This window comes from Neolamprologus brichardi, chromosome 13 (assembly GCF_056152115.1).
Source record: "Neolamprologus brichardi isolate AB-2024 chromosome 13, ASM5615211v1, whole genome shotgun sequence".
NCBI lineage: Eukaryota > Metazoa > Chordata > Actinopteri > Cichliformes > Cichlidae > Neolamprologus > Neolamprologus brichardi.
The window spans coordinates 11,702,757-11,845,146 of NC_142116.1; the positions used below are offsets into that span (position 1 = coordinate 11,702,757).

The 142,390-nt window shown below is 40.0% G+C and overlaps 10 protein-coding genes across 12 annotated transcripts in view; 4 read left to right on the plus strand and 6 right to left on the minus strand.

The window, feature by feature from the left end:
* ubac2 (UBA domain containing 2) overlaps positions 1 to 2,400 on the minus strand; it is an 8,242-nt gene extending 5,842 nt beyond the window's left edge. The window contains exons 1-3 of one of the 2 annotated variants that reach the window (XM_006783694.2): positions 2,223 to 2,400; positions 1,716 to 1,840; positions 587 to 706 (exon numbers count right to left, since the gene is read on the minus strand). In XM_006783694.2, coding sequence (XP_006783757.1) covers positions 587 to 706; positions 1,716 to 1,840; positions 2,223 to 2,253 — 276 coding nt within the window. In that variant the 5' untranslated portion in view covers positions 2,254 to 2,400. Of the gene's footprint in view, positions 1 to 586; positions 707 to 1,715; positions 1,841 to 2,119; positions 2,194 to 2,222 lie in introns of those variants that run through there. The other variant, XM_087850171.1, reaches the window with a different exon arrangement.
* Positions 2,401 to 5,585: 3,185 nt separating this feature from the next.
* Positions 5,586 to 27,669, minus strand: dachc (dachshund c). Of its 2 annotated transcripts, none has more exons than XM_006783695.3 (11): positions 26,910 to 27,669; positions 19,818 to 19,927; positions 16,708 to 16,818; positions 13,432 to 13,610; positions 12,628 to 12,748; positions 12,366 to 12,500; positions 9,056 to 9,252; positions 8,408 to 8,555; positions 7,521 to 7,649; positions 7,257 to 7,367; positions 5,586 to 6,140 (listed from the first exon to the last, which is right to left on the minus strand). In XM_006783695.3, exons 1-11 carry the CDS (start codon positions 27,491 to 27,493, stop codon positions 6,103 to 6,105), a joined length of 1,863 nt encoding a protein of 620 aa, XP_006783758.2. In that variant the 5' UTR covers positions 27,494 to 27,669; the 3' UTR covers positions 5,586 to 6,102. The 2 variants fall into 2 exon arrangements, with proteins under 2 accessions (XP_006783758.2, XP_035760712.2); XM_035904819.2 differs by having other exon boundaries at positions 8,408 to 8,558.
* Positions 27,670 to 34,859: 7,190 nt separating this feature from the next.
* On the minus strand, positions 34,860 to 39,322 carry mzt1 (mitotic spindle organizing protein 1). Its single transcript, XM_006783696.3, has 3 exons — positions 39,036 to 39,322; positions 38,759 to 38,904; positions 34,860 to 35,317 (listed from the first exon to the last, which is right to left on the minus strand). Exons 1-3 carry the CDS (start codon positions 39,085 to 39,087, stop codon positions 35,294 to 35,296), a joined length of 222 nt encoding a protein of 73 aa, XP_006783759.1. The 5' UTR covers positions 39,088 to 39,322; the 3' UTR covers positions 34,860 to 35,293.
* A 22-nt stretch (positions 39,323 to 39,344) lies between these two features.
* On the plus strand, positions 39,345 to 43,436 carry bora (bora aurora kinase A activator). Its single transcript, XM_006783697.3, has 12 exons — positions 39,345 to 39,477; positions 39,757 to 39,911; positions 40,008 to 40,114; positions 40,268 to 40,313; positions 40,412 to 40,490; positions 40,619 to 40,663; positions 40,759 to 40,815; positions 40,923 to 41,191; positions 41,505 to 41,667; positions 42,137 to 42,693; positions 42,790 to 42,924; positions 43,236 to 43,436. Exons 2-12 carry the CDS (start codon positions 39,762 to 39,764, stop codon positions 43,254 to 43,256), a joined length of 1,629 nt encoding a protein of 542 aa, XP_006783760.2. The 5' UTR covers positions 39,345 to 39,477; positions 39,757 to 39,761; the 3' UTR covers positions 43,257 to 43,436.
* Positions 43,437 to 44,051: 615 nt separating this feature from the next.
* Positions 44,052 to 51,919, minus strand: dis3 (DIS3 exosome endoribonuclease and 3'-5' exoribonuclease). The gene is made up of 21 exons (XM_006783698.3): positions 51,578 to 51,919; positions 50,559 to 50,716; positions 50,156 to 50,352; positions 49,962 to 50,035; positions 49,662 to 49,829; positions 49,338 to 49,499; positions 49,041 to 49,154; positions 48,751 to 48,888; positions 48,426 to 48,572; positions 48,173 to 48,289; positions 47,982 to 48,083; positions 46,697 to 46,761; positions 46,506 to 46,590; positions 46,245 to 46,372; positions 46,060 to 46,146; positions 45,768 to 45,924; positions 45,281 to 45,495; positions 44,970 to 45,138; positions 44,736 to 44,894; positions 44,515 to 44,637; positions 44,052 to 44,373 (listed from the first exon to the last, which is right to left on the minus strand). The coding sequence occupies exons 1-21, from the start codon at positions 51,794 to 51,796 to the stop codon at positions 44,305 to 44,307; spliced, it is 2,853 nt and encodes a 950-aa protein (XP_006783761.2). The 5' UTR covers positions 51,797 to 51,919; the 3' UTR covers positions 44,052 to 44,304.
* Positions 51,920 to 52,215: 296 nt separating this feature from the next.
* Positions 52,216 to 72,514, plus strand: pibf1 (progesterone immunomodulatory binding factor 1). The gene is made up of 18 exons (XM_087850172.1): positions 52,216 to 52,751; positions 52,913 to 53,013; positions 53,623 to 53,821; positions 53,917 to 54,036; positions 55,351 to 55,484; positions 56,415 to 56,523; positions 56,626 to 56,745; positions 56,837 to 56,898; positions 57,144 to 57,269; positions 57,924 to 58,022; positions 61,477 to 61,642; positions 65,201 to 65,351; positions 65,677 to 65,767; positions 66,288 to 66,390; positions 68,715 to 68,845; positions 70,103 to 70,187; positions 71,891 to 72,073; positions 72,341 to 72,514. Exons 1-18 carry the CDS (start codon positions 52,485 to 52,487, stop codon positions 72,392 to 72,394), a joined length of 2,301 nt encoding a protein of 766 aa, XP_087706298.1. The 5' UTR covers positions 52,216 to 52,484; the 3' UTR covers positions 72,395 to 72,514.
* Positions 72,515 to 74,358: 1,844 nt separating this feature from the next.
* klf5a (Kruppel like factor 5a) lies at positions 74,359 to 83,139 on the plus strand. The gene is made up of 4 exons (XM_006783699.3): positions 74,359 to 74,753; positions 75,831 to 76,959; positions 78,130 to 78,189; positions 80,874 to 83,139. Exons 1-4 carry the CDS (start codon positions 74,589 to 74,591, stop codon positions 81,050 to 81,052), a joined length of 1,533 nt encoding a protein of 510 aa, XP_006783762.2. The 5' UTR covers positions 74,359 to 74,588; the 3' UTR covers positions 81,053 to 83,139.
* A 20,144-nt stretch (positions 83,140 to 103,283) lies between these two features.
* On the minus strand, positions 103,284 to 130,523 carry pgbd5 (piggyBac transposable element derived 5). Its single transcript, XM_006783700.3, has 7 exons — positions 129,713 to 130,523; positions 123,692 to 124,122; positions 119,274 to 119,408; positions 113,878 to 114,058; positions 110,445 to 110,642; positions 109,708 to 109,813; positions 103,284 to 108,363 (listed from the first exon to the last, which is right to left on the minus strand). The coding sequence occupies exons 1-7, from the start codon at positions 130,104 to 130,106 to the stop codon at positions 108,168 to 108,170; spliced, it is 1,641 nt and encodes a 546-aa protein (XP_006783763.1). The 5' UTR covers positions 130,107 to 130,523; the 3' UTR covers positions 103,284 to 108,167.
* Positions 130,524 to 131,189: 666 nt separating this feature from the next.
* On the plus strand, positions 131,190 to 140,834 carry cog2 (component of oligomeric golgi complex 2). The gene is made up of 18 exons (XM_006783701.3): positions 131,190 to 131,358; positions 132,182 to 132,343; positions 133,972 to 134,037; positions 134,123 to 134,203; positions 134,321 to 134,424; positions 134,628 to 134,736; positions 135,340 to 135,519; positions 135,715 to 135,839; positions 136,256 to 136,382; positions 136,496 to 136,635; positions 137,362 to 137,423; positions 137,515 to 137,666; positions 137,817 to 138,002; positions 138,156 to 138,228; positions 138,359 to 138,501; positions 139,537 to 139,676; positions 139,891 to 140,074; positions 140,224 to 140,834. The coding sequence occupies exons 1-18, from the start codon at positions 131,302 to 131,304 to the stop codon at positions 140,320 to 140,322; spliced, it is 2,190 nt and encodes a 729-aa protein (XP_006783764.1). The 5' UTR covers positions 131,190 to 131,301; the 3' UTR covers positions 140,323 to 140,834.
* A 1,392-nt stretch (positions 140,835 to 142,226) lies between these two features.
* Positions 142,227 to 142,390, minus strand: part of agt (angiotensinogen) — a 4,132-nt gene continuing 3,968 nt past the window's right edge. The window contains exon 7 of the mRNA XM_006783702.3: positions 142,227 to 142,390. This exon is cut by the window's right edge and continues 539 nt beyond it. The gene's annotated coding sequence lies outside the window, so the exon portion shown is untranslated.

The window sequence follows — 142,390 nt, forward strand, 5'->3', positions numbered from 1 at the left end:
CACAGACTTCTACAATCAGGCTTCTTTTTATTGGTGGCCATTACAAAGACTAGAGGTTTAAGGCACTTCTAATTTATCTTTACTGTTCACACAGAGATGTTAAATCACTCTTTTATATGCAGCCCATGAGTCTTCAAACATTTGCACAAACACAAAGCCACCTAAATGAGGAAGTTATGCATTTTCTTCCCTAAAAGGTGAATTCAAAACTGAGATGAAACTCATACTGATTCTGACTGATGATCACACCTATGAAATAATTCTAATTTGGAGAGTCAAAGGAGCTTGCAAAGAAAAGCGTCTGGACTTCTTTAAGTTGCTTGAAGACGTTTCACCTCTCATCCAAGAAGCTTCAATCAGTTCTAAAGTCAAATGGTGGGGAGTCCCAGATTTAAACCTAGTGGGAGTATCCCCCCACAGAGGGACAAAAGGACCCCCTGATGATCCTCTAATCGCCTGAGCCAATTTGGAGAATAATTTTTAATCGCTTTATAGAGTACCATCCACTCTTCACTCTGGTTCAGCTAAATCTCTGGTTACACTCCTTCCTTAAATGTTTTCATCTATCAATAGTTTTTATACTTACAGCAAACTTCCTGGTGCCAAACCTCCTTTCAAAGATTCGAAAGTTGTAAATGAGCAAACTGCTGCAGAATGAGTCCTTGATATCGAGACACACCAGCCTGCCACACAATAATCTCCACACCTAAAACAGAAGGGACAGAAGAGTCATACACAGACACTTGCATCCAAAACATATGAAGAACAAATAAACCCCTGTATAATAATGCCTTTTATGTATATATATTATATACATATGTGTCCCAAATTTGGCATACTATCTCACATTTCTGAACCAAATACTAGTACATTTTACCATAAATTCCAACAAAGGTTTTATTAAAAACAAAAAACAAACTCAAAATCAATTTAGCAACTTCTCTTAGCACAAATAACATCTCCCCAAGCTCAGACTCAGATCTAATCATGTGACCTAAACGGGGAATTTTAGTTTCATGATAACAGGTCATTGCATATGACGATAAGATAATTCCTGTCACACCACACACTTCTTCATGGTTGATGGTGTACTACTGAGCAACATAACCAGGTTTTGTGTGAGCAGGCTTGACAACAGTGTATATCACCTTTCTTTGTTAACCCATGCTTTCTACTTCGGGATCTTACATGCTACTCGGTATATTCAGGTCTAACACTGTCCCACCCCCTGAAGCAGGAAGCATGGACATCACTTTGTTAACTTTCAGTTAAGAAAGTAAACGTAAGAAAGTAACTTTGTTGACTGATTATTCTTTGTGATAAATAACCTACAAACTAAATCTGTTTTAACCTGTGTTCTATTAGCTGTGTAAAACAAATATGGTGACAAATTAGGACAAGCATAAAAAACATTTATGTATTTTCTGCATCGCCAGGATGCATGCAAATTCTTGGAACAGGAAATTTACTCCACAGCTTTATTCTGCAGTTCAACAGGTAAAATGGATTTCTTCAGCAGACAGTCTATAAGCAAAACTTCAGAAAGACCAACAAAGCTGGTGTCTGTCCTCCGAGACAAGGTGTGTTTGTTCAGGGTCTTTAGTCCTGGATCCTTATTGTTTCACTGGTGTAAACTATCAGATGGCACTAGGTGCTAGTTTTAGCGTCCCCTCTATGTTTCACCCCCAAACACACTTGTAGATGCCGGGCCGTACCTGATGCTCCTGTGTGATAGCCTGCAGGTGGTAAACAAACAGGTCTTGGTACTGTGGCAGCAGGGTGAGCATCACAGTTAGCCCATTTAGAACCAGAAGAAGGCTTTTCGACAGAGGAGCCTTGTCTGTCAAAGACACACACACAGTATAATTAACAGCAATATAGTAACACCGTCGCTTTGTTCATCGATTTATCTAAAATTCTTTAAATATTGCCCAAGAGTTGTGAAGATGGAAGGGCTTGTTTGTATACAGAGGCGGGACACACAGCCACCTCAGTACTACGAAGTTAGCATAATATTCACTTTATTTTAACTTTGAGGCCTTAGCTGAACAAACTGGATACTTGGAAACGTGTAACATAAGGTTCTAATTAACAAACCGAAGCCTTAACTGATAGATACCGTTCGGAGTAAATGAATGACAGCGCAATGCTAACATCAGGTAGCTAAGCTAGGAGTCCGTTGAGACTCGCTGTGGTTTTAACGGCAAATTCAGGATACTTACAAAGGCCACGAGAACCGGTGGTTGTGAACATGACGTCCAGGTACGTTACGGTGTCCAGGCGACGGCTGTCAATCCAAATATAGCGCCAAAGTGACACTAAAACACCGAAATAAAGTTGGAGACAGGATCCATGCTGTAACCGTGGAAGGAAAGGCAGGGCAAAGGACTCCGCTACGGAAGCCCGACAACAGCTAAAAGGTTTCTCTCGCAGAAGCCCCAAATGTTAAAAGAAATTCGTCCTGTGGGGGTCGCTGTTGTTCTGTGTTGAGCCCGGGAGAAGTCTCGCTGCTCAGACATTTTTATGGATGAGCTTCAGATTCAGGTTCAGCTTCAGGTTACTTTATTTGTACCCACAGGCAGGTTTGGTCTGCTGTAGTGAGTCATTCATCCTTACGTGTGCATTTTCGATATATACACACATCACAGATAAACACATGCATAGAGAATCCGCATAGCATCGTGTAGGAAAGCTACAATATGTCTATCTGACTGATAGCTGATGGAAGAAAGCTGTTTTTAAAATTTGATGTTGTGCACTTTGAGACCAAAAGCCTTTCAACCAGTAGGAAGAAATTGAAACCTACTATGCAAACGGTGCAAATCATCAAGTAAAATCAAAACCAACTGCTGTAACCATCTGGTGTATGCTGGGTTCAGCCTGTCAAACCATTTAACAATTTCATTAAGTGAGACCAAGGAAAGGGATAAAACAGATTCAGTAAAAGCACAGTAAAATAATACCATCGTGGTTTTATCAATCTGGAAACAAGAAAACCTTCTCATGCACGACAGTCGCTGATGCCCTTTTTATAAGTGCACGTTTTCTGTGAACGTTTTCTGATTCGTTTTGCCATCAGTTCCTGAAGACATGCCACAGCTCACTGTTTTCTGTTGCTTCACGTGCTTCGTAGATTAAAAAGTTTTAAATTAAATTTTATCTGCATCTACTATGATAAGAAAATGCTGCATGTTGCTCAAAAGAGCAATTTTATTTTAAGGCACTCATATACTATGTTGATACTCATATACCCATATCACACCATCTCTGAGAGCCGGGTCACCTCCATCAGCCAGCGACAACCATTAGGTCTGTATCCTCAGGTTAAAAGCTACTCCAATAACAACTGGATTTTTGTATCCATGATGAAATATCAGGCATTTCAACAGTACAGATGCTGCAGCTGGATGACCCTCAGAAAGGCAGTATTTTTTACACACGGTGCCCCCTTGCTGACTTGCTTGTTTATCTTATAAACTAATCCAAGGGGATTATCAAGGCCTGAAGTCTGATCTTTAACCTTGTCACCTATGACTATTGTTAGGTATGTAATAAGCATTTATGCAGCACAGCAGATGTTTATAACTTTAGCTTTCTCAAAGAGTGCTACCCATGTAAATTATTCTGTGGCCTTTGAGCAGGATGTAACTACACAAGTCTAGCTTAATGACTTTTTCTTATGGTCATCTGGCGTCATGCACACAGTGTCATATCTTGTCAAGGTCCAGACTTCCTTTGCAGAGGCCCTGCTTTGTCTTATTGTCCAATTGCTGCCAGTTTTAGTCACATCAAAATGTGTATATAGCTTCTTGCCTGGGTGTGATAGCTCCAGAACCAGTCGATCCAAAGCCTAGTGCATTTGAAAAGATATGGCGAACAGCTGTCTAATAGTGTTGCACTTTCCCCATCATCAACAGATGCAGTTGTGTTAGTTCCCATTGGTTAGTTCCCACCCATTAGGTCTATTTGGCTGCCTGTGGTCAGATGTGACTGCAAAGCAGAGCTCAGTAACAGCTTGCTAATTGTGTTTCAGACCTTCTCTGTCACTGATGTAGGAGTGAGGTCTAAAAAGGTTGCTTTGCCCCTGTTCTCAATCAAAGATAATCAGATTAAACAGCACAGAGATGTGTGTATGTATGTGTTTGTGTGTGCTTACCAATAAAGAGACTCCAGATTTGGAGACAGCCTTGACTCCTGCTGTTTGCTTTGTTCATTAAGAGGAGATGAGCAGATGGTTTGCTGGTCTGTTGTGCAGTGCACACATGCAGGCACACATACACACACACGCGCACGCACATGCAAATACACGTATACACATGCATGCTCGGTCCTGTCACCTTAGCTTTATCCTCCATTTATCTTTTCCATTACACATCTCTCGGCAGGACAATGCCACTCGGTGAATTGTGAGGGATGTGTGTGTGTGTGGGTGTATGTGTGTGTGAGAGAGACAGAGAGAGATACAAGGGAGTGTGAAAGAGTAGTGCGCTGCTGAATGAAGTCACAAACCTTTTTAGTCAAGACAGCCTCTGAGGTGGTCATCTGAAAAGCTGATGACTCATTCATACATTCATTTATGTGAATCATTGCTATTCACTTGTCAGCCATTCTGTATTCAGGAAGAATTGCTTATAACAGAGGTATTGTTTTCGTCCTGCATCATAGCTTATCTGCCTGTGTCCAGGAAATGGCACACTGCACATTTAGACAAGGTTACACGAGCAAAGCCTGGCTGAGTGCAAAGATTCCTTTTCTTTTTGGCACAACAAATGGTTTCAGAGCAATGAGAAATGTATTGTTTGGGATTTTAGAAAACTTAATATTCCTCCAGAGCCGAGTTCCTGAGTATGTCTTCAAGGCAACTGCTTCTAAAGTCCCTAAACTGCCGGCACTTTTGATCTGTAATGCCTCTTAATATATTATATATCCATGCTTTTAACATCTGCATCAGTAAAACAACACTTCTTAAACCACACACACATACTTTGGTTTCACTGCTCTGACCTCATTTTCTGAGCCAAATATATCTTATACCTGTAAGTAGGCACACACGTTTTTTTGAAATTCTAAATTGCAAATTAAGCTACACTGGATTTATATTATAAGACATTTACAGGAGTTCAATTTAAAAAAAATCCTATTGATTAGTTTGATTATGCAGGGTTCTGTCTCCTGCATAAATACTAAGGCCATAAATAGCCACAAGTGTACTTTTTTCTCCAACAAGTTGTTGTCAAGTTCTTAACAAAAAAAAGGTGCCAACTACTAATTGTTGACTCAAAATGATCCATTCTTAATGATAACTATTGTGTCTTTTCAACATGTTTCATTAATCAGCAGCTCACTTATGACCCTGCTCTTTGCCATCAATACTTGCGTGGAAGGTTTTAAGAATGGAGCAAGAATCAATGCCACGTCCCTCTCCATACCCTCACAATGCATAACATGGACCATCTCTTCCTCCACTCAGACAACTTTTTACAAAAAGTTTAATATAAATCCATAAATTTGAAATGAAGACAAACAAAATGAAAAATGTCATCAGAGACTACACTAGTAAAATAAAGAAAGAAACAGTGACACAATTTAATAAAAAGGATTTGTATTGTTTGTATTGTCAAACTGCACTACTGCATAACATACACAATACAAGTCATTTCCTGACTGTACAACATGCCATTATGAGGTTTTTTTTTCTTCCTGATAGCGATAACAAAAATGATGACTATATATATGTACACAACTCTGTTACAAGTTATATCGATCACTTGTGTCGAGAAAAACAGCACTGACAAAAAAACAACTATGGTCATTTTCGTCTAGGATCTAAAAACCTTGATTGAAAGAAACACAGTCAAACACAACATCAGTACTTTTCCCACTAGAATTTGGTGATAAATGCAATAAATTAAACAAGAGAACAATGGGAAAGTTCAAATGTCACTCTTGAAAATGTAGGAAGGGGCCCTCTTGGGGATGTGGAGATGCCACTGCGCGACTGAGCATGCCTGTCGATTGTATTTCCCATGAATGAAGAAATTTCATTACTCTGTCCATCCATCCATCCATCCATCCATCCATCCATCCATCCATCCATCCTCTTCAGTACATCCCAGTGGTTTGCAGAAACACTCTCCCCTCTGAAACAATAAAAACGATAATGAATAAAAATTTCAGCACAATAACATTCGTCAATTTCAGGGGAGACAAGCATTATTCTAACAGTAAAAGGCACGGTGCTGGATCCAATTCATTCACTAATTTCAATATCGAGAAGGTCCTATAGAGCCACAAGCAAAGATCATTAACAAAAGAACATTATTAAGGCTCAGTTGAAAGTGTTTTTCTGCCGCTGATCTCCATTTTTGGCGATAAAACTTCCTGGCACAAAGGAAGCACATCCTGCCCTGCTGTCTGACAGACAATTCCCCTTTAAATGATTTATTACTGGGTGTTAATTATGCAAATGATGTCCAAACAAACTCGTCATGAGGACAATTAAGACAGCCATTAATTAGTGGCCAGTTCTCTTCTTGCTTCACTGACATTCAATTAAAAATTGCTTTTGAACAAGCACGCTGTTTGGTATGGCGGTCTTGGCACAGCACGGAGCAGAGGTGGGCTGAAACCATGCACTCTTTTGATGAGGCCGAGCTAGAGATCATGGCCATTTCTTTTTCTGTCTGTTTAAGATGTTACATGTGGGATTTTCTCATTAATCTATCCCTATGAAGACAATAAAGGTGGCAAAATAAATATATTAAATGCCTGTCTCCATTAAACCGGCAACCTCAGAAAACTGTCTCATGCTTCATTTCATTTTGTTCAATTTCTCAGGAGTGGTCTCCCTGTGAAATCTTCGAAAACTCTTCCAGTAGACCGGTCAGTTAAGCATCAAAAGCAGTGAGTAGGTGAAATAAAGAAATCTCCTTCCCCAGCTTGGTCGATAGCTGCTAAATAAATTCCTGCCACTACGTATATGTATTTTTTGGGAGCATTACGTCAGTTTTTAGCCATTAATATTAAATCAATTAGTCCCCGCTTGTTTAAAGTTTTAAGTTTAGTGCATTTCTACCTAAAGAGACAGTTTGCATTTCCTGTATTAATCACATTTAAGTTGTCTTTTGGTGGCAGAACATTAAAGCAGTGACAGCTTTTGTGCAGCATTTTTACCACAATTTTTTAAATCACAATGTGATGCCTGTTTTCACCTCTACATACTGAGAAAGCTGCCTTCGTTATCTGGTCACTTGTACCTTGTACTGTTGCCTTAGTGTCCACCCTGCTGTCATCGTGGTTGTTCCCATCCGAGTCCTGGGTCACAGGCTCTGTGTGGGGAGGGGCTGCTGATGATTGATGGCCTGTAGCTTGGCCATTAATTAATAAAGACACTTAATTAGAGGCTAATGAACAGTCAAGGCTACACTGTAGTGAAGGCTTGGGCAATATTAGATATGAAAAGAAGAATTACGAAGGATTTGGTCACTTAAATAAATTCTGAGTCAAAACCGTTTCTGTACCTGTGTGTGTGTTGGCAGTGTGCAGGAGACTGTGCTCTGCCTGATCACGGAGTTTCACCTCCTCCTCCAGGGCCTCCTGTAGTCTCCTTTTACTCCTCTTTTCCTTCTTCAGGCGCTTCTGGATAAGAACTTAAAAAAGAAGAGGAAGAAAGGAACAAGCAGACGGCCAAGAGTGTGAAAGGATGTCAGAAAAGTTCAAACTTTGCAATCAAAATATTTAGGTGCTTTTTTTAATGCTTGACTTGCATGCAGTGTTGGATGCTTTCTGACCTTGGTGGATATTTGCAACAAAAGCTCTGATGGCACTTTGACCTTAGTAAGTGAGGTCAACATGCTATTAAAGTATAGCAACCTCTGCATTTGCTCAAAAACCCCTGCAACAGGTAAGCAACATCACGCGGCTGTTTTCGTTTTTGTGTTTTGTGGTCATTTTCCACCACAAGTTGCACGCTTCCCCACCTGGTGTGTCCTCATCAACCAAACTGTCCTTGATTGGAATTTTCTCTGACCGTGCCGTAAACGACAGCTTTTGTAAACTTGCCAAACTTGATTTAGTTTGTAGCAGACTGCCAACTTTAGTCTAATTCACCTCTGCAGATGCCTTGAGGGGTAATATACAGTAGGTGTCCTCACTTCCTTATCTGATTTTCCCGATAATGGACGTCCTGTCAGCTTTACAAGTGGATTAGACCACTCTTGTTTAGCTGCACGGCCGATTTTGTCAGTGTTTCGACAGTAAAATCCACACCGTGCCAGAGTTAATAAATTCACGAGGGCGAAATGTAACACTCCAATCAACACTTGCCAACTAGAATAATTTCCAGAGACAAAATCTCAAGTTAGCACTGACATTTGTTTCTAACTCATCTGTATTACGAGCAGCCTACCTCTGTTTTTCTGTTCCATGCTAAGCTGTCTCTCCAAGGTCTCTCTGAGCTCCCGCTCTCGGACCAGCTCCATCTTCAACTCTGTCCTCTCCAGCTGGTCCTGCTTCTCCTGCGCCCTGGCATTCTCTATGGCAACCCTCAGTAGACCCTGCTTGGAGACACACAGACACACAGCAACAGGTTACACCAACATTAAAAAAGTAAACTCTTTACCAGCTGAACCTTTCTAATACAAATTGAAAAAGACAGTGTTTCTGAACATTTAATGTTAACATAAAAAGTCTCCTAATTATACAAGTATAACAATCACAATTAATCTTTTTTAGGGGCAAATTCTTGTCTGTCATCACATTCGGTTAGGATTACCGAGTGGGAAAAAATGCTGGTCTTTTAACTGCCATCACTTCAGGGTAAGATGGGTTATTTATTTTCTCCCTGTGAAAACCCAACCAGAGAGGGCTTTCATTGTGACTATACTATAACAAAGATGTAAAATCTGAGAAGCAGGTCAGCACACGCCCATCTGAATTACTGCATATCCTAAATGTCTACTATTTACCATTTCAGGAAATCCCAAAGAGTGGCTCATCTCTCTTCCTATTCATCTTGGGGTGTAATAATAACAATAAAGCCCCGGCAGAGCCTCACCTGGATGTTCGTGAGCAGGGTCTCTATGGAGGACAAGCCTTCCGGGAAGATGAAGGGAGTGTGGTGAAGACCTGCTGGGAGCTTCTGTCCTGCCGGGTAAGAAACCCTCTCACAGCCCTCCCTGCTTGATGGGGGTTTCTGGTAGACTTGTCTATCACAGTTCTCCCTGGTTGTCTGAGCGGCCAAGGAGGTGTTATCTGGAGGCAAGAGAGACAGTTTGATGTCTAGTCTGTAAGGCTGATGCACATCTGACTGAATCAGTTTACTACAGTGAGCTTTCACCTTCACACAGACTCTTAAGAAATCACACACAGGGGTGCCATCACTTCATTATGTGAAGTAAGGATCAATAACAAAATTATTAGAGCAAGAAAAGTAAATTACTGACTGTGGTAAATACCACTTTGAGAAAACAAAGATAAGGCAATAAGTGTATGAGACTTTCAATTTACACATTTATATTTATCATGATAACTGGTACGTCATTTACTCTAATATATTCTTCATCCACTAAGAGACAATAGAGAGCTCTGGAAAAAGCTAGAAAGTGGATCTTGATAGTTGATAATTTTAAATACAAGTTGACAAAGCGTATTTCATATAGATTATAAAAGCAAGACACTTCAGCTGAAAGCCTCCTGCAAAGAAGGAGTGATTTAAATAATGTACACGTATAAAAATCGATTCGTTTTTCTTGAGCTTCCAAATGTATTTTGTGGTCTAGGCACTGTTTTGTTTTTTTTGTTTTTTAACATCTATTCTCCTTCCAAAAGAGCAAACCTTTGAAAAGTGGTATGCATATTTGACAATACTTACTGTGTTAGTAATTTGTCTGACAACTGTCTCTTTTATCAAGTGTATGCTTCAATCCTATTAGTATAGTATATATTGGTTAATGTTTGTTTAAAATCAGCAAAAAAGATCTTCATTCTTGCGACAATATGTAATCAAAGCACAGAAATTTCTAGCTTACTAATATGATTTACTTAATTTCTTGTAAACACATCAAGCCCAACAGCAAATAGGTGTTTACACTAATTACTGCGTGCAAGTTCGTGCGCACATGCACAAACGTCCTGTTTTGGGGTTTTAAAAATGTGGTTACCCTTTATTAGATGGCAGTCTGCCTATTGATAATGCACCACAGCTTGACATCTCCCATAAAACCAGCTAAGAACCTGCATTATGGATGACCATCTGTTTGTAAACCTGAGAACTGCGTGTACCCTATTCGTGACAGAGAGGGAGATGAAGATTAGCCATTTCCTGCATGTTTTTTTTTCCCCTTGCATCAGGCAGTTGCTCGGTTTATGCGTCTACTGTCTTCAGAGCCGCCGAGGACGAAGACGTCCCGGGAGTTCGGCAGTTATTGGAGCAGAGACGAGTGTGAACGTGCGATGTGATATCTGGCAGTTTTCTCTGTCTGTGACAAATGACAGTGTTTTCTCCACTTAGCTGACCACAGCATCTTCTGCTCCAAATCCACCCACCTTCCCCACACTGCCTCGGCCTCACGTCTTGGCAACTGTCACATTCAAGGTGTTTCACAGATGAGAAGCAATACCCCCCCCCCCCTCCCCTTTCTCCCTCTTTCTTGCTAAAAGCATTGCTCTGTAGAGAAAGGTAATTAGCAGGTGCTGGCGAGCTCAGCGGAGGGCATCCAACTACACTCCTGTGGCTCTCATACAGACACACACACACGCATATTCGAAGCTGCTGAAGTGCGCAGTCAGCAGCGTGGGCTCCCCAGGCTCCTTGGATGTGACTGATCCTTTATTGAGTTACAGTTTTACGCCTACTTTACCTCACACTCGCACACAGGTCTGGCATACACATACACACACAGACACAGCTGCCAGCTTGTTTGATCATTTACCCATCTCTCTAACCAAGGTCACTGTCTGTTTTTCTCTTTTCTCCCAACTTCTTCCCCCCCCCCCACCCGTCTCTCTTACTCTTCTCCCACCCGTCCCCAGGGCTAATGAACTTCACCACGTGAAGACTGCCAGTCAGCGGAAGAGGGAAAAAAGGGGGAGTGGGGGGAGCGAAAGAGAGAGACAGTGAGAGAATAAAATTTTGCTGATGTTTGGTTAATGGGAGTGAGGTGTCAGGGATGGCCTCTGATCTTTGCTGCATGGATACGTTGTTCAAAGACCAGTAAAACAGCGCACACAGCCAAAAACGGACTCGCATACACACACTCGCAGATTATCATACAATGGATTGACAGAATGACAGCGCTGAAGTGCTCTTTGAAACTCTGCTCAATCCACGATAAAGCCTATCCTGTGATGTTCTAGGTCAAGCACAAAAGTTTGCAATCCAGTAAATGCACATGCGTTTCATTTGCATGCAGGAAAATCAATTGAAAATCAATCACATAAATGCAACGTGTGATGCATGGCGTTCACGTTGTTGGTGCCCTCGCTGCTTTGTCAATACTGTCAGACACCTGACAGCATCAGAAACCGTACCTGGGAGGCCTTTGTGATTTTTAGATTCAATTACTGAATAATGCGATTCCGTATTAGAATACATTTACATGCACGCACACACGTACAAACTCGCATACAAACAGTCTCTCTCTCTTTTTCTCTCGCAGTAGATTTCTGCTGACTGTTTGTCCTTGAGCAGTCCTCATTAAGCTAATGCAAACCTCCCTGACAGAGAGAACCAAACAACTGACGTTGCAGCGCCGTGGCAACGCAGGCCCTAACGACAGGGAGGCAGTCGTTATGCAGATGAGGTCCAGCTGAGAGCGCGGGAGGCCGCCTGGCTCGTTAGACCGCGGCCCAGCAAATGGCTCGCTAATGTAACACCGCTTCCTGGTCTAATGGAGTCCTGTTTTGCAGAATTATTTGTCTTTGCTCCCCGCAGGGAGCCTGGGGGCCACTGACAGCAAGAAGGAGAGAAAGTGGAGAGAAAGGGTAAGACGGTGAATGCTCATTGACCTGTTACTGATATACTGATTTCTTTCTTGTTGAACCCTCTTTCTTTAAAAATAAATAATTAATGAGAAACTCTCAGATAGGTGACGGAGGTGTTTAAATCGCCTTTAAATAACAATGAATTGAACAGTGGATGAAGGTGAACTGCAAGGAAACTGAATGCTTGCTGTTCTGCATTGACAGACCTGTTTCAAAGGCAATTCATCTGTCTGAGAAATAATCAGTAAGCATTATTAAATGACTAATGACTAACTATACAATATATTCTCAGAAAGCAGTTATAAATTGACCTTTGCAGTGAGGTCAACAAACACACACAAACCTCTTTAAGATTTTGGAACTTCAAGCGCTGACTGTCTTACCTCTGTCAGAGTGGCTCCTCTTGTTCTCCTTGTTGTATTCCACTGAAGTCCCATCTGTATCTCTGCCCCCCTGCACCAAACCAGGAGAATGACCCAACACACTGTGACTTGACGACAGGCCGTCATGGAGCGGATCTGGAGAGAAAACATACAACGCAAAAAGGTTATTAACGGACTTACAGCTCAAATAATATATATATGTATGTATTTTTGAACAGATTGAACCTGCTGCAATACTGTGCGTACATAAGTGAGTACATACGTGTAGTTTCTGCAGTGCGTTCTGTGTGAGATGGTGAACTTGACACACTGCTGCTGTGATTGGACGACAGCTGAGCTTCCTCCAGTGAGGGAGACGGGGAAGGGCTGTCACGCATTCGCTCCTAAGAAGCACCAAAGTGGCACACGGTCACAACTCAACTGAATTCAACTGATATTATGGCTAATAAAAAGACACACAAAGCTCATAAAAATCAAACTTTACAAAAACGAGAGTCCAGAATCCAGAAATCTACTTTCAGGTCTTTTAAGCCATCCTAACCAATCATCAAAACCATACTTAATAACATTATGAGATGAGACACTGGGAAAACTGTGTTGAGTGATTTCTTAATTTTTTTCATGTGTCTCTTCAAACTCTAATTTATTTTAACAGGTTCAATTTCTTTAATTATACATAGCGGTTTATTTTTAAGCAAAGTCATCAACTTGGCGAAGAGGGTTGCATTTTCTGTTGGTATGCAGCACATCTGAAAAATGCATAAATAGATATTGGATTGACCTGAAGCCAAGAAACGACTAATTATATTCTGGTAGCGATCCATAACTTGATTCCTAATTTTGCACGTAAAGGATAGAGAGATTGAATCATATAGAAGATGTAGAGATAAGAACTATTTCTTTGGATGTTAAACGTTGGGAGAAATTTGTTTTAGCAAATGTTTTGTTTTGAAACAAGATTTCGATGTAAATCTTAAACTCTGGTTTCTTCCCTGAGCATCACGCGAACTCAGGCGATTACTGGCTCATGGTCAGATCCACCGGGCTGATGGGCCTCTGAGTTCACCTTAATGACGGAGGTGGGAGCCCTGGCAGGGGGGTTGGCGTGGAGATGCGCCACGTTGGCCATGCTGGCCAGCATGCTCTGTCGGTTCATCTGGCCCATCGCCATGGAAACGGAGGCTGGCGCCAGGCTGGCAGGGATCAGAGGATGTGACATCATCATGAAGGGCAACTGCTCAAGAACTGGAGTAGAAAAGAATAAAAAAAGAAGGGGAACAAGATGGAGTAAGACAGTCAGTTGGTTTTCATAAGTCGGACCAGGCTGGCTCGTCATAAATGTGGGGCTTCTTTCGTTTCACCTTCAGCTGTGTTCGTTTTATTTTTTTTTACCCATCACATCTTAATAGGCTTTCCTCTGTTCGGCCCAATGTCGTTTACTGAACACAGCATCTCTCATGACAAGAAATAAATCTGAAAACCAGTGTCATTCCTCTTTGTTGTATTACCTGGATGACTGCTCTGCTTCTAAATCACAACTTGAAAATGTGCGTGAAAAAAATGTCGAAAGGAAGAAAAGGCAACAGAGTAGAGGAAGACACGGCTGTTTCTCAAAGGCTTTGATGGCCTCAAGATTTTTTCTGAGCGCTAAGAAACCTACAAATTCAGCCCTGCTGGAGTCAAGGGAAAAACACATAACTTTTCTGTTAGCACCCCAGTGTTCTTTACCATAAATTAACACGTTTTCAGCAGTTGAAACTAAACTCCTATTATCTCGGCCAATCTGTCGTTCGCGCTCTTCTCTTTAAGACAAGCATCCACTATCTTTAAAGAAAATCCTTCCTCTCCACAGCACCCTAGTGGGTTGTTGCAGTCCTTCTATTCATGAAGCAAACAATCCTGTTGGGGGGGAGGGGTAGAAAATGACATAAATATTTATCATTTAATAAAAGGAAAAACAAAAACAAAAGAAACACAGGGAGGAAGTGGAACAAAAGAAGCTGATGGCAGTCCTGGTGCTGGGCCAGCAATGCACGCTGGGTAATTATAAACACAAAGGAAAAAATCTTGGACTCTATTCCGCACAATTGTCACAAATAATAGAACGAGTGCATGGAAACAAAAAAAGGCTATCCAAAGAAGAGAGATGAAATAGAACAAATAAAGAGAGAAAAGGGAAGAAAGAAAAAGGGGAGAGAATGAAAGAAGGGGAAAAGGGAAACTAAGAAATAAAGGGCGAGGCGTTGACTTTATGAGTTGAGCTCGCTGGACATATGTGCAGTGCTTTGTGCATTTGGCAGATTAGTCTCTCACTTGCCCAAAGCAGAAACCAATCCAAACAAAAGATCTGTCTGAATGGAGCTGAATAACCAGATGCTCCAACAATCAACTATGAGCCAACTCTAAATATTAAGCCTTGGTTTGAAACCAGCGCTCCACTTTTGTCACCCCCCTCAACCCCAACTCCAATCCCACCTGCCTCCATAAATTTCATTTTTCTATCCCTCATCCTAACTCTGTTTTATCCCCCCCCCCTCCACTCTCTCTGCCCTCCCATCACTTTCTCTTATGTTTCATTAAAAAACATCAAAAGTCAAAGTGCCTCTCTTATGTTTATCCAAACAAACCATTACTGTAAACACACAGTTACTGTAAATTTCCCAGAAGATCTTGTTAAATGCAGAAATGGCTGCTCCCTGCTCTTCCCCAGCCCATAAGGTGTCACACTCAGCATTTGTGAGTGTGTGCGTGTGTGTAATCTGAGATTGCCTTTGTAGTGGTTAAAGCTCTGGTAGGGGCCTATCCTTCCCATAAGGCAGTGGGTGGCGGTATGGAAAAAACACATTGTGCTTATGTGTGTATGTATGCCTGTGCTGTTTGTGTGTGTGTATGCGAGAGAGAGAGAGAGAGAGAGAGAGAGAGAGTGTGTTTCCACTTGACTCTATCATTAACAGTGATTAAGCTTTACAGGTTTATAATGGGTGGTGGTAACCATGCCATCTAACTGTGCACAGATGCTGGCAGTTGTAAGTGAGTGTATACAATGGTAAACAATGCTTAATGTTGGGATTGTTTACAGACATAAGCACTGTACACACAAAGCAAAAAAAAAAAAAAAAAGGTAATAATGGGTTTAAACATACAGTGATTTAACTGTAAGGACATTTTTTAGGACATTTCTGTCCTAAAGCCTTGTGCTGTGCTCCACATGTTAAGTGTGTGTGTGTTTGTGTGCCTGGCTGATAGCATATTCCACACAGACCTCCATAAGCCCAGTCATCTGTCTAAACACACTGATGTCGCTTTAACCTGTCGATAACAGTGTGTGAGTGTGTGTGTGTGTGTGTGGTGGTGGTGGTGGGGGGTTTGTGTGTGTGCGCACACGCGCGTGCTCGTGCCCGTCCCGCCATCGATTGTCCAGCGTTTGTCGTTTGCATTCAGGATAGTGAATTAGAGAGAAGACTATTGATTTGGCTTCAGCCTCTCATCTTATTCATCTCTCTATCATCCCCGTGTGCTTACTACCGTGCACCGATGCTCCAGATCTGCTGGCTGCTCTCCCTCGCTGCAAAGCCAGGGATGGGCACTGTGAAGGGAACGGGTTTTTCTAACATATGACTAAAATAGGAGAATATCTGAACATGTAATGAGCAGCCAACAGGGATTTGATCAAAAAAAAAATGAGAAGGTGATTCTTTGCTTTCCAGGGGCAAACTGTAAATGAGAGCACACTCCTTTGTCAACTCTGAAAGGCAAGACTTTTTCCAGAAAAATCCTGATTTAATTTCTCTCCTTATGGCAAACAAGTGTGACTAACAAAGATGGTCTGAGTCGACACTCTCTCGTTGGGATGACTAATAAGTACTAATGACTTGCCGGCAATGTTTTGAGGCCACTGTGCAGATGACCAACTGCGTTTTTCAGGAAATGATTCCTGAATCTTATTGAGTACCACAAATATGCAAACTAATCCAAGCTGGAGAAAATATTCAGCCTTATAGTCAATTATTACAAACTGGGGGAAAAAACACCACAGAAGCAGTGATTTATATAGATGTGTATGTGTGTGTTTGGATTACCTCACCCAGATATCCTTTTTTGAATTTCATCTCAAGATCTTGCTGCTGTTGTTTGTTTTTCTACTAACTGTCTCTCAAAGGAAACATACAGGCTGCAGAGGTGATGTCACATCCTGGTTTTAATCAGCCTGGTTCATAAACACAGCTGCTGTATTGACTTGGCATCACAGATGTGTTCAACAGTGTTATGCGGGTCGTAATTAACATAACACTCACACACTCACATATGCACGTACCAAAAAAAAAAAAAGGATGAGACTCACCCAGTCCGGGGTTGTGGTCGCCGTTTTCTCCGTTTCGCCCGCCATGTTGTTGGTTGCTGTGGTAACCGGCCATCGCCTCCAGTTTGATCTTTTTGGCCAGGGCAGAGAGATCTAAGAGAGAGAGACAGAGACAGATACAGAGATGAAGAAAAAGAGGGAAAGAAAGAAAGAAAAAGAATCAATAAGAGCCAGATCAATGGCCCCCGGTGGAGGATTAGAGCAGTAGGTAGGCAGGAGGTTGTCATAGGAGGACAGGGGCCAGCCATTCATTCTGACTGCACCGCTGCACTGGCCATTTAGTCTGCCAGGGAATCAGCAGTGATAGGAACAAGCCAAGACATTCATCTCTCCCACACAGGGATATCACATCCCACAGCACAGAGCACAGGATAACACTCAGCAGCGGCAGCAGCAGCTCCACCTTTCATCCAGAAAGAACTTCGTTATCGGTACGAATTAGACGCACAAGGCAAAAAGTGAAGATACTTCCTAATGGGGGTTGTGCACTTTTGGATAATGTGTAATAGAGAGTGAGAAAATGCGAGCCGCGTTTTAATTTGTGTGTTGAACCCCAGAAGGTAGTTTGACCCTCAGATCACCCTGTAAAATAGAAAATTAAATATGTCTTGTACTAACACAGTCAAACACGTTGAATTATTAAAGTTCAGACAAACCACACAACTGTGCAAACACGGCAGAGGAAACACAAACAGACCGTAAGTCTTAATTTCCTGGCCTTCAATACGTCTAAACATCTGCAACAAACTGAACTGCTGAGTGGTTTTCTACGCTTCCATCAGACGGCGGGTGTCTGAGGTGAACAGCTGAAGACGTCGACAGCCACAACAAAATTGTTCCTTTTTCTTCTCGTCTCCTCTTCTCCTCTCTCCTGCCCTCTCCCCTTCTCTCCTCCCATCCCCTCTCCTTACGTTACCTTTTCAAATGTCAGCATCACAGCGGGACATAAGCCACTGTGCTGCATGTGTGTGCGCGCGAGTACACGAGGGCGAGAAAAAGAGACTAAGGAGGATCACATCAAAGATTTTCCCCTGCCTTTTACGCTCAAATGTCCTCCCTCTCTCTGTCTCCTTCTCCCCTCTCATGTGGCCAGTTCTAATCAGTAGCACTGACATTGCCGCCGTGCCCTCTCCTTTGGTGGAAAAAGACTCTTTTTTCCCACTGAGAAAGATGCTCTTGAACGCTCGCGCAGACACAACGCACACACACACACACACACGCGCAAATACACATACACACTCAAGCACCTTTGAACAGTGAGAGGAAGCGGAGGCTAATAGAAAATGGCTTCTTTTGAGGCGGGGAATGAAAAGATCAGGTTGCAGTGAAGAGCACAAAGCCAAGGGCAACTTTGAGAGCGGTGAGGTGCCAACAATTACTTTTCTCCCTTTCTCTTTGCAACACACACACACACAAACACACACAGACTACAAAAGGGACTCAAACACAAAACTGTGACTAAAACAAGCAGCGCCATGGCCTTTAGCAGACTGTTTGTAGAAAGTCAGAATATAAATGTAACATGCAGCTTCAGATTGTAAAATTTTAAGTGCCAGATGTGAAAACACTTCAAAATGATCATAAAATCTAATTCTGAAAAGCACAAATAACGATTTAAAGTCTCCTTTACACAATAAGAACTTAAAGGTTTACAGTACCAAGCTAAACACATCCTCACTTCAATTATAAAATGAATTTCAAAGAGGTTTCAGAGCTTTTAGAGATTATGATTCTAACCCAGTTCAACAGAGGGCTTAACAGGGAACGCTGTACTTATAATTCAAGAAAAAAAGACCAAGCTTGCAAGTTATGAGTTGTTCCTCATGTGTCAGCAGTGCGTATGCTAATTTTATTAATCAACACAGCGGTCACCTCCCCGAACCCCACCTCCTCATACTATTGATGAGGGGTAAAATGTGCCATCACGGGGGTCTGCTTGGAAAAGCGGTGAAACACGCCCCATTCTGCATAAGCAACCTGTTCTCTTTTTTTTTTGAAACTGATGGGGTAACTCAGCTGGCTGCCAGATCACTGCTTTCACTCTCTGAAAGCTGAAGCAAGAACAGTTTTTGAACTTTGCTGACCGCTACTCTTGTCTGAAGCAACAACGTGTCACTAGGAGGGATTTGTCTGGTGAACCCTGACATCAGAAAAAATTGTGTAAAGGGGTGATTACACAGGCTTTCTCCTTTATTTCTTGAATACGGAATACAATCACAGATGTTTCCATTATTAAACTTTAATATTAGTTTTGTTTACTTAAATATTAATGTCTTTATAAGTAACAGCTATACTAAAGTAATTTTCTCACCATATTAAATAGTTAATCTTGAACTACATGAAACTATGTGAACAAACCTTAAAAAAGCTGATTATAGATATTATTTGCATTAAAATCAAATTAATATATATACATTAAAGCAATAAAATATTATTTTGATTAGTGCATTTTCATTTATTCCAATTTTCCCCACATTTAAACATTGCACTGCAACTTCATACGTGTCAGTAATTACATTTTTTTCCACTTTTTTTAATTAATAAATGTGCATTCCTTTCTATTTCCGTTCTATTTCTGTTCCTGAAAGACCAGGTGGTTGGACCAACTGTTCATTCGTCTTTATTGACGATTATTTGACTGCACTACATATGTACTCCTCCTCTGATTGTCCTGCTTAAACAAATCATCTTTTTTCTACGTGCAGCAGCTTTTTTTATATCAATATGCCGACTAAGGGCACACATCAGGATCGTTTGTGAGTCGCTTACTGTAGACAAAAAATTATTGAAAAAAAAACACAAAATACCAGAATCTGGAAATATTGATTATTAAACTATCACAGCCAGTTAAACAAGGTGAAAGTCAAAATTTAATAAAACATTTATTGTGATATGTGTAAAACAAAACTTGCTTCTTTCCTATACTCTTTTAAGAACATGCCCTGCACTGCACATGATGCCATACTGGTAATTTAAGACACACACTGTCATAATAGTTTACTGTGCTCATGCACTTTTGTGATATTGTTTCTTCAGAAAATATGCTCGATTTATGTGTTTGTGTGTGTGTGTGTGTAGGTCTGGGTGGTCACCTGCAGGAGGTATAATCCCAGCATGCATCAGACCACTGTGAGACAGCATGTGGTGAGTCCCGCCCTCTGTCGCACTCTGCAGCCTCTTGGGCGGTCGTCCAGGCCTTGAACTGCAGGCGGAAAACACAAGCATGCATTAATAATTAGGCAGTTTAATACTTTACCCACTTAGTCACTTTTTCATGCCGAGACTGAGATGGGTGGCCCGGTTAAAGAAAGTGTCCTTCAGCCTGTAAACCTCTGATCCTGCTGAAGTGTCAACAAGCAAAACACTGAAACCCGACCGGTTCCAGGAAGGCTGCTGTACAGCAAATCTGACCTCCCTGTGGATACGAGCAAGCAAAAAACGAGTTTCCCTATGGCATCAATAAAGCACCTCATTACTGTTCAGCTTACTCATTCATTTGTTTGCTTATTAAATGTGTTTGCTCGCCTCCTCTTTCCTTCAATCCTTCCTTCATTCAGTCCTCTTTCCCCGCCGTGCCACAATTTTTCCTCAATAAACACTGACTACAAGCAGATTCACATGGATTCTTGTCTTGTGTGCGCGGGTGTGCGGTTTGATTGAGCCGGGCATGCTCAATCAATCTTAGAGGAAGTATGTGAAAAGCTGTCAGGCATCACTTTGGCTCTGACTAAACGGTGTGAATGTCCTGACAGGGGAAATGACACGGGCCACATCAGGCTTAATGACAACCAGCGTACCTCATCGCCTTTCATAGCAACCTGACATAACATGAGTCTGTGGGCAAGTGCGAGACAGAGCGAGGGAAACAAGAGGAGATGAAGACGGAGTGACCGAGAGCTGAAGCAACAGAGAACAGTTGAAAAGTTGATGCAAGACAAGGAGTGTAAAGCGAGAGGAAAAGGTGAATAAAAGGGAGAGTTTGAAATTGTAAGAAAAGGTGGGAAAGAGTAAAAAAATAAATAAAAGGGGGGGGGAAGAGATAGACTAGCAGCAGCAGCTTCCTAGCGTGGGGTGTCTTTGAGCAGATTTTAATTAGAATCTAATCCAGCCGTCATTAAGGCCCCATAAACGAAGCTGTCAGTCAGGAGATTAATGGCGCCTCATTTGCATATTGCATATAATTCATCAATTACACAGCAGAAAGGACCAATCCCCTGTTGACACACCCACTGGCTGAGAAGGGGGGAGACGGAGAGAGACAAAAAGACAGAGAGGAAGATTGTGTAGTCACTAACTGTGGGAGAAAAACAGGTAGATTGTGAGTGTGTGTGTGGGCGTGCGTGCGTGCGTGTGCGTGCACATCGGAATGTGAGTGTGTGCATGTGCGGGGTCGTGTACGGGTTTGTGTGAGTGCGCGCGCGTGTGTATGAAGTGTTCAAAGGTTAATTTGATGAGCCGATGAGCTCCACAGTTCCTGCCCTCGGTTTTAATGAGTTGTTATTATTGTCTCTTATTATGGGCCCAGACCGACTGGGATGTGACAGCTGACATCAGATATCTCACACTATCACACACACACACACACGGGGGACGCAGACGGTGAGAGACGCACACAAGCATGCAGACACACTCAGGTAGATTCGCATACCCACGCACACGACATGAAAGACATACAGCAGGGATGTGTGAGTGGGATAAAGTTGTAAGTATGTGTTTTGTGTCGAGTGTGCGTGTGCGCATGCACGTGTATTTGTGTGGGAGTATGTGCAGTTTTTGTGAAGGTGGGGGGCGCATTCAAATTACAAACAATATTCTTTTGCAGTCCTTATAGAGCAGCATACTGGGCTTAACAAAAGCAGGAAATGTATTTTTAGGTCTCAGGTTTGAAGGTAAAGTAACAGTTCCACCGCAACTGATGTTGAAACACCTTAAATGAATACACACACACAGACACGCACACACACATACACACAAACAGATGCGCGCACACACACACAAACGCAGTAGTGAACATCAGTGGGGGGAAATAAAATACACAGAGACCAAAAGACCGTGGTTGGTTTTTACTGCAGCCGCTTCCCTTTCCCTTACTACTGTTTATTTGCACACACTAATTAATGGCCTCTGCGTGTCTGCGTTGATGGGTGGGTGTGTTTTGTATGTGTGGACGTCTGTGTGTGTGTGTGTGTGCCTTTGTATATGTTGCATTTTAGGGGGCATAAAGAACTCAAACCTAATTTTGTGTTTAGTCTGCAAGTGCGTTGATACATCAAAGTGACCCATGGAGGGAGGTCTATGTGTGTGTTGTGCATGCAAGTGTGTTTGTGTGTGTGTACATGGTGTGTGTGTGTGTGTGTGTGGTTGGAGAGCACCGGTTCCCTGAGGTAGGATTAATGAAAAAGCCTTTCATGGAAAAGTCATCAAGCTGAGGGGATGGAATGAGAGAGAGGAGGGGGGAGAGAGAAAACAGTTCATTGTGTGTGTGTGTGTGTGTGTAAGGTGAGTGTGAGTGTGTGTGTGTGTGCAGAGGAGGGGGTGTATGGCTTATGACCTCTTTGTCTCAAACTTTAATTAAAATCTCACCCAGACGTCCTCCCTCATGCCAACGCTCTGGCCACACATGCACACACACATACATACACACACACACACTCACACACAGTTTTTTTAAATAAAGGTACTCTGTACATTGAGTTCTGCCCTCCAAGCTTAGTGTGTGTGTGTTACCTGAAACATGAAACGCCAAACATGGCAGCTGGAGCTTAGTGCAGGTGGAACAGAAACAAAACACAACAAAGATGACAGATCTCTATCCTTGCTAACACACACACACACACACACACACACACACACACACACACACACACACAGGGGAAAGAGAAAAGTAATGAAAGAAGAGGAAGTGTTACAGTCAAAACAGTGGAACAGTGGAACAGCTACTAGCTTGGAGGGACTGAGGTGGTGATAGGTAGCAGCTGTGTGTGTGTGTGTGTGTGTGTGTGTGTGTGTGTGTGTGTGTGTGTGTGTGTGTTTATATGAATGTGTGGGGAGAGAGAGCGAGGGAAAAAAAAAAAGAGAACTTGCTCAAACAAGATTTTGTTTTGAATATATTAGAGGCGCTTTACAGCTCCCATGCTCCCATCCTTTCAATCTGTGTTTATCACATGGGTTTGTATTCGCCGTCACGGTCCGGTTTGATAAATCATAATGTCGCTGCTGTACGCAGGAAGACTTATGTTGGTGGTTACAGAAGGCAGGGAAAGATTGATGTTGTGATCTTCCTCTCAAATCGAGGGCTGAAAAAGCTTTCTGCGCCATTGTTATTAGGAAAGCCTGCGTGATGATGTCATGAAAGAAGCAGGCAGGACAACACACACACAGACAGACGCGCGCACGCACGCACACACACACAGTGGGGCTCGACTTTGAGGACGTTTGATCATGGCAAAAAATCTGATCTCCTAAACTGATACCGCTTCACATTCCTGTCCCGCATTCCAGGGTCAAAGCTGTGTCAAGACTGAGTGTGTCTGTGCGTTTGAAAAGTATGTGTACTCCATTAAAACCTGTCACAGTGGAAGACATGGAGGCCCTCTCTATCTCATCGTGCTCGTCTCTATAAAACATCAAAAGAGCGATGAGGTTAAAGTTGAGCTAACCGCCCCAGCCTAACACAGACACTCGAACACACATGAGCATACACACAGCCCTCCTCCCCTTCATCCTAACACTGCTGACTTTGACAGTGAGTTATGGCATGGCAGTGGGGCTCAGCTCTGAGAAGTCCACCTTCCCATGCACACACACACACACACAAAAACACTGGCTCGACACTGCCAAGTCGAGAAACACAAAGAGGGTGCTTTTGTTGTACTCTACATACCACTGTGTCTCATTCATCATTCGTCGTTTGATTTAAGTTCGAGTAACATTAACACCTGCTTCATATATTTGACTCTGCTTTTGTTGACGGCCCCTGCTGCATGAGCTGCAAAGAAAAGCGCGTGAATGCGAGCTGAAAATTACCCAAAAAAAGGATTTCTGCTATTAGAAAAAAAAGGGGCCTCTTTCAGCAGTATCTCCCAAGAAAATGTGACCTTGGTACTGTGGTTCATCAAAAATAACACACTATCAGCAATATTAATAGGGACCATTTCTTTGGAAGAAATTAGGTCCTCTGAAAACTGCTATCTGTCCAGTTGTTATCTTTAACATGGACTTTTTTCTGGAAAAATTGCCATTAAGTTTTTTTTTTTTAAATGTCATTTTCCAATGCTTTGCACAATTACTTTTACCTCATTTTACTGGGTTGGAGGCAAGAATCTTAATGCAAATATGAGGGCAAACAAACCTGTCTGCATGGTCCAAATCAGGTGCCAAGTTAAAAAAAAATGCATATATAGAAATAATATAAAAATGCACTGTAAGTTGCAAACCTTAAATACCATTACCTATAAATATATATCCTGTGTTACTATTCAAGTGTGTTGTTATTAACATAATCAGTTTGGCATGTTACACTACTTTTATGTAACATTCAGGAGGGTAGGCATTTATGGACGCTGCATAATGAATACTTATAGGGCATCTGTAAACTATATGCACACACACACTTTGACCCGAGCGAGCTATTTTATGTGTGTTACTAACAGAGAATGAAACTGTTCCTTTGTCAGGGAGAAAGAAAAGGATGGAGGATCAGGTTGCCTCCTACACGCCATGTTCTCACTGTGGAACTAATGTCATTTAGCAGCAAAGCCAGCAAACACACAGGCGTGACCATGTGAGTTTCTGTGTGTGCGTGTTAACAGAGAGTGTGTTTGTGTGTCACCTATGCATGAATTATAACTAGGCTTTGAGTGAGGGTGAAGTCGGCCCTTCTTCATGGTTTGATGAGTCAGTGGTCAGTGTGTGTGTGTGTGTGTGTGCACAGCAGGAGTTAACAGTGAGACAAAGAGGAGAAGGAAAGACAACGGTAAACAGAGGACACTGCTTCAAAAAACCACTTCATTTTAATCTTAAAAAAAAGAACCAATGAATAAATAAACAGCCCAAAGAATAACTAGCAGGGTGAAAGCCATGTAAAGCATTCTGTTTGTCATGTTAAACTATCAGACAAGGCTGCTATTTTTTTTTTTCAAGCCTGTCTCACTGTAGTGAACTGGAAAATAATAAGTGATGGCTGTCTTAATCAGTAACAGGAACCTCAGTCAGCCTTGACGTGGTCGGAAAGCTGTATCATCAAAATCTCTGAGACGTTCTTGAAACTTTTCGCTTTGGTCAGAAATCTTTAAACTAAAGCCATCTTGAGTTTCACTTTTTACCTGCTATTGTATGTCGATCCGTCCACGCCGGGGATTACTTAGAAACTTCTAATGCAGGTGGAGCTGATACTAATGGCTACCGCAGCACACTTGAAGCCTTCAGACAAAGAATCACAGAAGTCGTTTGAAGATTTCAGACGAGTGATGTTTTAAGATCTCATTAAGTAAAGGCTGTTTGAGTGTTGTGTGGATAATTAGAGACGGCAGAGGATGTGTATTTTTCGGGGGTTGTATAACATCGTTCCCATTAACACCAGACATAGAAGAAATCCCCAAGCAGCCAGAAGATGCATCTGGATTTTGTCTTGGTTGGAGGGCCGCAAATGCTTAAGCGCAGGTGTTAATCCACGCATGTAAAGCTGGAAGCTGATTCTCACAATAGTATGTTTCTTTTTGGAGTTTTTTTTTCTGGGCTTGCTCAACAAGTCAAAGCTTGTCTTAAATCCCACACTTTGACTTAAAAACCAAAAACGGCTTAAAGATTAAATAAAATGAGGGCATATCAAAACACTGGAATGATCTTACCTACAAACAGTAAATATAAAGAACTGGGGTGGGGGGGGAAGCAATTTAAACATTGCAGAATCTGTATTTTGGCATTTATCAGCGCACATCTAGATGCATTCTCCATCTCCATTTAATGGCAGGTGTAAATTGGATCATTCATGCTCCAAGGAGCTGGGATTAACCATCAAACAATATAAATTCCCCAAACTAAGACTAATCCACACTGCTCTGGATTCAAACTCATGCTGTTATGAGCATGTGGTCTGCACAACAGCAGACTGAGGCACCAGGAAACCACAAATCCCAGCCAATTTAGCCCCTTTATCCAAACATATCTGCTGCACACTGGATTGATGACCCATGTAGCTGGTCACCATCAGAGTTCTGCAAAACAGGCTAATTTACATAATCGCATCATAAATACCGAGAATTCATTTAATCATCTCCTCTGTTCTGATGCTCAGGGCTAAAGAGTGTTGATATGATAAGACAGCAAGTTATTAAGAAGGGAGAGAGAGAGAGAGGGATGGAGCGAGGGAGGCAAAGAGAAGGAGGGAGAGAGTAAAGGGATCAGTGAGTGAGTGAGTGAGCTTGTTCTGATTTAAGCTGCCGCTTGGGGCCAAATGAAAATTAATTAATTTCTGTGAAGAATCAATTTCTCAGAATGACAGTGTCACATTCAATGTGTGCAAGTGTGAGTGTGTCAGAGAGAAAGGGAAGTAGTGCGTGCGTGCATGTCAGCGAGAGAGATCAGACTCCCAGATAACATGAGAAACTTTTAAGAGTGTTTTTCTCATAAGGATTACTAAAATTCATTATCGCCAACACCATAATCACCATCACAGTGTTTATCATCCATAAAAATGGTAATTAGTAACAGCCCCAGCAGCAGCAGTGCTGTGGCAAATGAGAAGGGGTTAACTGGACCCAAGTCAGTTGTTATCAAATCAAACACGAACTCCAATAAAAGCTAAAATAAATAAATAAACATATGGAAAATGTATTTTCCCTCATGCAGCAGCTTTAAGGAAACTGAGTTTGCTTTTAAATTAGTGGAATCATTTGTAGGCAAGTTCTGAAACATAACAGACACACTCTGTACAGATACCCTATTAGATATAAAATAACACAAGGTCATTAGTAATAATGGAGTTTATATTATTATGTAGATTTTTGTGACACTTTTCATGACCTGCTGACTGTTTGATCCCCCAAATTTGATATATTTGTAGCTATCTGCTAACCCCACCTGCTGCACTCCCCCTCCCTCAATAATGAGCTGGGTAACCCTCCATCACACTGCCACCCTCCCCACCTTCCCTTCGCTCTCCTCTCCCCGGACCCCTGACTCACCTTGCATTGGTACAGTCGTTGTAGAGCGTCTCAAAGTCCTGCCTGGAGATAAGTTTGCACCGGTTCACCCCGGGCTGGATGGCCCCGAGTCCCCGAAGAACCCGGACCTGCTCCACGTTGCACACCACCGGGGTAATGTCCAGCCGTTTCAGCTTGGTGTAAACGGTGTGTAGCCCGCCGACCAGGTGTTTGAGAAACACGTCGAAAGCCTGAGGCAAACAGATGAGCTCCTTGTCTTTCACCGTGAACGACGCCAGTTTGGCACCTTTCACCTCCACCAGTTTGCACTCGTTGTTCTGCGGCGTGCTCTCTACGGGCGACGCAGTGGCGTACACGGGCTTAGCGCTGCTGGACACCGGAGCTCCTCCGCTCTTTAACGGGGTCCCGTTCGGCAGTAAGAGGTCCGCCCTGAACTGGTGAAGCAGCGCCGGGTGCGCCACCGGAGGAGCCGGGGAGGAAGCGGCGGAGGTGGCCGCAGGTGGCGGAGAGTTTGTGGCCGGAGACACGGAACTTGGCGCCGGGTGGTGCCCGAGTGGAGCTGCGGGCAGCAGAGCCGGAGGCGCAGGAGTTGCCATAGTGGTCATGACCAAGAACTGGAGAATAAGTAAACTTCAAAGTCAACTATTTAAGAAAGTAACTTGGCCGAACACACGCGTACACTTTGGAGAGTGTGAACTGCGCATGGAGCGTGCCGAGGAGGAGAGAGGGGGATGAAAGAAGAGTAGACGGGGTCCGTGTGTGGAATAACAGATCACATACTTGAATCAGAATGAGCGGAGGCTTGTCTCAGAGCTGGAGATGCTACTGTCACATTAACATAAAGAGGAGGAGCCTGGGCTTATTCTTAGAGAGTGAGAGACGCGATCAGAGAGAGGAGAGGGAGAGAGAGCAAAGATTAGCCTACATAAACTTTGGATAAGCCTATTTATGAACGCCTAACGAAACGACACCTAAATATTAACGCCTCTGATGTCTGTAGCAATGCAATCTCCAGCTTTATAACATTTAAATCTCCATATTAGGGTAATCTTCCTATAACATATTTGGGTATAATTATTTTATCCTCGGGGGGGAAAGAAGTAAATGACTTTTTCTGAGAGAAAATGTTTGTATTATGCCCAAATACTAGTCTTTATGGATATCAGAGGGACTTTTAAAAATCTGATTATGACAAGCAGAGTGCTTTAAATAAAGTATTGAACGCCTCACTCTAATATATCAAATATTAGATATGTAGAAGTGGTAGTATTTGACTTTTATGTGCAGTCTATTTTTTTTTAATTGCGCTGATGAAAAAAGACATATTTTAGATTTATGCAGATCTGTCAATGAAATTAAATATTTGGAAAAATACCACCCGGCCAGTGTCGAATCTGATAGTGTTATCACAGGTGGATTAAAAAAAATCATAAAATATTTTAAAAATCAATTAAAAAAAGGCAGAACTTTTTTTTAAAGGTAATTTATGTTGCACCTCCTCTCTCTTATAAATGCAAAGCGGCTGTACAAGAGCTCGTACAGGGGCCAGTAACCTTGGCTTGACAAATTGACCCCTTTACCCCAAACTGATTCCTTATCCACACACACACACACACACACACACACACACACACACACACACACACACACACACACACACACACACACACACACACATACACACACACACACACACACACACACACACTCACTCTTCCATCATTTACATATGGAGCTTGCAGTCCTTTCAAAGTGGCTTTCACGGAACATTGTGTTGATAATGATCTCGGTCGAGAGGGAGAGAGAGACACAGATCTCCAGAGACCATCTCACCATAAGACAAGGGGGAAGAGGATAAAACTCTGACTGTACTCCAACTCAAAGGACTTTAACACTTCTTTCCCTCCCAACCCCCCCACCTCTCTCGAATAAGCCCTCTTGTGTTTTTTAATTGGCAGAAATTAATCTTTAGGATGTAGATGGTAGATTTACATTCATTAAAAGTCAAGAGAGGAAGCCAGGCTTGATGCTAATCAAATCTGCTTAATTATGCTTAACATGAGTATCTCCAGGGGGAGAGAGAGAGAGAGAGAAAGAGAGAGAGAGATAGCTAACTCGAACTTTTTACTTTTTGCCTTTGATAACTCCTGCTGAGTATGGCCTTTTCCTTGGCAAAAAGAAATGTCACGACTCTCTTTCTCCATCTGTGGAAAATACACCGATAAAGCCATTAGTGTTGAGAAGAGCTGATTCATGTTGTAAATTCCCACCTTTAAGTGTTTAATAGGTAGTAAAATGTTCGGTTCTAACCTCCCAGGGCAGGGCTTTGCACGTTTTTAGCCATCATCTGATAGGCTTATAGATTCGCTGATCTATGATGAACTCAGTCAACTTTGCACAACGGTATAAACAAGGACCTGATGAGTAATATGCCAGCCTAGAGGAAAGCTTCGCACCTATAAACTGCACCGCTAGGTTACAGTTTAATTACATTTTTCATTTTACCAGAGAATACCACTGCAGGATGAACTGGTGGGAAGTGACTTTGTCTCACAACAGGAAGGTCATGAGTTTAATTCATACAGCAGCCATTGTGCTTAAACTCCCCTGAAAAGAAAACAATGAAGTAGCCCAATACTCAAGTCACTCAAGTATAAAAACACAGTGTGGCACACACAGGAAAACTAATTCATACTTCACTCTAATGTTAATCAAAGCTTGCTCGCAGATCTTGGGAAGTACAGCGTGGTCCTCATTTATTTTGAAGTCTAAATTATCCATTATGAGCACAACACACCTGATTCTCCAACGTAATTATCTTTTTGGGTTATGCGAGCAGCATAGTTTTTAAACTCACTAGAATAAAATGCATGGAATAAACTACTTACCCACATTTTTTAATTGTAAATCTGACAATATCATAGCAGTGAAATGCCAAATCAGTGGTATCCTTAGTCTTTGAAGTGCTTTAAGTTCCTCTTCCTCAGCCTATCTGTCTTGACCGCCTGGGAAGATTCTCCCTTCACTGAATATTAGCCTACTGAGTTAATTAATGTTTAATATCTTCTTCAGGACCTCTAATTGCACCAGTAGTATTATAATTTAAGTTTTAACCTCCAACATTTCCCTCACTTTATTTTTATTGCATTATATAATCCTTATTAGTTTGTTTAAATGTTTGTTATGTTCGGCGGACTTATTGATTATATTAAAGATTTCCTAGGAAATAACAGTCATATCCCAAGTGAGTTGCCCTTTGCCAGAACAACGAGCTTGCCAGAGATTAAAATCTGGTTTAAGATGCTTTTTCCTTGCCGTTTTATTGCCTGAATCAAATACACGCAGCTTCCTTTAAGATCCCAATTCTGGCTGCAGTTTTCTTCTTTTAACAGTTCATATTTATCTTGCCACGCTGCCACCATGAGCCAAAGAGACAAAGATAATGTTCATGTTGTGTCGCTGTTTGAAAGCCAAGCTCTGGTCCTTTCCACATGTCTGTTTTGGCCAGTGAGCAGCAGAAGCATGAGGGAAATGTGTAGGTGGTTAGATCAGCCGATGAAGTGTAAATACCACTCAATCTGTTCTCATTAGAGGAGTAAAAACATACGAATCACTTCGCCTCTATTAAAAATGCCCCAGGGTCCTAGTTAAGTGTGCGTGTGTGTGTGGTCATATATGTGCTTGTGTGAAAGAGAAGGAGGGGGGTAATGACAGAATGATGTTTTGGCATTTGTGTCTGCAGTGGGGATCTGAAATGCCACCACCATCAATGCTGCTTAATTCTCAGAAACATACACTTAATCTGAACAGACAATCCGTTCCGACAGCCACTGTCATGATTCAAATCAACTTGGAGTGAAGAGTGTGCGTGTGCTCTTGTGAGTGAGAGAGTATGTTATTGTGTTTTGGTATGTCATTAGGTGCCTGTGAGCGTGTGCGTGTGCATGACCAAGATATCACACATCCATTCCACATTCCCCTATGATAATGTGGATTGATTATGGATATGATAATGAGAGGCCGGCGCGGCGTCGCGACCTTCACAAGGTCTAATTGAAACAAGCGTTGGTCCTCCGAAGCACTTATCAAGTCACACAGCACATCATTAATCACGCAGAATACAAGCTGTCACTGTAACACACATGCAAACACACACACACACGCGCGTGCACACATTCTCTAAATTTTTCTGTTTTTCTAATATACACACACACACACGCATACTCTCCATCTCGCTTCTCCTTTCTCTCCCTCTCTCTTACACACACACAAGCGCACACACAATGCAAGCTGTCACTACAATATGCCTGCCATTGTCTTCTTTTAAGGAGAGTGGACAGCTCGTCCACCCTCCATCTCTATTTTCTACAAGAAAAGTTGAAGAACAAACAAGCTGTTGGAGTTAAACCTTACAAATAAGAAAGAGGAGAGGGAGATTGTTAAAGCAATCCAGCAAACAGAAACAGCTGTTCACTCCAGAAAAACTCTCATGAAATTGAATTAGCACAAGTTGTTTTACTACCTGCTTTTATTAGAAGACAATTTAACAACCAAATGTGATTCCAACGTCTGATTAAGGCAGCATATGGTGCCTACCTGTTAAACACAAAGTGTTCAGTACCAGCTTAACGCCTCAGTGAGTCACTCGAATAAACTAATAAGCTCAATATCATATTAGTCATTACATAGTCCAACACACAAAATTTCAATCTGATAAAAAGGTGGTTTCATTATCATCACAGGGAAAACACAAGGGAGTTTGCATGCGCTGCCGATACCATCATCAACTTTGTTAATTGTTATTCAATTAACTGCTTTTGTTAATGAAACCAATTAATACTTTAAAACAAGCAGGGAGATATACGATTATTATGCATCTATGCAGAGCACAGCTAATTACAACTGTAAATCAATCATTTCCAAATTAATCATCTTGGAAAATGTCCAAAAACAACAAAGTCACTAAAAGACTTTGGAAGTTTTTTGCTTTTTTTTTTTAAACATATTTTGATTGCCATGCTATTATCTTGTCTAATGATTGTTAACGATCCTTTAAAGAGTTTATGATCCAATTTCCTTGCTATGTAATTGAATTGGAACCTAAATAGTATAATCTTAAGGTTTAAAAATGTGCCCAGTATTTAATCAGCGGTGGAGTATTGGCGAAATCACTAACAAGGTCACAGAACTCCTCTTGGGGCAAATACAGTCAGTGGAGCTTCACCTTGCAGAAGGATGAGGGCCAAACAGGCTCAGACCGTTACAGAAATATTAATCAATCAATCATTTCAATACAGAATACAGACCTCCAGGATATGCTCCACTGCTTAGTAATGACATTTTTTTAATCAGTGTTAGAAGAACCGTTTTAATTTCCTGCTTAAGTTATCCTTACTTAAGTAGGTACACCAATTACCAGTAAAGGATCTGCTCTACAAATATTACTTCAAACAATACTGGAGTGCTGTTATTGAGGCTAATGTACTACTGCACAATCTGTACTGTTATGATCAATAGTTTGTGATAGCTGTGAGATGGAATGGATAAACATTTTTTAAAACAATAACCAAACCCACCACCGTGTTAAAAAAAAAAAAAGTACTGTTGCTTTCTGCTTATGGTCCCATGCCACTTGCTCTAAAACAAGTTGATGCCATTAAAGCAATAGTCTCGAGAGAATCTTTAAAAAATTAAAGTGCCATTATCCTGTACTAGAGACCATAGTGGCCACTGCACAGCAAAAGATAATACTTACTAGCAAAATTAACTTGAAACCTAAAAATATTTACATACAGAAAAAAGGGGCCAAAATTACTGTGCGTTAAGTGGATTCCAGTTGCTTATGCGTTCATGTAACACACATTTTAATGCAAGCTATGTGGATATTATGGGTTTTAAACCTAATCCTTGAAATATTGTAGCAGGAGTATAAAGTCGCATATTAAATTACTGAAAAAAAGGACTTTGAATACTTCTCTATTACTTCCCATCACTGTGTGGATTGTGCAAATGCAAGTATCTAAGTGGTGGTAAAACATTTTAGATATAGAATATTTCAAATAGTGAACTTTGTCTCTTCTTTTATAACTCAATTAAAAAAAATTCAATTATTACCACAACCGCACAATTTTAATAACTTGTCAAAAATGACATTTTCTTTTAAACCCAAAATTCTAGCCTTCATGGACAAACAAAGCCACGTCTCTGTAGGGAACGCCTCACCCCAGCCTATTTATTGCTGAAGGTAATTAGTGACCCGAACACACAGAGATTTTTGACTTTTGTTTAAACTCTGCTTTAAATTAGTCTCTCCACTGTAGTTGTTTTCATACGCCAATATTGCTGTAATTTAGCTTTGGAAAAACATCAACAGACCATCTCTCCCTTTACTTAGGGACCTTCTAATCAGTCCAGTCTAATTATTTTCCTAATATCCACTGCACACACCTGAACTGTAATTGCTGCACATACATCTTTCACTTTTAAATGAGACTGGCCTCATTTATCAGAAAGAAAATAATCCTCGCCCTGGATAATTATCAGACATACAAATATAAACACCTTTAGAAGTTTTTACGTGAGGACCCGCTCGCCTCTTAAGTTGATACAGTCATGTGACCTGACCAGTGCCCTAGTTGAACACCTCTTAGATGTTCATGCATATATGGACGCTAATCTCTGTTAGGACTGTGGGATTTGGGAATATTTTGTTTAACAGAGATCAAAGTAGCTGCTAGGATGAGGAGAAACCTTCAAACACATCAAACAGAGGGCAATACATCCCGAATCCCATGCCCATAGTAGCCAATCAAGCCGTGCATAACAATTTTCCTTTTGTAAAAGAAAAAGATTCCAGGTTTTGGTCTTCCTTCATCAGCATCTCCTGTGGCTCACCCCCCACCGAGACCTGGGGTTGTTTTGGCTTACGGACTATCAAGCAGAGCCACCGTATCGAGTCTGTATGTCTCTCATTCTTGGTTAAACACGGTGTTGGTAAAGAAGAACAGAGAGATACTGTGTTAGGAGATCAAAGCAGCAGTACAGAGATTTAGACTCGGAGCCTGTCAGTCAAGATGGCGAGACAAAGCAGAAGAAGACAGAAATGCTTACACACACACATGCTCTCCTGCTCAATCGCTGGCTTTCTCTGTGGCGTGCCTGTGAGCGGTGAGGTGTTACTGTCAGATGGCTTAGGGGCTACTCATTTGTAGACATCTACAGCACTGCATGAACACCTAAACTCTCACACATAAGGGGACACAGACAAGCTACTGATAAAAGCCTGTGTGAATAAGAGGTCTCCTCTAGCCTATAGATGGCCTGTGGAGGAATGTTCTGTGCTCTCAGCATTTTCTCTCGTCTCGAAGATGAAAAGATCTATTTTAAAGACAGGACAAAAACAAAACAATGCTGTGTGCTTGTACGTGATTTAGGAGTTTTATTCCTTGTTGATCAAAGATGTGTTTTCTTTTTTTGGGAGGGGAGGGGCAAGTTTGCAGTATTCTCCAATGATTTTTGAGAATAGAGCACAGACGTAAAGGAGGAAAGATTTCAGAGCAACAGTGCATCCTGCTGTAAAGAATGACCCTTGTTCAAGTCTTCGTTTTTGAAGTGCGTCCTGCACGGTCTGTTTTTGTATTACACTGTGCAATGTTCCGCCAGTATCTTTTCCTTTTCACCCAGTCCGACAGGAAAAATAATTTCCTTTGTAAAATCCTGCACAAAGATAACCTCCCAATAAAAGGTGAAGGGGTGTAACTATGAATTCATCAGGATGGATTTGGAAAACTGGCTCAACATAAAACAAAAATAAAGAAATAAAATGAAAAATTTGATTTTAAAAAGTACCTGATTAAAATCACAGAAATGGTGAGTCAGTAGGAAAAACTTGGTGGAATAAATTACAACTGTGCAAGCTTCCCAACAGCGATAAAGACCTCTGACTGTAATAAGAAAGACAACACCACCTGGTGGCCGCTCACTGTAACACTTTAATTTACACTTCATCTGCTACATGTAAAACAAAAATGGCAAAAGTTGAGAAAAAACAGAAAAGCAAAACTAAAACAATTCACAATATATTATAGATCTTAAAAAAGAAAAACAAATTAATGATCATAAATCGAGTCTGCACTCAAATTAAGGCAGGAAGTCAATTATAGCCTGAAGTAACAGGAAACACATGGAGTATGTCTATATTTGAGACAGAATGGTTGAGTATGAGCTCATTTCAGGAGAAGACTACATTAAAAACACAAAAGAGAAGCACATTAGTCACCAATTAGACACACGGTGCCAAAACGGAGACAAATCTGATTGGCTGGCGATCCCATGTATGTACACTTGCAGGTAGGAGGCACGATCCCATTAAAAGGTCCAAAAACTTAAGTGATCTGTTTTTATCTTCAGTTTGTACAGTTCTCGGAAGCCTAAAAGAGAAAATAAATAAAAAGCTAGTTAGTCATCATCATGACTCATATTTTTACCAGTAAAAAGCATATGACATCTTTGCCGAACAAAAAATGAATGGGTGGGAAAAGTTGAGGAAAACACAAAGGCTACCTCAAAATTAATATCACACATTACCTTTGATGTGGTTTTTCAGTCTCTGCGATGAGAACCAAAGAGTTTTTTCCCTTTTTTTTTTTTTTTTTTAAATTTAGCACAGACAGAAAACTGTAAGCAAAATCAACAAAATTAACAGACCAACCAGAACTAAACCTCTCAGTCTGTACTGTCTGTCATTCTGACATACACTCACACCTTGCTAGAACCGGGATGGACCACCTTTTGCCTTCAGCACAGCAATAACTCTTCAAGGCACAGATAGAGATTTCAGTCCATACTAACATCATAGCATCACACAGTTGCTGTGGATTTGTCAGCTGCACATCTATGATGCACTACTGGGATCTGGTAAATCTGGGTGCCATCTGAATACAGTGAAATAACCAGTTTTGGATTATTTGAGCTCTGTTAAATGAAGATAACACACTTTGGTCATTAAAGGGATGGATAAGCTCATTAACAATACTGTCCGGTTTCCACTAAGGGGCCCAAAGAGTGCCAAGAAAACATCCAACCCGATTACATCACCACCAGCATCCTGAATTCTTGATAAAAGGCAGGGCCTTTGCAAACCGTAGCCTCAGTTTCCTGTTCTTAGCTGACAATAATGCCACCCAGTGTGGTATTCTGCTGCTGTGGGGAATCTGCTTCAATGTTCAGCACATTGTATGTTCAAAGATGCTCTTCTACATACATTTGTTGCAACAAGTGGTTATTTTTAGTTGCTGTTGCCTTCCTATCAGCTCAAAGCAGTCTGGGGATTCATAGCAGAAAAATCCCAGTAGATCAGCAGTTTCTAAAATACTCAGACCAGCCTGTCTGGAAACAACAACTATCCTGTGCTCAAAGTCAACCAAATCACCTTTCTGATAATTGGTTTCAGGTTCAGCAGGTTGTTTTGACCATCTCTACATGTCTGCCTAAATACATCAAGACGCTCACATGTGATGGGTTAAGATGCTTGCTGTATTGAGGACTTGAGCAGTTGTACCTAATAAAGTGGCCAGTAAGTGTACAGTAGGTCGCTTTTAGATCAATGTTCCTCCCAGCTTCATAGTCACAGTAGCCTCATGACACTGAAGGACACGTGTAGAATATTTATCATCAATACCAAAGATTTGTTTGCTTGTGGGCTTGAGCACTGACCACATTTGCGCTTCATGCTTTTTATTTTTGTTCTCCAAGCAAGATGTGTGTGTGTGTGTGTATGATGTTGAGTACTGGATGGTAATTCTAAGAAAGCTGTATGTATCCTTTCATACACAGCTTGAGAGAAAAAGAGATCTCTCTTTGGAATTGGGGAATAGAGAAAATGCAACATACACAAGAAACGCCGAAAATTAGAAATGAGTGAATGGGACAAAATGCTTTTTGCATGTGCTTTGACTGTTTATGGCATTTTCTATTTGTTAAGGCAACTGCATGCAGTAAGACTTCTGTTGAACGATATGAATAAAAAAAATGTTACAAAGGCTCACTTATAGTAATTACTTTTTTTGCAAGTTGACTGTGGTGGTCTTTTAGACAGGAAGCCAACAGATTATAGATGCAGCAGAGCATATCTGAAAGGGGCCAATAGCAGCAGGTTAGGAGAGAACTTTATATAAAAACCCCCTCTGTGAATCTGGTACTTCATATCCTGATATGCATTAAATGGCCACAGTTTATTTTCTGGACGACATGTTAAGCCTCTTTCAATGAATAATCTTCGTTGGAAATCTGTGTTTAAGATTTAGTTATATTGATTCTTATATCTGTGCAAATCTAATAATATGCCCATAATGCTTTAAAATCAGGTGTTTTGCTTACTTTGTGTCAGCATATCTCAGTAAAACTGGTATGCAAAAAGAGGTTCTGTCACCCTACACCAGGCCGCATCTTTATAAACATTCTTAAATTTCAGATGTTATCTTCACACACACAGCTGCTGCAGGCAGTTCACCTTTCAGCTTGTCACACTGCCATTGCTGGTGTTCGCTTTAGTACTGACATCAATTAAACATCTGAATAAGTCCGGAAAGACTCGCATTGCACTGGCTTTTAAAACTAAAGTATTGTTTATATCCATGCTGCAGACTGTGTCACTATTTTCCTCCTCCAGCGCCATGAGAACTGATAAGCAAATCTGATAGGCAGGCTAACAATTCCAAAGAAATTAACTACTTGGACCGATTCCACAGACAAGTGACTGCCACTGTGAGACATACCACTGGTTTATTCACTGAAGTGGGGTTAGATGTGCTTTTAACAGTTTCATGCATATCCAATATTTAAGATATTATAAAAAAATGTGAAAATTGTTCAAGTTGCACAAAAAAACCCTGTTAAATGTAAAGTATTTTCCTAAACACAGTTTCAAACATATTTAACATATTTCAAACAAATGGTCTCGCAGAAATCACCTCTTCCTCAATGTCAAAAAGAGATGATGTTTGACTTTTAGAGGAAATTTAAAAAAATTAAAATGCACCGAAGCCCATTAACGTTATAGGTAAGGATGGTAAAACGGTGGACAGGTACTTGAGTGTTCACTTGAATGAAGGACTGGTCTGGAGGATAAATAGTGATGCTATGTACAAGAAGGGTAAGAGCAGGCCGGACTTTCTAAGCTCAGATTCACTTAGCAGTGGGAGGCAGCATCAGTGCCAGAGATGCCAGCAGGATCAACAAACTAATCCACAAGTTTGGAACCATCATTGGCTGGAATCTGGAGTCATTTAAATCAGTGAGGGACAGGAGGTCACTGAACAAACTGCTTACCATTATGGACAACCCATCTAACTCACTCCATTCCAAACTACAGAGGGCTGCCTCTGCGTCCATAAAAGAAAGCATTCCTACTGTTCTCTATAAAACTCTACAAGTGAAAAAAGGTGAAACAAGATGGCAGAGATATTTCTGTATCAAACCTTCTTTCTGTGATTTCTCAGATTTATAGTGTACATGTTTTTTAATGCCACTTGCATTCATAAAGAATGCAAAATTAATGCAGACAGACCTGTGTTCAAATTTGAATCAAAATTAACCTAACCCCATGCATGTCTTTGGACTGTGGGGGGACCGTGAGTACCTGGAGACAATATGCAAAACGTCATACAGAAAGGACCCAGACTGGATTTATGTTGCACTACCTTTCCTAACAAGGAATCAAGTATAAGCCTGTGGTACCTTTAATAATGCTATAGATTATACCATTTTTATCCTTCTGCCGCTTTAACAATAATTTCCTTGTTGGCTCAGTAAATTATCTACATGTATATACAATGTGAGCAGATTAGCTTTTAGGGAGGCTGTGACTGTACCTTGAGGGACTCGGAAGCTTTCCGCAGTTCTTTGATGACTGCAGAAAGGGCTTCTGGGTTGATTCCCTGCTCACACAGTCTCACGCATATGGATAGAGACTCCATATCCAAGCCAGTGTTGAGCAACCTGGAGATCTCCAGCAACACTGTTGGGGGAGGAGGTAAAAACAGACACAGCTATGACACACATGCTAAAACGTACTATATATATTTTAAGATGAATTTACAACTACTACACAAATACACAAAACACTACACGCAGAAATTACATATTTACCGTCCATCGTCTCCCGTACTGCGTTTAGGTTTGCGTTTGCTGCACTGGCCATAGTGATGGATGATTATAGCTAGCCAACGCTTGTTAGCAAGTGGCTGACAAATTAAGATTTAGAGACACAACGCAAAAAAATCAGCCAGATTTCAGGCGTTTCTTATACATTTAGATTGAATCAGCAAAAACCAGGCTAGCACAATCAGGTAAAGGTCAATATAAGATCCTAGCTAGCTGACAGCGCTCATTGCCGCTACTCGCGAAAGTGTGCTGAAGGAAGTGACGACACGAAATTCTTCATTGGTTACGCGAACTTCCTGCGATGATTCTATTGGCTAGCCTGCCTTGTGGGCGAAATTAAAAAACGTTTGAACTGGTCTCTCTGCTGATTGTTTGCTGCTGGCTTTTCAATGTATATTGCTGTTAGAGTTCCGACTCATTCACAATTGTAAGTACCAACAGTTGTAAGGCAAACGTTATCTAGTTCTTGCGTAAATGTATAAATAACTTAGGGGTGAAGTGAAATGTGTGAAGCTAAATCCTCTTTTTAAAAGCTGCTTCCTTCGAAGGTTTGTTAACACTATAGAAACAGAGGAAGTAATGTAGCCAACGTACCAGAGGTAGAACAAAACAAAACAAAAAATCTCCTTACAACGAAATAATTTTAGTGTCTTTTTGTGTTTGGATTGTCATTTATCGTCATCCCGACTTGGATATTTCTTGTCAGCTAAAATGGGGGACCATGCTGAGATCCAGATCACTCCAGAGACTCCAGGCAGGCCCTCCATTAGAAACCCCTTTGAAAGTCCAAACGACTATCACCATCTTCGCGAACCGCTGGTGCCAAGTCCATCTGTATTTAAGTCCCTACCTTGTAAAGCTGTAAGTTTTAAATTTACTTCATATCATCTACTCAACTCATTTACTCATGAGTGAATGTAGTCTCTTAATAATTTTAGACTTGTTTAATTTACCCAGACTCCACCTAAGTTTAACTGGTCTATTGATGAAATGGCCAGTCTCCTACCAGTGCACATAGACCCAGAGGAAATTCAGCGGCAATCTTTTTACCTCAGTCAGACAAGGTAAGTGATGTAATAAGGCTGACACTGTGACAAATGTGAAATTCTTTGAGGAAGATCTGTATTGTTTTATTTTGTGATTTTAATACCTCCTCTATGTATTAAACCTGGGGAGCTTATTAAAGACTCTATCAAAGTGAGTGGTCTTTCTTTTAGGACGGATTCGGACATTGAGGAAAAACGTCAGAATGCTATTGAGCAGGTAACCAAATCTCATCTTTGCTAATGATACAGAATTTAGTTTACCCAAAATTTATAGATTCCCTTTGTACTGATGTCATTATCCTGTCTCCAATAAAGTTTTTCACCAAAGGAATAATTGTCCCTTCCCCCTGGGCGGCACCAGAGACCCGTAAAGTCCCTCAGATTTCTAAGAATAGTAAGTTATCTTATCGTTTATGTTACTTCTTAATTCTTGTAGGTTTTGTATTTGTATTTATTTTGTTTTTATCCATAGATTTCTGTTAAACTCTGGTTTTGTAAAAGCTTTTATTTTTAATGTTGAAGGTTCAATGTCTGCAATGATTGCAGTGGAGCCAGAAAAAAATTCAGGTCGGTTACTTTTTTTTTTTTAAAACCTGTTTTGACTTTTTTTTCTTTTACCTACTTTTTTATATATATATAACTTTGTGTGTTTTGATCTACAGTTGGATGTCAGACAACCCTTACATTGCCTTTGGCTTTTGATTTGGAGAAAGTTCTAGGTAAACCTTGACTAAACACCAACAGGATCATAGTGAGAAAAAGAAAATCAAACAATCTGCTGTCAAGTCACTGTTTCTGTTTTTTGGGGGGGGTTTTTTCCTCACAGGGGAATATTACCGTTATGAAGAGGTGTGTGATCCAGTGCAGGAGAGTCTGAGCAGCTCCTCCTTGCGACGAAAACTATTCCTTGATGGCCAGAATAGTTATATTGGCTCAGACAGCTCGAGCCCTCCAAGTCCAGAGAGAGGCAATGCCGGTCAGGAAAAGCCATCTCCCAAGAGAGGAGACTGCATTGAAGGTTCTGAGGGAGAAGCTGTATCGGCTATCTTTTCCTCCCCTTCGGCCTGTGGTGTGTCAGCTCCGACGCCTTCTACAGTGAGTAGAGGAGTGTAGAGATTTCATATACACAACCGTTACCCAAACTATTTAATTTTAAGCATAAAATTCAAGAGAAAAAATGCATCCAGAGATCATATTTTGCTCAACGAATAATTTTAATAACAGGAAAATGAACATTTACGCTGTTAGCCTTCACCCAGGCTTACACTAAATAGTTGCTGTTGATTTGTTTTTTGTGTTTTTGCTGCCTTAAAGGATTGTGAGCCTACACAGGTTTTTATCTTCTTTGTTAAGCAGTTTACACGTAATGAAATGTGCTATATAAATAAAATTTCTATTGTAATTTTAGGGTCAGTTCTCTTCGAGTCCCATCCAGCACGGACGCTTCCGGGATTGTAGCCTTGGCAGCATTGACAGTCCTCTCTTCCGTGATAGGTCCTCTCCTGCTGGCCTCATCTCCCCCACAATTTCTCCTATTGTTGCACATGCAGAACGCACACCTGTTGGCTCAGGTACACAGTTGTAACTAAAACACTAGTTACACTTTGTAACTGAAACTTTAAAATCCAAACAAATCAAAATTGGAGAAATATTGGCTAAGGCTACATCCACACTGACACGGTTTTGTATTTAAAATATATAAATATACATATATTTTTTTATTATGACAACAGTTTTCATCCAGCTAGTAGTTTTAAATCTTCCTCTATAATACATAATCCTTTGAGTATGGTGGTGGTGCCTCCATGTGTTTAGTTGGTGATATTATAACATGCAGAATAAGTTGCATTGCAGCAAGAAGAACACCTGTAATTTGGTCTTTACATTGAATTAACAACTGGTAATCGAGGCAGATGTGTCTTCGTTATCTTCTGAATGGGGTTGTGCTTCAGGAATGTTATGATCCAATAAAGAATATGTGACTGAGAAGACAAAATGTTGGTAAAAAGACGAGTAATTGTTACTGTGTTCTTTCTTTAGCTGAGAGGAACCAGCCGAGCTGTTTGACCCCACGTGGTGCCCCCCTGGACATAGTCGCTTCCTGCAGTGAGAGTCCATTTGTTGAGGGTTGCTCTCCCATTCGTAGCTGCTCCCCACACCAGCTCCATTGCCACAATGAACCCCAGCGCATTTCTCGACCCAGGCCCAGACCTAGAGGCCGCTGCTGGGCTTCCCCTCCCCTCATCTCACCGATCCTCAACCCTAAGCTCCCAGACAATGAGGTGGCTGAAGAACACCTCCCCTCTGCCACTCGCTCTTCTTTCCCCTCTATGGAATTAGATTCATCATCACCCCTGACACAAGACCCTCACCCCACCAACACTGAGAGGGTGGACCCAATGGAACCTGTGAAAATGGAGGAAGGCAAAGAGACAGAAATTGAACCGAGGCTCGAGTATGAGGAGGACGAAGGTGTGGGGCCTTCCGAGCAGCTGACCAGCTCTCGCATGGTTAATGCATCAGCAACAGAAAACTCTCACATGTTTGTGTCTCTCCTGGCAGAGGGAAGCAGCATACGCTACGATTCTAGCATGCAGGTTTGTAAAAAGAGCTTAACCCCAGCAAGGATAATTTCATATTGATGTTTTGGGTAACAGAATATTTCTGATTGACTGCTTTTTGCACGTGTTCAGGTGGACAGCGGTTATAACACTACCTCAGCAGTCAGTCTTATTGATGGCACCAACAAAGACTGTGACGGCAAAGAGTTCTTCTGCTCAAACATGGCAGAAGACGCCTTCCAAGTCACTCGACACACTAAAGTAAAGGTACTGATTTTACACACAATCACAAGAATGTGGATATGAGTTTGTGCCTTTTAGATCTAATTGTTCCTAAAACCATTAGTTATTATCAGCATTAAGTTTTATAATGCTTTTTAAAAAAGAAAATATTGCTTCTTTCATCAATTGTTTAGTAAAATTTAAGCAACTCTTCACTAAGAAAAACTTAAGATTAGACACTTGAAACAATGACCACATGTTAGTGTAACAGAAAACCCTGAAGTGTGCTCTAGTGTGTACATTGTATATCCTTACTTTCTTTTTCTTTCATTAAAGCTAAGTTTCTTCTCTTTCAGGTGTTTTTTCCTCACCACTGAGCCAACTGATAGATGGATTGACAGGGATTCTTCTTCTAGTGAAAGCATGTGCTTAATATGTTGCAATCAAATACAACAAGGTTTACACTATGTCTAAAGCATTTATGGTAAATATGTTTGGTTAGACTGAATTGTGTTAACTGTTAAATGAGGTATGAATACAACCATGGGGTTTCACAAGTTGCCTGACTGGAAGCAGTTTCTTTAATCACAGGTTATCAAAGGTCTAATCCACAGATAGGTGTACTTTTGAAACCCGCATAAAACTATCAAGTCTGCATTCAACTTGCACAACGATAACCTTCCTGAAAGCTGTATTGATCCTAGCACCATTTTTGTTGTTGTTTGGGGAGGTTTGTTTTCTTTTAATTTGGTGTTGGATATATGTTGACTTTCTGGCGACATCAGATCTGAGCTGTATTTATGATTTTTATAAAACTTTTTTTATCATGTTGTTTTGATACTGAGTTGTTTTATATCACAGTCTGATGCACTGAATAATGTCACTAATGAATTAAAAGCTGACTGAGCCATTTCTTCGCTCTGTTTCTAATAGTTAAATTCAGTTTCTGGATTATTATCACATTAAGTTGCGTTCGAGTTTGGTATTTTTGACTGGCTTCAGGACACGTTGTGTGCACAGGGTGTTTATTTGCTAATAATTTAAATCAACCCAAGGAATAAAAGTGAAACAAAACTGTAAACTTCTAATATTTAAATAAATAAATGGTGAAATCTTCCAATATTTTGGCTTATGACTCCATTCAAATCATGTTTGAAAATAATTCTGAGAAGTTTTGTACATCAGAAACAATTAAAAAATAATAATTTTAATGACTGTCATTAAAATGCCTTTAATATGTAAGACAGCTTACTCTTCCAACAAATGTTTTAAATCATATAAAAGAGCAAAATTTTACTCATTAGAAAAGAGATTTTTTTTTTTTTTTTTAAAGCAAAATATAACAACTGAACTTTATCATTACATCAAATAGTCCAAGCTCGAACATCATGTGGTTTAGGTGAAAACGGAGAGCTCCTTCCTGTGTCAGCGGTCCAATTTTTGTTTCTTGGCTGGTCTTTCGGTATCCGGGGCTGGGACACTCACACCAGGGATCTAAAATAAAACAAACTTTTATTTCTAGGGAAAAAATGAGCACATTTTCTTATCATGGTTGAGTGAAATCTGTATCTTAATAGTATTCAATTTTTTCTGAATACTTTTAACTGTTAAAAGTTCAGTTTTGGTCTTCCTTACCACTGGTTCAATCAAAGCCATGCGGATCTTCTGATGCTGAATATTGGAGTCATCTAGGCTGATGGTGACCTTCACCTTGTCGAATATGTGGAACTTGTGCTGTTCTACAGACAGAGTGGGACCCTACACACGTGCAAAAAAACAAAAACCATGTTAAACCTTACTGACTTTCTATGCATAGCTGACTGCTTTTAAATTTAAAAAGAGAAAGGTCTTTATACCTCTTCCTCAAACACAATGTTTGGGGAAACCTTGTCTTTTGAGTCAAAGAACACCGTTCCCTCCAAGCCAAACTTTGGGATGAGTACGATGATTGCGTTCTTCCTCACAAACAGAACGAACCCTTCTTCATTAAGTATTCCTCGGCTCTTGAAGAACAACTGCAGGAAAAAAGGGATTTTAATATGAAGCAAAGACAGCCAGTTCACACAGTTCAGATGCTGATATGCGTTTACCTGTGTGTGGAAGGCCACAGAAGCCCGCTGTGCATACTGAGACATTTTGTGTCTGTAGTTGAGGTTATTGCAGAGAGCTGACTGTTTATGCTTGTCCATTAAATCTGGGTAGGTGGTGTCTGCACCTATAGCCACTGCCAGCAGTCGGTGCACAATGATATCAGCGTACCTGAGCACAAGATAAAAACCATAAAACCAGATGACAAAAGAGTATATTAACAACTGATCCACAATCAATTGTGAACATCTCTTTGTTAGAAAAGCCTGATGTACACATTTTGCCAAGATGTGTAGAACATCTGTTTTCATACCTCCTGATAGGGGACGTGAAGTGTGTATAAATGGGTGAGGCGAGACCATAATGATGGAAATCGCTGTCCATGCCAGAACTAAAATAGACGGCTTGCATCATGCAGCGAGTGGCCAGGATGCGCAGCAGCGTGTTAAAGTATGGGAATCCATCCACTTTGGCTGCATCAAGCGAGTCAGCCAGTGCCTTTGCTGAATCTGTGTGGACCTCGACCTCCTGATGGGAGTTGGAAACAAAAATGTTGACACCTTAAAATATTTTTCCTATTAAAAACGTGACCATATTTACTAGTTTTTCTACTTAATGTACTGCTGTGATTCCCAACTAGAAGCAGAGACTTATGCAGTTGCTTTCCAATGTGAGAGAAACCCACAAAACTATTTAAAATTAAAAATGCTCTTAGTCAGGATCTTGAATTAAAGCTGCTTTACTGACACAATGTTCTTCTTTCATAGCAAGAACTCACACGACTGTTTTCCTTTGCTCACCTTAGACTTTGCAGCTTTGATTAGGATGTCATAGTTAGACGGAGGTGGTGCTGGGTGTTTCCTCAGCAGAGCGCACTCTGGGAATTCATCGTAAATCTTCTGAGCAACTGAAATATTGGCCAGCAACATGAACTCTTCAACCATTGAGTTTGTCTCCCTAATGAACAGGAGATGATTTTATTTACACTCATTAAAAACACAGCATGACTCATACGCTGAAAAATATGAAGACAAAAAGAGGCTCCTGCAGAGAAATGGATTCTGCAGAGTGCTCCTTTTCAAAGTTACCTACATGAGTTCTTTGGTCTGAAGATCAATGGGGTCGTGGGTTTCACTGTCCATGTGAAAACGGACCTCTAAAGAGGACAGTGTCAGTGCCCTAAATGATATCAAAATGAGATCCATGTGAATTACAACAAGTCTAAATATCCAGCTTTTTGCCTTTGTTTTTTACTATTCTTTCACTTTGGTCTTTACCCTTTCTCTATCCTCTGCCTCTTGAGGATTTTAGCTAGTTTGTTCAGACCCCGTAGGCTTTTTGTTATATCGTCATTCTTGTTGGTGTCATCAATCCTCATCTGGGCCTCAGCATAGGTCAAAGATGCCTGGACCAAAACAAAGAAAATCATCAATAATAGTAATAATAAACCTTATACAGAAAAAAATTCTTGCATAAAATCTAACACAAAATGGTAACATTAAAAAAAAGGTGCAAATTTGTGTGTGTTGGCACGATACCTTGGAGTTAATAACACTTTTTGTGAATCGAGTCTTTAGAATTTCAGCCTTGTGGTTTATTTCCCAGATACACGAAAAGGCGAGTCTGGTGAAAGCAAATAAAAGAACCTGAATTAGAGACTAACAGTCTAAGTACATTCATTTTATTCATTTAATGGGAAAAGGCTGTGTGTGTGTGTTTGTGTCACTACCTGTCCACATTGGACCGCAGAGAACAAAGATTGGAGCTGAGCAGTTCAGGAACCATGTCTATCCTCTGCGAGATATAAAATTAAACACACTGTTAAAAATCAAACATAATCAGATGATTTCAATAAAATACAAATAAGAAGAAATTTGCTCATTTGCTTCTACTATTAGAGCCATTTCTAAGTGAAAGGGCCCTAATAAGCTTGTTTTTACAGTTTCCTGCAGTGTTGAGGAAAACGCAGCACAGTGCAATGCAAGCATGAAGACTGGAGAGCAATCGCGCAATCAAACTTTGAAATCAGCACGGTATTACGTACATTCGGTGTGACACATATTTATGTGACCAATAAAAATAGACCAAAAATGCAGAGTGACAGGGAGCAGGAGCTACATTCGACTTGGTTAAAACAAAATCTGTGCACATGGAATGGATGAATGGAGGTCTGCAGGGATTTGGGCTGGATTTTATGGATGAAAAAGGTGATGTATTATGGCATGTTCTGTGAGAAGTTCCAATTGCGCTACTAAATGTTATAAAATACTGACAAAACCAGCCCAGTCCCTTTGAGATCAATGCACTCTTAAGATTTCTCCTGGACTGATAAAACTCTGCATCGCATTAGCTGACTTTTGTGACAAAACATTGAGATCGAAGAGGTTAAGGTGATACAGAGAAAGTATATTTCACTTCTACTTCCTCCCAAAGTAAAAGAGTTTAACTTCAGTCCTAAATTGTTTCACCTGACTAATTAATTCATAAGGCAGAAATTTAATTTGGACAAGAACACCTGTGTATTATGTGAAAATATCATTAATATCAGCCTGGCTCACCTGCTTTTCTATTGTGTATCAGCAGAAGCTGATATCAATTTAAATTCTTAAGCCATTCACGAAAACCTCTAAATGTCAACAAAGCCATTGGCTGTGTCATTTGATGATTTTAAACTACTTTGAGTTGAGCCCACTTTTTTTTCTAAGATAAAATTCAAGACTTTGTTTTAAGTTTACAGCACTATGTGAGTGTTCTCTTTTTCTGTAAACACTTAACCTTTCGCACATAGGATAGTACATGTGAAGACGCCCCTGCAAAAAATGATGTAGTATAGACAGAGCTGTCATGCTGGCCAGTTCAACACAAATTTTGAGCCGTTTGCTTAAAATAATTGTCAGCAGAGTGCTTCCTTTTTCTCTTATGTGAAAAGGCCCTTACACTGTGGTACTGCTGTTGATATCGTGGTTTAAAACGCATCAATGAAGGATGCGAACATGCGAGGTGGATTTTCTTACTTTGCCACACAGGTACACTGTGGTGCCACGGTTGGCTGCCTCTTTGTCTAGAGCGTTGCCAGGTCTGATGAAGTGGCTGACATCAGCAATGTGGACGCCCACCTGTTGCAAACGAACATGGATAGTACATCAAAAGACTCCCATGTACAGTTTTACAGACACAAGTACTTTTACTAATAGTGTATTTGTACCTCGAGGTTTCCATTTTCCAGCTCTCTACAGTGCAGAGCATCGTCTATATCTGTGCATCCTGGAGGGTCCACGCTGCAAACTGTCAGAGGCCTCAGGTCCTCCCTTTTCATCATGTCCTGCACCACATACATTTACATTCATTTATACACAATTGTATATGTGCATGCTGTCAAATTATAGGTTGATGGACCAACTGATGACTTAAACAATAATATACCTGTGCTCCATTTATCTTAAGGAAAAAAATGTTACCTCTGGTGTGATGGCCCACGGCATCTTAGGGAGGAAACTGAGTACTGCCTGGGAGAAAGCCTGATGAGGGACATCATGCTCCAGTAGCAGCACCTCCTCTTCTGTGTCCTTCTCCCCCGCACCTCCCAAACTGCGTACAAAATGACCCTAAATAACAAAAATAACAATAATAAAATAGAATGTTTCCATGGACAAATTGGTATTCCTTGAATTTTATATTTTCCTGTAAATGTTGTGCTAAAATTTAATATTAAACTTAACATAGAAATGGTAAGTAGATATGCAAGTTCCAATTATTTGACAGTCTGAAGAGATTCCAACTCACATTTGGATATCTGGAGTCTTTGGGCCAGCCATCAATGGCCACCATGATCCTCTGGCCTGACAGTGTGGATGCCTGCCGCGTTTCAATGCGGATGCGTGGGATACGGCGCTCTGCTGGGGTGAAAAGATGCCGAGTGGACTGAAAGAACAGGAAAAGAATAGGGATTGTCAGTGCTGACAATAAGAGGAAGCACAAAACTATCTGTAACTATTAAGTTGTATTCATTTACGTCAAAGACGCATATGAATTTTGAGGAATGTTCCATATATTATTGAGCAGCTTTAACGTACCTCTTTGATTTGGGAAACATTCAGCATGCCACAGAATGGCCTCCAGTTCCTTTTTATGATCCCCACCACCTTGCCAGTGGGCTTCCTCGCTGCCTCGGCTGCAGCTGTTCTCAACTGCTCAAACAACAAGGAGATTATTAATAACACTCTAAGACACCTTAATGCATTCAAACATCTACACCAATACTTATTTTAAATTATATTCCAACTAAATTATAAGAAATAAAAAAAGTAAACAACTCAACTATACGCAAATATACAGATTTATCTAATACCATCTTCTTCCATATAGCTTACTTTCCCCTCCTCTTCTTCAGCATCCTCATCATCCTTTGCGGTGCCTTCATCCTGAAGGACAACTGAAGACGGTGCCACCCACTCACTTCGCGGCAAAAGCTGCACAGCAACCACATCCTGATGCACTGCTCTGTTGAGGTTCTGAAGACCCTGGATGAGAACCTGTGAACAAACAAAAGGACGGTAGAGAGCTTTCAGCATGCTTTCACTTTTTTGAAAATTAGATTATTTGCACAGAAAATGACAAACTTAGACTGCACGACATGATCAACAGAACTATATATTCACAGACAGATGTACATGCACACAAACACACACACACACCTCTGTGCTGTCTTCTCCCTCTCCCTGGACAAACACAGTTGCCTCCAAATAGTTGTCTCTGCTGGCCCTAAAGGTGCCTTGGAGGAAGGAGCCACTTTTAATTCCTGTTTGGATTCTGGACAGGGGAAGGTGCTCTGGAAATAACACTTTACTGCTAGTAATTTCATTCTGATGGAGGAGAGACAAAGAATACCAAAAAAACAGGTTAGGTTAAAAAGAAAATGAGATATGTAAACAGGAGAAACAGATTCAAGTTCAGGTACAGACACCTGACTTTTGTATGTAACAATTTTAGCTTACCTTGTCATCACTGGACAAGGCCAGGCGATCCACAAGCTCAGGGTTTGCTATCAGACTCTTGACATATTCTTCACCTATAAAAAATTTAAAAAGTATTCTTATTACAAACTGTTAAGATGATGTAATTAAAATTAGATTAAATTTAAAAGAACATAGTTAGAAGGTCTTTTCTTGCTGAAAATGTGATACATTACATTTGTACACCAGCAGGCCGTTGTCCTGTGCTTTCTGCTTGTTTCCTTGATCATTGGTGAGGAGGACCACCTTGAGACCATCTGTGTCAGACTCAAATGTCTTCAGGTGCTGGCTGTACCATTTGACTGCTACACGAATTGCCCGGTCATTTCGGTCATTGGCACTCTCCCCTGGTTCACGTTCAATGAATGTATCTCTGGAAGAGCAGGAATTATAAGGATGGATAAAATAAGGTATCAAGCTTCAAAGTAAAATATAGTTTCATGCCTTTTTAAAGTGATCTGATACCATGGAGAAGAAAAAGATCTTTCTACTTATTACTTTTGTGTGTGTTTATTTTTGACAATACTGTGAAATTTGGATGTCATTGTGATGTTAAAAATGCCAACAGGGTTTCTCTACCTGTGGTGTTCATTGGTAAAAGTGTAGAAGCGTTTTTCTTTCTCGTGTATAACGTCCTTCAGGCGTTTGTAGACGGGTGCACTGCGGTGGCGCACCTCCTGCAGTACAGTTTGAAGGATAATCACATTGCAAATCACAGGATCTTCCAGTATATCGATCTGCAGGACAAAGTGTACACAAAGTGTTAGGGAATCAGGTGCAATGCTTAAAAGGAATCTCTTTCACCTAAATTGATGTCAGATATCTGTTCCAACTGGTTAATAAGAACTGGCCAAAAAACACTTTCTGAATATGGTCAGTCTTTTTTCTTGAATAATAGGCAAACAGTCACTACTGATCACTACTCAAGTCAGTAAAAACAAAAAAAAACCCCACTTTTATTAAATTTGTATTGAATCTGTAAGTGTTACTATATCTGCTGATCTCTCTGTTAGGTCACTTTTGAAAAAGATATATAGGTGTGTAAAAAGGAAAATATTGACATTGGCCAGAAAAAGTGTTATTTGTCAATAACATAAGTTTAATGGCCCCAGTTTGTGCTTTTTGTGTCTTCTTCTTCTTCTTCTTGTGACTACTCCCTTTAGGGGCCCCCAAAGCAGATCATCTTACCCTATCCTAAAACTGTCTGTTACATCCTTTGCAAGTCTTCCTTAATTCAATCCATGAAACTTCTCTGGCATATTCTCTTTTGTTGCTGCCTAGCAACTCGGTAGCCTCAGCGTCGCCTCTCTAACTTTGTATGCAAACTGCTTAACCTGAACTGTCCTACTGATGTACTCATTTATAATCCTGTCCATTCTGGTCACTCGCATCTTCTACTATCTACTACCTCGAGCACAGCCACGATTCGTGCTTCTTGTATAGTATACTGTTGTATAGTATACTGTGCTTTTAAGGGCATCATCACAGTACTTGAGTCACAAACTTGTACTATGTGCCTAGGGAAGATAAGTCTAACCTTACACGTTTAGAATACCATATTCAATTGTTTGAAGAAATTTGATGTCACTTTTTACTACCTGATGAAGCACCACATTGGTGTCAGGGACCAGATAATGTGGATAGGAGCAGAGACTGCTCTCCATACACGCGTCTTTCTGCAGCACCGTGGACTCCTGTTTGCATTCAGTGCAAACTTCACTCCCGCACCAAATATCATCCCTCAGATAATGCTCACGCACTACCTTCATCACCCCACCCGACCGGGTCTTCTTAACGAAGGTTTTAGACTTCAACATAATGACGATCAAAAACCAAAAACAGATAAAATTCAGATGTTTTCTGCTACCAACTGATGGTAAGCCTTCAGCTCCCCATGTGTAAACTACCTCTTTGGCCCGACAAAACTTTCCAAAGGTTTTGAGAAAAACGCTGCGTCTAACTTTACGCGCTTTTGATCATTTATATTCCCATTTATAATCTTCTGCATTTAGAAATCATGTCGAATAAAAAGCATGTTATGTCGAAAAACACAAAAGTATTTTTCAGCATTGTGTAAAATATTATACATGTTTGAAGTTAGTTTTGGCTGGCCATCTAATTGTTTGTTGAAAACAAATTCTTAGAGGAAGCAGTTGAATTATTTGTCGCTGTCATTATTATAGCGACCCCCGTGTTAGGAGGGGGTACTGCACGACGGTGTATTGTTATCACGTACAGAGAACTATGTGGTGATTGCACTTCACGGTTATTACTACAGAGGGCGCTGTAGCTGAACCCACATAGAAGTCGAGCCGGTGGCGGCTAGCAGGCAGCTCAGAGCGGGACCCTTGAAAACAAAAACAATTCGGTGGCTTCCCTTTTTGAGTCCGGGTGTCACTGCAATTCAGCATGAAGTTCATGTCCTCTTTATTTAACGCTGGTTGCCAGTGTTTAGCGGTTTAGCCAGAGAGGTACCGAGGAGTCAGAATCAGGATTCAAAACAAAATGCCTCCGAAGAAGCAGCATCTCAAGCCGACTGCAGCCAACGTCTCCAGCTCTTTGGACCTAGAGTCTGAGGACATCAGCTTGGAGACTACCGTGCCCACCACCGAGGATGTTTCCTCGTCCGACGAGCAGCGGAACGGCTCCCAGAAGGTGACCCGTCAGCTGATCGAGAGGAAGGAGCTGCTGCACAACATCCAGCTGCTTAAAATTGAGCTATCTCAGAAGAATCTCATCATAGACAACATGAAGGCCGATCATATGTCAAAGGTAGACTTGGGGTGGGAAATGGGGACAGTGTTTCTGTAGACATCTGGGTGTAACTTTTCCCCTGGTTAGGAGAAAAACGACCTTGTACTGCAGCATCATTGTTGCAGTAATAGTTTTGTGATTGAATTCAAGCGTCTATAATAAAATATCTGGTGTTTCAGATTGAGGAGTTGGAGGAGAGGCTGAATGACGCCCTGCATCAGAAACAAGTGTTGGTCCTAAGACTGGATAACCAGCTGAAACTTACTCAGGAGGAGAACAGGTGAGAAAGGACACAACCAAAGCAGGGGTTTCATGACTAGTTATATTTTCCGAGACATAAACACTTAAATTGAAGTCTTTATGTGTGCATATAAAGCAGCACTCTTATAGACGTGGTCCTTGCCCCCGTATCTCATTGTATTACATCACACAAGGATGTTGTGTCTGCCCTGTGCCCTTTGTAGCATCAGTGTCATGTTTGGGAACAAGAAATGCATATACAGCTCAGGCTATTGAGCAGTATTTTCAACAAGGCAAAGTTGACATGGTTTTGACACGTGCAGTGCGTGAAAAATTGATACAGTATGTCCAGTGGTTGATAATTGATATATCAGTTATCTGTGCACTGCACGTGTCCAAACCATGTCAACCTTGCCTTTCTAACTTTGTATACAAACTGCTTAGAAGATTGATGGATGCAGTGAAAGAGAATATGCGTGTTATGCATGTTAAAGTACACAATTATGTGTGCTTGAACATGCATAAGCAGAGCTTCTATAGTGCATTGTAATGTAATTTTTACCTAATAAAACTACATATACCCTCCGTCCCATCATTTAGCTGCTGAGGTCAAATGTCAACTTTGTTAAAAAAAGGCTATCATCACCAGGAAGCAGCAGGCTCTGCGTAAGCAGGAGATGGAGGCCATCCTGCTCAGGCAGCAGCAGCTTGAGGAGACTAACCGACAGCTGTGTGAGAAGGCTGGAGAACTGAGGAGGTCTCTCAGGGATCTGGACCTCTCCCAGGACAGATACCAGGAGCTTCGTGGTCTTCCTGAGGACAAAATATCTATACAGGAATATGTAGCTGTGAGTATGAGGTGGTCTTCTACTGGTCATTAGAAAGGACAACATATAAAGAAATCAAGAAACAAGGTGATGTTTTCTTTGTGCTGTGTCCCTAGATGCGTTTCTATGAGGTAGTGACCCCTCTGCGGGCCCAGCTGGTTGAGCTTAGTCTGAAGAACAGCAGTGTGACAGAAGAGCTGGATATGCACAGAACCAAGATGAAGACACTGATTGAGGTAAAACACACAAACCCAACCTAGCAGCACTTGTGCAAAGTGTTCACATAATCGTTTGCGTAGCATATCAAACACTTGTTCTTTTTTGTCTTTATTTTCTCTTGTTATGTTTAAAGAAACATACTTGAAACACTCAGACTTTGAGTCACTTGTTTAGGAAATGTAAAAACAAAGATTGCAGATGGTCAAGATGTGCTAAAAGCATCAATAGTAGTGACATTTCAGTGGTCATGTTAAAAACTGCAGTGTTGAGAATGATATTGGTGTGAGTTAAACAAAAACAGTACAGTCAATACAACTACCAGACACCCCGTAGGCATGCATGACACAATGATGAGAAAATGCTGTGTCATGCTGACAGCCGGGTTATAATATGCCAAAAAAATGTCATGAATTCAGACTCGGGCTGCTGGAGGGATGTTGGCTAAACAGTTTTCACCCTAAGGAGGTGAATGTGAGAACGCAAATGTCTGACACAGTCGGACCAGACATGCTGGTATTTAACTTGACGGTTCCATAGTAAAAAGTTGGCATGCTGTTGCTTTGTTACAGATTGTAAATAGCACAGGTAATATTTCTGTACTGCATTACTGAGTGGATATCATGTGTGCTTCCGCATGTGCACTATCCAAACAGCATGCTTGTATTACCCACACAGAGTACTAACAGTAGTGTGGATGTCTTAAAAGCAGACTATTTCCTTGTGTTCGGAACATCTGAGAATGGGAAAACTGTGCAAAATATCCTGTCCTAATTCTCTTCTTGGCAAGAGATGCTTTAAGATGAAAATGCCACAGGGCATCTAAACATTGCTGTGTGACAGGTGATTTTACTTTTTTTTTTTTTTTGAATGTAGACATCCCGCACCCTGAAGAACACACAAGCCAATACATGCTAGTGCACATATTCTAATTCCTCTAGCTCACTAAAAACTAAGGCCTTTTTATCAGTTGCTCCTACATTGAGTGCCTGGACTGGATTTTTCCTGAAATCCTAATCTTTCAGTTTTTCATTATTAATTATTCCTTCCGTCCATTATTCCTTCCAGTGTCCAAGGAATACTAGTAGCAGAATTCCTAGTATTTCTTTCGGATGCCTTATTTTCTTGGCAAGGTCTCGGTTTGTGATTTGGAGACGTCTGGCTGTAAAATTGCACATCACCTCGTGCTGAATGCAGGAATGTGTCTTATCGCATCTAATAATAATAATGCTAATAATGATGATGATAATGCTAATAATAATAATAATAATAGTAGTAGATAAGGTCCTTCTTGTATTATCAGTATTGTCTTTTCTGTGCATGTGTCCTCAAAGAGCTACGAGGAAGAGCGGCGGTTGCGTACAGAGCTGGAGATGAGGAGCCAGAGATTGACCTTAGAACTGGCTGACACCAAACAGCAGATCCAAGATGGCGACTACCGCAGAGAAAACTACCCAAACATCAAACGGTGTGTTTGCTTATGTGACATTTGCTAATCAGAGGTCAGCTTATGAGCTTTCTATATTTCCTCTGAAGGCCACAGTACATATTTTAGGCTCTGTCCTTGTCCCAGAAACACAATTTTTAAACAGTACATGGGGAAAAAAATGCAGAACTGTATTGTAGGTTTAAGAGCAGCCCGCTGCTTTTTCGTCTATAACAGTAATGAAAAAACACATTATAAATTGGACTACTGTGACTCAGATCCTTTGAAAACCAGTACATTGTAACATTTGATACTGGCGTTGAAACGCTTAATGGACCGTCTGGCGTAACAGCATGTCTGTAATAAATGTGGTGGAAAAGTAGGACGCCAGGAGCCTTTATGTTTTATTTAAAAAAGGAAAACCAGCCGTCAGTTTTTGTTTGCTATCATTTTAAATGGCCTGTAAATGGTAAATGGCCTGTATTTATATAGCGCTTTACTAGTCCCTAAGGACCCCAAAGCGCTTTACACATCCAGTCATCCACCCATTCACGCACACATTCACACACTGGTGATGGTAAGCTACAATGTAACCACAGCCACCACTGACAGAGGCGAGGCTGCCGGACACTGGCGCCACCGGGCCCTCTGACCGTGTCAGGTAAAGTGTCTTGCCCAAGGACACAACGACTGAGACTGTCCAAGCTGGGGCTTGAACCGGCAACCTTCCGATTACAAGGCGAACTCCCAACTCTTGAGCCACGATCACCCGTTAATTACTTTAATATTATGTAATGTTTCAAAGAGCAGCATTTCACTATGATATTATCTAAAACTGGAAACAGCAAGCTCCAAACCATTTTCCCCTCAGAAACAAGAAATAGGAGATGATGAATTTAAACTTACCTTTATATTTAAATTTTGAACTTGTAAGTTTAAATTTGTGTCCACCCCTGATGTTGTGTTTTATAGAGAGCGCGACAACTTTGAAGCAGAGCTGAAGGAGTTAAAGAGGAGATACGAGGCCGTAGACTTGTCTCACGCCGCAGTGACCAGAGAAAGGGACACACTCAGCAAAGAGGTGCATCACACAGATTCTTTCCTCGTAATACCCTCTAAATCTTTCTTTCATGGTTCTGTGGTAATATTTTTTTTAAATGTATTCTTCCTTTGTGTCCTCCAGGTGGCAACATTGCAACAATCAGTGACACTCCTGCAGAAGGACAAGGAGTACCTGCACAGGCAGAATGTGGAACTCAGTGTTCGCTGTGCACATGAAGAAGACCGCCTGGAGAGATTGCAGGTTCAGACAGTTCATCGGCAAAATGCTTATAGTAACACAAGAAGTCCCCGTGTGATTTGCTTTCACTTTTCTTTCTCCTTTTTTTGACCAGGTACAATTAGAAGACACTAAAAAAGCCAGGGAAGACGCCTATGAAAAATATGTAGCATCCAGGTTCGACTTTGCTGTTTTTGTTCTTTTATGCTTCTCATAAGAAGCCACTATTCTAGTGCTTTGATATGGAAGAAGTAAGCTGTGCAAGTATTATAATAGTCAATAAAAATTAGATGATGATGCGTATCTGCCAGCTGTATTCTGATCTCAGTTCTTATGACCTCACCCACATGAAGAAAGCTTCTGCGTATAATGCTCTGTTCATTTAAAAAAAACCCTTTTTTAAAATCTTCTTTTCTCTACAGAGACCACTACAAGTCAGAATATGAGAGCAAATTAAGAGAGGAGTTGGAGAACATCAGGCTGAAAACAAGTCAGGAGATAGACAACCTGCAGAGAACCTCCAGGGAGATGTATGAGAGGGAAAACAGGTATCGGCGTCTTTTAGTATAACTGCTGAAAACTGTGAATATCAGGGGTGCTGTTTAAACCAAGTAAAGTCAAACATCATTCATTACTCATTAAGAGTCAGTGAGTGGTTTATAATTACAAATTGAAGCATTGCAGGGGAAAGAGACTGGTGACTCAATGATGTTGTGGTTTACAAATTCACCTAAAAAGCAAAAGATCCCCGGGAGGAGGAGGAGAAACAAGAAGGACATCAAGCATAAAAGTTTGCATTGTTAAAATATGTAGAGCTACTTGTGGTGAATTAGCAAAAAGTAGATTAATTGTGCACCCACTACACTTGGTCTTTTTATTTTTCATCACTTATCTAACATAGAATAAAGCGAATTTCGCAGTAAACTTCACCCTGATCCTTTGTGAGCATGTAAGTTGTGTGATTATATACCTATTCGTGTCAACTTGATGTTTCTTTTCTTTTCTTTATATTTACATGTTCAAAAAAAGGTCAGTAAAATAACATAACATTTGTCTGTTACTGTATTTACTTGTGCCTACACAGATATTTAAGAGAAGAAAGAGCTGTTACAATGTTACAATGTAACAGTACCTCAAAAACTCATTGCTTTCCACAGGGATGAGAGTGTCTTTCAACTGTGTGCGTGTGTGTGTTTGATCAGGAACTTGCGCGAGGCCAGAGACAGCGCGGTGCTGGAGAGAGACCGAGCAGTGGCTGCTGAGAGAGACGCCCAGTCCAGATATGACCAACTGCTGGAGCAGTGAGTTTTATCATCTGTCACATGCTTAAAGCGCAACACTGACATGTTTTTTTTTTTTTCTTTTTTCCTGTCACTCCATGTCATGCACAGAAGTCAGAAGTCTCCCTTTAGGTCATTTCTAGCCAAGAAGATAAGTGGAAGTTATTTTATTGATTATTAATAAAATTCTCTCAGTCTTAATTTAATTAAAAACAAAGAGAGAGAGAGTGCTAAAAAAAAGTAAGTGGGAAAATGGGACTGTCTATGCACCTTGTTAAATGCATGTTAGGGGTAACTTCTTTTATTTTTTTTGTATAAACTAGATTTTTAATGCGGTTCAAAATGGGAGGTTTTAAATAACATAAACTGGTAGTATAGAATAAATATCAAAATTTTTATCTGTGCAAGCAGTGATATAATGAGTACAAATTCTTAGTTACAATTGAAAATACCACACATGAAAGTTGGAAAAAAGTGCTTGGTCACATGATTACATACTTTAGACTACCAAAATCTGTTTTTGTTTCCAGCTGCATGAGAAAGATTCATTAATGTGACAGGTAGCGTCGTGGTTAGTTAACAGCTTCCAACGTTGGCAACTTAAGAAACTCCACCTGAGGGTAACTGAGGGCATCTGGAACGACTCTTTGTTGTCGTTGTTAACCATGAAATATTTGGAACCCATTCGCATAATTCATTGTATTTTGTGTTTGTGTTTGCGTGTGTTTGTGTGTAGAAGACTAGCCAAAGAAGCCAAACTACCGTAGTTTGATTAATAAAGCCAGCTTGATTGCTGTGCTTTTTTTAAAGATTAAGTTCTCACCGTGTTTCTTTTGTTTCTTTTAAAGCTGTGAGCTTGTACTTGCTTTGACGCTGACATGCGAGCCACTGGCCGCCTGTCATTAGCAAATGTTGTGGGCGCGGCAGGACTTTGGTGGCTGTGGTTTACCATCTCTTACTAAAGATCACATGAAGGCTTTGCTGTAGCAGAGAGATCAAAAGGTTGCTCGGAAGTCAGTTTACTTTATAAAAAGAGGTCCTAAGCAGCCAGTGTCTTGGCCTGTAAGAGCTGAAACAGCACAGGTAAAAAGCAAAATGAGGCACCGATTATTTGATGGCACTGACGATATTTGCTGAGGAAATAAGATGAGATTTTGAAATTGCTATTAAGAGAAAGTGAGTTTAGTAATCAAGTTTTGTTGCCTTTTAATGTTTAAACTATGTGGGTTTTTTCAGATTTTGTAGGTTTTAAAAAAAAAATGAAGCTGTTTTTCTATTATTTTTTTCCTTTTCCACCCTCCTTCTGAGTGATTAGTGTCTGACCAGCTAGTCTCTATCTGTGCTCCAGGCCATAGAGGCCATCTCGGTATAGCCTGGAAAGGTGCCTCTGGGCCACAGCCTTGTAAGAAGTTTTAAAAATTGCATGAAAATTGCTATAGAAATATTGTGAGCCCTGATGAACACACCAGCACATAAATACTTAAGGTGTAAGATTTCTTTTTTATTGGAGGTAGCATTTCAGTCGTCCTAGTGTGTTGTGCCTTATTTCTGCTGTGTACGTACTTATGTCATTAGTCACATGGTATGTGTCTTTGCACCTGATTTCTCAAGACTCCCTTTGAAGCCACATTTTAAAACTAACAATTATTTAGGTGGAGATATTTCTTTCTGCACCATCAAGAATTCTAATTTCTCATGTCATAAATCTTTATTTTTTCACTTTAAGTGTCTCTGCAACACACAAACAGAGCCACTTACACAGCAGCAGCAGCAGCGGCAGTAGTAGTGTCCCAGTCCTGGGTTACTACTACATGCCATGCATTTCTCTACATCCAAACCACCAGCTGTTAGTCTTTCCATACACACACACACACACACACACACACACACACACACACACACACACACACACACACACACACACACACACACACACACACACACACACACACACACACACACACACACACACACACATATGCACAAAGTCACTTCACTCTCCCTTGGACTCTCTCTACAGCGATCACATTCCCTCTCTACATCACATCGCAAGCCAGCAATGACAGATGCTAGCCTCAAGCCCTTAACCCCTAACCCCACGCATGCCCCTATTTTTGGGGCAAAGAATGAGGGTGAGAAGCCTGAAATGGCGTCAGTTAATTTAAGCCTAAAGGGCCAGCTTGAACCATAGCGATCCGATTGTCCGAAACAAAGGCAAAGTGTTGAGCACAGTTTTTTCCGTTTTCACCTTCCTGACAGACTTGAGTGTCACGTACTCTTATTTGTCACTGTCATAAATTTGCCATTTAAAAGCACAAGAATAAACGCAGCTAATGACAGCCTTCCGGAAGGGTAGCATTGTTTTCCGAAGAAATTTTTACTTCTTTGCTTCCATATTGCGGCCACGATGAATAAAAGAAGGCATAAAATGTCCACCATGTGTACACGTCTATCACTGTGAGCACATAGCTCAGGCCTGCGCACTATGGATGATGAAATCTTATCAGGTCAGCTGTAATCGAGAGTTATTAATATTATCCAACCAACCTCCACGACTTGATGGGGTCTGTGTGTGCATGCTCGAACACTGCCTAGGGAGGAGAAGTGAGCTTGAAACTGTTGTCTGCTCGTGTTGTACTTTAAAGGCTGCAGAAAAATTGTTTGGCCTTTTTTAATTAGTCACGAAAAAATTTAGTTTATAATTTCTCTCGAGCGGGAAGTTATATCTTCAAGTTATTTTTCTTACTCATCTAACAGACTTACACATGCTGCTCGATTCATCAGGATCCATTTGCTGTTTCAGCCTGATAAATGACTGGAAAGATTAAAATAACCAACCAGTTTGTTATGTCTTTGCATTTACATGCATAGAAAATTGGATCAAAATAAAAATAAAAGCACCTCTGTCTTTATATTCTATATCCGACATTAACTGCAGGGCGCTTTCGGTCCCTTTGTTCTTGTCTAATTGGTTAGGTTAAATGAAAAAACCTTTTACTGGTGCCAACTTAATCACTGTAGATGGAACAAAATCAAAAACTGCTGCAAGCACAACTGAAGAAATGGTGCACTGTAACACGCAAACTTCCTGCTTAATGACTTTGTGTAGCGGTGTAGGTGCAAATTGAACTTCATTTCACAATAGTGTACAATGGGGAAGTATACCAACTGACAGCTTCTTTGCCAGTTTCCAAAGGAGCATGCTTTTAAGACATTTACCGCAAAATGTAATTGAGTCCCTGTTGCGGAAGAAGTTGCAGCATTTGTTTAAAACCACCGGGCATGCCTGAGCTCAACCACCAGCCTACACCTGAGTTTACCTTTTGTGTGAGAAGCACACTGTGCTCCTTTATTATCTAGTCCACATTTTCTCTTTGTACCAAAACATGTTGTAACATTTAAAAAAAAAAATACAAAAATTATCTTTAATATCTAGTGAGGTGTGTGACTTTATCTCCATCTTTTCTTACTCTAGGTTCCGTCAGCTCCAGCTGGGTACAGACAGCCGGGTGGCAGAACTATCCAACCAGGCCAAGCTGCACTCTTTTGAAGCTGAGCGTGCTAATATGGTCAAGGATGAGATGGCTAAAGCCCTAGCTCAGTGTCAGCTGGAGTGTGAGAAACAGCAGAAGAAACTAGAGGTACTCAGACATAAAATGATGGGATACCCGATTACTAGTGTGTTTGTTTTGCTTTCTGCTTGAGTTAATGTTACAGGTTGTTTGAAGTTATTCGTATTAGTAATTAGTAATTAGTGCATCCTGCTGAGGTCTGTGGAGCATTCATTACAGAGAGTAGCACACAACTTAAAAATTCTCTCAATCTTCTTATTTAATTCAAGATTACCTTAGGCTGATTGTCACCTTGAACACTTCTTTGATAATAAAGTTGGTGCTTCTAGTCTACTCCTAATTATCAGTCAGTCAAAAATGATCTGTTTGGCACAGACGGGAGAAACGTTGCCCACAAACATACGATGTTATTATTACAACTGAATATGCACAACTGAAGCCTAAAATCAAGTCCGTCCATAGTACTTAAAAATTAACACGGCTATCCGTCTTCATAAATCGCCCCAGTGGCTTAATTTTTATTTGTGTCCAATGAATCAAGCGTACTTATGAAAGAAGTACACTAAGTGCAATTAGTCCTTGATGTCTGGATGCACCTCTCATCACATCACGTGTTCATAAAAGGAGAAAAATGCTTAATATATATATATTTTTTTAAATTAACGCTGTGATTGCAAGGCTTGCTTTATGTCTCCGTCTGATCTTTCTTTTCTCCTGATCTATTTTTCGAGTAAATGTTGAAAAATAATAAAAGAAAAATGGTAAAAGGAAACAATTTCTAATAAGTTAATCCAAAAACAAAGTTTATGTAATCATGTATGTAATGGGAACAAAAGTATACCCTACGTCTCAAGATATTACTCCATTATCCATCATTTGATTACGATGGTGGAACATTCATTCTGATTAAAAGTCCGTGTAACGCTGTAGTTCACCGTTGATTAAATCAAATGGGAAAAATCAGTTTAAAATTTTCATTATCCCTTTAAGGTATTTATCAGTGCTGTAATTACGCCGTCTTCTCTTTTTAGTTAATTACTATCTAGCCATTATCTTATTTATCTTGTCATTATCTTATAAGCTGTATTATGCATGTGTTTCATTATGCATCTGCACATGAACTGAGGAATTGTGGAGAGACACACTCAGAGGGGTATGTAAGTGAAGGAACTCTATGTTTAATCTGAACGATAACAATATTGACCTGTGGCTTCAGTATATAAATAATGTTTAGGTACTTCTCCACAACTTCCCAGAAAAGTGTACTGTGATTATAAAGACAAGCGTCAAATAGTTCCTAGCTTCCTCTTTTTGCATTGGACATTGCATCTTTGTCACACTTACATGTTTCAGATCCTCAAACAAATTTTCTTTTAAACAAACATAACCCAAGTAAATACAAAATGTAGTTTTTAAATTATGATTTTATTTAGTCGGGGGGGAAAGAGTTAAACATACCTGGCCCTATCTGAAAAAATTATTGTCCTGCCTTTTTAAGTTGCTAATTAACTGTGAGAAAATTAACCACATTTATTTTGGAAAGCTAAGTTTAATTTCACTAACCACACCCAGGCCTGATTCCTGCCAGACCTCTTGAATCAAGAAATCACATGCCACCATCTAAAAAAGCTCAAGAAGAGATGAGAAATAATGTCATTGTCATCTTTCAGTCTGTAAAAGATTTAAAAAGCAATTTCCAAGGCAAGGCTTTGGAACTTCAGTGAACCATGGTGAGATCTATTAATTACAAACAGAGAACCTTCCCAGGAGTGGCCGTCCTACCAAATACTCTAAGAGTGCATCAATGACTCATCCAGGAGGACACAAAAGAACTGCGGACCTCATGTGTCTCAGTTAGGGTCAGCGTTCGTGATTCAACAGTAAGAAAGAGACTGGGAAAAATGGCCATGGGAGACTTCCGAGGAGAAAACTACTGTCGACCAAAAAGAACACAAAGGCTCATTTCATATTTGCCTAAAAACATCTTGATGATCTGTTGATGAAGACTTTTAGGAAAATTCTATGGACTTATGAGGGAAAACTTTCTGGAAGATTTGTGTCTCATAACACAAGTAACACAGCATTTCATAAAAGGAACATCATACAAACCGTGAAACGTGGAGCGGGTGGTGGTGGTGGTGTAGTGTGATGGCCAACTGGTGGAACCGCGAAGCTCTCTACCGCCTCTGAATGGCTACAAAACAAAGCAAAATGAAGGTTTTTGGAGTGACCGAGTCAAAAGCCCACATTTAAATCCAATTAAGATGCCTTGGAATGACCTTAAGCAGGCCATTCATGCATGAAAACCCACCTGTTTGGCTGAATTAAAATTTCTGAAAGTGTGGGCCAAAATTCCTGCACAGCAACGTGTAAGACTATTTCCAAGTTACTGCAATTCTTGCTTCCAAGAAAGGCACAGCCAGTTATTAGGTTAGGTTTAGATAGCTGTTTTCCTGTAACAAATGACATTAAAACCTGGCTGTCTTTTTCAAATACTAAAATTTGTTTCATAGTCTGAAACATGTAAGTGTGTCAAATATGTAAATGTACTTGTTCCCTACAAGCCTGTTGTTACGATGAATTTCTGCCTGCAACCATATATGAAACCTACAAGTAAAATATGGGCTCAATTGTGCAGCAAACTGTCTGTGTGGTAGTATGAGCATCAAACTGAGTTTGGTAAAACAGCATAGGCAAGAAGCAAAATAAGCAAAAAAGCACTCATCCAATTCCGGAAATTCTTACCCCTCAGCTGTAAAAGTTTGATGGGGTATTGTCGTAACCTTGCTGGCTGGGTGGGCGGTTTAGACACTCAAGTTAACTTAGAAACGAGGTGACTTCTCATCTCAATGAACTTGAACTCAGGGTCAAGATCAGAGGTCAACCTTTTGGAAAATCGCCTCAAATTTATACGATAGGTGTCTCTACTAGGAGGCTGAGGCATAGCATTTTACATTTATATAAACTTGGCAGTATCAAAAGATTTCAAAGCCTTGTGTGTGTCCAGGGTTACCTTAACATTTATTAACCATTTTATCTTTATATAGCGAAAGGTTTTTTGCTACTATGTTAGTTTGGGGTGGTGGGGAAAAATAAATAAATCAATAAAAAGTATTGGGATATTTTGCATGGTGATTTTTGTAGCTATACAGAGAGACCAAATATCAATATTATATAAAATTATTTTAAATACTCTGGGAATTCTAGAAGCAAGAGGGCTCATATCATGAGTTTTAATGCTGAGATTAGAATTTATATTAAATCGCCTCCATCAAAAAAACATCCCACACTTGGATAGCTTGACATGGCAATGTTGCCATCAGTGCGAATGACTCTCTGTCAGTAAGCACGACACATGGGGACTCGAGTCAACTCTTGTGGCAGTTGCACAGGTCATACGCAGCAGGTTTATGACAGGATTTACTGATAGCGTTGGCATGTTTGACAACCTCATTTTACAGCAAAACATAACTGAAGTGAGATAACTTTTATCATTTTGGAAAAAGCTGATCTTGATAAACTATAACCCTGCGGACATAATTTGGAAACAAAGGTGTTAAAGTGCAACTAAGAACAATAGTTTTGAACATTATTGTCTGTCTCTCTGTCTCTCCTCCTGCTGCTAAGCTCCTCACTCAGGAGTTTTACAGGCTACAAACTTCCTCAGAGAGGCGGGTAGCAGAGCTGCAGACTCAGAACGCTGAGCAGGCGTCTCGCCTGGAAACGTATGAAAAGCTCGAGCAAGAGCTGGACCAGGTCACCATGCAAGCTGCCGAAAGTAAGAGTATAGCATTAGCTCTGTGGAAACAGCTACTTTAAACACATATCTGTGAAATCAGACAGACAAAATCAAACAAATGCACTCAACTGGAACCTAACATTGGAAAATGTGTGTAATACAAATTACATAATAATCTTATTTGGGTAAGATGGGAGATTGACATAGAAAGATGGCAAAAAAATCTTAATACAGTTTTATCTTTTGATCTTTTTAAATGCCTGAGCTTAGCAGGAAAAGAAAACAAACCACATGTTTGTACCTGTTTATCTTAACAGCCCCGCAGACATACTCTAATTCCAGTTGTACCATTATCTCTTGCCAGTTGAGAGTGAAGAAGAGGCAGAGAGGGTGTTGTTCTCATATGGCTATGGGGCAAATGTTCCTACAACGGCCAAAAGAAGACTAAAACAGAGGTATAGTACATGAAGCATTTCACTGCATTTCAAGCAAAGGATGCAACAAAAATGTTGGTCTTTTAAGGTTTTGCATCCTGCATAAGATTTGCAAAACATATTTTGAGTGTTTAAAGAAATGCATCATTTATATTGTCATATATTCTTTTCCTTTGTATTTGATTTTGAATTTTGCCCTTTATGTTGCAATACTGGTAAACAATTTGCTGTGTATGCGTTAAATGTGACACATATCGTGCATCTTTGCGGCTTTCTTCTTTGGCGGTCATCTACACGGTGTCTTTTGCTTTGTGAACTAAACAGTTGTTTAACAGTAACTCCTTAGAAATACCAAGCTAGAACATCTGGGCATGTTTCCACTTAAAGTCTTTTATTTGATTTTTATCTCCAGCATGTGCAGCCAAAAGGCTAAATTAATCTCATTGCCTAGCAGCAGACTCTAGAAGATGCATTGTGTAAATACACACTAGTGTAATCTTGTTGATTGAAATTCCCATAACTTTATGTGGCTGTTGTGCAGCGTTCACTTGGCCCGCAGGGTGCTGCAGCTCGAGAGGCAGAATACATCACTGAGGAGAGAGTTGGAAAGTCACAAGTCGCAGACGGGGCAGATATCCGAAGAGGTAAACACCTGAAACAATATCAAATTCCCTGGAGAACGTCATTACTATGAGAGTGGTACTTGTTAATTTCTAAGGAAAACAAACTTGAAACAACAACAACAAACTTCAAGTCAGTATCTGCAAACACTTGTTTTTCCGCCTTGACAAAACTCCTACAGCGACTCTGCTTAAATTTATTCCACTTTTTCTGTCAAAGTCACAATGATTTGCATATTCCCTCTTATTTTCCCCTTGTAACAAAAGAAAGTCATTACAAAGCCCAACCTTGATGGCTCCTCTCTCATCTCTATTTACCTCCTGACATTGTCACGACTGTGGTATAATCACTTCTCTCTGAAAGGCTGCCATTGGAGCCGTGACATTAGGTCACATCTTGAAGAATGGAAAAAATGATTTTAGCAGAGTGTGCGTGTGGGCAGTACTAAGCCAAAGTTTTAGGTACTTCACAAGGGTAAACATGACAGTGACCACAAATATATCCATAACGGTGAATCCTGATCTCAACGGCGCTGAATTTGCGTAAAGAGAAAGAAGCACCTGCCACAGGTTAAGTCCTCAGAAGTGGCGTGGCGAGTTTTCCTGGAAGACGTGCCAGATGTCTTTAAAAAATATGCACAAGTGAGCTTAGGAGGATTTTTATTTTTATTTTCTTCTTAACTACTGCGTAGTTGTGTAAGACTTTATTTGTGGTGTTATTTATTTCATATCATCCTCAGGGCCAAACTTTTGCACAGTAGTGAGTATCATCCAACCCACTTAGGGACACATTGTGATGGTCCCCTGCTTTTTTTCTGAATCTTCTGTCAACATTTAACAATGAAATTGTCAGATTCCACGTTTGAAGTCAAATGACGAAAATGGCAGGTTGTTTAAAAACAAACAGCATGCATTGCAGACTTTGTATGAGAAGAATGGGAAGTTAGTCATAATACCTGTCAAACGTTGTTGATACAGCGGGAAAGTATTGCCAAAAACCATGACAGCCATTGAGCTTTTGTTGCGTTTGGCAGACTGTGTATGAGTGTGCAACACTGAAGCTTTAAGTTTGGGTGTGTGAATTCTCTCTGTATACAAATGTGTATGTAAAGTCACGTGTCTGCCACTCGTGCACTAATGGGAAATTTTATCCAGAAAGATTTGTAATTATAAGCCTGATAGCTCTGTCAGCCAAATGTGCTTGTGTTTTCCTTTCTTTTCTTCTTCTTTCTCCTCACTCATTATTATAAACTCAATGAGAGGAGAGGTTGTGCAAGCCAGAATGGGCAGGATTTAAATAAGCCAACCATTCAACTGTCAGCTGTGATCAACTGGCATTCATCTGGAATAACTTATGATTCACTGAGTATACAAGAAAAGAAGAAGAAAAAATTATACTTCCTTTTCACTAGAAAGGCTCAGGGTGTTAACTGCTAAACCACCCACGCAAATGCCCTGACTAACTAACGATTGTCCTTAGCCTCCACCCAGTTCTACTCACTATCGGCCAGTTGTAAAAGCTGTTTAATGTTTAACACCCATACTTTATCTAGTGTTCAGCAGATTTTAAGAACAATACCAACTGATGGATATGTTTTTGTTTTTTTTTATAAAAAGCTTGAAGTTTAGATATGCCTTCATAAAAACTCACTTTTATGCAAGTTTCTCCTGATGAGATCAGAGATGCCATGACTGTAGATCTTGCATCATTCAGAAATATTTGCCAATGTTTTAGTTGATATTATTTTATAATATCAACTAAAACCAGTTTCTAAAGAGAATTACTTAACTGGTGTGACATTAGTTTATCAATTACTGTGCACTGTACTGAGCCACCGCTAATTTCTTTATATTTTGCTTCTAAGCTGTCAGACGTTCTTGTAATATCTTTTGGGTTTTTTTATAAATTGATTTTCACTACTAGTTTTCTGAAGGTCGTTTTTTTTCTCATTTTTGTGGAAATTGGCTGCTTTTTCACTCTTTTTCCATCAAGTCATCGTACCTGACCATTTCCAGGGGAATGTATTTGTTTAAGCCACTTAACACTGACCTATGAATCATTCAAGCATAATAACGGCTACTAACTTAAGGAATGAGGTAGTGTTGTGTCTACACATAGCAACTTTGCAAAGAACCTGTTTTAAATTGCATCTTTGAGCACTTTGTTACTAGCCGTGTGTTGTGAAAAACACATTTTTCTCATTTCTTTATTTGAATCTTTGAAAAATGCCGGAGATAACAGTTTGACAGACCCATGAAAAATTTACACAAGTCAAACGAAACATTACATAGGTGAAGTAATTGCTCTCTAACTACTCAGGTTAACACATACTTTGTTTTTTCCACAGTTGTTGGCCGCCAACCAGCTGTTACAGCAGACGCAGCAACCTTATAGTTACTTGATTGAGACGGTGAGACAAAAGGATGCACAGATCAGCATACTGAAGGAGCGTGTCACCTCACTTGAGGGCGATGTCAGGTATACATGCTGCATACTACATTAAAAAAAACAAACAGTCATTCACGACCTTTTCAACTGAAGGTTGTTCAGCCTTCTCTCCTTCTTGGAAAGCGTCCTTTGCTAATTTGTTTGGTTAAACTTTGCATCTTGTAAATCACTTGATACAATGGGGAGCCCATATCTCCCCACCCTTGGTTTATCTCTTCCTTATCATTATCTCCCAGTCTCATCTTTTGTCCCTTTCACACCTAGCCCATTACGTCTGTGCAAACCTGCATGTGTGCATGTAAGTCCCCACATGCGTGCATTTGCAGGTTCCTGGCAATGACCTAAATTGCTGTTGTGCCCTCTCTATTTTAGCCTGTCAAAAATGCAAATTGACAGACCGCAGGTTTTCTCTTGCTGTGCGCTACCACGGAGCGCTCACCAGGTGCAGGAACAAGAAGGGTTAAAAAAAAAAAAAAAGGTTAAGAAAAATGCTGTCAGACTTTCCCTGTCGGAAACATTTAAGTTTTCTCTGTGGGTCTGCAAGGTTAACCTGTTTGGCTGCAGATGCACAGCTCAGGAGAATTTTACGTGATGCACTGAAGTCCTGTTGCTTTTATCTGTATGAATGTGTGCAGGGGTTTTTTTTAGTAGTATTAACAGTTTGCTGATATTCCAAATTCTCCTACCTGAAATTGGCTTATCTCTGCTTATGAGACGTTTAAATCTTGCGAACAGTGGGGACGCTATCTGTTATTTGAAGATTTGCATGGTGATTTGCCTTAAACCACCTCCATTACAAGCCTCTGCTTGTATGTCTCGGAGCCTCGGGAAAGAACGTTTGAACTGCACTGTAGCGAGATAGAAATACTTTTCAAAGTCATCGCTTGTGTGTTTTGAATTTGTTGCCCATTGATAATCTTATCTAGCCTGTTTGTATTCTTAGTGCTGAGTACATTCTGGCTTTTTAGACCAAATGGCAGGCTTTTTGTTTATTTTTGCATACACAAATGAATGAATATTCAAATTACGATGCATACCACACCTTCACATCTGATCCTGTGTGTCCCATCCACCTGACGCTAAAGAGCAATAAAAAAAAAAACAAACTAAAACGCACTAAATCTGCTTCATGAAGCACATTAATATTACCGTTTCTGCAGTCTTTAAATATTTTTGTTCAAGACATGTTAATATTTTACTACATATACTTACCGAATAAATATTAAGTGTACCTTTTGTATTAACTAGAGATCTGCTCTATCTGTCTGTGTTTGAATATGACCTCAGTTCTCTGAGGAAAGAGCGGACCGCTCTGGAACAGGTGAAAAACAACATGGCCGCTGATCTGGAGCGACTTCTCAACCATCAAGAGGTACACAAAGGGACAGTGTTGGTTACTGGTTGTGTTTTGTTTGGTGTTTATGTGATTGTTAGCAATCAATTTGCTGAATGCTTTCTGATAATATGAAGATATAAAATATTCGTAAACTGAGTGGGTGGTACATTTATTCAAAGCTACATTGCTATTTATATTATCAGTTGTATGGAGTTTTTGTTGGAGCTTGTTTTTCAAACCCCACACAAATAGACTCCAGGGGGCTTAATTATAAGCTGCAGTGATATTTCAATAACACATCACTGTAAACATAAAAAAGCCAGAGTATTCTCTGAAAGTAAGGTCACAAAATGAAAAGTGAGAAACCTAGAAGGAAGAAAGAAAAGAAAGACTGGTTGGTTGGTTTCTTGGTTTCAAAGTGTTGGATCAACTTCATCATCACACAACTGACGTAAACACTAAAACCCTCAAACAGGAGTCACCTCTTCCAGCTCAGCATGTTGTTTTGTTCTGAAGTGCAGACAGAAATCTGGCAATTCTGAGCTCAAATCACAAGAGTTTACTTGTAGCTAAACCAGATTGTAAAGCAGGCTGTAATTTGATTACATCATCCGCTGCAGGGATGAGACACAATTTCTTTTTTCTTTCTCCTACAAGCTCATGACTTAAACCTCAGAGTTTTTTATTTTGTTTTTTTTTTTTGTGGCAATGTATGATTTAAAAACTAAAGAGATTATTTATTTTTTGTTATAGTACTTCCCAGTTTGCATGAATTTAATGACTAATGATTGCAGATCTAGTTTTCGGTGATGAGGTTTTGCAGCTGTGTTAGCTGCGACATCCACTGTATTGTCTGAGTGTATCTTGCTCCAGGTGGGTACCGTACCTGTTAACCCATGCTTCAGTGGAACAACACATATAAAGATTTAATATCTCTCTTTAATTATGGCCCCAACAGTCTTTAGTAAATATTTAGGAATTTTCCTTTATAATATCCTAGAGCTCAAGTTTTCTTTAAATAAATAAATAAATGAACACAAACCTAATTATAATTTAATCAGATAATTCACACATTTTTTTAACCTAAAAACAAAACGTTTGGTATTTTTGTCTGAAATTTAACGGTATTAATCAATTATAAGTAATAGCTGCTGATTAATTTAATGTTGATCTTCACACCGGAGAATTTAGTGCAGCGTCTTAATGATCGTAAGCACGCGTGCGCGTACACGCAGGAGTATGTTCCCAAGCAGGCCGTTTGCTGTATGAAGTATGTGCCCTGTCATAGACAGCTGTTCCTCAGCTTGGCTATTTGGGATGCCACTAGCGTGTGTGTGTGCTCTAGTGTGTGCGTGTGTGCTCGTGCGTGTGTGCGAGATGCCAGGGCTCATGTCCTCAGAGGTGATAAATAGAACCGTGAAATGGCCGAGAGTCCCCCTCTCTGCCCTGCTGCTGTTGCCGCTGCTGCCATCCCTGCAGACCCTTAGTGCAAGTCGTCCCATCGCTGGACTGTGTTTGGTTTCTTCTACCTGAATTCTTGAAAGCAAATGTTTCACGAAACATTAATAAAGATAAAAGAGAAGAATTACATTATTTTTTTTTGTTAAATCAAACAATTATATAGTTGAAATCTGTGGCCTTTTGGACTCTACACTCCCAGTAATTTCTCATACACTCCTTCATTTATTGTTTTACTCTTGTTTCCTCTTTTTTCTTTTATGAACTGTGCGGTTTTCCAGGAGTTGGCCATGATGAAGCAGGTCCTGATCAGCATGCGGTCCAGACAGGCAGACGCTCTAAACCTGTTGGAAACAGATAAAACTGGTATCAGGACTTCTGGATTGGGGAAAAAACAGCAGTCCAAAGGTATCAACAGGACAGCAGAAGAAGAATCACCAAACAAACCCAAACCCACTGTGTTTGTAAGTGACTGTTGTAGCACCACCCTTTTTATGAGTCACACCATGTGAACGTGCTTAGACACATGTTAGGACAAAGCAATAGAAATGAAAGGATGAATAGTTTTTAAAAAATCATTTAGTGAAATAGAAGTTTTTCAGTGAAGTTGGCTAACTGAGGATATGTTCTAGTATGTAGCCATGAGTCATGAGAAAGTCAAATAGATGAGAGTATATTAACAAATCTCTTTCACTTTTCATATTATTTCTTTCTCTTATTTTCATTTACAGACAAATAAAGAAGTTCCCGATTGGTACCAAAAGCAGAAGCAGAAATCCAAGTGACCGTTTGTGTCATGACTGGAGCTCAGGACTTTTGTTTTGTTTTTAACTTTTAGGTTTTGTCTAGACTTTTGTAAGTTACAGTTCATTTCATTGCTTGATTGCTTTTCAAATACAAAGGCACAAACAGTTTGAACTGTCTAAGCGTTTTGTTTTTCTCATCCTTTGTTAAATATTGTTCATGGGATAAATTATCTGTGTGCTGGTCCAGAGATATTACCTTCCACAGGGTACACATTCCAAGCTAACTGAAGGCCCAAAAATTCCTCTTTTTTGGCAGTGGCCTGTTTTATTAGGTCTGTCTATCATTATTTTCTCATCTTTTCCAAGTTTGCAGATACTGCTCGCTACAAACAACACTGCAGGAACCTTAGCCTTTGATTTGCACAAGCTGAGGTTCCTTAAATAGAGACATAGTAGACATAGCTTTATTATTTCTGACCATGTTCTTATCGGTGTCATATTAAATTTGGGCGGGCGGCTAATGCGAAACTGGTTTGTCCCTTTTCAGGAGTTTTGTTATCCTACATGTGATGTTAAAACTCCCATAAGAAGTAGTAATAGATCTGTGGAAAAGGTTTCATAAGCCTCAAGAGTAGAAAGGCTACAATACACTCAACTAAGAAAATATCAGAAAATCAGCTTTGGAAGAGAAAATGTCAGCCAGATGAACTTGAGATTAACCTTGATGGGTGTGAGGTAGGGTGGGGAAAGAATGAAAGGAGAAGGTTTGGACTGGATGTTAACCCGGCAAATACATTATCCTCAAAACACAGTGGAGATGAGTGATGGCATGGGTAGGCATAGCTTCTCAGTTCACTAAGGTAGTAGTGATCATTGATAATGCAACAGAAACAGCTGGATTAATCGTGAAGTATATGGTTTTTGCTGATATTCAGCTAAATGCAGCTGTTGATTGGAAGCTGCTACACAGCACAGATGTTGAGGGAGCCAAAGCATGTTGCACAAGGCCCAGGTGATTCTGAATAAAGAGTAAAGAAATGGGATATTCAGTAGTGGCCGTGTAAATCTTCTAATCTCACCCTGATTGAGCATCAAGTTTTGAAGGCGAAAGGCAGAAAGACTCAAGAGCAAACCATAATTGATGGCAGCTGCAGTGAAGCATTTGCTTTACTGCATTTGGTTAAATCCATGGATTTCAGACTGTCATTGTTTTGGTAAAGGGTTCTTAACAAAGTACTGCAACTGAACATTATACTCTATAATTATTCCTCTAATTTGTCCAATTACACTTGGGTAGATAAAGATGGCTCATATATTTTTTGCGTTCAGCCCTCTGGATTACAGATGAAATAATAATAATATTGCTCTCCAAATACTTTTGGCGGGTCTCAGGTTCTATTATTGTGACTGTTTGGTAATTTACTAATTTGATGGGTTATAGGAGTCAAATAAACCCACAATATTTTAATAATAGTTTGATGACAACACAAATATTTCCTGTAACAGATGGTCTCATTTTACTCAAGTACAGTTTTAAAATACTTTCAAGTATTTCCATTGAATTCCACTTTATTCTTCTGCTCTGTCCAATAGTTTCCTTGATTCCTTACTAGACTAACCATTAATGCAACATCGAAACAGTTTATAGATTGACAACGCATTAGACAAGAGTCCACACCTGTAACCACACCTGTACCTGCTGTAACTATATTAAGTAACACGCGTGTGTCATATGCAGTCATGTGCATCATACCCACTATTTGACCAATTTCGCAGTGCCTTTCCACGTTTTATCTGTTTTTATCATCTCAAAACACTTTACAAAAACTCTCTTGGCTGCGATGAGTTTGACTTTCACCACTTTAATGCGGTTTGACCGGTCTCGTGGACTTTTTTACGGCGCTGTTGTCGGTGTGTATGGATGGCAAACGTAGGGCGGTGGCCGGTGAATGAATGATCAAAGCGTTTTTAAAGGTTTGGTGGGCGGTGCGCGGTCTGTATTTACACTGGGGCCGCTCCGCCCTGCGAACGCCAGATAGAAAACTGTCTGTGGGCCGGAGCAGAGGGATGAAACAAGTGGAAGGAGATGTAGCCGACAGGCACACATTAATTACTCTAACGCACGCACTACACCTCGTCGGCTCCACTCCTTTCTCGGTACGCTGTAGCATCCTCCTCTTTGCATAATAACACACGGCAAGCGATCGTTTTTGCGGCGCTGCGTCGGAGCTTCATGGCCGCAACACTCACGATGAGCGGCGGCGTGCAGGAGGATCCCTTCTACCCGCTGCAGAAGGCGAGTCTGCCCGCTGGGTTCCCCTTGGAGGACTCGGCGTTGTTCGGCTTGGATTGCAAGATCACCGAAGCAGACAAGGCTGGACAAAATGATTACGCACAGGTAAACCGGTTGGAAATCAAACCGACTTTACACATTAGTGATGCATTTCACTGAATGGGCGTGGCAGTCTGGCTTTAAATCCAGCTTGTTTTTCTGTTTGCTTGTTTATTTGTTTATTTATTTGAGTCTAAATTTCAGTCGTCCCTCTCTGCGCGATCATAACCGTCACTTTATTCAGCTCTATTTTCGGTAATAAGCGACCAGCTGGACGCGTAGTCGAGCACCTCCGCCTGCAAAACGCATTCACCGCATGTTTTCTATGCCAGCCAGCCAGTTGGTCACCAGTTGTTGGTCTCTCCTTGGCGTCCCTTCTCACCATCATACCACGCTGACAGCAACTGACTCCAGCTTCGGACAGAAACGTCCCGGCAACTCTGTCCCCAGTTAGAAAGAAACTTGTGCAACATAGCAGGGAGATCTATAACAGCTGGTAGGATCAGGACCCTCAAATAGCAGCCCATCCCCAGACTACTACTGCTGCTGCTGTTTCTGCTGCTGCTGCTGCTGCAGGGAGACATGGGTGTTTCCCCATTCCCTTTCATGTTACTGTTTCATCCTCTGGTGCTCTGCTTCTTTAACTTTTATACCGATTAGACCCCCCAGAGCCACAGGAGATGGACCAAAAAGAGCAGTACGAATGAAGCATTTTTTATGCCAAGTTGTTCACCTGTGGTGTGCAGTTTGACCGGCGATTGGCTGCTCTGTTAGGCTTGTAATAGCTGCACATGTTCAAATAAGAGGTGTTAGATCAGGTTCTTTATTGACATAACATCATTTAATCCTCAAATGTGGGCCTCACCACCGTCAGGTTTCTGAGTTCAGCCTTGCAGGCGGCGAGGGAATGTGGCAACTGCCTTTTGATGACTACTTGATAAATGCTTTAGCAGTGACTGTCCTATCAAACCTTTTGTCTTCTCATAATAGTGGTTCAGAATAGAAGCACTGAGAAGGACTTAGTGAAGTCAGGCTGTGGTACTTTTCATTCACCAAAAAGTTTCTTTTTATGTTAACTGCTTGTTTTTGTTTTTTTTTCTTAAATTTTTATTTTTAATGTGTGTTTTCCCTTTTAATCCTCAGGCAAAGTGTGAGATGGACAGGTATCTCTCCCCTCAGCCTCTTCCACTTCCAAACCCTGCAGACAACCAGCAGAAGTCACTCAGAGACAGCTCGTCAGCAGTGGATCAGTTCTTCACTGACGCTGGGGCTCCCTATACCCTCAACATGAATCTTTATCTCCCTGACGTCGGCTACCTGAGGATGGGCTTGTGCCAGCAGGTGCGGTCCCCTCAACACCAGAACCACCCGAGTCTCACTCACATTAAAACAGAATCTCCCTCCTCGTGTTTTTCCTCTAACCTGCAGCCCCACTGCCCCGGCACTACGCCCACAAGTAGCTGCAGCACATCCGGCCACGGCCCTGGCAGTATGGCCATGGAAAACTCCGCCACAAACATGACATTAACTGGGTTACCAGAATTCACCAGTGTTTTCAATCAGCTGGGAGGCAGCCGCGGTGGCGATTCACTGCCAGAAGTGTATGTCAAACAGGAAATGTCACCACAGTTTGAGCAGCACGCTCTCCACCACCACCATGACAACAGCGGCTCGCTGTTTCAGCTCCTAAACTCTGGCTTGGATCATCGCCATAGCAATGGCATGGAGGCTCAGCATCATCATCACCATCAGCAGCAGCAGCAACCGATCCAACACACTACCACGATGCACACACCTTTTCATGATTTGCCAGTAGCTACTTCTGCTTCTCAACAAGAGCAAACTGTCAAGCCTGCCTACCGCTGTCTAGGTGGTGGGGTATACACACATCCTCATTCTCAGGCACATCCCCAATTCCTCCAGCAGCAGGTGCCCTACCTGCCACCCTCTCCGCCAAACTCAGAGCCCGGCAGCCCTGACAGGCAGAAGGAGCTGCTCCACAACATGTCACCTCCTCCGTCGTATGCTGCCACCATCGCCTCCAAGCTTGCAGGTAGCACACCCGGACTTGGACCTGGCCCGGGACCAGGTGGCTTAGCTCTGCCCCACCCTACAGGCCCCACACCAGTCCCAGGCCCAGCCACAGTCCTTCCTCAAGCCCACACGACAACACCAACCCCAAATCCAGCACAGAACGCGGTGGCTGTCCGCTACAACCGAAGGAACAACCCCGACTTAGAGAAACGACGGATCCACCACTGTGATTACCCAGGTTAGAAGAATGACACACACACACACCACTGAATGTGCACTGTGAATGTAATCACCGTTGTGTGTTTATTTTATCACTGCATTGTAGTGAATGTTTCTGTTCATGTTTTGAATGATTTGCCTATGCCTTTGGGTCGTGAAGGCAGAGTACACTCTGTACTGCCAGCCAGACTGTTACTACCTTTCAGTAAACTATCTGGTTCAAACACTGCTTTGCATATATTAGCACACCTCAAATGACTGTGGCACTTTCAGCTATGAGCTCTTAAACAGTGTGGTGGCTTTAAAGTAATCACTGGTATGATTGTGGAATGAACCTGTTTTTGTGTGTGTGTGTGTGAGAGAGTGCACGTTTTTGTATGCAGGGGCTGTGTTAATTAAAAAGATGTTCTCCTTGAATCATTTGATCTTTTTTCCCACACACATATCTTCATACTGTTACATTTGAGATTGCATGCTGAGATTAAAGTATTTATTTTCTTTAGCTGGCACACACACACACACACACAGACTGTATGATATGTAGCTACTTGTAGGACATGTAATGTCAGCTAGCCTGTGGCGGCATGTAAAATAGGCTTAAGCAGAGCCTACCGCAGCACGTTAGCACACGTCTTACTTCTTAAAAAGCCAGATGAAGCAGATCCATCATATTCACAGAGCCACACTTCATCCAAGTGTACGTATATTAGTCACACTGTTGCAGCTGCTCACGGTTTAATCATAGCAATACACGAAATTCTATCGTTTCCTAACTTAAAGTCATAAGATATCTGACGAATATCTTTCTAAATCGTTCAAAATCCTTAATGACCTTTCTGACATTGTAGAAGCAAACTGTAGCGTGCGCAGAAGGAGAAAACAGAGGTTTTCAGGTAGCATCGTTGGTGATTCGAGGCTTGTAATCAAATGCCTTTTAATACCAAATGAGGCTATGAGGGCTGCTTTTAACAGAGCCCATTTTGTTCATTTTGGAAAGCAGCAGATGAGATAGAGCAGAGGCTCTACGAAACACACTTTACTATATTTGATTCCAAAACGGCTTCTGTTCTTCATTAGTTTGGATTTTTTGAATTCCACAGCTCAGTTTATTGGGTAAATGCATATTTGCCACGTGTGAATTACTTGGATTAAGCAGTCTGTTTGTGTTTATCTCCATGTCTGTCGTCAGGCTGCAAGAAGGTCTACACCAAGTCGTCCCATTTGAAAGCACACCTCAGGACTCACACTGGTAAGAGATTCCTCTAATTAATGCAGCTTTTTAAAAAGAGACCCATCAAAAAAAAAAAAGACGCTGCCCACAGGACTCGTATTTCAGTATCTGCACTGGCACTATGTTGCTAGGCAGAGTGTTGTGTTCTTGGCATGTGTGTGTAAATGTATCCTAGCCCATTCCCCATCCTCTGCCCAATATACTATTCCATCAAAACAGGTGGAAGTGACACACTTCTGCCAGGGGATGACTCTCAGACTATGTGGTCAGTGCTAAACGTGTGGTGCCATGTTTTTTTTTTTTTTTTTTTTTAAATCCCATCGCCCGTTCAGGAATTGTTCAAATGCTTTAAAGCACTCTTCCACTTTGATTCCGTTCTCTCTGCATTTCATTTTACTCCCTTTCTTCCTGTCACGTTTAGATTTGAGCTTGGATTTGGACAAGCAAAGTCAATAAACAAATGCTTAGGTGTTGGGCCCCACCTCACTCCAGCTAACAAAACAAAGCTTCTGTTGATATCTACACATTCCTCGCTCATCTGGATACACACACAAAAGCCAGAATGTGTCCTAATTATGGATCTAAACTACTTGTTCGGAACATCGTTGCGGCTGCGCGTGCTTTGCATTTTCGTATCAGGAACATGACGCGACAATTATATCTGGCGTCACTCATGCTGCAGGCTGATTGTGGTGATTGCACTTATTACAGACCACAAGATGAGAACTCGACACGTAAATGTTATCTAGCAGCAACTACATGTTCTTTATGCCTCTGTCGGCCGTGCTTAGTTATTTTCTCTCTCCCCCCCCCCCCCACCCCCTTTTCCCCCCTATCCAATCCTGTTCTCCTCTGTTTTTGTGCTCTCATACTTTCATCTTCAACCCTGCCCTCCTCCTTTACTCCTATCTTTGTCTATAACTCGTTCTCCTTCTCTTATTCAGCTGCTCGAATGCACACTTATGTACTCGTACACACACGTGCACACCCACACACGGACACTTCCACACACACCTGTCAGTAATCTCTATGAGATGATTCCTAATGCGTTTGGGTCCCACTGGGAGTTCCCACTCTAATCTCCATCAACATCCATTACCCTGATTGTTAGTGTGTCTGTGTGTGTGCATGTGTGGGTGGGTGTATTGTGAGAAATATCCTCTTTCTGTATTGGAAATCATTTCTGATTTTTTTCCCCCCCCTTAAACAGCGCCTTCTCATGGTCTTTCTTCCTTGTGTTCGGTTTAAGGTGTGTGTCTTTAAGTTTGGTGACACTGTGGTTCTAACAGGTTTACTCTGGGTTTTTCTTTTTTTTAAAGCAATGCTGCAGAACTTGATGTGCTTGTTTGAAGAGTTGGTCACCTAAATAACAAAAGGGGAAAAAAAAAAAAAATCTTGGGTGTCCCCAGCGGCGTTTATCATGCGGAAATAGTTCTGTTTTTATTTGTCCAGATTATAAAACAAGCCATCTCTGTGATTTATGCTGCCACTTCAGTTTAATGGAAGTTAATGGGATTATGTTTATAGCGCAAAGAGCTTTGAAAAATGATTCTCAAATAGTTGTTTTTTTTCCACTATCATCATTATTATTATTATTATTAACTTCAGCCTTGGTGGCCTGAATAAGCCACAGAAAAGGATCAAAAAATTTTCACTGTTTTCTCATTATAATGGAATGGGGGGTATTTAGAGTAATGGGGACACTGATTCTGGACTCTGTTTTTGATATGTAAATAGAGGTTAAAGGCAATGTGGAAGAAGGAAAACAACCACACAGCTTGATTTATTCCATTTGATTTTGCACCACAGTGGCTCATATTCATGAATCTTAAAAAGCCAAAAAATGTGTTTGCTGAAATGAGATGCTATTCCACCTAACCTTCAAAATCTGGATGAAAGGGTACAAAAAGAAGGAAAAGGGAGGAATCTAGCTAAGCAAAAATCAAGTTCCTTCCAATCCTTTCATATTTCTTAAGCATCCACTGTTATCAGACGCACGCTAAGTACAAAGAAGCAGTAGATGCGTCAACATGTACAAGTTATAATTCTAAGTGTTTTCTGTTCTGGTCTTTTGCATGTGCTGTAGTTACTGTAGGTTTGTCAGGTTGAATTTAAGTTGCAGAAAAATGAATTATACTTGCATACTAAATATTTAGCAAGTGCTAAACCTCTTTACATTTAGTAGACCTGAGTATACACTGGTCAACTTGTGGGCCTAAGACAAAACTCTCCCAGAGGGACAACGAGCAGAGCAGACTGGTTTTTCAGAAAGTGCCTGAAGCTGCAGGTGAATTTTGCTGGAATGACTGACAGAAAGACATACGTGCTGCAGTCATTAAAGAAAATACCTGGAGGGAAAAGTTGACAATACAGACCAGGCACTGTGGGAAAATTGTGAAGCACTGGTTGCTGCATTGGCGTGTGAGTGCTTGATGAATGCTTTTGAGTGACAGTGTTTTGACTGTATATCTAGTTAGACAACTGGCGTTTTCGGTGAAGCCAGTTTTCCCAGTTCCTCCACCCAACTGTATGAATCACTTTAGTCAGAGAATTGGCTTGTGTCACAATAATTGTTGTTCTTAGTACCTGAATATTGACAGTCCTGCTCTGGTTCGTATCATATGATCAAGCGATAGCTCAGAATAGATCACCAAACGGCATGGCGGTTTGCACTCACTCCAACTCTTTCTCCTGTCCTGCAGGCGAGAAGCCGTACAGGTGTACGTGGGACAGCTGCGACTGGCGTTTTGCTCGTTCGGATGAGCTGACGCGTCACTACAGGAAACACACGGGCGCCAAACCCTTCCAGTGTGGCGTCTGCTCACGCTCCTTCTCCCGATCGGATCACCTTGCCCTGCACATGAAGAGACACCAGAACTAGCAACGTTTTGCACACATGCTCAAACATACAAGCATCTTGACAAAACATAAAGCATTCACTCCGTGTCCCGCAGCTACATGAGCTGCCTGATGCAGAGTGACTTTCAATGACATCACAGCTCTTTCTGGTGCTGCTGTCGTGGGCTAAAACACTTCAATAGCCTAACAAACAGGTTGCTCTTAACGCCAAGTGGAACAATTTGGAGGTTTTAAAGTAGGAAGATGGTGGCCAGATGATCTTCTGGTCCCTTAACCACCAGATACACATATTATAGATGTGTTTGGGCAAATGAAAAGATGAGATGGGGTGTGACTGGAATGAATTAAAACAGCATCTTTTTTTGTCTTTATTGTAACATAGAACTGGCTTAATTTTCTTTTATAAAAGAGAAGCTTTTGTTCGCAAAACTAGTCAAGCCAAATCTTTGTTTACTCATTGATTTGTTAGTTTCTCTCTAGAACTGGAATGTCCAGGTTTGTATTCTTTACCAAATCCTTAGATTTGCACTAGAATTGGTAATCTAAGCCTCAGCCTTTTTGGCCCAAGTATCTCATTCACCACTGGAACGATCATTATCACTACTGGACTACATCTCTGTGTGCACCACACAAATCATTGCTGTTCAGATATTAAAAATTGAAGGCATTTGTACTCTGGAGAGAGGGAAGAGAGAGCAGGGAAAAAGTGAGAGTGTGGGGGTGGAGATGGAGATGGAGAGAAAGACCGAGAGGGAGAAATTTTTGATTTTAGAGAGAGGAGATTGGAAGACGATTGAGAAACAGAGGGAGGTGGATGGATGCTAAAGAGCAGCAATTAGATGATGAATTATTCAGGTCGTCTTTTGATGGATTTCCAACCAGAGAAATGTAAGCAGAACCCATAGACGTGTTCTAGGACTCATTCAGTTAATACAGAATCGACAGTATTTGATGCACAAACTTGAATGTGCACTGAAGTGTCTTCAAAATGCAGCATGCTATTAGTGTAGATCAGTCTCACCCAGCGTTTTACTTCTGTTAATTGTTTTAACCAAAGCATCATGTCCAACACATCGCCAACACCTTATTAAGTGCCTCTTTCTCTCATTTATGTGTTTTTGTTCTCTAGTAGCAGAGCTGTGATGAGTGTAGTCAATCATTTTAAAAACATGGTGCTTTTTAAGAAAAGAAAAACTAAATCTGTTAAATCTCTAGGTTTAGCTTTGAAAAGGTAAATCTCTTGAATTATATGGTAGCCACCCTTGTGGTAATGTAACAGCACAGATCTGGCCACTTCGCGGACATCCTGGGATGCTCTGGCTCTACGGAGCTATCTTGGCTCTAACTACTCATGGACACGTTTTGTTAAAGGACGGGTTCACTTTGTTTTTTTTGTTTTTTAAAATTTATTATTAACTTGTTGAAACTTTGGTTCAGCTTCTAAAGTTGAAGATTAGTTTCTTTTCCCCCCACAGAATATTGAATTTGCCCAATTGCTTGCATTGAAATCGCTCCCCAAAGGGATCTCGTCAATCACCAACTCTTTTAATGTACATATGGATATGGAGTATTGTTTAAAACAAAAAAAAAGCATAACAAAAAAGTGTGAACCTATCCTTTAATGTACGCCTGAATGTCCATTTGATGGGGAGATTTAGCCTGCACTTATAACTGTATTTGTTCATTCACTGCAGGTAGCATATCGATAATATAGCACTGTAATGTATAATGGTAAATCTGACTATTTATTTGATTGTGTAGAAGCAGGGGTTGTATCTGATCAACCGTCTTTTTTTTCCCCAGCAAAAATGCCTTAATGTAAATATATGCACTGTAAATACATTTTTTTTGTTCGTTTTCCTCTTTTGTTATTTTTTTGTAAACAACAGGGCAAACAGAGGAAAAATGCCCCGCATCCAAAAATATTTGAGCCTTTTTTCTTTGTTTTTTTCTTCTTGTCAAACCTATTTTGATGCCATTGTTTTATATATTGTCCTTCCAGCAACTTATTTTATAGATGCTTTTTTTTTTTCTTCCATGGTTAAACGTTCCAAAGACAAAAGTTGTTTTTCTTCAACTGAGTGAAGCTGATGCTAATAAAGTCAACTGACACTTTTACAGATGTGCTTGTTGTGCTGAAGTTAATGGGAATATTTCTTCTTTCTTCTTGCTAACAACATGCTGCAGTGGTGGAGTTGGTAATCTGTCTGTGAGCTTCGTATAAAATCGAATCCGTTGCAGTACAAATAGAAAGTCAGGTACCTGTGGGACAATAAACATGCCTGACCAAACAAGACATAACCACGCTTAATCTTTTATAATCTTAACATTTCTGTGGAAGTGCTGATCCTTTGTTTCTTGGCTTTTCTGCGGTAGGGCCAGCATACTTAAAAAGTAAAAATAGAAGGAGATAAGAAGGGAAGATGTGGAAGAAAGGCAAAGCACTTTTGTCCAGGACCTGCAAGTAACCTGAGGAACCCTTGCTGATCAACAAACAATAGTCCTTTGATATCCCAGCAAGAGACAATGGACAAGAAAATAAATCTGACCACCACTCAAGGACCGTAGGGGAATCCCACTGTACTGAAATGGATGTTCAAACACGCATACACACCATATGTTCTTGGTTTAAGTCATAAATGTGACCCAGGGTCTCTGTTGTAATCTACCTCAGATGTCAAAAAGTGGGAGGTGGAGGGGAGAGAGTGAAAGAAGTGAAATGCAGAACAATCTAAACAAAAGAATCTCTGGGGGAACCCAATCAACCACTTCCGTCCTCCTACATCTTGTCTCCTTCTCCTCCTCCGCTCTTCCTATTTAATTTCATTTTCTGTCTCTTTGTCTTTCCATGCACCGTATCCCCCTCTCCTCCCCGGTGGAATGTATTGTATGAAAGTCCAGGGGCGCTGCTCCACAGGTCAGAGTGGAGGCTGTTCTCATAACCTGCTCCACTCCTAATCTTTCCCCCTTTTTTAATCATGTACCTCTTCTCTCTCTAGCCCGCTCTGCTCTGTAGTTTCCTCCACCTGTAACTCATGAATTTGAGTCAGTCTTGATTTCTATCTCTTACTTACGGTTGAAATTAATAGACTTTATCCCAATAAAAACTTACAGGTGTTTTATGGGTCTGAAAATATTAAAAAGTTAGGTCGAGTGCTGCGACACCACCAGCAGCAGCAGCACACACACACACATGCTAAACGATGATGACTGAGTGGGAGCTACCGGTTCATGTTTTGGATCAACTAAATTAATATCACACATCTGGAAGAAGACTCCTGCCGGCTCCACCCTCTGCTGTGCTGCGTTGGTGTGATTCCCAGTTTCCCTTTGTGCATGTGTAAAAGTGTGCGTGTGTGTACGCTGGTATAATGTTTCCAGTACTCCTCTCTTGGAACAGACCACCCACCCAGAAGACCAATAGAATGACCACGGGGAGCCCAGCTAGACACAAACATCTACGCACACACACACATATGCAGCTCCCTCCAAAATCAACCCTTCCCAATATTCTCAGAATAGAACACGTTGTTATCAAAGATTGAAGAGATACCGCAACAACTGACACGCTGACACAAAGTTAAAGATAATATCAGAAATTGAGGAGGTTTTCATATTACGACGTTACGTTCATTTTTAAAAATGTTGCCTGAGGTGAACCGCTCAGCAGTTAGAAAATATTAGAAGGCTGAAATCGGATACCAGAGCCTCATCATGCCTGCTGATAGATGGTTCTCTATATGACAACCGCCACGGGGGACTTCGTGGGCCGTGCAGCCGAGCACTGTAGGCCAAAGAAATTCCAAAAGTACCAGAACACTCCTCAATCTACAGGTGCATCCTGAGTCAAGACCCAAATTGCTCCTGGTAGTTTAGATGACACTTTGTGTGACACATTTCGGTAATCAGTGTTTATCTCTGTGTCACTATTATAGCTTTAGCATTTAAGTTAAGCCAAGATTGGCCTCAACTAAAGAGGAATTATTAACCGGGGGAAATGGCATTTTCTCTGGCCGTTCCCCTGAATTTTTGGTTTTGGTAGTTTTTGTATGATCTTGATAAGCAAACAGCACTTATGGTTGAAATATACCAACAGGACAAGGCCTCAAAGGTGGCTCTTATATTTTTACCTAAGTTTTGAGAGGGCCTTTGTGTCTAAATCTGATTTTACTCAAAATAAATACAATTGCATACTGATCAGTCATTACAACTGCTTTTGGTTGATAACTTTGGTTACTACCTGAGATTAAAAACCAAAAATATAATAAAAAATGGCAATGGGTTAATGTTTGAATTAAAATGAGATTATGCTGTTCTTATGTGCAAGACAGTTCCCAGTCTTGCATATAATGCAGTGATCATTCAGCTGCACAGAAATTCACGTTTGAGTCATGGGCTTAAAGCCCATACAGTCACAGCAAGGCAATGAAGAGTGAAGAAATTTTCAATATGGGGGAGGACAAAATTCACAGCGAAGATATGAACCTTATCTGAGGTTTCAGAGATTTTTGGACTAAATGTTCTCATTGTTATTTTTTCAGACAGTGCTCTCTGGAAACACATTATAGCAAATGAGAAAGGACTGGACCTCTATGTTGCAACCTTTCACATATCTTGAGGGAGTTTCAGGGATTCAGTTTTTTCTAATGCTGAGTGACAATTGCGTCGCTAGTTTAAAAAAAATAAAATAGCCACAACTGGGTGACAAGCATGGATGAAAAATTCACAAACTGCTACTCACAACTGAGAGCAAATGGTGTCATTGCTAGGACTGACACCAGAACTACTGACTGATTAAGAGAAAATAGCAACCCTAACATTTTTAATTAAAAAAAGCTTTGGACTGGAAAATGCAGTGAAAGTCATATTGACTGATTTTGACTGATTTTGAGGGAGCTCATTATCCCGTTGGATGGCTGATGATCAACAATGAATTTCTAACCCTTCAACAATCAAACAACAGATACAAGAGATTGGCAAACAGTAGCACGACTGAAATACACACATAGTTGTTGAAATTTAGTGACCTTACATTCTGAGAATGAAATAAGTGGACCACAAAAATACTATTATGAGTTTTAGCCGCTGTTCTGAAGGTTGAAGTCTTGTGTTATTTTGTCTTTTATTGACTTCATTTTTCAAGTTCACGCTTTTGTCACCGCCTCACTGAAACATAGCAGTGTTTCAAACAATCGGTTGTCAAGGAGTTTCAACACGACTTGACAGATGACAAATGAGAAAAACATGACATTGTAAACCCAAATAACAGTCATAGTTCCTGTTGAAGGAGCATTTTCTAGTAATAATTGATGGTCAGAAATCTGTTGCAACAGCTATGAGTCATCTCAGGTTAGATAACTATATTCTCATGCTTCCACTGAATGTAAAATGAGCTCAGAGTTTAAACCTGTGACGTTTCCCTGCATATCAGACAAATATCTTTCCACCTACTGAACACTCAGGGCCCACTCAGAGTCACACTTTAAGTGGGGATACAACAAAAACCTTTTCCCTTCACATTTGAGGTGTGACTCTGAGTGGTTCTTATCATGTTTTTTTTTTTTTTTTAAAGAAACACTCCACAGGTTATATATCACCCACATACGTGCTCTTAATCATAGCTGTTTGCTTACTGAAAACTCCTAGGCTGTTGGATTGGACTGAAGGCCTCGCTGACCAAACAGCTAATCGTTTCTCCACGTTTTCTCGCAATCTTTATCGCTTTATAGGTTCAGATTAGAGGTGATGAGCACATGTGGTCACCATTTGGTTACTTGTACAGTCTTACTCGTATAACTGGAACCTCACGGTTCAGTCCAACATGTCAGTCAGCTGCAGAGGTGGAATGTACCTAACGACATTTACACAAGTGCAGTACTTAAATATAGCTTTGCTGCACTTTACCTGAGTATTTTCAGTTGCTGCTTTATTATACTTCTTCTCCAATACATTTGAGAGGAAATATTATGTAGTGATCCTACTACTTTGAGTTTACCTAGTTACTATGAAGAATGAAAAATAAAACAAAATACAATATATATAAAATATATTTTAAAATTGCTACTTTAACCTTCTTGATTCTAATATTTTAATACTTTTGTCATTTTACTGTATTGTAATTTGGAATGCCCAGTTTTTCTACACTGTAACGCTCCTACGCGTCATTAAATTAGATTAGATAAAAGATTAGATAAAATTTTATTAATCCCTCAGGTGGGTTCCTCTGGGAAATTCTGTAAATGTAATTAATGTAATTTTTTTGACACTTTTGAGGTGTTTGTGTGAACTCTTCAGTCAAACAAAAGGAATACATGACACAAATAGAAGTAAATGTGTTTCACTTTGTTGTTTTTGGCTCTTCTTATAATGGAAACAATCAACAGACAGACTAAAATAACTGGATTACAACATTTTGTAAAAATACCACACAGTCAACATTCTTATATGTCTCTTCTTGTTGTGAAACTGATCAAAACAAAACAGCTATGATGTATTTCTATTTTAAAACAATATTTTCTTGCATGCCTTCTTGAAAATGTATTATTCCCAATCACAACAGTGAGTTAAAAAAAAAAAAATCCTACCCCTCATAAATAAAAAATGTCATTGTTTAACATATTAATCTCCACTTCTGTGCACACTGCATTGTGTTACCAGTTAGTAAGTCTGGTATAAAGCCAAACTCATCTCAAACTTTTTGACACGAGTGGCTGCGAAACACAATACCAACTTCAGCTTCGCATGTGACTAATCAGAAACGTGTAATTACACGTGTAAAGCTTCAAATATCCATAAATGGAAGGGCGTGAGGGAAATGATACGCAGCAGTTGGTCAGTGGCCTTTCATATGAGTGTACAGTAGACAATGACTTGAACCTGTGGCTTAAGAATGTTTTGTGCTTTTGTTGTTACTGTTTCTGTTTGAGGAACTGATTTATTCTGTTTGAGAGGAATCAGTTGGGGAACTCTGAGGTCTTGTCATCGCAAAAAAACCCCAAACAGGATACCAAGTACCATTGTTGAGTCTTTTGTTTTGAATGGCAAACACTCATCTTTGGTAGGCAAACTCATTGCAAAATGTGACCTCCCAGTGAAGCAGGAGACAACCTAACATTCATATCTTCTGGTTTTAGTTGAAACATACGCTCAGGAAGGGTGCAAAGGAGATTATTTACAAGCAAAGCCCTACCAGTAAGAAAACCAAGGTAATTTCTAGGAGGGATTAAAAAATAAATAAATAAAGAGAAGAAAATAAAATAAATGTTGAAATCATCCAATGCATTTTCATATAAAACATACACAGAAATTTAAAAAAAAAAAAAAACATTTGAAAGGGTTTATAATTAAATAAATGTATTTTTTTTAGAAAGTGTAAAAGTATGACAATTCTGAGAGCCATTGGTATGACATATTTTATAGCATATTTAATTCTTCTTCTTCTTCTTCTTCTTCTTTTTTTTTACAATACCATGCCTGTATTTTCAACCTCAACTTATTTTTTTTATTTAATTTTTTTGTTTAACATAATTTCATCTGTTTAAAAAAAAAAAAAAATGTCAGTAGATTGCAGTTTGCAGTCAACCTAATTCTTTTTTTCTTATTCCCCACATTCAAATGCAAAGTCCCAGGTGTGGTGGCTGCTGTGGAACAAACATGCTTTAGTCAGACAAGGGAAATCAAAAACATTAATATCTAGAGTATACCCCATAGCAGCCCCAGCGAGCTGGTATGTTTCTACCTCATTTGTGTAGTTTTAACACAGTTGGATAATTTACATTTTTCAATTTATTTGGCATAAATAAGAAAATAAATAAACACATATGTGCATATATTTTGTGGTTTTATACATTTTTACCTCCAGGGCATCTAATAAAAATCACTGAATTAGTGAAATGTACTGACTGATACTGAGCTGAGTTGTTGATGATATGTGAGGTTTCCCATCTGTAAGCATTATTGTTTCCTGCTGTAAGATGGTGTTAGCCTCTGTTAGCTGCTGTTAGCCTCTGTGAGCTGTTAGGCTCTGTGAGTTGTTAGCCTCTGTGAACTGTTAGGCTCTGTTAGCTGCTGTTAACCTCTGTGAGCTGTTAGAGTCTGTTAGCTGCTTACCCTCTGTGAGCTGTTTGCCTCTGTTAGCTGCTGTTAGCCTCTGTGAGCTGTTAGGCTCTGTGAGTTGTTAGCCTCTGTGAACTGCTAGGCTCTGTTAGCTGCTGTTAACCTCTGTGAGCTGTTAGACTCTGTTAGCTGCTTACCCTCTGTGAGCTGTTTGCCTCTGTTAGCTGCTGTTAGCCTCTGGGAGCTGTTAGGCTCTGTTAGCTGCTGTTACCTGGTGTTAGTGAAACTTTCTTTGAAGTTCATGGCACATTGTTAGCAAAAATAAACTTCCATACAGTGTGAGAATGAAGTCAAAATGTTTATCAGAGTGTGATTTTTAGAGCACTGAGCCCAACATTAGCTATTAACTACCTGTTGTTGTTTATTAACTGGCTTGTTGTCAGCTATCTGAGGGTGGGAGGGTTGCATATCTAATCTGCTAATAATAATTAATCGCGGCAATAATTGGAATAAATAAACATTTTTTAAAGCCTTGACCTCAGTTCAGGAGATGAGGCTTAAGGTGAGGAGGAAGAGGATGGCTATTTAATAGGATGGTGTTGTCTCTTTCTTTTGCGTTTAGGCTTCTTTAGTGAAGGGACTCTTCAGATGAGGTATGACTCTTCGTATCTTGATTCTGAAGGTGCAGGCATGAATTAAAATGTACCCCCATTGCACATGAATGCCTGCTCCTCCACCTTTAGTGTACTACATATGTGACCAGTCTCTAGCTATATGCATAAAATGTGATTACACAGAACGGTAATGCCCGGTGAGGCAACATGGCAACTTCCACAATCAGGCGCAAGCTTCTGTGTATTTTTAATCCATCAATTCTACGCTTATGTGATATATCACTTTATTGAAAGATGTAATATGTAGTAAACAATGTATATTTATGATTACAATCATTTATTATATTAAAGAAACTTTGTAGACTTTAATTTATTTGGTTTTTTTTTTGTTTACTCCTTGTTTGTGTTATTTTAAGTTTGTCAGTCATCTTTGAAACTCTTTAAACTGCACTAACCGACATGAAAGCTGATATATAAAATAAAGTGATTGATTTGTTCACTGACTAACAAAATTGATTGCATTAAACAGAAAACAACATACCTGAGTTGCTTTTCAGTTTACTTAACTTGTTACTCTGGTTTATGGTCTATGATTCAAAGTTTAACCTCTTTTCAGTCATGCATTACTGCAAATGCATAAATCACTGAATTGAAAAGAAAATATGTCATCATGTTAAGCCTGAGAAATCATGTGACGTTTGGGTACATTCAACAAGAATGTTTATGAGAAACAGAAACATCATCACCTGTAGGAGGTTCTGTCATTTATATGCTTAAATAAACTCTGGGATAAGCTGTCTGAAAATAGTGCCTGCTGCTGAACATGTATGCAGATGAAACTGTACTGCTACTCCAATGAAGTCATTTTCATAATAATTATCACTTGTTCATTCATTTATCTATGACATAGAATACTTAAGCCCGTATAAAAAGCAGTCTGGTAACCTTACTGAAACCACACATGTTCAGTAATTATGATCAAAATTAAGATTACACATTATTTCTTTCATAACTAAAAAATTTTCCATATTTGTCTTTTTGTAAGGTGTTAGATGGGGTGGTGTTAGATTAACTGGTAAATCTAAATTGCCCATAGGTGTAAATGATAGTGCAAATGATTATATGTCTCTCTGTGTTAGCCCTGCGGCAGACTGGCAGACTGGCCAGGGTGTTTCCTGCTTCTCACCCCATGGCAGCCGTTCCAGCCTCCCCGACCCTGAATTGGATAAGTGGCAAAAAATGGATGGATAGATGGAGCACTGACATATTACATGTCACAAACTGACTAAAATCTGTGAGTAATCTTGTGTTGGTTTGACAGCTAGTGTGGGAGTCCAGTATGACCAGAAATGTTAGGAAAACGTTTGTCCAGTGAATAGACGAAGAGGTCTGAAACGAATAAATTCCCATCACACCAACCTCATACTTTTAATTTTAGCTTATATTTAGCTCTGACCTGGAGGTGTATTTGCAGTGGGAGGCAGTGTCCAGTATACCACTGAGGTCATTCAACCAGTAAGATGTTGTATTGATATACACTGGTAATTGTGTGATTTAAAAAGACAGTTAAACAAGCTATTTTTTACTGGTTTCCATTAAAAAGGAAGAAAGCTATGGGAAGAACTCTCTAACTGGCAGCAAGTACACTCACACGCGTACAAACATGCAGACGCTTGTATCTAAAGGATAAGCACATAATTCTGTGTGAATAGATGTTACATAATGAAAAGATGTTCCTAGAACTTGTCCTAACTTGTCTGACTAGATACTGCCCCGTGCACATATTCTTAATGTGTGTGTTTGTGCACGTGAGCGATGGATGCATCAGGCAGGTTATTAAGTTTCGTAGGAGGACAACCATGACATCTGCTGTATGAAAATAATCAACCCCTTCCACTGCTTCTCATTACCCCTCTTTCCTCCCCCTGTCTTCCGATGAGATAAAACATTATCCTATTATACGATGAAGGCCTCTATCATGCCTGAATCCCCCTGCTGCTGCCAAAATATCCCCAAACACCTACACACAGTCACTGAACACATGGCTCAGGCACACACACACATAGGATCACACATCCCCTACCTCTCAACCCCCCCTTCTCCCTTCTTTCTTCTTTGGCAGCTGTGCGTCATTTAAACTATTTTCTATGAAAACTGGTATTCATAACTGCTGGTCATGATTCCACCCTTGAGTACTACAAACATTATAATGGTAACAGTTAATCTGTATGGTCCTGACCCTGTCCTGTTGTTTAGCTGTGACCTGAGTGGGAGAAAAGAGGCTCCCTCAGCTCGGAGACATACAGCTGGGAGCCATTGTTTCCATGAGAAAAGAGTTGGTCTGAATTGTATCTATCTATCTATCTATCTATCTATCTATCTATCTATCTATCTATCTATCTATCTATCTATCTATCTATCTATCTATCTATCTATCTATCTATCTATCTATCTATCTATCTATCTATCTTACCTAGTTATGTAGAAACCTAACTCACGAAGTGAGTAGTGATTCATGAAGGAGCAACCACAAGGAAATATGGCAGATAAGTGTTAGATCCCCTTTCACACACTCCTCCACCCTTCTGGAAAAAGAATACATGCAGCTTGCAGAGAGTTTCTCCACACCTTTGTGCAAAGAAGAACACAATATTATGAAGTACTCCTAATTCGCATCATCCCTGCCTGTGTCAAAAGTCCACCAGCAGCCTTATCTACCCAGGCTCCTTGAAACCCAAAGGCTGTGTGTGCGAAATCATTTTTCATGTCAAAATAAGACCATGACATTTACCAAACAGTTCTCTTCCAGGCACATGTAAGAGTGTTGCAACAGGGCAGCAGCTGGAGTATAAAAGGAGTGTGGTTAATCATTGTGTATCACCCAGAATCAGCTTCTTTCTTTGACAAATAACTATATAACCAACTGACCAAAAGAAAAACAAAAAGCTTTCTGATGACAGTGTCTCTGCGTGCAGTTACTGTATCCAAAAACAGCTGCACTACGATGGTGCGTCCATCGACAGGTGATGCCTCATGACGTGAAGGTGACCTCACGAGGCAGGATATGAATTGAAAACCATAAATATAACCATTAGAGCACTGATTACAACATAATGACATACATTAAAGGTGTGGGTGAGTGTGTGCAGGGTTAAGAGCTTGATTAAAAGAGGGTGGATTGAGAATGTCATAACTTTGCACACACAGGGTGGGTGGAGACTGCAGACATTGTGGAGACAGAGGTTATATACTTGGTAGAGCATTCTCTTGTGAAACTCTATTGTGTGCCTGCTTTTATATTTTAGTTGTGTAATGTTTAACAACATCTCTGAAAACCATAGGTCTGTTTACACTGTAGTGTAGGAAGAGATGTACTTATAGGTGATATTTATGCAAAGACACAAGAGACAACAAAACACATTTAAAACAAATTTTAAACCCTTAAGTGTTGTTTTTCCTCTTTTTTATATTTTATCTGAGTTCTATAGTTTTTTTTTAAGTTATATTTTTCTCCTGTCTTTGTGCAGGTTAAACAGATGAGCTTTACTGAGGCCACGAGCTGGTCTCATAAGACACTAAAAGTGTTCTTTACAAGTTAGCTGGAATTTTGATTCTGGATACAGAGCCTAGTTTCATTTCTAATACCTTGGTAGTTGGAAAATACCAACTTTTATATTAATATATCACTTATTTCTTAATGAAAATTAGTAGAACATTTTTATTAGTATTGTGCAAATTTTGTTTTGATCTGATACCAGATAAATACAGGGCCAGCATTACCAATACTTAAATAGACTAACCTATAAAGACTGCTTGTATGGGGGAGATCAGCATATCATATGAGATCAATCATTATCATTATCAAATATCAAATAATGACATTTGAATTGATCTGCCCGCCTTCCATTTGAATACACATTAAATACGAAAAGCATGTGTTTATACATAAACTGTGCTTTACAAATCAAAGTAAATATTCTTTGGGGATTTTTTCCAGACATCACTGCCAATAATTCATATTTAGATTATAACATTTGCTGTAGAAACATTTAAAATGACACCTATACCCTAATTACATGCACTCAAGTGGTGTTAAGGACCATCTTGAGATGGTTCTCTGTGGTTATCTATTTTTTGAAAGCAAACATTGTGCATATTTAGACCACAACATTTATCTTAAAGCTTTAGTGACAGGTTAATCTGCAGATTCTTGTTGTTAATATGACATAATATTAGGGTTAAGCCATTGAAGGGTCACTGGGAGGTCAAGAGAGAGGTGCAACAGTCAGTGTGGCCATGGTTTGGTGCATTTCAGCCAGTGGTGCTGGGGATCTTGTCACAAATGATGGAATCATGAACACAGAAAAATACTGTCACATTTTATTTCATGATGCAATACCATGTGGAAAACATCTGTTGGTAGTTGATTCATTTTTTAGCACGTCAATGATCCCAAACACGCGGATGCAGTTGGAGCATATATGGGCAGAAAAGCATGCACAGTATGAGTCATGGATTGGTCTCCCCAGAGCCTGGACCACCACACTACTGAAGCAGTGTGAGATCATCTTGACAGAGAATGAAACAAAAGTCAGCCAGCATCCAAAAAAAAAAAGCTTTGATTGTCCCTTTAAGAACTATTCCTGAAGACTTCCTAAAGAAATTACAATAAAGCTTGTCTAAGAGATTTCAGGCTGTATTGAAGAACAAAGGAGGTCAAAGTTTTAACTTTCACGTTAGAATTGTAAAAACTGAGTTTTGGCCTCGTATACTGTTTGTTCATATATGCTTGCAGATGTTTCAGTAAATCCCCACATTTTCCGTTCCAATTTTCCTTGCAAAATAAAAAATTGAAATGAAGGCTGTGTCACGACTTTTGCACAGTAATGTAGATACTCCGGGATATTTTATACACAGGAATAATCAGAGTAATTTCGAGAATGCAAACAATAACACGGATAAGAAAACTGAAAATAACTGTAGTGCTACATGGAGAACAGTAAAATCTACAAGAGTAGCTTTAAACTCAAGGAGCTTTGAAAACGATTAAAAAAAAGAAGTACACACAAACAATGGCAAACAAATATATCTTCAAATTTAATATCAGTGTTGACTCTAGTCTTAGATTTGAGTAATTTAGAACAAACTAACACACGATAAACAGACACAGTTCCAAATGTGTGATTCTGAATAGTGAGAATGTGTACTTTTGGTTTTATTGATGTATTTTGTAATCTATAGTAACTAAAACATGAATTCAGCACTTTAATTTATATCCAAGTCTTCTAAATTATGGTTTTGGTACGTTTACTGTAATAAAAGACTTCCACTGCTATTTATTGCCATTGTTAATAAGAGACATTATTACCGACTGTTTTCTGGAAAAGAATTATAGACTTTAAGCAAACTCTAAATTCTGCTAACAGTATGGAGACAAAGATTTAGCAGGCATTGCTGCTATTTTTCCCCATTGTGTGACCCTTTATCTGTTTGCGTCTTCACAGCTCTCTCCTGTGTTTGTCCACCCCTGGGAGCTGTTCGCGGTTGTGTGAACCCCAGAGACAAGCTGCTGCTCAGCGCTCAACTCAATTGATCTCCCTATTGTGTAACTGCTTCCCCACAGGCTTCTCAGTCTGTATAAATTATTATGATTCATTCCTTCAGGCATGGGAGAAAGTCATGCCTGATTCATTCTCCACCAATGTTATTTCCACTTTCTCTCTCTCTGTTTCCCCTCATACACACTCATGCTCACAGTAAGGGGTAGAAATAATATTTTTCTTGAAAACTTCTTGATCTCAGCAGATGAGAAAACATTACACTATTTTTGCCAAACTGTTTCTTCCTGAAGGTTAAGTTACCTCCAGCTTCAGGAGGTCAGCCAGACAGTCTGTTATTGAGCATGTCATCAATAAGGCGCAAAAATAATTCAATTATATAGTCTCACTTTGGTTCTCAGTCCAGTTATAATGCATTTACCTTCAGTGCTGATCAATAGGCCGATGGTGAGAGTCGCTATGGAAATTGAGATCTGCTGCCCTCTACTGGATTTGTCTCACATCACACCGTCATTTATATATTTTGTTGTTCCCGTTTTTCTCAGTCGCTTTGGTGCTTTTCTCACTCGTCCCTATTAACATTTGCACAGCAGTTAGAGTATTTCTCAAAACAATTGGTGCAAACTGCAAAACCTAGTGGATAACCTGCAAAAGCAGGTCACTCGCTCAAAATCGATAATCCAGTCCTCAAAAGCAAGTATTCACGTCAATGAAACTGCCAGTGTCATCAAAATGAGAAGTCTTGACACCATCTTTATGAACAAGATAGTCAAATGGCTTTGTCATGTTTTACCTTTTTGTACAGCCATTTACAGTAAAATCTACAGTAAAGCTGGACATTCCTGTAGTTAGGGAAGTAAGGGAGTACAAGACACTGAATACGTATGTTTCATATTTTTACTGTGTAGGCTGTTTGTAATTCTACAACATTGTGTAAAAGAAAAATACCCTACAGCAACTTATTTAGAATAAACATAAGAAACACTCTTTTGGTAGAGCTGTGCACAAATGTGAACAATATAACAGTACATATTGTATCTGAATATACGTAAATCATTCTGGCACATCCAGATGTTCCTGTCTGTCTTGCCACATATTTTTATCTACATCCCTTGCAATGCAGTAAGGAAAGTATCACCTGGAGTGGCGAATCCACCCTCTGCATGACTCTGCTGTGATGTCGTCACATGCTGCATCCATGGCTGCTAGCGGGGCCATTTGCGCATGTGAATGCCGGTCATAAACCTTCCACCTCCAGGCAGAGGAAAAACTCCTCTATTGGATTAAGGAACGGGAAGTAGGGAGGGAGATATTCAACCAGCATTCTGTCGTGTGCTGCAAACCAATGTCTGACCAGATGTGAGCGGTGAAAACGGACATTATCCCACACAACAACATACTTGTTGAGTTGGCCTCCACCCCTCTCATTCTCAGGGACTATGTCCCTGTAAACAGTGTCTAAAAACGTCAGGAGCCGTTGTATATTGTATGGACCAAGAAGGGGAATATGGGTGAGAATGCCATTGTCTGGGACATCAGTGGTTGCTCTCTGTCCAATGCCATTTCTTCCACGCCTTCTGCCTTTGGCAAGATTGAAACCCGCCTCATCAACGTATATGAACGTGTGCAGTGGTTCCCTGGCTTCCAGCTCCAGTACATGCTTTAGAGCAGGGGTAGGCAACTCCAGGCCTCGAGTGCCAGTGTCCTGCAGGTTTTAGATCGCACCCTGGGTTAACACACCTGAATCAAATGATTAGTTCATTACCAGGCCTCTGGAGAACTTCAGAAATGCTGAGGAGTCATTTAGCCCTTTAAATCAGCTGTGATGGATCATAGACACATCTAAAACCTGCAGGATACCGGCACTCGAGGCCTGGAGTTGCCTACCCCTGCTTTAGAGAAAGAGAGAGAGAGAGAGAGAGAGAGAGAGGGATGTGTAACATAATGCATTCTGTATGTTCTGTGAACATATATACAGAATTGCTAGTCTACTGCATAAAACTACACAAAGTAAAACAGTTTACAGTGCTGAACATTAAAGTATACATAGAAAACATGTTTTACCTGTACATACTGGTGATGGATCTCCTCCACTCTTTCACTGTACCGTTCAAATGGCACTTTGTACAATTGTTTCATGCACATTTTCTCTGTGTTGCAATTGACGCAGATCCAATATTGCCAAATACACCGTTATCCTCTATGACAGCGCTTTGGATTTCTTTCAACTTTATTGCATTCTTTGCAATCATCATTGCACAAATTGCTTCCTCTTGCTGTGGGGTAAAAAGGGGCCCTCTTCCACCTCTGCGAGGTTGTCTTTCAATCCTTTGTGGTGCAGATTACAGTAAAGATGTGAAAAGATGAAGACGAATATATATTTACAAGGACCATTATTTTCTGGCAACTTTGAAAAGTTTGAAAAGTAAAATTCATAAACTTTACGTTTATATCTTGTTAAAAGAAAAGAAAAGCTTCTATTATAAAATGTCTTGCAATTCAAACCACAGTGTCTATAATATTAACGCTGCTTGTCAGGCATGTCCTATTTTCCTCTCCTTAATTCCAGCAACACTGAGGTTATTGTATTTGGTCCTAAAAATGCTATAAATGTGATGTACTCTCGATGGCATTGCCCTCACCTTCAGTAACGCTGTGAGAAAACATTTTTGACAAGGATATATCCTTCAATGTGCACATTAAGTAAAAATGGTAAATAAACTGGTACTTACATAGTACTTTTCTACTCAGATGAAGACATTTACACTCACATTCAAACTCCGACGGTGACAATGCAGCCAACTGAGGTTTCAGTACTTTGCTCAAACATACTCTGACATCCCAAAAGTCAGGGATCAATCCCCCAACCTTCAGGCTGGTACACCAGCTCTACCACCTGAGCCACAGCTAATCCAACCATGTATTATGTTAATGCTGAAATATTGCAATTATTTATTATCGGGCTATTCTCAAGACTCCCTGAAAAGCTTTCAGTTGATCCAAAAATAGCTGCAATTAGAGTACCAACAGCAATTAGAAAGACAGATCATATTTCTCCCATGCAAGCTTCTCTTCACTGGGTCCCAAAATCTTAAGTAATCAGCCCCCTTTGAGCTTATAAGTAGGGATGAATCAGGTGACCCTGAACCCTGTGTTTGTTATGCTACTTATAGGCTCAGGGTGCAGGGGGGCAACCCATGATACACTGAGCACTTCTTGTCCACTCTCCTATAGTGAATGTTTGGTCCCCTTCTCGTTCCTCTCATCCCTCAACTACTTTTAGGCTCTTTAACCTTGCAATTCTAAAGCACTTTGTGTCATCTGTTGTTGTGAATTGGTGCTAAATGCATAAAACAGAATATAAAATTGAATTGAATTTAGTTTCTTTTTGATTGATGTAGCTGCTCTTTTGTCACACTGAGTTCTGTTTATTTGCTGGTATTGTGGAACTGCAGTGCACTCAAACCTCTTTTCAGACATCAACCCTTTGCTTTCGTATTCTTCATGTCATGCTCTGCACAAACAAAATTATTTTTTATTGACATCATGGCCAAACTCTTAAAAGTGCCTCAGATTGATGTAGGGATGGAAGTCTTGCATTTAAATCTGGTGCAGGGGCAGTTTTTCCACACGCTCTTCCCTTCCAGTTTCTTCACTTTCGCCTTGTCAATCCAATTAGCACTTAATATGTGAAATGTTGCTGTGGGGGCTTTACCACACTGCAAACCTCCTCTGAGTACTTTATGGAAGAATTCGTGTCAGGTTTTGCCACCTAATCTGCAGAGAAAAGCAGGAATGAGTTTGAGTCTGTTCAAATGTTTTTGAAAGCCTGAGGGCTGAAGGTGAATTTATTGTGTTTCAAAATCATTATTTTTGTAGGGAAAACAGGGATATTTCATTTTTTACATGACTGAGTAAGACCGGATGAGATTATCACAGTTTGCCTTTAAGTAATCCTATCTCTTTACCATGGCTCTTCTTTCAAAATCTTATTAAATTGTCATGGCATTTAATTTCAATAACTAAATACTACTAAATCACAGCAGATACGAAACCATTTGTATGACATATGAGACCCATCAGTTATTCCCATGTTGTATGCAATTATGTAAAACAGTTCCCATGACATACCTTCCATAAAAACAAGTCTCCTGACAGGACACGTTTGCCAAACCACAAACATTTATTACATATTTTGTGAGGAGCTTTCAGCCCTGCCCTTCTTGAATTAAAACTTTGGAATAATGGATATGTTTATCACGAGTGATGCCTACTGCTCATAGTATAGATCTCCTACCATCATTGTGGGATAATTGGATTCAAACAGTGGCACTCTAAAGGAAGCATAATAGTATAATAAACCAGTTCTTTGACAGTAGGGGAATAAAATCATTTGTTCAATTACAAAACCAATTTGCACTTTCCCCAAATTACTTTCTTTTCCTACCTACAACTAAGGCACTATATCCCAAGGCTGAAGAGCGCAGTGGGTATTGAACAATGTTTTATTACTGGAACTGGAAAATATCTGCTAAGAACCATATTCTCACACATATAGAGGATGCTGGTAAATAAGATTGCAGAAAACACTCTCAAAAAAAAAAAAATAGTGGGGACTTTAATTAAACTTGGTCTCTGAGGACACATGCATGAATAATCACAAACTCATTAGTAGTAATATCCATCCATCCATTCGCTTCCGCTTATCCTTTTCAGGGTCGCGGGGGGCGCTGGAGCCTATCCCAGCTGTCATAGGGCGAGAGGCAGGGTACACCCTGGACAGGTCGCCAGTCTGTCGCAGGGCTAACACACAGGGACAGACAACCATTCGCACTCACATTCATTCGCACATTTACACCTAATGGCAATTTGGATTATCCAATTAACCTATCCCCACAAGCTGCATGTCTTTGGACGGTGGGAGGAAGCCGGAGTACCCGGAGGGAACCCACGCAAACACGGGGAGAACATGCAAACTCCACACAGAAAGACCCCGGCCTGATGTTGGAATTGAACTCAGGACCTTCTTGCTGTGCGGCAACAGTGCTAACCACCGTGCCACCATGCTGCCCAGTAATATATGGAAGGAATTTGATTGAAGGATCAAAATGTGTGTTTTTTAAAAATCTGAACATTTTGTAAAGCTTCTCCATCGCCCTTGTTTTGGAGAAACTGCCGACTCATAGGTGATCTTTTTGCATGTCTTGTGGAACAGTGCTCCAGAGGTATTGGCAAGATATAAAAGAAGAGATTGAAGAAATGTTGAATGTTATTCCTGTGGATCCTATAGTGTTTGCACTTGGAGTTCTTTCTCAGCAAAATAGTAGGGGTCTGTACTCTGTATGTATGTATAATAAAACTGATTGCCAAGAAAATCATAACTGTTAGTTGGAGGAACACTAATCCAGTCGACACAAAGACTGAAACAAATAGACATAATGAGGTACATGACAAATGTGTATGGATACAATTCTCTCAAAACAGTCATAATGCACTTGAATGTATAATTCCTTTAATGTGACTCTGCTCAGGTATAGTCAGCTAATATATATTCAGTGTCCACTGTTCTGTACAAGATTTAAATAAAGCAAAAATGAAGATGGCATGTGGATTAAATGGGGGTATTTATATTTATGCGGATACGATGAGGCAGAACAATAAACAGGTGAAATGCTGCTAAGTGTTGCACATAATTTGTTTTGTTCTTTTGGCTGCTTGAAGCTTTGGCAGCTTTTCAAACTGAAAGAAAGATACTCACGGTGAGGCTGACAGTGTGTATATGAACGAGTCCTTGGCAGGAACAGTAGGAGCTGAGTAAATCCACGAAGCGACAAAGGGAGCAATGCATGGGCGAGTCTGTATTTTACAATTCAAACAGGAGATCAGACAAAGTGAGAAATGGCATGAATATGCATCCCATCAAAACCAAAAACAAAGTGTAGTGAGCTGGCTGTGTAGCTTGCAGTTCTCACATTGCAAACGTCATGCTCTCTAGTCTTAATGCAGTTCTCATGTTAGCATTATCACAGTGTTTTTTGTGCATGCTGTTGTGGTTTCTGCTTTAGCATTAAAGATATTTGTTATTGTGTTGACACACTTCTCATTTGAAGTGTGTCAACACTTCAGATGGGGTGTTACATACATGTAACACCTCATCAGAACAGGTGTTACATGTGTGTGTGTATATGTATATGTTATTACATTATTACATTATCCTGGGTATTACAAGGTTACAGCCCCTTTTTCTTCAGTGGTGCAGGGAGGTGCTGGAAACATTCCTCAGATAATTCGTTCCTTATTGACAAAATAGCATCCCATAGTTGCTGCAGTTTTTGTTATCCAAATTTCCCATTTATTCACATTCCAAAGGTGCTCTACTGGACTGAGCTCTGGTAACTGTGGAGGCCACTGTAGTGTAGTGTTTTTCCAATCTTCTGTTGTGCAGTTTGTTGAGTCAGTGGGAAATGTAGCCTCAGTTTCCTGTTGGCAGTGTTGGGGAGTAACGGAATACATGTACTGCCGTTACGCATTTAAAATACAAAATATGAGTAACTGTATTCCGTTACAGTTACCGTTTAAAAATGTGGTATTTAGAATACAGTTACTTTGTTGAAATAAACGGATTACACGGTGGTACTTCCCTGTTTCATATTGTGGCGGTCAGGACTGTTTGGGTTTTGTTTGACAGCTATGTTCTGTTGTTCCAGGTGGCAGCGTTACGGTTGCCATGGTTACAGGGTGACGCTCTCTCTCTGCGTGTTTCCTGGGTGAGAGAGGCCTTTTTGTTGTTGTTCTGCTAAGCTAATAGGCAGAATGCTACCGGTATAGCTCTAAAGAATGTAGCATCATAGGCAGTGTAGTCCGTGCTGCAGGGAGAATGGACTGCCATACACGTTATGTGTCTGTGAGCGAGGGAGGGAGAAAAGGGAAAAGTAAGAGCTGTCATCGAGCAAAAACGGGAGCTGGAAGCATGTAAATATAATAATAACCACTGCAACCAAGAAGAGTGCCTGACGAGCCCAGTTGTAAGTAAGCTATTAAGACTCCACTGTACACCGTGTTCGTGTTTTCCTCCAAAAACAATAAGTTCTGTTGGAGCAGCCTTTCAATGCCTCTCTCTGTCTCTCGCAAGCAAAGTTGACCCAGACAACAAAGTAAAGCTAGTTTTCGGCTACGAGCCCGACACAGAACCCACCGTATTAGCCAGAGGTCCCTTTACTAAGGGTTCGGAGCTGCGGACCTTCAGTAACAGTAATAAATCACAGCAATAGTACATTCATGTAGTTATAAACAGCATGATAATATATTAAGTAATCCAACGTATTCAGAATACGTTACTCTCATTGAGTAACGTAACGGAGTACGTTACAGAATACATTTTGGGGCATGTATTCTGTATTCTGTAATGGAATACATTTTAAAAGTAACCTTCCCAACACTGCCTGTTGGTAGGTGATAGGAGTGGCCCCCGGTGTAGTCTTCCACTGCTGCCCATCTACATCAAGGGCCAGTGTGTTGTGTGTTTACAGATGCTCTTCTGCATACCTCATTTATAACGAGCGGCTGACTGAGTTACTGTTGCAAGTAGTCTTGTCTTTCTCCTCTGACATCAAAAAGGTATTTTCACCAAGAAAACTGGATTTATTTTCTCCTTTTCAGACCGTTCACCGTAAAGCCTACAGATGGTTGTCCAAGAAAATCCCAGTGGACCAAATCTCTTAAGGAATATTTTCACCACCTTGTGCTGATTTGATTGAAAACACTAATTCAATGCTCTTGATGAGTTGTGAGATACAAGTGAAAAGTGCAACAACACAATAACAAATATCTTTAGCAGTGAAGTATGCATAGAAACCATAGCAGTATGTATAAAAATAATGAGAAAGGCTAATGCGTTACTGATTTGAGAATTGCATTAAGCGCAGTGAGAGTCCAAGTGAAACTCTGTGGAAAAATGAGATACAAGTCAGGCTCTGACGCACATTTGACAGAAAGTCTCAGCATTCCTTGTGATTTACAGTTACCTGGCGAATAATAAGCCTCTCCAACTCTTTAATGTGGCACTTATGAGTGGTGTTTTAATGAAAACACATTTACACGACAACGTTGTACAGCTCATCACCACACACATTTTAGAAAGTTATTTGGTCCAGCATACACCGGTTATTACATTTTTTTTTTCAAACACAGCCAGCTTTAACATTACATGCACATACACACATCCTTCTGGCACTTCTGTGAAGCTAGATAACACTTAGCCCACAGTAATCGCTAATGCCACATCCTGCAGCCACCATTACAATCCAGAATAATGGGAAGCGGAACATTTTTACCACATTTTGGTGCTTAGTAATATTGTTATTTCTGACATTTTATCTGGAAATAATAGCGGTACAACTCTTGCAAAAAAGCTCCTGATTAGAGCAATAAATCTACAGTGGTTTGAAAGCACCTGATAAGGGTATAGAAGTACTGTATATATGCTATTTGTGTGAGTGAATATTTAGTACAGCAATTAGTCATGAAGCCCTGAGGTCAGTCACTTGAAATCTTTAACATGTCCAAAGCTATCGCTCATCAAAACGCTTCAGTATTACATCCGTCTCACAGATAGCGACAGACATCTGTGAGACACTGTGTGGAGATGATAAACCGGTACATAACGCACAAACACACATGAAATGAGTCTGACTAATTTCACGTTATCTTTTTGTAATAATTTACACGCAGTTAACGTTTGGGCAACATTTTTTCTTCCTGACGAATCCAAATGAAAGGCAAATATTTCTGACCTAATGGCTCCACAGTATTCCCTTCTTTATCATTAACATCTTGTTTTCTCACTTCTACATATTATGTCTAGATGTATGAGCGTTAATGGAAGATATCAGACTTAATTCAAAAGTAAAAAAACACAAAACACTCACATGTTTGTAGTTTGTAGTTTTTTAAGGCTTTAAATGCCAAACAGATGTCAAGATTTCCAGCTTTAAGGGGCTTAGCCATACTTTTTTCTCCAAAATAGCAATCTATTGAGAGTGACTGGGATGTTTTATTATTATTTATTAACAGATAAAATTAACACCTTGCAATAGACTGGTAACCTGCCCAGGATATACCTCATTTTTTACCCTCTGACATCTGAGACAGACTCCACGCTGCAACCATAAACTAGATAAGTCGAATATATTAGAAAAAAGTCTATTGTCCATCTATTAATGGTCTTGAAACGTGTTCAGAAACTCACACTAATAGATGTAGTGTTGATACACAGTGACCCATAACAATCACTTAGATAGTTACTGCACAGGGATAATGATAGAGAGCTGGACTTTTTTTTTTTTCAGCATTAACATCTCTGCAGTAATTGATTATTTAAATAGGAGCAGGCTGACACAATTAAAAGCTCCAGTCAAACCTCAAATGATTGAATCTTATCGTTTTTAAAATGTGCATAAAATGGAAACGGAGATTTTTAATTAATCTGTATAGAAATTAATTCTTCATTCCCTAAAGAGTTAAAATAAAAAAATTTTGTCCTTACCCTTGCATAATAGAAAAAACCCCTCTATGAAACACAAGTGCTCGTCAGTAGCAAGAGTTGCTTTGCATTTCCTGTGTAAATTATGCAAAATGCACAATTTGTGTTATTAAAACAAAACCCATCTAATGGTCCAATTTACTTTCATTGTTTCAGCTCGGAGAGTGTTGCCATTTAATGCAGCACGGTGGCAGACTGCTTCTACAATGTCTACGTCTGTATTTTGTGTCGACATTATGATACACTTCAAGTGAATGGCAAACTACACAACAAATCTGTGGATATCAAATATTGTAATCAAAGACACAACAGAAGAGCCGGCTAAGATTCAGAGTGTTACTTCGGGGTGAACAATGCTACAACATTCAGTGGCTTTTTCTCACACACACAGGCAAGAGTAACGGTGACAACAATGCTTTGGATTAGTGAAAAAGATTAATAAGAAATCACAATCTCGAGTGTCAGTAAGAGTGTGATTATGGACATACACTCACAGTAATTTGTAAACAAAATATACACAGACGTACAGTACTGCACTTTCTCTAAATCTACAGTGGAAGTAGAATTCTCTGTTTTGGTTACAGTCATTAAATTTCATTCATATATCATTGGTGTATTTTCTTTTAATACAATCTATTTCATGTATCTACTAATATTTACAAAATTCATCTGTGAGAGCAGAGAATCGTTTATTTTTTCAATTTGAAATCAAAACTAAAATGATTATTTAATATGTGTGTTGCTGACTTTATAGCTCTCCTCAAAGTGCAAGAGTGTGACGGGGGTGGGACCAATTCGCTCAGCAACTTTGCTTTACCAGCATAAAGACTGTCATCATACCAGTATATGAATACACACTTTGAACCATGCTGATGGGGCAAGCACGCGCCGACACCTTTCACTTACAGTCTTCATAACATGTTCCAGCACAACAATAAAGTGTTGACCTTGTTAAAGCTACAGACAGCAGTGTTATAGCCTGGGGGGGGTGATTTTGGCTCATTTACTGATTGACAGTTGAACATATTGAAACAACATAAAATCCTTTTCAAATTTTGGTTATTTGTCCACAACAGAATGATTCTTTGTTTGCAAATGAACCCGTATAACAGCATCAAAGTGGTGCTTGAACTTTACTTGTTAGTCTTTTGTAACGGCGTGTATGCCTTTACACCAATGTAAGTAAGTCAAGTAAGTGTCTTGTAAGTACAATCTGTTGTACAAATCAAACGGCATCTTCACTGTTACTTTGTATTGAATGTAGACTGTATTTCCCTCACTTTTGCTTTCTGGTCTTTAGGAAAAAAAAGTTTGAAACAAAGTTTTCAGGGGCTTTAAGAAAGTTTCTTTCTGTCGTGTCTAAACTCTTTAGCGTGGGATGTTGTGAACTGGTGGCGTACTGCAAATCGTTTAGCACATTTAGCCTGATGACTAATCACTATTGTCTAGAATTTTCAACAGTTATTAACTGTATGTGTCTTTTTGTTCGAGGCAGGTCAGCTTTCTTTATATTTAGTTTTCCGCTCCAAAGTAAGAAGCTTCATGGTGTTTGGTTTAACACATTCCTCTCATATCAACCGATGGGATACACGATCAGGTTAGCATAAAGGTGTAATTCAGGTGTAAGAGCGCTATAAAACACATTTATAGAGCAGGTTGTTAGAAACAGGCAAAACCTGCAAAGGGAGACATTTTTTTGGTTTGTATTGTGCTATGTAAAGTTGGGAAAAACCTTTTGGAAATGACAAAGATTAGGAACACACTTCTAGTCGGTCATTCTGATGAAAAATTCGTTTTCAGCAGCTCGGTTTACCGTTGTGTGATTTGTGAGGGCAGAGAGTCATTCACTGACAGATTTAAATTTTGGGACGTGCATTTTTCAAAAATGTGCTGAGAAATAATGTTTGGTGAAATGTGCCAAAAACAACTGAGAAAATATAATAATATATAATTTGTTCAAACATTTGTTTTGTTAAGACGTTTTATAAGCCACCAGTGATTTCGTTTTTACTTTCTGGACCTAAACGCTGCCAAGGAATGTTACCCAAATCCCTGTCCATTGGCCAAGATTATACTCATTGCCTAGCAACACTGGCTCATTTAATCGAGGAGATTTGAACATGTTCTTCCTTGCAAAGCTAAGTACACTAAAGTGTAATGAATCACATGATTATGACGACTTTCCTGCCAAAAAAAGTGTTCTTGGTACAAAAACGGGACGCAGATGTGACAGCATTTGTTGTTAGAGTTGTTGTTAAAGACCCTGAATGCCTGTTTATTAACTAGTCTATTAATTGCTTCTTTTGTATAGGTCACATATATATATATATGTGTACCAATCAAGATTGGGTAATATTTGGTAACAGTTGTGGAGTTGTTAATTTCTGTGGTCAAATAAAATCAACACCTACACACACAGTTAACCTGAGTTCAAGAAGCAAACTCTTTGATAAACAAAACAAAACCTAGGAATGTTTTCCTAGCTTTAACTTTATTGCCGTTTATTTCATATTACTTATTACAATTAAAAAAAACTGGGAGCAGGAACTTTTTAAAGACTTTTTTTGGTCTTTTCTGGGAGGCTGTGGAGCTGTGGCACACTGCTGGGTGTGGCTTTATAGCGACTGACAGTCTTTCTCTCATAGGTACAATATGCAGCAACACAACACATCTGGGTCACAAAAGCCATACATTTACATCCTCTGGCTCAATGTCGCACACACAAACGGCAGTTTCCACTTACTAAATACACACGTACAAATTTTCAAAACTCACCTGGAGCAGAAATCATTTTCACACCGAACAAGTAAACATCACAATCGAGATTCTTATCGCATGCAGCGTGTGAACACACCTTATTCCTGGTTTACTAAGACTTTGTTACAGGTGTTTTTTGCAGAGTGTAAATATTGAGCTACATGTAGCCTTTCAGCCTGACGGTTATGGGGTTTGGACACTTTGTGCAGAAGTTTCATTCAGGCTTGTATAAATAATTTAACTCGTTAAAACTTGAAGCTGACATCATTTAGGAGTGAAATCTTCTTGCTTTTCCTGGTCCATCATTCAGCTCTGCTTGTGAAAAAGCTCCTGTTGACAAATCCTTAGTAAATCTGCGGGGTTAATGATTGCAGTCGAGTCTCATGGCTCACGATTATTGTGTAGTATGCAGTTGTGTGTTAATGAATATTTACAGAGCCACAAAAACCACTATAGGAAGAGAGAAATAGGCTTGGCACTGCTTCAGTATTATCACATAGACACAGACTGCAAAGTCTGTAAGGTTGAGCGTGAATGTATGTGTGGGGGGGTTGTGTTAAGTGTTTTTGTTGTGAGCTCCTTCTGTCTTCATCAACCTCCTCCTTCTCTTCCTCACTGCGTGGGGGAGCAGTCGTCTAGATCAAGCAGCTCTCTGACCAGTCTCTCTCCAAACTGCGCTCGACTGTAGCGTTTGACTGTGTAGGCGTCAGACATCTTGTATAGGATGTATGCATTGTTGATGGCAATACTGATGCTCAACCAGAACACCTGCTGCCATGTCTTGTTAGGCTTGTGGAAGATGAAGTACCTGTGCGGAGAAATGAGCCGGTTACTGCTGAATCTCTTCGCAAAGATGTAAATAATATGGTTTCGTTTGACTATCTATAGTTATTGTCCAAAAACATATAGGCCCAACACATTTTTTCAATTTTGTCTCTGGGTTTTTAAATCAAACAATCAAGATGTGATCGAAGTGCAGACTTTTAGCTTTAATTAATTAATGTTAACTTTTTTTTTTTTTTTTTTTTTTTTTTTTACAGGAATACATAGTCCTCCATTTTTTAGAGGCTTAAAATTAATTGGACGATTGACGGATATAGTTTTATGAACGGGTGAACACGTTTCTTCCAAGTGTTGAACTTGCACGTCGTTTTTTTAAATATGAGATCCAAAGCAATTTCAGTGCAAACAAGGGCCAAATCAGCAGGTTTAAAAAGAAGAAATGACCTGGATAGCTCAGTAACACCAAAAAAAGACCACAGAAGAAAACTAAAAAAGGACACAATCATAGAATTATTTCCGTAGTGGAAAAAAAACAACAACTTCACAACATCTAACCAAGTCAAGAAGACTCTTGAGAAGGTGGATGTATCGTTGTAAAAGTCTACAATCAACAGATAACTTAATGAATGAAAATACAGTGTTCACAACAAGGTGCAAACCACTGGTTACAATCAAGAACAAGAAGGCCAAATAAGACTATACAGGAAAAGATCTAAAGTTTGCAAAGCTCTGAAAAAATATATTTGGACAAATGAAACCAAGAGAAAAGTATTGAGCAAGACAGAACAGCTCATGATCCAACCTCATCTGTCAAATATAGTGGAAGTAGGGTCGTGTATGGCTGCCAGTGAAACCAGGTCACTAGTGAGATGAGATCAGATTCAAATTCAGACAAATGGTGAAAAATTGATTGGACAGTGCTTCACAGTGAAAAGGAATAATGGCCCAGAGCATACTGCAATAGCAACCCAGGAGTTTATCAAAGCAGAGAAGAAGGATATTCTTCAATGGCCAAGTCAGTTACCTGATCTCAATCCAATAGAGCACGCTTTTTACTTATTAAATTCAAAAGTGAAGGTAGAAAGACCTGAAGGTGGCTGCAGTTAAAGCCTGGCAGAGCATCTCATGGCAAGAAATTCAGCGTTTGATGAAATCCATGGGATGTAGACGTCAGGCAGTCATTGACTGCAAAGGATTTTTATCCAAATAATAAAAACAATCACCACATTTGAAATAATTTCAGTCTGTCAGTCAAAGCCCCTAAATTAAAGCTGAAAGTTTGAAAACATCTTGATTGTTTGATTTAAAATCCACTGTGGTGTAAAATATTCTTGGTAACAAGTAATGTTGTGTAAAACGGCGCACATACTTGCTATACTTGTCGTCGTATTTGCAGATGTAGCTGAGGTGTGCCGCAAAGGCCTCAACAGCCAAAGGACACGGGATCTCCCCACTTTTCCTCTTAATGATCAGCCCTGACGCAAACACAGTGAGAGGCAAAAACTAGACCCATTTAAACTAATTACCGTATAATTATTGGCAGTACAAAAGTAAAATCCATCAATTAAGTACTATAAGCACAAAGTGAAAAACAGTCACCCACATATACACGCAGAGGGGAAAGGAAAATCAATGCCGGATGATAACAGCCTGACTTTTCCTGCTTCACTGCAACACTCTTCACTCAAAGAGCACAGACGCAAACTGCAACCTTCATTTAGAGTTAAAACCTAACAAAACAAGAGTGGATTATGCTATAAGAGGAAGGGAATATCATGATTTTTGGCACCTCCTGGAAATGGATTATCACGGATTAGAAGCTCGCACTGATTCTCCGTGACATAAATGCTTAATGATGTGCTAGTTTCTCTAGATGGTGACTTGCATCCACAAATGACAGTACAGTTAGCCAAAGTTTCCCCCCAAAAACTCCTAATTCTTAATAACGACAACCGAAAGTCTTTGCTTTTGTGTTTTTCTACTAAAATTAATGGATTTTGTGCACTGAAATATTAATCATTTCTAATAGTAAGCTCCTTTTATTTAATTCTAGGAAAAACGAAGTTTCCTGTAGTGGGGAAATGCTTTGGGAAATGATCTTCCTACCTTTTTTTGTTGGGGAATAGGCATTGGCAAGGAACCTAAAGTGTCCTTTGTTGTACCAGCTGATCAACGACATGCTGCCTTTCATCATTATGCGAGACTGGCCACGCTGAGCAGGTGTGGAGCCACAGACCAGCATGCTTTGCGGTAAGCCTGTACAGTCGCTCTTCCTGGTGCTAAGCAAACCACAGCAATAGATATCTGGAGAGGGACAGAGAGACAAATAGGATGATCGTGGCAAATAGCAAAAACTGCAGTTCCTAAAATTGCCACTTGAGGGTAAAACCACGCCATCAACTATTAATGAGGCGTTAACCCAGAAACATTTGCAGAACTGTGCTGCAGAAAACAAATACATTCTAATTTGAAAATGCAGTAGATATGATTCATTATCTTGTTCCTATAACTGGGCTGTACAAGGCAGGGACGAAATGCATTCAAGTTTGGATTTTATGTTCTCCCAGTCTTCAGGGTTGAAGCAGATGTGCTCCAGGCAACAGTCCCGTTTACACCTGACAAAGCTAATCACACCATTTCATACCAGTGACCCCCCCCCCCCCCCCCCCCCCCATCTGTCCAACCATCTGGAAATAGTACTCATGGGTGGTCTTAAAGGTGTAGGTGCGATCATCCTTCCACAATAAGTATGCAAAGTCTTTGAAACTGTCCTTTCCTGGACATTTGATTACTAAGAACCTGTAAATTAGGGTTGCTCTAAGGTTATCTCCCACGATACAGGTGCCAGAGCTTTTCTGCAAAACAGCTTAGGGAATCTTGCAGTCATCATTTCTCCACTTTTGAGCTGTTTCCATGGTTATTTGAGGAAGGGTTGTTTTCCAAACTGCAAAGGTCACTAATGGCAGTTCCACCTGCTTTCTGACTCCTGGAGAACTTGCAGTTTGAAGGCTCTTTTTGGTTTTCGACAAGGAGAATATACTGTCATGATAATATGTTGCAGTAGAAATAAACATGTTTGCATTCTCTATGGATAATTTCCCCCATTCATAGCCAACGTCTGGAGGTGAATTTTTGTATAACCCACCCGTATATATTGTACTAAGGCTTAAAATGACTCATAATTAAGGGCGAACCACCTTGGGATGACATGTTGCTGCAGACACAGCTGGCAGCTATCTGCTTCGTGCCACCTCAATTTATTTTTACGGGACCTCTTCATTGTGTTGTGATATTCTTGCCTTTTGATGCATTTTGGACACAATTATCCGACAAACTGGCTTCTGAGCAGAGAATTGTTCTAATAGACAGTTTCTCAAAAGACTTCTGTTGTATGAAATGAATGCTTTTTTGCAGTCTTGATTGGACTAATCAAATCTGTCAGCTAGGGCTTTTGGGAAACTGCTATGGGCATTAGTCATTTTATCATACTACACTAAATTATTGAGTGATTCTTTAAGGGAAAAAAATGAGTCAACAATTAAAGTCAGGAGTGTAGTTGCAGTGATTTTTGTGTATCCCTTTCTTTCCTGAAACGTTCTCTTTTTTTCTTCCATCCAGCAGACACAAAACAATCATCTGGCTGACTGCCGCTGATTTGGTCTCCATTTGCAAACTGATTTCTATCTGTGTAGTACATGCACGCATGTCCACAGTAAGTACTGCGGAGTAATATGGAGTAATTACCTCAGCTAATTAATCCAGCAAGATAAATTTGAAGTAAAGATGTCAGACGATGCATTCACAGGCTCAGAACTGGGTTTTTTGGGCTGATTCAACTAATTAGAAAAAGAGAATGATGATTATATCTGCAGTCTTCATTTTCTTGACATAATGAAGCTCCACTTGGTTGAGTTTAAAATTTCCAATTATTCTTCAGCAAAAATCCCCAAAAAAAATGTAAAAATGAAGGAGGAGCTGTTGAGCTGAATGTTTATTCTCTGCTTGCATTGATTGTGTTTAGCTTTTATAGCATGTTCACATTATCCCACTTTCAGTATTAATGTAAAAGAAGCAAACGAAGTACATGTATATTTTCATATTAAAATAAAAATGTATAATGAGCACAAATATCAGAGTATCACAGCTGGATTTACAGCATTAAAACGTTTAAATCCTAAAATCTCCAAAACAAAAGCATCGGTTTTATGACTCCCGCTGATGAACTGCCACAGATTATGAATAAAACATACTGAGAGTGACTCAAACACTTTTGATTCAGATTTTCATTGTCAGGTGTTTGAATGAAGTGTCCGGTAAAGTGTCTACTTTACCTGTCTATTGATTTTTCAAGCTCCAACAAGGCAAAACACTTAATCTTTCATGATTTACTATGCAAGTCAAAAGGCAATAAACACCCTTTTGCAGTGCATTGCAGACCTGTAAGGATCGATAAGCACTAGTAAAAAAAACATCCATCCTAACAGTCATGACAATTCGTTCAATTTTTTAATGCTACACTCACATTAGGAAAACCAGTTGGAGACTGGTACTATCAAACTTGGCCACTCGTAGTCATTTGCCACTTTCAAAGACACTTTGCTGTGTCTGCTTCAGTCTGCTATTGATTTGTCACAGAATTGCATCAAGTTGGCAAATACATGCAATCTTTTTATGATAATACAGGGATCAACTGTGTCAAATTGCCAAAAATCACAAATATGTTGCATATCTACCTACACAGAAATTCACACAAACTCATTAGTTGTTTACATTCAAAGTCCAGGCTGAACCTGGCTGGACGCAGTTGCTGCTAGACAGCAATTTAACTGCAAAGTCGCTCGCCAAACTTGTTTTTATCTAGCAAATACAACCAGCAACTATTTGAGTTGACATCTAGTCATGTTTCGAGCACACCTGCTCTTAATCAGATGATGGTCTGATGACCAACGTCACTAGATGCAATAAATAAGTAATCTGGAGTTCTTCAGTGTGTGAACTGTTATTTCTTCTTCTCTGTCACTTTTTTTTTTGGACTCAGCACCTGCCCAACAGGATGACGAGGGTGTGCGTGGATTCTTGGAGACGACGCAATCGCCTTATAATGTTCCACACTCAAAGGAAAACATGTGTTCTTTTAACTCAGATTAGTTAGCTTTAAAATACATAATTTGGGGGACTGACAAGTTTGGTGAAAGCACTGTTGGGGAGAGTAACAAAGGCATCTGTGTAATTTAGCAAGTTCACCCTCAGTATACGGATAAGAGGTGGAAAAAATAAATTATTCGACATGCATACTGTCTGGCTTTGTAGTTTTATCTTAGAATAGAATAGAGAATACTGCTGTCCTGTGCGCGCTGTTTCGCCTGGGGATGGTATAATCACACCATCATTAAAAATGAATAACCACATTTTTTAAAATGCAAAAAGGGGAGGTATGGAGAGATGGAGATAGATTACAAAGTGTACAATAAAGTAACAATTATGGAAGGGAAAAGAACAAGCAGCAGACATAATCTGCTGCAGAAACTTCTTTGCATACCTTGTTTGCTGAATTCTGTGAAGAGGCTGAGGCTCGTGATGGATGGCCCAGTGAAGATGATGGCATTTTTTCCGGAAATGTTCTGGCAGAGCTGCTTAGCCACAAGGCTGTGGAGCTGAGGTTTGTTCTTCAAGGTGGCCAGACCATCTGTACCCTGGCCGTCTTTCAGATGGACTGCGATCTGCAGAAGAGGGGGGGGATCAAGTCAGGACGTGTGGATGCAAACATTTTTACTTTTCTAGCTTACAGAGGCTGCTGTCTAAACCCTAGAGAAACTGTAATGTTCAATTTACAAAATTGTGTGGTGGAAAAAAGCATTTTGATGATCTTGGTTTAATTGCAGTAGAGACTTTGAATTAAAGTGTATCCTGAGGGAGAAAATACCATGGAACTGAAATAAAAATGTATTTGGACTCATAAAACATCGGGTTTCATTAAGATGGAGACTCCAGCATGAAATATCAACACTAAAGGCAATGCCAGTGGCATGAAATAATATTTGTTTGGTTTGATCTGTGAGTCAAGCTACTGTCACACCTGACTCTACAGTGGAGATTTGAGAAAGGAGGCTTGTTTTTCCAAGATGAGAATTACCCCTTTAAAGCCTGAAACATAAAATAATTGGCAGAAAATTTTAATTTTTGTGGATCAAAATTTCCCTAAATATCTCAGTTTCTGGATTTATTTTCATGATCACCCACTTCAAGCCATGAATACTTACATGAGTACTTCAAATCTGAGCAGTAGTTATTGAGACATGTTGAGCCACCACTCATTTATTTAATATACTGGTACGTCTTCCATATTTGTTTCTAAGGAGGAATTGAAGGAATTATGAAAAGAGAAAAATGCTTTCTCATTTTGACTGACCATATATCATCTGAATAGCAACAGCTTCATTTTTTGGCACGTTAATGAGATCAAACACACTGTCAATGCAGTAAATGCACACCTAGATTGAAAAACACAATGAAACATTATCAGTCATTAACTGGCCTCCCCAGATCCCGGACCTCAACATAACTGAAGCAGTGTCATCTTAAAAGAGAACGTAATAAAAGGCAGCCAACATCCAAAGACGTGCTTTGAATGTCCTTCAAGGAGCCTGGAGAACTATTCCTGATGACCACTTAAAGAAATTAGAAGAACTATATTGTATTTACCTGTATATTTGCACACGTTTCAATAAATCGCTGCACCTACTTCCCAATTTCCTCTGAAAATATAAAGAAACGAGGGGCAGCTCAAGACTTTTGTACAAACTATAGATCAATGCAAGCTGAGCTTTGCCTCCTAGTTTAACATACATGAAGCATTTGTAGATATGATTCCCGGAACATGATGCAGTCCTTAGGGCCCAAAGAAAGCTATTATCAAGACTGAACAAACAGAAATGTACACCCATAGATGGCTCTGTGTGGCTTTTGAACTTTCTACTATCGTTTGGGAGCTGATTGGCATTAGCCTGATTAGCCGGCATCTACGCAAGACCCATAGCTATTAAACTAAGTGGCCTGTCCATGCGTTTGTGTGTGTGTGTTTTGTGTATCCCTGTGTGGTACACTAGCTAATGGAATCTCATTGATTCGCTCCATTAACTCATTTTATTTCTCTGATTTTTTTCCCCCTCTCCCTCGACGCAATTCATTTAGACACAGAATTCAATGGAGACACACGTCAGTGTACAGAGGACTGGTGAACACTGAGTGACTGCCAAACGGCTGAAGTCACCGTGAATGCTAATGCTTATTTGTTAAATGGATGGGATAATGGAATACGGCTTTAAATGACAGGCTCTGTGATGCTTCTTGCACACAACTTGTTTTAAATGGTCAGATTACAAGAAAAATAATGAACGGTTTGATTATTTTTATTTTCTGTAAAGCAATTTAACTAAATGAAAAAGAAAAAAAAGAAGGGAAATTAACATTCTGTGTAGGATACTCCTCACTCCACTAATGCTATTCTGGCCTACTTCCAGGCTAAAGAAGGAAACACTTACCCTTTGGTGTACACAGTTGTATGCCAAATGTTGATCTCATCATAAAAAGTGTCTGACTCTCAAAGTTGTATTATTGTCTTCTTGTTCTTACAACCCAACTGTCCAAAAAGTCTGGTTCAATTTGTGCATGAGCAGAAAAATGTTGGCATGCTCTACTGCTAATCTCTGTGCATTCTGTTTCTGAAGTTGCACAAGTATTGGTCCAATCTTGTCTTGTCTCTCTCGTGAGTCTTTATGTTGTTCTTTCTGCTTCTGTATATTTTTCCCTTCTATTGAAAGTGTGAATTATGCAGCTGAGTTTTCTTCAATAGGTCGTTTGAGCCTACTCCAGATCATGTGTTTACATTCTTTAATCATCTTGCTTTTCTCTCCTTAAACAGCTGTACTCATGAACATCCAGCCCTTGAAAGTCGTTCTGATATTTTGTCGATTTTTTCCATTGCAGCATTTTTTCTCTAACAAAATCAAGTGATGGAGGTTCTCAAACTTAGGCTACGTCCACACGTACATGGGTATTTTTGAAAACTGAGATTTTCTGTTTTCGTTTTAAAAAAATAATCCCGTCCACACGTAAACGCAAAAATGAAGGAAACGCTGCTAGGAACATGCCAAAGCAACAGGTGGCGATATATTCCTAACCGTGTAGGATGTTGGCCAATCAGAAGTCTAGAAGCCTCGGTGGGCGATAGTAAACAAAGATGGCGCATAGAAGCAGAACCGAGTCCTATGTGTGGAGGGACAGTAACTGTTTTTGTATGTGTAAGCATTTAAACACTGCAGAGAGTAAAATTAACAGTAACAGTCTCCCCCATTGTAGAAATTCATTTCACCGAAACAATAACGTGGCGCACAGTGTGACATCAAAAAAGGCGCACACCTTTGACGCTGCGTTTTCTGTGTTTTCCTCGTCCACACGTAAATGCAAAAACTGAGTTTTTGAAAATATCCACCCTGGTAGGCGTTTTTAAAAATCTCAGTTTTCAGTGACCGAAAACGCCGTTTACATGTGGACGAAAAGTGCAAACGCATAGAAAAATCTCCGTTTTCAAAAATACCCGGGTACGTAGCCCAGATAGATTTGAAAACGGCATTTTCGTCTGAAAACGCTCCGTGTCCACACTGGCGTTTTCAGTCGTTTTCACAGTTGTGCCTGAAACAGCCGAAAACGCTTAAAGTTCCAGTACTGCGCATGTGTGAAACGCAAGAAGATTCGGCCTACCTCATTTCTGTCTGCTGTTTATTTACTTTCCGGCTCTTTGAAACGTCATGGCAAAATGTCGAAAGAAAAGCAACGAGTTTTTTTAAATGGACTAACAATGAGGTGGAGTTGTTGCTGCCAGTAACACAAAAGCACAAAGTTGCAAAAGCGATTGAGAGTTAAAGAATTTGAAGAAAAGCTATCTGGAGCATGTACAAACTGCTATTAATCTTTAATAAGGCTGTCAAACTGCTGTATAATGCCCTTCGCTATCTTTGTTTAATTGGTCACATGACTGCATCACATGACTAACATGCGTCATCGTTTTCGATGTCTCGAAAATCAAATGTATGCGTTTTCGAGAGCGTTTTGAGAACGATGCGTTTTCCTTCGGGAAAAACGCAGTTTCAGTGTGGACGGGAGGCCAAAATGGAGAGAAAACGATGCATTTTTGAACAAAAACGCATTAGTGTGGATGTAGCCTTAGATTATAAGGAGCATGAGGCAATTTGAATTTTGGGTGTCAGGAGTGATTTGTGACACCAAGTGTGAAAGGTTTACAGGACGGCAGTGACATTTGCTATGATTCATGGTTTAGAGACAGAAGGATACTGACAAAGAGACAAAGAACTGAACTGGAGATGCCGGAGTTGCAGGTGCTCATTTAATTCTAAGTGACCATAATATATGTATATGAGAGCATCGAGGAACTTGGAGATGAAGTTAGAGAGGCAAGGCTGAGATGGTTTGAACATATGAAGAGGAGGGATAACGGATGTATTGGACAGGGGATATTGAATATGGAGCTGTCAGGCAGGAGGAAAAGAGGAAGACCAAAGAAAAAAATAATGAATATAGTGAAGGAGGAAATACAGAGGACGGTGTGAAAGAGAAGGATGTTGGGTATAAGGGGTAGATGACCCGCAGTGGTGACCTCTAAATTGAGCAGGAACAAGACTTTCTTGTTTCTTTTTAAGATAAAATAAAAATACATACTGCATTTGTGTTTGATCTCCTTTATTTTTTACTTTAAACGGTTGGGGTTCCTATTTACTTGATGACATAGCTGTGGTGATTGTTGACCAAATAAACCAAACAAACAAACAAACAAACAAGTTTCACCCAATAAAACTCTTCCTCTAACAGAAGTGTTATGTCTGAGTAAGTAGGGCAGTCTTTCTGGAAATATGTGTTGATGTTGAATTTTTAATGTCGTTTTTCATTGCTGTGAGCACAAGTGAAGTTCCATTCATCTCCACTGAGGGAGCAGAAGCCTTTAACTAATAAACTGTAGCTGGGTATCACTGGTATTAAAAACATGGTCTCCTGTCAAGTATACCAATGCAAATGTTTGTGTGTTTGCTTGCGTGAGCTTGCATGTGTGTGGGTGGCTGAATGTGGGTGACCTGCACAACATGCGCACTATGATTAACACTGAGGAAGGCTGATGCATAAAAAGTGCATCAAGTTTAGCAAAAAAAACCTGCACAAACAAAATCTTTTGGGGCATGTTCTCTCTTGTTCCCCCCCCCCGTATAATAGAGTTGGACAGGTCTGTTAGTCCTTCCATGCAGGGTCTCAGTTAAATGGGGGTATTACATAACCAACCGGCGTAGGAGTGGAAGGTTGCAGTAAGGACAAGGTTGTTAGTCAGAGCAGCTCTGCCTGCCTGAGATGTGCCTGCTTGAGCTAGAAGCGCTTCCACTCAAAACCAACATCAAAAGACAATATTTTTTACCCAGAAGGCTTTTCATGTGATCCATTTTAAACTCAAACCGTGCAGTTTGTTGCACATACATTTACCAGTATAAAAAAACTTTATAATAATTTTCTGTGAAAAGTAATAGATTGAATGCTAAATGATGCAACATTAAAAGAATAAGATTTGAAATCTAGCGAAGATCAAAGCCTCTGATATTTTCATGAAAGCCTTTCTTACTTGACTTCAGGCACGCTCGAGACTTCTGTATGCCATATTTCATAAAACAAATTATAGATTTCTGCCATGAAGTTGCAAAGCAGCAAATCAAAATAGAATCAAAGCAGACAAAGACGTGCAATCATTTCTTTTTCATCTCCTCTAATGTAATTTTTCACTCTCAAATCACACCTGAAACAATTGTGATTCTGAAGGAAGTTTCCCACCTCCGTGTCTCCAAATCACATACAAACACATCGAGTGTTGTGTGCAGATACCTGACAGATAAAACCGGTGGAGGTGCACTGTCGGACCCAGAGGCTGAACTTCCTCTTCTTTCTCTTCCTCAGCTCTCTTTCTGTACAAGTGGCGATGAACACTGGGTCCTCATCTATCAAGGGCTCATGAAGAACCTGAAACATGGGTCTAAGTGAATTTTTACATACATACATTGCATAGCCTCATCAAAAGCAACAAGGTGCTAATAAACATAACTAGTTTTCCCTTGTGAGGCTTCCTGTGTGAGAGATAAAATTGAGATTGTGTATGATTTAATACCACACCAAGAGTTTAAAGAGAGAAGGCGGCCAACTGAAGATTCTCGCAAGTCCTGTATGTGTTTGAGTGTGATAGTAAAAAAACAAAAACACTTTGTCAGCAGAAACATGTTCTCACTCGTGCAGCTCTGTTTGCAAACCCCCCCTCAAAAAATAACTTCTGCCTTGTCACTTTCACTTCATTTTGATGTTTCATCTTCACGTTGTCCATACCTTTTACATTTATGCATTATAACTTCCTTCTCTGTGCCTGGATTCATCCAAACAGTGGAAGCCTTTTTATATTTAGTTTTCTTTTTAGCATGGATGATTCTCCATTCAAATGAAAATAGACAAAAATATATAAAAAATAAAATCCCCAAATAAATAAGATGTGACTAACTTTTTCTCGGAGTGGCAAAAATAGAGAGAGAGAGAAAAAAAAAGATGTGTTCATTCGTATAAGAAGAGAATTCAGGGTGCCCTTAGAAACACAATTTAACACACACAAAAAAAAGAGTAAAATATACTCATTACTCATAAGTTCTTTAACTAAAACTGATTTTCTTTGCTTTCTATGACAATAAGCTGAATAAATTTGCATTCTGGACAGCTGTCAGAATTGGGTTTGATATGAAATGTACAGTTGTTACAAACTGATTTTTATTTGTATGTTCTATATTATTTCCCCTAAGCCCACAGTCATTAAATACTAGGATGAATGTGCAAGTCTCCCCCCCTTATTTTCCTAAATACTTGGATGAGTCATATCAGATACTGAAAAGGAATTTCCAAACGGTGAACGAGAAACAAAGAAAGTATTTTAAAAGCCAACAGTCATAAATCCAAAGATACACATTGGTTTTGATACTCGGCAAATATTTGCATTTTAAATTTCTCAGGGCTCTCCCTTCCTCCGGTGTTTTCCCTGCCTCTTCTTCCCACCCAGCCCATCGTGATTTGACTAACCGAGTGGCGACCAGCACCTCCGCGCTGCTCTAGCAACAAGTCATTTTCCAGTCAAATATGGAATCACGGAGTCATAAAAGTTAAAAATAAATGAGGCCATCTAGACTTCGGATGGATGATGTCACCCAGACCACAACAGCTAAGAAATAATTCATGTTGTAGCTGCGGCACAGCTGCACAGTGACGTCTTCTCTCATCTTATTACAGCTGAAACCAAAGAGATTACATTTAAACAAAATATGTTTGAAGTAAATCATTTGTCTGAGAAAATAAAACCATTCATTTGTTCACCGTCTTCGAGTGAATGTCTTCTAATGGCTTTCTGAATAATTATTTTACACTTGCAAATCAATACAGCAGCAATAAAGCAGTCCAGACATGATCTGAGCAACTGCAAAACTAACTCCAGCACAGACCTAATGGACATAGAATATGTGACGCATCACTGTTAGGAGTATCTCGAGGGACATGCTAGAGTTTATTAGAGAAAAAAAACAGAGTGCATTTTTCTCCCATAATTCTTCTCTACATGATTAGCTGTTAGATGCAAACTATGACTATTTTCAATATTGCATTGCTAAGTCCCCCCTGAAATGAAATGGGTCTCTTGATTTGTTCTCCTGGAGAGCTGAACAATGACTGTTTCCCCACTGTTGGAGTTGCACTATATTCAATTTAGTCTAGTTCAATTTTATTCATGCAGCAGCAGTTCACAACAGCTGTCACCTTGAGGGCCTTACTCCATACTTACTGGAGAGGCAGCTCAAGGACTGCGTGGAGCCCGACAACAGCAACAATGCCAATCTGTAGGCGTCTTCTTAACCACTGGTTGAGAGCCTGGTTCTGTTGAGGCCTCTTCCTGTCAAAAGGGAGTTCTTCCTTCCTACTGTCACCCACTGGGATCGTCTGATTGTTGGAAATTTCTCTTGAGTATTTTGTAGGGTTTTTACCTTGCAATATACAACCCCTTGAAGGTACTGCTGAAATAAAACCGAACTGAAAGGATCGAGCTACCAGGCTAGCAGCAACATAACTAAAAAATAAAATACTTAAATACAGCCCATTTAAAACCATTATTATCTGCCATTCAGACTTCAACAACTACACTTGTTTCTTTCCCTCTTTCTCAGAAGGCAGTCATTTATTGAGAAGATTGCTTTTTCCTTGCCAGTGGAGCTACAGTTTCAGACAGTCTGTATTTTCTAGTCCACTCTGAGAGACTATCGGGAGCAGAAAATACAGAAAATGAACTGATAAAACAAACTGGCCTAGATTCACACAAACCCCGTCACTGCCAACGACACTCACTTGCTGACCTCACTGGCTCAGTTTTGTCATTTTTAGATCTAAGTGTTTAGAGCTCTTTAGCATGAAAACACACTTCACCCAACCAGCGATTATGCTGCAATGAAATAAAGTGTAAAATATTGATATTTAAACTATTTAGAGGGTAGAATTGCACAGATGAATTAGATGTGGATGATATATGAGGAGGGCATTGCTTTTAAGTGCCTGTGTTCCCAAATGCTCCCATCACAGAACTGACATCATCTTTCATAATGAAGATGACGTTGTAGCACTCATACAGTAGAAAGACAACAGCAAATAAATCAACTTGTTCACTTATTTTTGAAAGCAACCCCAGTGTCCTTCTGCGCAAAAGACTAAGAATATTAAGTCGCAATATTTTAGCTATTATTATGAAAGAAAGAAAAGCCCTTATAGGAACTGTATGCAATGCCGTATCCTCTACTAACAAATACTTTAAGAGTAAACTGCATCTTATGTAAGATCTTTGTTTTTTGCTTGAACTCTGGGAGCAATCAGACACATTTTTAATGTTACATTTTTATCAGATTTATGTAAACAAGGTCGTGGTAAATTCTGCTGTGCCTTTTTGCTCAAGAAGAACACATCTAAAGAGGAAACTGATTCAAAAGCTTCCTCTTTTTGCTGTCACGTCCAAATTTTACCAAAAAAATCAAGTTGAAAAGGGCACAGTGGTAAAAGATCAGTTTGATTTTAGGCAGGCTGGTTATTTGGGGTACTTTTAAATCTCCAGTGATGCAGAGTGATGAATTCATCCAGAGAAGAAAGTAAAGTAGGAGTTGAAAAAAAGTCCAGCCCACCCAAAATAGAGAAACAAGGCTCGCGCTCCACTGGCCTAGTTGCATAAATGTGGATCGGATACACAAGTTAAGATTCCTCTGCAGGGGAAGCCTGTGTAAAACAGAGTGCGTCCCCATATATATAGTCATTGTGTAGATGGCTTTTCAAACAGAGACTCATTGCTGGAGCTATGAGCTGGTTTGCAATACTTGAAGCATTGTTAAAAAATTAGATTCAACAGAAAGCCACCATTCCTCAGTAATGGTGGCTGTACATGCCTTGGGCAAGATACTAACCCCATGTTGCTTGCCGATGCACATCGAAATGTGAATGCGAGTGAATGTTAGATAGAAGCACTAAAAAAAGCCTTAGATAAAATGCTTGTGTGAATGCACGAGTTGTATAAAGCGCTTTCAGTGCTCAGTGAGAGTAGAAAAGTGCTATATAAGAACCAGTCCATTATCATATTTGAACATATCCTCCAGTGAAACTGCAGCACTGCATATAGCTTTCTCAGCTATATGGCTGGCCTTGTGATTTGGTGCTGTATAAATACAAATTGAATTGAAAACAGTCATTCAACAAATTTCTCTTTTGTTTTACATCTAAAACTAAATAGCTCAAATGATTTTGTCAGAGAAGAGATAAACTAATTAAATTATAACTGAGACAATCTCTTGGCATATGCCTTGATCTCACCATTGTTAGCACCTACATGCAACTCATACCCTACCTACTGATTACTGTCCTCTTCTTTCTCATTCTGTATCTGTGTAAATGTGTTATGGCTCCAGGCCAGAAAGTTAATATTGCACTAGAACACATAAACATGCTGACACAGCAAAACTTTGGATGTGGATGACTAAAAAGTGATTTCCTCAACATCATCACCTGTAAATGACTTCTGGAACTTTGGTCATTTCTTTTTATACTACGCAAGTCATGAGGCATAATAAAATGTAGCTGTGCTGTTAAAATGTGGCGCTCCTAAAAGCAAGAAGAATCTATTGCCAGCTGAAAGAAAGCATCTAAAAATATCAAGAGAGGCTTGAAGAAAACACCACCTGTCGCAACGCACACACCTGTGTTTGTGATGGTCTGAAAGTGCAGCTGAAGGACTGCTGCAGCGAGTCCAGGAAGGGCTGGATCTTGTAAAGGCCCTGGTTGCTTCCTTGTGATGGCCGGAAAGCCACAATGTGGAAGTACTTGAGGATCTTCTCAAAACGCGACTGACTCATCTTCAAGGCGATGCTTTGGTTGCTGAAAAAGCCCGAGCTCCAGATGCTGAGCACTGACTCACAGCGGTGCACACTGGTGGAGGTGACAAAGCCCAGGAACGCTTTCATTTCCTGGGCCGTGACGGGACGCCAGCCTTCGTCTGAGCCGAACCGCTCCTGAAACTTCTTGGCGTACATGTTAGTCTGAGTGACCATGTTTTGGATGCAGTTGTCCGGGACAAAGAGCTGGAAAAAGTCCAAGGCTGTAGCTGTGGCCGGCATCTTTTGAGCAGGTCCTGTGTTGGGAAAAAGGACAAAAGTGAAATGTTATGACAAAAGAAATTTTGCTGATTGACAGACAGAGAATCGCACATGGGATAAGTCACACACAGCACTGTCACTTACGCCCAGCTTTTTAACTTTGGTATGAAGCCTTCAATTTGATTGACTTTGCTGAGTAGAAGGGTTTTTTTGACACAATAAAATATGATTTTGTTGAGCTGTCATCTTCAAAGCTGTGTGGGATGCACACAGGCTCATTCTTGCTTATATAAACTCCAGTGACATCTCAAAAGAATCTTGAGAACAGTAACGTAAAGCATCAATTAATTTTAGGTGTTACATTGTAGCAAAAAACCCCCCCCCAAAAAACAAAAAAACAAAACATCAGAGGAACGCAGTACACTTCGTGCATCAGCAGCTTTTGGGTATGAATGTCATAAGCCCAGGGCAGCAGTTAGAAAGTTTACATGACCTGACAGCCACCACACTGTGATGCCAGTCAAAGTGTGGCATTTCTATGCTTGCGGAAGGCTTCAGTGTCTTGTTGCTTTTGTGTTATGGCAGGCAATAAGTCAAAATCACGCTTTAATGTTTGCGAGCCATGAGCCATTAAAAGACATCTGCACTATTTCAATTAATTTGACTGATGGTTTTGTTTACACAGAATGATTTCCCTTTTAATAATAAAATTTGAATGTATCTAAACCTGTGGAATAACACGGAAGCTTCACTTCATCTGTGTGTGGTTGTATAGTTTGTGTGATCAGTGTACAGTGTTTAGTCCTTAAAATGTACTACTTAAATCTATTGAAAGTCTATGTTAACAAGCAAGAAGCTTCTTTTTTGAAACTGCAGCATAAGAATAACTTAAAGAGATGTCTAAAAGTGTAGGCCTTGGTCACATAGGCAGAGAGAACAGGTGGCTGTGAAGTGACATGAACCATGCTAATTGTGCTGATGATCAAACCACTCACAAGAAACTTGTCTGTGCAGCACCTTATACCCCTTTTAGATCAGTTTCACCTAGTCACTGCCAGCAACCTACAGCAACCACTCACTAACTGGTTGAGGTATGCACAATTTTCCCTAGGAAACGGTGGTTGCTAAGAAGTTGCCAACTGGTCTCTATGCCAGACTGTGGCCTATGTGTGACTGTGGCTAACAGCTTAACCTCCTAGGACCTGGCGTTCACATATGTGGACATCACATTTTGGGTTATTTAGACCAAAATACTCAATTTTGCTCTACAAGGGCCTGATATCCACTTACGAGGACATTATACTGCTACTGTTCTATCAAAATTTTAAACGAATATCCTCATATGTGGCTCTGATTTTTCATAAAAACAAAAATAAGGTAAAAAAACACATCTGGTAATTCTTTGTTTTTACATTCATTGGGCCCCAATATGCCCAAATATCAAAGAGAAATTAAAAATGCATGCCGTGGAAGAGTTCGGGTCTTAGGAGGTTAAAGAATAAACATTCAAAATAACACTCACGTGGCCAAAATTTCAAATAACAACACTGTTTGAGTCATTTTTTCCCACTACTTTTAGACATTGTCAAATACAGGGAATACCCTTAATATGGTCTTCACAACACACAGCTCTAGACACATGCTGTTCAAACCTTCTGTTTGTCAGGTGCTGCCAATCTGAAGAGAGTTAGCCCAACATAAGATAAATAAGGACACGGTTAAACTGTAAAATATGGAGATGGGACTGATCCATCCTTTAAAGTACTGAACGAAAACTTAAATTGTCGGCTTAAAGTAAAGAAGCACTGACACAATTAAAATAACTGTATTTACAAACATTAACATCAAAGAATTGTTAAAAGCAATAGATAAATGCTCAAATATGAAAAAAAAAAAAAAGGTTCACCAGCTGCGGTATAAATGTTTGAAATAGCATAATTAATGAATTAGCATCAAAACTAGCTAAAGGCAATGGATAAATAGGTAATTTAATTAAAATTAACCAACAAAGAATCAGAGCTGTTTTCTAAAATGTGCTAATGGCAGCAACAGTGAAGCGTAGTCGGGACTTTTCTGCCTGACCTAATTATTCTCCCTCACTGGTTAAGGACGAGATAACATTTATCTCCCATTTAAAAAGCTCTCTGTCCGTCTGCCTTTGGATGTAGCTTTGAAGCCACACAGTCGATACTCAGTGCAGTTAACTGGCTTTGGTTCACTCTCAGGTTGTTGGATCCATGAGAGGTAATTTGGACTTTGAGCAGAACATCTTTTGGCTCGATTGAACAGCACAATCTCATTATCTCAGAACCACATAAAAAAAGGCTTTTACTCTCCCTTCTCAGGCCCTGTGTAGCTGGCTGCAACTAAAATAATGAAGGCTCTTTTCTTTGCCGATTTAACGATAACACACACGACTTCACCCTATATAGTACACTGTTAAAAGTGTGCAGGAGGACAAGACATGAAGTGTAGAAAAGACAGAGTGGGATACAAGCACTCCCACTCAGTTGATGCTTGCAGACAGGACACAGAAGTAGCCAGGGCACAGCTCAAAGATCAACTCATTCACATCCAATTAGACTTGAAAGCTGAAGGTAATATTCAACACGACTTCCAGTCCACCCCTGAATAAAAACATCAGACGTTCAGACTGAAGATCTACTGAGGCAAAATGATTTAACACGACTCATCTCAGAAGGGAGGCACGAATACAGCGTGAGGAAGGACTCGTCATTTTCCTGGATAATAGAATTGTCTCATCTGCTGCTGCTGAGCAAACACAACCTTCCTCTTTGAGCAGCCCTGCCAGCTCATCGTCAGTCCAGCCCGCATCAATCAGATGAAACAGGATTAATAATTTACATAACTCTTCTTTCAGCTGATGCTAGTCTATGTGGCAGTCCTATAAATATCGATTTCCCACATTGCTCAAAAGAAAAATCCACCTACAGTGCACACACAGACAGGTATAATCCCTCACGATTATCAGCTGTTGTGGTATTTCCATTGTCCCAGGACAAACATCTGTCTCGTAGAGCTTTTATAGCCATGGATTTAGTAGGAGAGATTACTGTGTATCTGAAGTGCATCAACCCTTACATAAACTAAATGTGTTCTGAGTTCAGTTTTTAGTGGAAATTAAAGAGACAGCACCTAAGTGTAATTTCTCACCACCGCGACTATTGATTAACATTTTTTTTGACTTACAAACAAAACAATATCTACTGTCTTTAAGCAAAAATGTTTTCATTTGTGTTTAGTCCAATTACTTCAGCATTCTACCTTTATGTGATTGATAGAGAATATTATGTATAAATATAATAAAATGCATCTTTGTCTTAGTGTTTTTAAATGGCTGAGAGATCTCATGCAGACAAGGTAGAAATACACAGTCAGGCAGATGAACTGACATATGGGCAGGAGCAGTAATCTTTCAGTCAGCTTCAGCAAAGTGAAGCAATAAATAGTTCTTTAATTCCCTTCGACATCATGATAAAGTGCTTATATAATCTAAGAGCTACGGTTCATAATCTTTGGTCTGGTCATTTGCCACCCGCCTCGCACTGCAGGGGCAACCATCACAAGCTCATTTGAAGACAGCATATTACATATGAACATCCTGTGTCAGCACACACTGACTGACATAGAAATGGGCAGGCAGACAGACGGGCACTGACCGACTTTGCAGAAACGTCATTCGTGCCATTAAAATCTGCGGAGACGCACATTTATGCAGACATGCTGCTCAGGATGGAGTCGTTCTTATCTGTTTGGGCTGATTAAGTCAGAGTACAGTCTTGGCTACTTGAGGTCTGAAGTGTGATTATGCACTCTGGCAGTACTACATCCACGCTTTTAATCATCCCTACCCTGATACAGGATGGCGGGCCTAGAGTTGCAGTGGCTTGTGCAAACAGACACTGACTGCATTTTTAACAAATCAGACCAGACCATACAAAGCAGAGACGAACACACCTGCTGCCACCCTAGCTTAAGTCAACAAAGTCACAACAGCTAAATAGAGTCAGACAGTCCAGGATGTAGAAGTACTGAACGTCCTCTAACATTTGTGCCACAGCAAGAACCTCTTATGGTACCCCAGCTCAGTGCAGCTTGGTTCAGATTATTTTGAGTGCTTAAAACAGACACCACTTTATATCCAGGCTCAGATTATCCCAGAGTAGGATTACTAAAGTTAGCTGGATCTGAAAAAAAAAATATCCAGAAATAAATGTTATTTAGTATGTGTATGTGTCTTTTTTTAGTATTCTGTTTATTGGAACAGACTGTTTCTTGAACCAAATAGCTCCAAAAGAACATTAAAAAGCTTTATCTCATTTGTTCATATGTGTGGGGTTTTTTTTTAATGATCATGTAGTACATTTCGGTGTTTGCTGCACTGGAACAGCTTGGGAACAATTCTTTGCAAACAGCGAGTGCTGTTCACTTACTTTGCAGTGGCATCTTGGCAGGTTATCTACAGCCAGGGCTTTTTATTCATTTGAATAAGTGTGTTCCTACTAGGTAGTGTGCCAGCACACTGGGGCTTGGTCCGTATCTACTACAGCCATATGCCGATTCCCCTCCAAGTCTGCAACAGTGCATCCTGTCACGGTGGAAACAGGATGGCATTCCCACAAATCGTTTTGGCTTCAGCAGAGGCAGGAAAGATGGACAAGGAGAACCAATCCAAACATAGCTTGACTGAAAGAGCTGCACTATAAACCCCAAACCCCACTCTCTGATCTATAATGGACTAAATAAATAAATAGTGTTCTTAAGACTGACAGTCTAATGGTGTGGTAGAGAGGAAGGAGCAGTGTGGGTGCACACACTGCTGTTTAACTGTCACGATTCATCCACACAAATGTCTCTCCTTTGCGCACACACACACAAACAGACCTGCAGAAGTGTGCAGTTAAAAAGGAAAATAACCGAATAAATAAATCAGGATTCTCTGAGCTTGTGTCTCACATTTAAGCTGTTGGTACCAGTGGACAAAGGCTGGCATTTGTGCATTAGTTCTGCATGAACACACACACCTACATAGCATCAGAAGGCATGCATGCTAGGTTAAGTTGTGGCTCTACAAAGTGCATAGATATTTCTTGTTATGCACATTGAGTTTATATGCAACAAAATGTGCCATTTATTTATTTATTTTATTCTAAAATATGCACATAATACATGTGCATGGAGCCAGGAGAGGATTCATGCCGTTTCTCTAAACGAAACAGCTCTGAAACATGAGCACATACACATAAGACAGCATGTCTACAACAGCACCAAGGGGTGATGCATCAAAGGTTAAGCCTTTGCCATTAACTTAATAAAGCAATTAACGATGCATGTGTCATGTTTCTCTCTGTTACTCTCCTCACTACACACAAGCAAGAAGCGCACACATACACAGAGAGAGAGATACAAACGAGAGCAGTATTCAGTTGTTTAAAAAAAAAAGCAGTAGTTGCTTTGTGGCTGTTGTGACAAACAGAAATGGCCTGCCTGACCTGAAAAATGTGAACACGGACTGCACTCCTGTCTGTGTCTATCCAATCACTACACAGCCGTGAGCATTTGCTCCCCACCAGTGCAAAAAATAGCCCATCCATCGTGCCTCACCGTATGTATCATTGTACGGCGGGACCGTGACATCCTGCAGAGTCTCCGTCCAGCCCTCCTCCTCTGCCTGACTACGGGATAGGGAGCCGGGGGGTCCTGCTGCGCTGCCACCTCCTGTCCCCCCACTGTGTCCACTCTCCTTATCGCCTCGTTTCTGGTGGTGATGGTGGTGGTGGTGCTGCTGCTGCGGTGGCTGTTGCTGCTGCTGCTGATCCTCCTCACCTACCTCGGCTATGTAGTTATCAGAGTCGGAGTCTCCGGAGGTGCTGTAGAAGGGATTGTCGCTGCTGTCGTCCCCGGACTCGCCGAACACGTCGTCGGATATCTGCAGGCTCTCGTACCGGGAGCGGGCCGCTTCCAGGAGAGACAGCGCCTTCCGCCCGCACTCCGCCATCTCTCTCTCTGTAGTGATGCTCCTCTCTCCTCCCCCCTTTCTCTTTCTTCCACTCTCTTTCTCACCCTTTCACTACCTCCTCAGTGGCGTGCAAGTGGTCACGATCTTGCAGGAGCAGGAGACGTGTTTGCCTTCAGTGTGGCGATCACACCCTCCCCTGTGTTTGGTATGAATTATGATCCACCTGCCGTCCCGGCTCGGATGCTGAGCCCGGTGGTCAGCAGAGTGTAGATCCGGTGGCAGCTGTCCGCTTCAAGGGTACTGGAATATTTCCGCCCCCTTGCTCTGCCCACAGCGCTGCTCACTGGGCAAAATCATCAATAGTTTTGGCTCAGCATCCGGGTTGAGAGACCAGCGAGTTATTTATCCACTCCGAGGAATAGCGAGAGTAGTGGCTGGCACTGAATCACCTGACGCCGTAGCGCTGCACTGCCAGCCAATAAGATTTCACTTTCTAAAGCAAACTCGGACAGGAGCGGTGCGGCTGATGGCAGCTGCTAAAGCTGAGGTGAAAGAAGATTATGATGACTAACGATAATACAGTGCTAGAATAATACTGATGGACGCAGAAAATGACAATGAGGAAAATTAAAATTCTATTCTATCTATAATTTTATTAGATTATAGATATAATAAAATTATTTATTAATTTATTTTGATATTTAGAAGCATTTTTTAGCGAAAACAGACTCATCTTTTGGCCATCGCAAATTATTAATTAAACAAGACCTCAATATATGGATTAAAATAGATTTTTCTTTTCATATCTACTGCAAAGAAAAGAGAAACGCTGTTGATGTTGGAAAGGACTGTCACAGTGAATGCGGATTTAGTTTTAATTATTTTTTTTCTATATACTGCAAATTAACAAAATGGCATTTGGAAATAAAAAATTGAGCACCTAAAAGTTTTGAGCAAGTTTATGTGACTACTCTGAAATCCAAAATTATTAATAACAAACCATTTTATTTATTTAAATATTAAAATATTTAGGTTATATTCAACAGCGACCCCTGCGGTCTCAATGCACTGTGGTCACATTGCATGGGGCCTCTAGGGGGCGCAGGAGTATTATCTTAATCACGGTCTTCTTCGTCGGTGCGCTTGCCATGTTTGCGGAAGCTTGACTGCAGCTAGCTCAAGGCTGGTCGTCATTTCTCTGACTGTAGCTTTAAGTTGTGTTTTTACTTATAAAATGAATCTACCAAAGGGACCGGATTCTCTGTGCTTCGATAAGGATGTTTTTATGAAGGTAAGAGTGTGTAAATGCTGGTTAAAGCGTTAGGTTGTCAAACTAGCTAGCATTAGGCTAGCTAAATGTCGATAGTGGACGTTCATTCTGATGCTCCTGTGTCAGTAAAGGTTTACCAGTCAGTAGATATGAATGTTTTTACCGAGCCAGCAGAGTAACTTTAAATAACAGGCAACATGCAGGCGTTTCTGCGTGAAACAGTCGACGCCTGAGGATTGCAGTTTGAGCACTCACCTGACACTTTGTTAGGTACACCTGTCCAAATTCTTGTTAACTCAGAAATGTAAATATGTAATTAGCCAATCACATGGCAGTAATCCAAAGCGTTTGCTCATGTGGACGAGGTTTAGACTTGGCTTGTTGAAGTTCAAACCGACCATCAAAAGGAGGGATGAGAGTGATCAAAGTGGCTTTAAACGTGGCATTTCCCTACACAACCCTCTTATACGGTTCACAGAGAATGGTGTAAAAATAGAGAAAATATGCAGTGAACAGCGGATCTCTGGGTGAAAATTCCTCGTCGATGTCAGAGGAGAATGGCGGATAGAGCTGTAAAAGTAACTAAAATAACCAGATGTTACAACCAAACTATGCAGAAGAGCATCTCTGAATGCACCACACACACCGGTGCCTTTCCTGTTCTTGAAATGAGTGGCATTTCAAGAACAGGAAAGGCACCGATCTTTCCGAATCTATGTTCAGTCTATCACCAGTCAATTAAGGCAGTTCTCAAACCAAAAGGAGGGCCAAGATGTACCTATCAAAGTGACCAGAGTTAATGTGTCGTTGAATGCATGCTGCCTTCTTCCCTTTGTGTCTGCAGGATGACTTTGACGTTGACCAGTTTGTGGCTGAGTGTCGGAAGCAGGTCCAGCTGGAAGAACTGAGAGAGGACCTGGAGCTCTACTACAAGCTGTTGAAAACAGCCATGGTGGAGCTCATTAACAAGGACTATGCAGACTTTGTTAACCTCTCTACCAACCTGGTCAGTTTTTATTCATGTTATCTAATGGCAGTAACTGTAATTTTAAATGTGTAAAGTTTAGAAACAGTAGCCAACAGGAGGATGTTCCTTGGTGTAATTTAAAATTTAATGCCTTGATGAAAGGTAGCTAGTAAATCAGTAATTATTATTGGTAGGTATTGTTTTATTTATGTAAATAAACAGAATGTATGTGTTGTCAGTTATTAGATCTACTCAATGATTTAATTTGTAAATTAAGTGATGGAAAATGGCCTAATCTGTAGAACTAATCAAGCAAACCTTTGCTGGTTCAACTTTGAAAATGTGAGCACTTCATACTCTTCTGTTTCAATAAGGAGAGGCCGTTGGGAACAATGATTTAGTAAGTAAGAGAATTGAATTGGCGTTTAGACTCTGGCCCATCATAGCAGAACAAAATCCTAGCAGTGTAGGAAGTTATGACAGGACCCTAACTAGAGGAGAAGATGAAGATGGAGGCTTGGATTGGGCTCTAAGTGATCAGTGTGAGATGGCAATGGGGAGAAGGCGGCTGCCTGAAAGGCAGAAAGATAGAAGAGCAGTGAGGTTTAAAGCACTTAGAATGGGGACTGATTGGTGTGGAGATAGCAGGCAAGAAAATGATTGGATTAAAGTAATGATGGCTGTACTGAGTTTGACAGCGTGAGAAAATGGAAGTGACGTAAGGAATAGGCTATCAGCCTGAACACCCAAGAAAGCAGGCAGATGATTGATTACGGATCTTACTTATTGAACTTGCATTCAAGTTTTTAACTTTTCATGCTTACTAGACTTCAAAACTTTGAGATGAAACTGTAAAACAAATCTTTCATTTGTCTGTCTTTGTGTATCTTTTAATGATTATTTTTAACTGGAAAAGGTCAAACTGTATCCATCCTTTGAATTTCTGTGGTGCAGAACTTATCCAGAAAGATGAATACTCATTTGTAGTATGTTCATAAATTATTAAATTTGTGGTTTAAAAATGCCAACAGGCATTCAAGCCACCATTGATCAGTCACAGTCCACACAGCGTTATCATCACAGGCTAAGTGCGCAAAAGTTTGCTGTTGGCAAATTTTGGCAGAGCCAAACATGGGGTTTTCCACTTATAGTCGAGAGGTTTACCAGATGAGGCCAGTGCACTGTTTATTTGCAGTTTTTGCACCCAAATAATTCTTACTGTTCAGTAAAAAATAATTATTACTGTTCAGTAAGAATTATTTTTTGGATAGTTTTGGGAGATCTTTGCAGAGTTTAAGATTATAATAATAAACATTACAAATATTGGTTGTTCTTGATTGCATGATTGCTTGGCCATTTTTGAGTGCAGCTGGGGCTCTTGTGTCCTTCGCTGGCTTTTCCCATGCTGAATCACAAATTTGTTTTGGACAAAGTTTGAATATAAATTGTCAGCTTGTGGCAAGAAATTATAACAGGAATTTCCATCTTTTCCACTTTTTTTTTCAGAGCGATGTATTCCGCAAAAAATCTATGACTTACTGTTATTAACAGTTATGAATCTAGTATTTGGTCTGTTAATATGCTTCTGAACAGTTAAACAAATCCTACAGTTTTAATATTCTTAAATAAAGCCTGGGCCTAATCTGACGTCTGCTCCTTCATCTTAGGTTGGGATGGACAAAGCACTCAATCAGCTTTCTGTGCCATTAGGACAGTTACGTGAGGAGGTTATGGTACGTTCTTTTCTGAATAAATATACTTCCGACTGTAATTACTTCCTGCCACTGAGTACTTTTCTCTGGTTGCTATTTGTTCCAGAGTCTACGGTCCTGTGTTAGTGAGGTGATACAGGCGATAGATAACCAGCTGTCGAAGCACGAGGACCTGCAGAAAAAAAAGGTTTGGCTCCTCTTTTTACAGTCAGACTTTATGCTTTGACCAAACTGTATTTTGTATTAATTTTATGTTAAGCCCATAGCAAGCTCAGTTCTCCCTTTCATTGTCACCATCAATCAGGTGTGTGTGATGAGGCTGATTCAGGTTGTACGATCAGTGGAGAAGATTGAGAAAATCCTTCACTCACAGAGTTCCAAGGAATCGAGCTCTCTGGAGATCAGCAGGTAGAGAGCTGACATGCTAATCTAGTCAATCTGTGTATTACTTGGTAGATTGTTAAATTATATCTGAAATGATTAAGAAAAATTCAAACCAGATCCCAGGCATCACATCAAGAGTTATGTTTCGTAGCTTGGTCTTTGCAGGGACATAATGCTATCTTGCGATAGATCCTCTTTTTTTATTATTATTTTTCTCTCATTCACAGCCCCTTGTTAGCAGGACAGATCCTAGAAAGGATTGCAACAGAGTTCAACCAGCTGCAGTTCCACGCTGTACAGAGCAAGGGCATGCCCCTGCTGGATAAAGTCAGACCTGTAAGTATTAATGAACCAATTACTTAGGGTGTTTGCGGACCTATAATTCATTTACTCTGGTCTGAATCAGTTGATGAGTTTGTAAACATGTAGCTTTATTCTGTGGTTTGGATATGTTCCCACAGAGAAAAATCAAAGTGAACTCCTAGTGAACCCAAATGTGTCACTACAACTCATGTGAAAAAGTTCAGTCTGCTCATTGGCCAGATGTGTCTGGGGTGGGAGCATAAAAGTAAAGACAGGAAGAAAGTGTTGTGTGAGAAAATGGAAAATTTACATTCATTTCACAGCTAGTTGCTAGCTCGTGCAGAGGTTTGCACATCTATAGTAACTTCCCACATTGAGAATACAAAGCATGCGTGGCTATCTGTTCTTTCTTTAGCTCAAACTTGTAGCATACACCTAGTAGTTGGTCTGGATCGGGGTTAGATCACATTTACCCTCAAAACAAACTGCCCTGATGTTTGTTTGGAACATACTGAGACTAACTCTTTTCAAAGCGTCTCAGTGTTTTTTGGGGGGGTTTGTTCTGCACCCGAGTATGACTACTGTGTTCACACCTGCACAAAACAAACCGCACCAAGTAGGAATGTCTTCTGCCAGCGTATTGCAGGGATCACGTCTATGCTGCAGCAGTCTCTGGAGGGTCTGCTGATTGAGGGCTTGCAGACATCGAATGTAGACATGGTACGTCACTGCTTGAGGACTTACGCCACCGTAGACAAGACTCGAGATGCTGAGGCCCTGGTAGGACAGGTGCTCGTCAAACCATATATGGACCAGGTAAATATGACACACATACTTCAGCTTTTTGGGGAACTATGTTTTAGATATTGTTATCTAACATGAATGGGAGCATTATTAGTTTATAATAAATATGGCAGAGAAAATTCTGACTTTTTAAAAAGACAGATTTTGATGAAATACTGAAAAAGAGATACAAAATTTATTTAATCCCCTGTCATGTTCTTTCTTTAGGTGATAGTTGAAGAAGTGGTAAAGTCCAGTCCAAGTGGTCTTCAGATGATGTACTCTAGACTTTTGGATTTTGTTCCACACCACTGTAGACTACTCAGAGAGGTGACTGGAGGAGCCATATCCAGGTATTAATGTTACGGGCATATTCATCCAAAGCACATTCAGTGTCACTGCATTTAATATATGAACCAGGTTATGTGATTATCTTTACACCATTTTTGGTAGCTATTTTTTTAGTTAAGTGATGTCATTTCATGGCCATATGCTTGGGGACAAATAAAAGGACATTTTGGGATAAATTTAAAGTTTAAGATTTGTGTCAAATAGGATATTTTTGTCCTAATTCTGAAAATTTGGGAGAACAATTTTGAAAAGCCAAAAAACAATATATTCTAAAAGTTTCACTGAGTAGTGGCTTTCAATTTTTGTACAAAAATGATAATTTCTACTAGTATTACGAACACAAAGTAAGTCAGTGGCTATAATAGTGACTACTGAATAAAGTTTCAAAGCATATTTTAAATGTACCCTTTATTCTCAGTGACAGAGCTGACATAGTGCCAGGTTATGATTTCCTGGTGAACTCTGTTTGGCCAGAGATGGTCAAAGGCATAGAGGAAAGGTTGGCCTACATCTTTAACCCTGGAAACCCCGACATATTCTATGAGGTAAAGCTGAAGTGACACAATTAGACTGTGTATGCATGTGTATGGTCACATAATGCAAGGTTTGATTGTATAATTTTTTCTTGCGTTTCCTTTTCGTTTTATCATCTTTTTAGCGTTACAGTGTAACTATGGCGTTTGTGCAGAGGTTTGAACGTCAGTGTAGCTCACAGGCCAGTGTGAAGAGACTGAGAATACACCCTTCATATACAAGCTTCCAGAACAAATGGAACCTGCCTGTCTACTTTCAGTTACGGTGAGTATTACCATAATACACTTTGTGCATTACATAAACACTGTGTCTCTTTCCAGAAGAAGTTTGTCATTTTATAAACATAAAGGGCCTTAACTGTTTAGTCATGTTCACAGTGTTACTTTAAGTATGTTTGTATATTGTATGTTTGTTACCCATAAGCTGAAAATCCAAAAACTTTTTAGGGAATTGGTTGAAGTAACATTTTTTTTAATGTAGAATAAAAATCATACACAACTTTTAGTTATACATTTTTCTCACAATATTGATATTATATAAATAAAGATGCATACAGCATGTACTTTTGAAAAAAATGTTGAGTCTTTCTTCAAAACCTAAGAGAAATGTTTGGATTAAAATGGCAACCTGTCAGCAATTTTGGGGGATAATACAAGTTGGCAAACGGTCAGGAAGTTACTAAACATAGTCCATAAACATGCTGCTGGACCTTGGCTGAAAGGTGATTGATCTCTGTGGAAAAATAGAGAAGTTGTTTGTCAACCTTTTCCCACCCCCACAGACTCACACACTGTAGAAAGATTAGGGCTCATGTCTTTATTTCACAACCACCACGGTTAAACTTTTCTGGAAAGTTGAAAGTTTCCATTACACGTGTTGTTGTTTCACGCTATGAGCACGTACACATCAGAGCTGATGCAAGAAAGAAGCTGATAACAGATTGATTGTCTTCTTCCTTCCCTCTCTGTGTTGCTAATTTTGTTTTTCCAGATACAAGGAAATTGCAGGACGTCTAGAGAATACTATTAGTGATGGATTAGTGGCAGCACCAGGTGGATTTATTTATTTATTTTAAAATTGTATCTGAATTTTATCTGTTCCTTATACAGTACTTAGAGTAACTATGTGTCTGCTTATGTTCAGCTGGCAGTGCATACCACCTGCAGGTATCTGAGGTGTTGTGGTCCTGCTTAGTGAGATGTTGGTCAGACAATGTCTATCTGTCACCTCTGGCACATCGCTTCTGGAAGCTTACGCTGCAGCTGTACTCAAGATATGCCAAGTTTCTTGATGAGGTAAACTTAAAATATATGAGCGATTATTTATGTGATTATTTATTTATTGATTATTTTATTTATTTATGAGATTTTAAAAAATGCCAAAGAAGCCAAATTAAAAGCCAGTTGTTAGAACCTGTTCCTCATCTTGATTGTTGTCTTGTGCAGGTGCTGACTAAGTCTCCGCCCTCTGAGCTGACTAAGGAGCCAACCAGGCCTCTGCCGAGCTCAGCTTCTTCTACATCTAGCAGAACATCACTGGAGGAAGGCGGCAGTGAGAGTGGGAGTCCTGCCTCCCTGTCCACCAAACAGTTGGTTTACATTGCAGCAGACATCCAAAAACTGCAGGAGCAGGTGCTCACAAACAAACTAATTACAATTTTTTCTGTGTATTTCCAACTTGTTTACCTTTAATATATTACTGTTTAGCCTGATGTGCAGTTTCTTAAAGGATTTTCTTCTTTAGTTTCCTTTTTTTCATCTCACAATTGGCTTGTCTTTTTTTAGATCCCAGAGTTGTCAGAGATGGTCAGAAAGCGGTTTGAAGCCATTGGATTCAAAAACTTTTCTCTTGTGGAAGGTGACTTACAGTTTTGGTTCACTTCTTATGCAGTATTTCCTATCATTTCTTAAATCTCAGGTTTTTCCACTTCCTGATGTTAGCACAAGTTGACTGTATGTGCATTAACGAGTGCTCTCCTCTATGTCAGATGCTCTAGCAGACTCCAAGGCTTCCCTGTCAAGCAGCATTCCCTCTCTGAACACTAGGATGACCCAGCATCTGACGGAACGCAGCTGTCGATTCCTGAAGAGTGCCTCAGAGGTTCCACGACTCTACCGCAGAACTAATAAAGTAAGAGAAGTTGCAATTATGTATACAAATGTCTTTATCCAATGTTTTCTTAAGGTGCACTCTCACATATCATGTCTTAGATGCCGTTGTTGCGTTCAAATGGTTGTTTATGCAGGAAACACCATATGTAAAGTTCAAAATCTTATCTTGGAAATGCACAACATATTAAACTCAAAATTAAGCTGAATTAACAACCATGGGTAGATTTTATGTTTGATATTTAAATCCCAGAAGGCTTTTATTGAAATGAATAATGCTTCAGTATGGGGCTGATTTGATTTATTGATCGTCGTGTAGTTACTGAGCATAAAGTTTTATTATGATTTTGTTGTAAATTGCAGTTTCATCCAAAAAAAAAAAAAAAAGCAAGAGAGATTTACTGGACTTTTAAATGCTTTGACTTTATTTTTCTATTGAACATGTGTGTTCTTGCATTCATTCACCAACTTGCATGGTCATTTGCTGCAAGCCTTTCAGCACAGCACATCACTGCAGTGCTGCTGGACTTTGCATAACTACATACATCTGAAATAGTCTGTTATTCTGATTAATCAGTCATTTCTGTGGCAATGTTGGCAGACTCCTTTATTATTAATGATTCATAATTGTAGAGTGAATATCAGAACAATATCTGCCAAGTCTTTATAATCAATGTGATCCAAATCATTGCAAAATGAGTTCCACTTTGTAAACTCGGTCAATATATAAGGAAAAACAATGCTTATCTGAGTTGGTTAAAATATATTAAAAAGAAACCCATTAAATATCTCTAATTAAAGGTTTTTAGACATGTTGCACCTGTGACTGGTTGTTTTTTGTCTGATATTTGATCCACTATACTTGTAACTATGTACCAACTTACACTGCAATACTCAACAAAGCAAGTGGTTCACAACAGGAGGCCAAGAAAAATAATTCAGTTTATATTAATTTATTTTTTACATTAGGTCAAAACAGTATTAAAATGCTTAATATAAAGCTTGTATATTGATTTATAGTATATAATATCATACTTTGTACCTCCTCTCCATGTAGGATATACCGGTGCGTGCATCAGCGTACATGGATAATGCCTTACGCCCGTTACATCAGTTACTGACTGATTCGACAGGGCTGGTCACCCCTCACACAGCACAAGAGTGGCTGCGAGTTTCACTGTCTGAGTGCACACAGAAGTAAGCATTACACATACCCACCACTAAACCCTGATACAATAATGGATTTGATGACTTAGAAATATGGCCTGTGATGATGTTACAATGTTTCTTTATTGCAACAGGGAGAATAGTTCTTTCTAAAAGCTGGATTGTTTACATTTTATAAAGATGTTTCCAACCTCAGCCAGCGAATTAAATTTGTTTCTGCTTTCCCATCTCGTGTTGTGTTCAGGTACTATGAGACCATCTCAGAGGTGCTGAGCTCAGTCAGAAAGATGGAAGAGAGTTTGAAACGCTTGAAACAAGCCAGGAAGGGTGCAGCCGCGACTACAACAGCAGGAGCAAATGGTGGACTAACAGATGATGGCAAGATTCGTCTTCAGCTGGCACTAGATGTGGAATACTTGGGGGAACAGGTGGGTGCTATTCTATGAGTGCACAACCACATGTCGTCCAAGTATGAAGACACATATATGAACATGTGACAAGCAGTGCACATTTATCAGTCAACAAAAATATGTTTTTAGAAACTCATGTCATAACCTTATACTGTTGTGTGCCTCAGATTCAGAAGATGGGTCTTCAGCCAACTGACATCTCCATGTTCTCCACTCTGATGGATCTTGTGAAGGAAGCCAGAGAGCTTGCTGAACAAAACCAATAAAACAGACTCAGCAATGACTGAAACACTGATATGCAGCACTTCACATCTTCACATTTCCTAGAGACTTGTGGAGGATAAAACTTGTCCCAGTTATGGGCTGGTAAGAGGTGATGGTGATGAGAAAATAATGGGGAGAATTAACACTACTGGAATCATTTTCAAACATGTGTACCAAATCACTTGGTTCAATGTAAACTTTGGAACTAGGCTGTAAATTGTTGGCTGACACAGCATAGAAACTACTGCTGGAGCATCAGCAGTTCTGGTGTAGGCAAAATGGAGAAAAGGGACTGGATGGTACTATGATTATGTAATTTTATGTAACTACTGTATTGTACTTTCACTGGGCCAGAAAGTTGCATAGCAAGAGGCTCAAAATAAGTTACAAAGGGAGTACATTGATCATTATTTGGTGATGGATTAATCTAAGAGAAGTCTGTTAATTTGTCACATGTGTGCAAAACAGTTGTATAATATAATATGTTTAACATGAAGGTAATGAAGAACTTTGTACAGAATGTTATACTGTGTGTGGTTTTATTACAAAGACACATTAGCAAGTTATACTTAATGGCCACTTTATTAGGTAAACCTCTTCAACTGCTCATTTATGCAAATATCTAATCAGCCAATCAAAATGCAGTTAACCTGCCGAGGTTCAAACCAAGCATGAGAATGAGAACAAAAGTGATTTCAAAAACTGCTGATCTATTGGGATTTTCCCACATAGCCATTTTGAGAGTTTATAGAAAACAATGTTCCAAAAAAGAGGAAATATCCAGTGAGTGGCAGGTCTCTGGGTGAAAATGATCCCAGAGATCAGAGGAGAATGCCCAGACAGGAAGGCAAGAGTAATTCAAATAGTCACTCATTGCAACCAAGATGAGCAGATGAGCATCTCTGAATGCACAGCATGTTCAATCTTGAAGGAGGTGACCACCTGAAGTCTCACTTCCGTGAGCTAAGAACAGAAAACTGATGCTAAAATTCACATAGGCTCACCAAAACTGGACAATGATATACTGAAAAAACATTCTCTGGTCTAATGAGTCTCATTTTCTGCTGAAAAATTCACATTTGCAAAATGAAATAGAAAATGGTTTCATGAACATGAAAACACTTTACTCAAATGGCCTCCACAGTCACCAGATCTCATTCACTCAGTCTTAACAGAGCACCTTTGAATGGTGGAATGGGATGTTCAGAAATTCAGAGACAAATCTGCACCAGTATGGACAATGGAAACATTCCTCAGAGTAATATTTCCATGGTCCATTTTGACACAATAGCACCTTGTTGAATCTATGCCATGAAGAAATTAGGCAGTTCTTAAAGCAAAAAGGGGGTCCAACCACATACTAGCTTGGTGTAACTAATGTAGTGTCCGGTGAGTGTATATGAGTCATTGTTTTCACCGCATGCATGCTTATACTCAGTGCTACCAATAACGCTGCAGGACCATGAACCTTTAATAAACCACAACATTATTACATGCACAGGAAAGCTAAACGGGAGAATAACATTTATTTTTGTGAATGCTGAAGCAAGTTATTCAAACCCTATAAATCACAGCCAGCCTTCAGTAATGCTGACATGCATGTGCATTATTTTCACTCATTATCTAACGGATATAATTATGTGTAAACGGTGATAAATAATTGCTAGTACACTAACTTTATTTTAAGCCAGGCCTTATAACATCTTAGTTACAAATTTGCTGAGATCTACATTAAAATTATTTTTGGGATTATTTTCAGTAGATTTTCTCACTCTGTAACTGCTTTTCTATTAAATCCACAACCTGTTCATTACTTTTAGTTACATGGTATGGTGATGGTACGAGAGGCTTATTCCTAATACTATAATCGTTTTACGCACAGAATATATGAGAATAAATATGAAAATTTGGAAACAGATGCTTTATTTCAGCAAAACCAAATCATAACAACAAAAATAGACTCTTAGTTACAATATACAACATGCTAGCCGTGCATCACAGTCGTGGTTACTGTACTTCCTGTACTCTGCTGAAAAAAAATACTGTACAGAACTCTGCTATAATAAGTTT

What these genes read in the sequence shown, in the direction of transcription:
- mzt1 (XM_006783696.3), bottom strand. Translation starts at nt 39,087, where the DNA reads ATGGCCAGTGCAGCAAACGCAAACCTAAACGCAGTACGGGAGACGATG. An exon ending in AGTACGGGAGACGATGGACG is followed by an intron (nt 38,905 to 39,035) that starts GTAAATATGTAA and finishes CTCCCCCAACAG; the next exon opens with TGTTGCTGGAGATCTCCAGG. An exon ending in AAGCTTCCGAGTCCCTCAAG is followed by an intron (nt 35,318 to 38,758) that starts GTACAGTCACAG and finishes TTTCTCTTTTAG; the next exon opens with GCTTCCGAGAACTGTACAAA.
- pibf1 (XM_087850172.1), top strand. Translation starts at nt 52,485, where the DNA reads ATGCCTCCGAAGAAGCAGCATCTCAAGCCGACTGCAGCCAACGTCTCC. An exon ending in AACTACCCAAACATCAAACG is followed by an intron (nt 55,485 to 56,414) that starts GTGTGTTTGCTT and finishes TGTGTTTTATAG; the next exon opens with AGAGCGCGACAACTTTGAAG. An exon ending in TATGACCAACTGCTGGAGCA is followed by an intron (nt 58,023 to 61,476) that starts GTGAGTTTTATC and finishes TTCTTACTCTAG; the next exon opens with GTTCCGTCAGCTCCAGCTGG.
- cog2 (XM_006783701.3), top strand. Translation starts at nt 131,302, where the DNA reads ATGAATCTACCAAAGGGACCGGATTCTCTGTGCTTCGATAAGGATGTT. An exon ending in TTAACCTCTCTACCAACCTG is followed by an intron (nt 132,344 to 133,971) that starts GTCAGTTTTTAT and finishes CCTTCATCTTAG; the next exon opens with GTTGGGATGGACAAAGCACT. An exon ending in AGGACCTGCAGAAAAAAAAG is followed by an intron (nt 134,204 to 134,320) that starts GTTTGGCTCCTC and finishes ACCATCAATCAG; the next exon opens with GTGTGTGTGATGAGGCTGAT.
- dis3 (XM_006783698.3), bottom strand. Translation starts at nt 51,796, where the DNA reads ATGTTGAAGTCTAAAACCTTCGTTAAGAAGACCCGGTCGGGTGGGGTG. An exon ending in TTTACCAATGAACACCACAG is followed by an intron (nt 50,353 to 50,558) that starts GTAGAGAAACCC and finishes CTGCTCTTCCAG; the next exon opens with AGATACATTCATTGAACGTG. An exon ending in CTGTGGCCTTCCACACACAG is followed by an intron (nt 44,895 to 44,969) that starts GTAAACGCATAT and finishes TTTTTCCTGCAG; the next exon opens with TTGTTCTTCAAGAGCCGAGG.
- dachc (XM_035904819.2), bottom strand. Translation starts at nt 27,493, where the DNA reads ATGACCACTATGGCAACTCCTGCGCCTCCGGCTCTGCTGCCCGCAGCT. An exon ending in CGACCACAACCCCGGACTGG is followed by an intron (nt 13,611 to 16,707) that starts GTGAGTCTCATC and finishes TTTCTACTCCAG; the next exon opens with TTCTTGAGCAGTTGCCCTTC. An exon ending in CCCTGCTCACGAACATCCAG is followed by an intron (nt 8,559 to 9,055) that starts GTGAGGCTCTGC and finishes TGTGTCTCCAAG; the next exon opens with CAGGGTCTACTGAGGGTTGC.
- bora (XM_006783697.3), top strand. Translation starts at nt 39,762, where the DNA reads ATGGGGGACCATGCTGAGATCCAGATCACTCCAGAGACTCCAGGCAGG. An exon ending in CAGCTCCGACGCCTTCTACA is followed by an intron (nt 41,192 to 41,504) that starts GTGAGTAGAGGA and finishes TTGTAATTTTAG; the next exon opens with GGTCAGTTCTCTTCGAGTCC. An exon ending in ACGCACACCTGTTGGCTCAG is followed by an intron (nt 41,668 to 42,136) that starts GTACACAGTTGT and finishes TTCTTTCTTTAG; the next exon opens with CTGAGAGGAACCAGCCGAGC.
- klf5a (XM_006783699.3), top strand. Translation starts at nt 74,589, where the DNA reads ATGGCCGCAACACTCACGATGAGCGGCGGCGTGCAGGAGGATCCCTTC. An exon ending in GACAAAATGATTACGCACAG is followed by an intron (nt 74,754 to 75,830) that starts GTAAACCGGTTG and finishes TTTAATCCTCAG; the next exon opens with GCAAAGTGTGAGATGGACAG. An exon ending in CCACCACTGTGATTACCCAG is followed by an intron (nt 76,960 to 78,129) that starts GTTAGAAGAATG and finishes GTCTGTCGTCAG; the next exon opens with GCTGCAAGAAGGTCTACACC.
- pgbd5 (XM_006783700.3), bottom strand. Translation starts at nt 130,106, where the DNA reads ATGGCGGAGTGCGGGCGGAAGGCGCTGTCTCTCCTGGAAGCGGCCCGC. An exon ending in CCACCGGTTTTATCTGTCAG is followed by an intron (nt 114,059 to 119,273) that starts GTATCTGCACAC and finishes CCTCTTCTGCAG; the next exon opens with ATCGCAGTCCATCTGAAAGA. An exon ending in TACGACGACAAGTATAGCAA is followed by an intron (nt 108,364 to 109,707) that starts GTATGTGCGCCG and finishes TTCTCCGCACAG; the next exon opens with GTACTTCATCTTCCACAAGC.